General features: G+C 32.9%; 7 protein-coding genes across 13 annotated transcripts; 5 read left to right on the top strand and 2 right to left on the bottom strand.

Moving 5' to 3' along the window:
• The first annotated feature begins 21,784 nt into the window (after nucleotides 1-21,784).
• On the top strand, nucleotides 21,785-38,776 carry LOC106070104 (uncharacterized). 2 transcript variants are annotated; one of them, XR_008775069.1, is made up of 10 exons: nucleotides 21,785-21,897; nucleotides 24,263-24,335; nucleotides 24,547-24,713; nucleotides 27,207-29,522; nucleotides 31,144-31,898; nucleotides 34,448-34,523; nucleotides 35,958-36,044; nucleotides 36,410-36,534; nucleotides 37,405-37,546; nucleotides 38,401-38,776. XR_008775069.1 is itself a non-coding variant. In XM_056012813.1 (6 exons), the coding sequence occupies exons 1-6, from the start codon at nucleotides 34,033-34,035 to the stop codon at nucleotides 38,541-38,543; spliced, it is 603 nt and encodes a 200-aa protein (XP_055868788.1). In that variant the 5' UTR covers nucleotides 34,018-34,032; the 3' UTR covers nucleotides 38,544-38,776. The 2 variants fall into 2 exon arrangements, 1 of the variants encoding a protein (XP_055868788.1); XM_056012813.1 differs by lacking the exons at nucleotides 21,785-21,897; nucleotides 24,263-24,335; nucleotides 24,547-24,713; nucleotides 27,207-29,522; nucleotides 31,144-31,898 and adding an exon at nucleotides 34,018-34,062.
• Nucleotides 38,777-43,775: 4,999 nt separating this feature from the next.
• LOC129923154 (uncharacterized) lies at nucleotides 43,776-51,254 on the top strand. The gene is made up of 3 exons (XM_056013003.1): nucleotides 43,776-44,093; nucleotides 49,716-50,148; nucleotides 50,880-51,254. The coding sequence occupies exons 2-3, from the start codon at nucleotides 49,801-49,803 to the stop codon at nucleotides 51,237-51,239; spliced, it is 708 nt and encodes a 235-aa protein (XP_055868978.1). The 5' UTR covers nucleotides 43,776-44,093; nucleotides 49,716-49,800; the 3' UTR covers nucleotides 51,240-51,254.
• A 920-nt stretch (nucleotides 51,255-52,174) lies between these two features.
• LOC106070103 (uncharacterized) lies at nucleotides 52,175-60,224 on the top strand. Its single transcript, XM_013229939.2, has 6 exons — nucleotides 52,175-52,178; nucleotides 54,933-55,005; nucleotides 55,156-55,230; nucleotides 55,432-55,592; nucleotides 56,751-56,895; nucleotides 57,562-60,224. Exons 2-6 carry the CDS (start codon nucleotides 54,954-54,956, stop codon nucleotides 57,699-57,701), a joined length of 573 nt encoding a protein of 190 aa, XP_013085393.2. The 5' UTR covers nucleotides 52,175-52,178; nucleotides 54,933-54,953; the 3' UTR covers nucleotides 57,702-60,224.
• LOC106070101 (telomerase Cajal body protein 1-like) lies at nucleotides 59,431-78,143 on the bottom strand. Of its 3 annotated transcripts, none has more exons than XM_013229937.2 (11): nucleotides 77,633-78,143; nucleotides 72,986-73,080; nucleotides 72,295-72,393; nucleotides 71,489-71,594; nucleotides 70,544-70,632; nucleotides 69,943-70,166; nucleotides 67,754-67,852; nucleotides 66,908-67,026; nucleotides 65,210-65,313; nucleotides 63,901-64,047; nucleotides 59,431-63,390 (listed from the first exon to the last, which is right to left on the bottom strand). In XM_013229937.2, exons 1-11 carry the CDS (start codon nucleotides 77,633-77,635, stop codon nucleotides 63,198-63,200), a joined length of 1,278 nt encoding a protein of 425 aa, XP_013085391.2. In that variant the 5' UTR covers nucleotides 77,636-78,143; the 3' UTR covers nucleotides 59,431-63,197. The 3 variants fall into 3 exon arrangements, with proteins under 3 accessions (XP_013085391.2, XP_013085386.2, XP_055868972.1); XM_013229932.2 differs by lacking the exon at nucleotides 77,633-78,143 and adding an exon at nucleotides 73,846-74,976; XM_056012997.1 differs by lacking the exon at nucleotides 77,633-78,143 and adding an exon at nucleotides 73,635-73,729.
• Nucleotides 78,144-81,030: 2,887 nt separating this feature from the next.
• LOC106070099 (uncharacterized) lies at nucleotides 81,031-103,198 on the top strand. 3 transcript variants are annotated; one of them, XM_056013000.1, is made up of 18 exons: nucleotides 81,031-81,071; nucleotides 81,591-81,748; nucleotides 84,967-85,008; nucleotides 85,519-85,592; nucleotides 85,771-85,842; nucleotides 86,628-86,706; nucleotides 87,680-87,827; nucleotides 88,157-88,222; nucleotides 88,681-88,804; nucleotides 89,433-89,532; nucleotides 90,628-90,686; nucleotides 90,806-90,870; nucleotides 91,065-91,202; nucleotides 92,076-92,233; nucleotides 92,445-92,532; nucleotides 93,413-93,482; nucleotides 93,985-94,088; nucleotides 94,416-103,198. In XM_056013000.1, exons 2-18 carry the CDS (start codon nucleotides 81,700-81,702, stop codon nucleotides 94,543-94,545), a joined length of 1,566 nt encoding a protein of 521 aa, XP_055868975.1. In that variant the 5' UTR covers nucleotides 81,031-81,071; nucleotides 81,591-81,699; the 3' UTR covers nucleotides 94,546-103,198. The 3 variants fall into 3 exon arrangements, with proteins under 3 accessions (XP_055868975.1, XP_055868973.1, XP_055868974.1); XM_056012998.1 differs by having other exon boundaries at nucleotides 81,034-81,071; nucleotides 94,308-103,198; XM_056012999.1 differs by having other exon boundaries at nucleotides 81,035-81,071; nucleotides 87,692-87,827; nucleotides 94,308-103,198.
• A 1,852-nt stretch (nucleotides 103,199-105,050) lies between these two features.
• On the top strand, nucleotides 105,051-130,702 carry LOC106070098 (conserved oligomeric Golgi complex subunit 3-like). 2 transcript variants are annotated; one of them, XM_013229928.2, is made up of 22 exons: nucleotides 105,051-105,254; nucleotides 106,072-106,215; nucleotides 106,458-106,519; nucleotides 108,610-108,775; nucleotides 110,824-110,898; nucleotides 111,119-111,211; nucleotides 112,969-113,097; nucleotides 113,281-113,399; nucleotides 114,025-114,151; nucleotides 114,664-114,755; nucleotides 115,309-115,448; nucleotides 119,009-119,169; nucleotides 119,486-119,693; nucleotides 120,395-120,510; nucleotides 120,672-120,761; nucleotides 121,216-121,339; nucleotides 123,366-123,413; nucleotides 125,954-126,036; nucleotides 126,657-126,791; nucleotides 126,911-127,117; nucleotides 127,251-127,349; nucleotides 127,857-130,702. In XM_013229928.2, exons 1-22 carry the CDS (start codon nucleotides 105,087-105,089, stop codon nucleotides 127,902-127,904), a joined length of 2,634 nt encoding a protein of 877 aa, XP_013085382.2. In that variant the 5' UTR covers nucleotides 105,051-105,086; the 3' UTR covers nucleotides 127,905-130,702. The 2 variants fall into 2 exon arrangements, with proteins under 2 accessions (XP_013085382.2, XP_013085383.2); XM_013229929.2 differs by lacking the exon at nucleotides 123,366-123,413.
• A 2,210-nt stretch (nucleotides 130,703-132,912) lies between these two features.
• LOC129923185 (probable autotransporter ROD_p1121) lies at nucleotides 132,913-133,548 on the bottom strand. Its single transcript, XM_056013112.1, has one exon. The coding sequence runs from the start codon at nucleotides 133,546-133,548 to the stop codon at nucleotides 132,913-132,915; it is 636 nt and encodes a 211-aa protein (XP_055869087.1).
• Between the last annotated feature and the right edge of the window lie 10,631 nt (nucleotides 133,549-144,179).

Here is a 144,179-nt window from a genome sequence, read left to right as displayed (position 1 = left end):
TAAATTAGCAAAATGAAAACTATATTAAATGGGGATAATGATGATAACTTAAACGGTGATAACTTAAATGATGATCACTTAAATGAATTAATGATACAAAATGAAAATAATGAAATACAACTAAATGAATGAAATGAATGATGAATGATACAAAATGATATTGAACTAGATGATAATGAGGATGAAATGTAACTAAATTAGCAAAATGAAAACTATATGAAATGGGGATAATGATGATAACTAAAATGAATTAATGATACAAAATGAAAATGATGAAATACAACTAAATGAATGAAATGAATGATGAATGATACAAAATGATATTGAACTAGATAATAATGAGGATGAAATGTAACTAAATTAGCAAAATGAAAACTATATGAAATGGGGATAATGATGATAACTTAAATGAATTAATGATACAAAATGAAAATGATGAAATACAACTAAATGAATGAAATGAATGATGAATGATACAAAATGATATTGAACTAGATGATAATGAGGATGAAATGTAACTAAATTAGCAAAATGAAAACTATATGAAATGGGGATAATGATGATAACTAAAATGAATTAATGATACAAAATGAAAATGATGAAATACAACTAAATGAATGAAATGAATGATGAATGATACAAAATGATATTGAACTAGATAATAATGAGGATGAAATGTAACTAAATTAGCAAAATGAAAACTATATGAAATGGGGATAATGATGATAACTTAAATGAATTAATGATACAAAATGAAAATGATGAAATACAACTAAATGAATGAAATGAATGATGAATGATACAAAATGATATTGAACTAGATGATAATGAGGATGAAATGTAACTAAATTAGCAAAATGAAAACTATATGAAATGGATATAATGATGATAACTTAAACGGTGATAACTTAAATGATGATAACTTAAATGAATTAATGATACAAAATGAAAATAATGAAATACAACTAAATGAATGATAATTGATTCAAAATGATATTGAACTAGACAATAATGAGGATGAATTGTAAATAAATTAGCAAAATGAAAGCTATATGAAATGGGGATAATGATGATAACTCAAATGATGAAAACTTAAATGAATTAATGATACAAAATGAAAATGATAAAACACAACTAAATGAATGAAATGAATGATTAATGATACAAAATGATATTGAACTAGATGAAAATGAGGATGAAATGTAACTAAATTAGCAAAATGAAAACTATATGAAATTGGGATAATGATGATAACTTAAACGGTGATAACTTAAATGATAACTAAAATGAATTAATGATACAAAATGAAAATAATGAAATACAACTAAATGAATGATTAATAATACAAAATGATATTGAACTAGATGATAATGAGGATGAAATGTAACTAAATTAGCAAAATGAAAACTATATGAAATGGATATAATGATGATAACTTAAACGGTGATAACTTAAATGATGATAACTTAAATGAATTAATGATACAAAATGAAAATAATGAAATGCAACTAAATGAATGATAATTGATTCAAAATGATATTGAACTAGACAATAATGAGGATGAATTGTAAATAAATTAGCAAAATGAAAGCTATATGAAATGGGAATAATGATGATAACTCAAATGATGAAAACTTACATGAATTAATGATACAAAATGAAAATGATAAAACACAACTAAATGAATGAAATGAATGATTAATGATACAAAATGATATTGAACTAGATGAAAATGAGGATGAAATGTAACTAAATTAGCAAAATGAAAACTATATGAAATGGGGATAATGATGATAACTTAAACGGTGATAACTTAAATGATGATAACTAAAATGAATTAATGATACAAAATGAAAATAATGAAATACAACTAAATGAATGAAATGAATGATTAATGATACAAAATGATATTGAATTAGACAATAATGAGGATGAATTGTAACCAAATTAGCAAAATGAAAGCTATATGAAATGGGGATAATGATAACTCAAATGATGAAAACTTAAATGAATTAATGATACAAAATGAAAATGATGAAATACAACTAAATGAATAAAAAGAATGATTAATGATACAAAATGATATTGAACTAGATATTTGAAGATGATAATGAGGATGAAATGTAACCAAATTAGCAAAATGAAAGCTATATGAAATGGGGATAATGATAACTCAAATGATGAAAACTTAAATGAATTAATGATACAAAATGAAAATGATGAAATACAACTAAATGAATTAAATGAATGATGAATGATGCAAAATGATATTGAACTAGATGATAATGAGGATGAAATGTAACTAAATTAGCAAAATGAAAACTATATTAAATGGGGATAATGATGATAACTTAAACGGTGATAACTTAAATGATGATAACTTAAATGAATTAATGATACAAAATGAAAATAATGAAATACAACTAAATGAATGAAATGAATGATTAATGATACAAAATGATACTGAATTAGACAATAATGAGGATGAATTGTAACCAAATTAGCAAAATGAAAGCAATATGAAATGGGGATAATGATAACTCAAATGATGAAAACTTAAATGAATTAATGATACAAAATGAAAATGATGAAATACAACTAAATGAATAAAAAGAATGATTAATGATACAAAATGATATTGAACTAGATATTTGAAGATGATAATGAGGATGAAATGTAACCAAATTAGCAAAATGAAAGCTATATGAAATGGGGATAATGATAACTCAAATGATGAAAACTTAAATGAATTAATGATACAAAATGAAAATGATGAAATACAACTAAATGAATGAAATGAATGATGAATGATGCAAAATGATATTGAACTAGATGATAATGAGGATGAAATGTAACTAAATTAGCAAAATGAAAACTATATTAAATGGGGATAATGATGATAACTTAAACGGTGATAACTTAAATGATGATAACTTAAATGAATTAATGATACAAAATGAAAATAATGAAATACAACTAAATGAATGATTATTGATACAAAATGATATTGAAGTAGACGATAATGAGGATGAATTGTAACTAAATTAGCAAAATGAAAACTATATGAAATGGGGATAATGATGATAACTTAAACGGTGATAACTTAAATGACGATAACTAAAATGAATTAATGATACAAAATGAAAATAATGAAATACAACTAAATGAATGAAATGAATGATTAATGATACAAAATGATATTGAATTAGACGATAATGAGGATGAATTGTAACTAAATTAGCAAAATGAAAGCTATATGAAATGGGGATAATGATAACTCAAATGATGAAAACTTAAATGAATTAATGATACAAAATGAAAATGATGAAATACAACTAAATGAATAAAAAGAATGATTAATGATACAAAATGATATTGAACTAGATATTTGAAGATGATAATGAGGATGAAATGTAACCAAATTAGCAAAATGAAAGCTATATGAAATGGGGATAATGATAACTCAAATGATGAAAACCTAAATGAATTAATGATACAAAATGAAAATGATGAAATACAACTAAATGAATGAAATGAATAATTAATGATTCAAAATGATATTGAACTAGATATTTGAAGATGATAATGAGGATAAAATGTAACTAAATTAGCAAAATGAAAACTATATGAAATGGGGATAATGATGATAACTTAAACGGTGATAACTTAAATGATGATAACTTAAATGAATTAATGATACAAAATGAAAATAATGAAATACAACTAAATGAATGATTATTGATACAAAATGATATTGAACTAGACAATAATGAGGATGAATTATAACTTAATTAGCAAAATGAAAGCTATATGAAAAGGGGATAATGAGGATGAAATGTAACTAAATTAGCAAATCGAAAACTAAATGAAATGGTGATAATGATGATAACTTAAATGATAACTTAAATGATGATAACTTAAATGATGATAACTTAAATGATGATAGCTTAAATGAATTAATGAAAATGGGGATAATGATAAATGAGCTGATGATACAAAATAATAATAATTAAATCTAACTAAAGGAATGAAGTTAATGATTAATGATACAAAATGATTTTGAACTAGATATTTGAAGATGATAATGAGGATAAAATATAATTAAATTAGCAAATCGAAAACTAAATGAAATGGGGATAATGATAAATGAGCTGATGATACAAAATAATAATAATTAAATCTAACTAAATGAATAGAATTGATGATTAATGATACAAAATGATATTGAACTATATATTTGAAGTTGATAATGAGGATAAAATGTAACTAAATTAGCCAAATGAAAACTAAATGAAAATGGGGATAATGATGATGACATGTAGCTTAAATGAAAAAATGAATCAAAACGATAATAATGAAATCCAACCTAATGAATGAATGAATGAATGAATGAATGAATGAATGATTATGAATGATGAATGATACAAAATGATATTGAACTAGCAATTTGTCTAATTACATTAGACTACTGAAAACTAAATGAAAATGGGGATAATGATGATGATATGTAACTTAAATGATATAATGATACAAAATGATAATAATGAAATCTAACTAAATGAATGAAATGAATGATTAATGATAGAAAATGATATTGAACTAGATATTTCAAGATGATAATGAGGATAAAATGTAACTAAATTTGCAAAATTATAACAATATCTAACTAAATGAACAAAATGAATGATTAATGTACAAAAAAATAATAATGATGTTATCTAACTAAATAAGCTTAATGAATATTTAAATTGATGATATAATAGAACTAGATGAATGAAATGAATAATGATAGATGATGATAATGATAAAATCTAAATAAATGATGAAATTAATGAATAATCATAAATAATGATAACAATGATTTCTAACTTAATGAACAAAATGATAGCAAACAAAATGATAGCAATAAAGATAACTAACTAAATGAGCAAAATGAATGATGATGATTATGTAAAACTAATGAATATAAATTTTCATTTAATACTTTGATTCTCTTTCTTTTTTTTACTTTATTTCTTTCCTTTTGTTTTTTTTTTCTTTATTGTTTCTTTTTTTTTTTTTATTTATTGTTTCTTTTTTTTTTTCCTTTCTTTTTTTTTAGTAACAAATTAAACATGAAAGAGAAAATTAAATTTCTGCAATGGTTTTATTCATAAGATTACTAGCATTTTAAACTTGACATTACTTATGTAAAATGAAGCTTACATATCAGTAGTATGATATAGGTAACAATGAATTTTTAAAAAGAACACAGGATAATGATAATGTCATTCTGGCAATACAAAACTCAATGAATAATAATAGTTACCAGATCTCTAGATGATAATTATGATGATGATAATGATAATTAAACTAAATAATGAATAAAAATATAAAATTATGATGCCGATTTAAATAAATGTAGTTTCAATTGATAATGATGATGATTCTAACTAAATGCATAAAGCAAATGAAAATTTCAATATCAAAATGATGATTCTAACTAAATGAATAAGATAAGATACTGTAACTTAATGACTAAAATAAACTATTTCAAAATGTTTATGATGATGAGTTTCTATAAAGAGCTCATTGGTTAGTACTATCTTTCCACACATTCAAGTTTCATCTAGCTATTACTGTTTTAAATTTGAGGAGATTATTTCCAAAATAAGGGATATGATTTGTTGAGTCAGTTGGTTGAAACAGTTTGTATTTATGCATCGCTAAAAAGAAAAAATGGTGTTTGTATGTGTTTTAAGTGTGTATAATGTATATATGTGTTTGTTTGTGCTATAAAGTGTATATGTGTGTATTGTAGTCACATTTTAAAGTAAAAAAAAAAAAGGATTCATTCAATAATTTTGAAAGGAATCAAAGAAAGCTGTAAATAAGGGAGATGATATTGTGTAAATGTGTATTTTGTCACATTTTAGAATTATTCCCCTTAGCAAGGGAATTAATATTGTAATATTGTGTGTTGCATATTATTGTATAAATAAAATTCAATTATGAATTATTAATTGTAAATGCAAGAGCTACTAGTATCACTGACCTGAAATCAGAGAAGAAAGAGATAGCCAAAGTGTTTTTCTTACCATCAATTAAAAATGCATGTAAGTATTCGAACAGGTACAACTGTCAGATCATAAATGCCTGGAAGGTTTTAATATTCTCATGAAGTTTCTAGACTGCTCCATACGAGACAACCTTACAGATATCTTTAAAAATTTCAGAAATTTAAAGATTTTAGTCAGGGTGAAGTTACATCAGCCAATACAAGATTTTATTGTTAAATTGAACACTAGTTTTGGGACAATAGAAAGCAAATGAGGCTGCCTGAAATTCTGGTGCTGGGAAAGCAAGGATCACAGCAATTGAGAAAATGCTTGTTTTGACAGGTATAAGCTAAGTTCATTGGGAATCACTGTATAAGGAAGCAAAGTCATCTCTCAAAATGTTCATAAGAGAAGAAAGTAAAGTAAAATTGCTTGATGTGTACAAACTTGAACAGATCTTAGTTTAATGAAGTATGAAAAAAAAATCCAGCTGGTCTAGATGGACATTTTTAACATGCATATCTTGTGGGGCATAGTGGCTGAGGTGACTCGAGTTCAAATGGTGACAGCGATTTTATTGGAGATTTTTAGGACACTCTTAAGTCCATCCAAATCAATGGGTACCTGACAGATTTTGGGGAAGTAAAGGTGGTTGGTCATTGTGCAGGCCATAACTCATCGACCATAGAATTAAATGAGGTTAACATCATCAGCCCCATAGATCACAATGTAAAGTGTTACCTTTACTTTACTATCTTGTGGGAAAATGTCAAAGGTCAATGTTGTAGAACAAGAATAGGAAACTCATCTGCTCACTGAAAACAATGAAAATATTTTATGCCTTGGTTTTGAGGCTTTTAATTGTGCTGTAGCAGACAGTATCATTTATAGAAAGGATTGGTCGGAGACATTGTTGGGTTTGTTGGTTGAAGAAGACAAATTACATAGAAGGACATGTAAAGAGTATTTAAGTTTGGTGGTGGGACATTCAAAGGTGAATTTTATGTAGCCGTCAGAATGACTAGATAAAAAGTTAAGCTTGTAAACTGATGTAGTTGAAATAGAAATACTATTGTTATTGTATGGATTTGTTAAGAAAACATCTGGATTAAAAATGGACTAAGAGAAAAATACAGAGATTGTATTTCAGAAAAATAAAGATGTATTGTCTTACATCAATTTTAAAAGCACTTTGTCTGGTATACGTATCCAATGAAGAAGGCTTCTGTTTCTTACACAAGGCATGGACACAGCAGTCCCTTTAACTTTATTACAGCCAGAAGGATAGTAAGAAATAAAGAAGTGGGGCTCTGGAACTCCAGCATTGGGGACAGTTAGGTTTAGGGTTTAAGATCTGGTAGGGTTAAATATTGTGCTTGATAGTACTTGTCTAATATTATATTTAATTGTTATTAAGTTTAATTTGTAATGTCATATAATAATCACTTTATTTTGTTTTTTAATTAGTATCAAATTAATTTATTAAAAATGATTTTATGATATTTTATTAGTTACTGAGTAATTCTTAAGCTTTCATTGAGAATTTAGTTTATGACAAATCTTTACTTAGGTTTTCTACTAAATACATCATATTATCGTAATTTATAAACAATGCAGCATATGATAACACTAATGGTTGAACATTTCTAAGAAATACAATTTACCAAGCATTAGATTGTATGTTTAAATGGGTCAGAATCAACTAACAATATAAATAATAAATATAAGAAATTAAGTGTAATGTATGAGACCCATGCAACACTTTAACGTATAGGATGACTGCCTGGGCGTGCTCTGGATTGGGTTAATCCCCAGTCATCCTGTGAGAAGTTTGGACTGGGATGTAATACTCTTCAAATCTGAAGGATCATCTGAAACATATTAAACAAACTAAAAACTAGGGGAGATAATAAATGTGAATACATGACCTGATCTAGTCCTCTTGAACTACTGTCTGTACAGTAAGCAGACATCAGAACTCTTGTTCCTTAAGTTCACACCATTCTTGCGTGTCATGCAAAATAAAAAATAAAACAAAGTCATTGATCTGTGGTATTATTTTATCATCTTAGTTTTAATTATAAAGCAAATTGCAATTTTTACTAATATTTGTCTCAAATAATTGTTTATATTTATATTCATGTGTAAAACACAACACTAAAAAAATAACATATCCTATCTACAGTATAAGTGCCTTTTCTTTTAGTAATTAACATGTAATTTCAATGGTTACAAAAATAACTTTTATCGAATTACTCTTCAACATCTCTCTTTTCTTCCCTTATGAAGTTTTGAGCTATAGCATTTTGCCTATATTAAAATGTATCAGGAATAAACTAGAGATGGGAATCAAACCCAACTTTTAAAGTTCGGGTTCGGTTCGGTCAGATTTAAGTTCGAGTTCGGTTCGATGACGAGTTTAGTTCGGGTTCGGTTCGGTCAGGTCTAAAGTTCGGGTTTGGCTCGGTTCGATGTTATGAAATTATGTAATAGCAAAATTAAGTTATAAGGTTTAATGCAATTTATCAGTTAAAACACTTTCATTTGAATTTTTACACAAAACAAATACTTTACAACATATAATAGGCCTATGGGCAATACTTTTCCCAAAATAATGTTGCCTACATAGGTTTTAAGCGATCTAAAAATTTCTTAATGGAGATAGAAATGAAGATGCGGCAGGTTCTCGCTCAAGTCGGCAAGTGGTTTAATTCCGGGCGTGACTCAGTGCTAACCGTATTCTAACCTTTTTCTCTTAGTAAGAAGAGAGAACTTTAAACACAGGCTGATATTGATGTGCTTTCTTTCAGAACGCACCATTCATCATAATAAAAAAAAAGTCGAGGGCCATATTAAATCTAATAATAAAGAGGCAGACCTGGCCAATAGAATTATGCAAGGGACATTCTAGGTAGGCCTACATATTGCGCACGTACTTCTATAATGGGCGTGATCTTTTTAAACAAATATTCTTCGTGTAAAGACGTCTCTATCGAGGATTTTTTTTTTCACTCATAAGTCGTCACTATTATAAATTGCAATATACGGAAGAAATTCGACTATTCTGAGACAAAAAAAAATGCAGAAGAATCACAATAGCGAAGATGTTTTAAAATGTTTACTTCAAAACGTTTTGACCCATATTGTGTATACGCGCCTCGCAAAAAGCAGTCTACAGTTGACAAGGTCTTATTAGAAGATAAAATGACATCTCCTACTAAATATATTTTAATTTTTAATATTCAGATAAGTTACACTGAAAATAAAACATTTTATTCGACGCCCCCTTTCCTTGTTAGTTGGTCATTGGCTTGTCGCTTACAAACAGCTAGTACAATTGAACCAATAAAGGCGTTTTATATTTTTACCGGTAAGTACAGTATAGAGGGACTTGTTATGGTCCGACAGTTGCGCTGGGCAGGGCACGTATCCCGTATGGGAGACGAGCGTATGCCAAAGGCAGTCTTTTTTTTTTTTTTTTTTTTTGGTGAGCTAAAAGGTGGTCGACGTAACAGAGGTGCCCCACGGAAATGCTTCAAAGACCAGCTTAGGCGTCAGCTTTGCTTAGCTGACATAGAAGAGAGCACCTGGTTACATGCGGCCTCAGAACGAGTCAGTTTGAGTTCACTCCTGAAGGCCGCGGGATACACATTTGAGACCAAAAGAAAATCTGCTGCCGAGGACAAACGCAGACGCGAAAAGAAAAACTAAATCGACCACCTGCGGACAGTGGTTTTGCTTGCCCTGGATGTGGCAAAATATGTAGGTCACAGCTGGGACTGCGCAGCTATGGGAAAAACTGCATTCCTCACTAATCTTCGGCTTCGAAGACAAGTCTTATAATAATATATAAACTTAATAAACTTTCAAATAAAGTTCTTATGTGAACAACTCAATATAGCCTGTTATTACAATATTCACATACTTAACTTGAGATAGAGATGTAATATTAATTAAATATACTGATATTTAAACGAATTCTAGGTCACCACAAAACAACGGCTTTACTCTTTCATGTCTCAAGATTGTCTGCCGTTTCACATTTGCATTACGCTAATTTCATCATCCTCAATGCATAAACACAAATCAATCGCTTAACCTCTTCTTACCGCCACCAGGAAACACACACACACACACTCTATGACACCCCTTTTTGTCAGGAAGTTGCGTCTCCTCATCCCCCAATTCAAGGTACTTGCCATCCCCACCCACGGGGGAGGACCCAAAGTTTGAGAAACGCTGCATTAAAAATACTGATCATCAATAATGCAAAACAGAATAATAGTAAAAATATTCAGGGGCGTAGCTAGGAATTTTTCATCATTTGGGGGCCCGGGAGTGGCTGGACCTCCACCCCCACCCTTGCTACGCCACTGATAATATTCCAATGTGGAATACTTCACAATTTTGTAAAAATAATTCACTTAATAGAAGATAATTAAAATTTATTTTAAACTAGAACACAAATGAATTTATTGTAGATATCTACACTCTATAATCGGCAAAAAATATTCTACTCTCAACTAACAGCCATCTCAAATAAAAGTGACAATATTTTAATGTTGACTTTGTACTTACTAGTTACTAGAGTCTAGATCTAAATTTAATTAGAGGCCGCCTATTCAACTCAAAACCAATATTGCAAACAGCCCGCGAAAATTCAAGGCCAGGGGGGAGTCGGCACGTACGGAAAAACCCATGGGAATCACAGTGCGCCGCTTTTTTTTTCTTTTTAAAGTTTTAAAAATACCCCCCCCCTCCAAGTTTTCAAAGTATAATGGAATCAATAGAATTTAAATAAAATATTGAAGTAATTTTTTTTATATCTTTTTAAACCAAAAATATATTTAAAAAAAAGATGTACAAATTGCAAAATTAGTTCGGTTAAGATGAGGGTTCATTCGGTTCGTACCAAGCAGTTTCAAAGTTCGGGTTCGGTTCGGTCATAAGTGAGGTTCGAGTTCGGTTCGTTCGGTTCGGTTCGTTTCCCATCTCTAGAATAAACTCTTGGCGGGCTATATATTATTTTGGCATCAAACCCCTTTTTTCTTTTGCCAACCCCAATGCAACTATTTGCTTTCTAAGGCACAACCATGTGTGACTTTTAGTATCCCTTTCATTTGTGCATAGTTTTGTAGTTTGTAAACAAAATATTTTTTTTTATAAAATGTCTACACCAGCATTTATTTTTTTTTTTGCACTTGAAGTTGAGAGCCACTGTTTCCTAAAATGAAATTGATATTTTTGTGTTACTAGACATCATTTGTTTGCCTTTAACAAGTGTGAAAAATACTAAGGCACTTAATATTTATTATTTCATTGGCCAATAAGTGTAATTTCTAGTTTTAAAAAGTCATGTCTAACAGTGTAAAGAAGAGAGACAACTCTTAAAATAAATAAAGTACATTAAAACAAAAATAGAACAATATGCCTAGTTTTCAAAACTATATACTTGCAATACATTTAGAACAGTTTCTTAAACTCTCAATTTCTATAGGTGATTTAATGCACTACAGTATCAACTTTGATTTCAATTATTGTTTTAAAAAAAATAGCTATATACATCCAATTTTCACCACAAAAAGATTAACTAAGTGTATCTTTTTGTTCTGAATAAAACCTAGGGTACTCTCTGTAGATTTGTTTTACAAAAGTGTGTTGGTATTTTTCTATCACAATGTAACTGATTAGAAGTTAACTTATCACAATAAGAGCTAACAAAAATGTGTAAGTAAAAATATTACCTGATTTAGATTGATGACAATTACTGTTTCCATATCAACCACTCAGTTTATAGAAGTCAAACATCTTGATCATGAAAAATTATTTTAAAAAAGCAACAAAACAAAATACATTTGGCAATCAAATCATAAAATAGAAAGAATCTGATACAAAACATTTCATATGTAAGTTATGAGTGAGTACGGTGTGAATGTTCATTTTGGTTTCTTATAGTTATAATGTTTTTTGTTTGATGTAATGCACAAATTGTAAAACAAATTTCCTTATGGACAATCAAGAGTATTATTATTAGCAAATGAATGGAATATTTAATATTTAATAACCACCAACACTGTTAATTCTTAAACTATAATTTTAGTAATAACAAAAGCAAAAAATCTGACCTGATGTAGATCTATTGTAGTTACCATCACCACATCAAATGTTCAAGTTAGCAAATGTCATTAATATTATACTATAATCCAATTCATATGTAATTCTTAGCCTGAAAATTAAAAGATTGAAAAGACTAATTAATTAAATTTAATATTATATTTGTATGTAGTAGTAATACATTTATGAAAATGAATCTATGACCTTTCTGAATTGAATACGATGGCATAAAAAGAAAAGTATTAACATTAACTTATGTAGGTCTGTTCTATATTAATAAATCATGATAAAAAAAGGATATTACATTATTTTATTTTGAAGAATTTATCAAATCAAACATAGTCTTCAACCAAGACTTTGCCTGAGTTAAAATAAGAAAGAAGATGGGACTATTGTACAGAACTGACAAGGATTACTGTTATCATGTAAAGTGTTAGAGAGACTATTCAATATCCTTTGATTTTAACAGTAGATTTTATCTGCATATTGTTCACATTATTTTGGTGATAAGGAAAACAAGATTAGTTATGGAGATGCAGTCAAACTTCATATGGTAAATTTCATCCAGCCAAAACATTTTACAGTTTAAAATAATTACAGAAGATTAGCCCATGTGATCATGATTTACATTATCTCTTCTTTGAAATGTAGATTTAATATAAGAAAAATTTTAAAATCCTCTTTGTCCATTTCCTTATCTTGGCATTTAAATATATTTAATCCCTAACGCACTCTGTTTGTCTTCTTATATTTCTTAAATATGAATATGAGATTTGCCTCAATACATGTGAGACCCACAGGAGCAAATTATTTATTTTTTAAGTTATTCCCCTTAACTAGAAATCTCAAGATTAAAAGTTTAAATTAAGTGAATACAAAATAAATTAAAACTAGATTCTTTGAACATAGACAATGCAATGAAAGAATATTTCAGGCCCGACATTCCGATGGTCTAGAGGCTAGTTTCGCTTGGTGCGTTATCGCTAGGCGGTGGTGTCGAATCCGGTGTCACAGGTTCGGGCCTCGGTAGGCGCATGCTCTTATTTACATGCATGCTGTTATTCATTTATGTTTAATATATGTATGTATCATTTGTTTCAGCACCTAGCTTCAACTCTATGTTTACATTTAAATTTTATGCATAGCATTAACATGCAGGTTTTATCCCCAAAGAACAAGGGTAAGCTAACTTTTCTATAGAAGGCACATTGAAATCCTACTTTTCATTTATTGACCACAGCAATCAAAATCTTAATCCACAATGCCTGTGTTGTGAGCACTCTTCTTTATGGTAGTGAGAGCCGGTCTACATACATATATCATGAGCATACATTAAATAGCTTTTACTTATACTGACTCCAATCTTCTGTATCTCTCAATAGCTTCAAATGCTGCTCTGTTGCGCCTTAACTTAAGAGGTTCAATATTGGAGTCTATTTCACAGAACGATGTGGGAGTAGTTCTCGTACCTCCACTGATTAGATGCAAGGCTTGGTTTAGGATTGTGTCTAGTGATGATTGATAGGTTTTGTTAGCGGCTACTTGTATGGATAGACAGTTATCCATTACAAATCTGAAGTATCCAGGGTATGACTGTCTTAAGTTTTTTTCGCCATAAAGTGTTTTAGAGACAGTCTTTGGTCTAATTTTACACATTAACATTTTCTGAAATGAGGTCCAAGAGGTCATTCATAAAGATAAGAGAGTGCAAGTTAGGGCTGAAGTTTGTGATAGGCCTTCCAAACTTTTTTACCTTCGAATCGGGTTTGGATGGTTCTGTTTTTTAGGAGTGCCCTGATCCAGCTGTACATTCTTACATTGATGCCAATCTTTTCTTCTTCAAAAATAGACCTTTTCTTCACAATCTATTATAGGCTTGTATCACATCTCTATAAATACTGCTGCAGTATGCTTGTTTTCATGTTGTACATCATCTTGTTCTCTCTAGTAGTTTTTTTTTCTACAGTCTTCCTGGCCATGTTTCTTTCTTTTACTAATTCATCGTTTAATGTTAGCGAAAAGGCCTTGGCTATGTTTTATCATGTTCATATCTGCAATATTTTAAGTTTCAATATCACTGCCTGGTATGGCAATCTGAGCATTAAAAATAAAAATAAACCTATCCTAAATGCTGCTGGTATTATTATTATTATTAATTCTGGTGTACGAAAGGGTTTGTATTTCCTAACTTGACCTTGAGGGATGTATTTTTTCGCTGCTTCTAAGATGTTAGAGACTATAGTTGCGTAAGTTATGTTGACATTTGTCTCCATTATGCTTGATAGTCTTGTGCAAAAGCTGTCCAGTTAGCTTTTTTATAATTCCATCTAGTTGTTTTGCCTGGTGTTCTTATATTGAGGAGTATAGGCTTGTGGTCTCCCACTTTTCCTTCTCGAATCAAGTTGAAACTGTAAAATTATTTATTGTCTCTAACAAAACATGAATGGATTGAAAAATTTACATTTATAATCAATTAGTTGTAATTAATTAATTTTGTTTTTATATAGAATAGAGAGAAAAAAGAAACACTAGGCTTAAGATCAGATTTCTTAGATAAAGGGGTAAATAATCACCAGAATTGAAAGATCATATCTTTTAAGTAAAATAGAATAAAATAATAAAATATTAGTGTTAAGATTATATCAAATACTGTATGTATATAACCATAATCACCATCAAGTCAAGTACATTTGGTTTAGCAGCAATGCAGTTTAGACCAAGCCCCAAAACATGAGTTGGAACAGAAAGAATAAAACTTGTGCAAAAAATAACTCACAGTAACATTACATAAGAATAAAACACTTTGAAACAAATTGGTGGACAGCATAATACACCTTGCATTGCGACATGCAGTGCAGTTTGCCTACAGCTGTAGGTGGCGTACCTAAGGGGGGAGGGGGAAAGAATTTTAAGATCTCCCCCCCCCGGACCCCACCTGGGGGGGCCCTCAAAAGGGTGTCCGAAATTTATTTGTAAATACATAAATTAATATATTTGATTGACAAATACTGTTGACATTTATGGATTAAATTTATAACAAAGACTAAACCTAGATCTAGGTCTATCAGTACATTGACTTTGTTGACATTTAAAAAATATTTTTTCCCACAGAGATCAAAGTTTTTTTTTAAAGTTGTTTTTAAATTTTAAACTTTGTTGCCACGAATAAAACTGCATGATATACAGCAAATTCCAGGTATCATTTTACCTTTACTAAGAATAGATCAAAATGGCAAGTATTTTATGGCTACACTAATTAACCTTGAAGCAAAATTTACAGAATCGAATCGAGTATAACAGATCCAAAAGTTATTCTTAATAATGCTAGAATAGTCCATTATTCGGGTTTGGCATCTATAATTATAGAAGTAAACTTCACACTCGAGTTATTACCCCTCTATTTATCTTTCCTCAATCCAATGGAAACTCTTTTTATTTCCATCTAATCCTTTTGCTTTCGCACAAAACATAAACAACAAACAATGACGTAATATCCTATAATATTAGCACATCCTTCCATTTGAAGTTATTATCACATCCTTCCTTTTAAAGTTCTTAAGAGAGATATCTACCAGGAACTTGAACAATTCGTTCACTTCTGTTTGTCTTGACTGGCACAACAAGTTCTCTAGATGTTATGTTTGTTCCAACAGTTTGCAGTTCATTGTCTTCATCAGTATCATTGTACCCAGAGATGTCTTCATCGAAAATCTTATTCAAAAAGTGTTGATTTCTTCTGTATGTTTTTCCATCGTTTGTCTTTATGATGTAAGATCTGGGTGCTAAATGTTTTTTTTATGACAACTGCTTTCTGCCATGTTGACCTAGACTACTCTCAGACAGAATAATATTTAGGTAGTCTTGCTTTTGCATCGTATTTCACTTTGCTTTTCATCTGAGTAATGTCTCTGCATTTTCAGCTACCAATGGTTTCATTAGTTGGTATGATTCCCTGAGTCTTCTACTCGTCAGCAGTTGTGATGGTTAATATGGCAGTCCACTTATCGGAGTATTTCTATACTCAAGCATAACGAGATACAGATCTTACCCACTTTTGTATGGTTTGAATACTTTTGCTTTCGCACAAAACATAAACAACCAACAATGACGTAATATCATAATATTAGCACATAATCTTCTTCATGCAGTGGAATATTAAGAATTTTTTGCCTATCTGGAATTCTGGTCAAAGCTCCTGTGCCCAATTAATATATTTCAGAAGAAACTACAAAAGTCTGGACTGCATATACGGGAAGCTGCTGAAGAAATTAGTCCCTTTCATGCTTTCTGCAAAATGATGAGAAACTGACTAAAACCCAATCCTTCGAAAAAGCAAAAGAAGGTAGTGAATACTATGGATTCTCTGTAATCAAAACAAACAGAAGAAAGAAAAGACTTGATGGGAAGTTGAGTTCTAATGTAGGACTGTCAATAGAACTGCAATTCAAACATGTTGTGACAGAAGTGCTGGACAGATTTCATATGGAGATGAAGGACAGATTCCAAAGGCTGGAAAGAAAATGGATACCTTTGGGTTTCTTCTTGAACCAAGACACCTGTTAGATGAAGACACGCTTATGACAAACTGTGCTACTTTTCCTGTTTGTATGATGAAATAAATGGCAAATCGCTTTTTCAATGATGTCATTAATGCACGAGCACTTTTCATCAACAAACCAGTAATACAATCACCAATAGACATATTTAGGAAACAGGCTTCATATGGTAATTACGTGTTCTCAAACCTTGCAACCTCCTCCAAATACCGCTAACTCAGGCCACTTCCATTACGTCATGTGAGAGATCATTCTCAAAGCTCAAGTTCATCAAAAACTATCTCAGGAGCTCAATGACGCAAGAAAGGCTTATCAAGGCTTTAATGTCAGAGAAGTCACAAATACTAGAAAGTATTGATGTAGATGCTGTTATAGATATCTTTGCTGCACATAATTCATGATGTGAAGCAATATCAATTGAGATTTGTCACTTGTGCATTATTTAACTAATAAACAAAGGTATTATTCATTAGAAGAGTCTTAATGATTATTTTTTGTTAAGTTTACTGATATACTGAACCAATTTTATTTTGGGCTTATATATTTTTGCGTACATTATCTCATGTAAAAATTCAATGGGCCCCCAAAGAGGTCAATCCCCCCGGGCCCCCAAATCCCTAGTTACGCCCCTGACAGCTGTCAAAGATAAATTTTATAGAAGAATATGATATAGTAAAAGGAGGACTTGAGTTGTTTGCTCATGAGATATGAAACAGCAGATATAAATACTAAGACTGAGAAACAAAGACAGACTAAAGTTCTGCAAGTAACATCAGAAAGATGACTGAGTGTTCAGAGAAGAAATGGCCACCAGGAGAATATAAAGAAATTTTGTAAAGTACCATCCTAGAAGTTGTGTATGCACCAAGGGACACAGAGATTGTCATTTTTTTATAATAATAATATGTCTAAAGATTAATGAGGAATGCAGTATTTTTCGTGGCTACACAGCCCCAGCTCCAACCTACATATTTTGCCACATCTAACACAGGCATATGTGTAGCATACTATGAAAATAAATCCTATTTAGAGATAGGAGAATGCTTGCAACTATATTCATATAAAGAAAATAGAATGAAATATTTGCCTTTACCTTGCCTGCAACCTTGATCCCTTGATACCAAATAATATAAAATGAAATGGGAAAATCTAGTTTTCATTTATGCAATGAAGATCATGTGTTGTTATCCTGTTGACATGGACAATGTCCATTGGTGTGGACAATGTGAACATTAGTTTAATCCAAATGTTGTTTGATGGAAACTCTTCTGCCATATTGAAATCTGTGTTGCAGTTTGCTTTCCTCTGTCTTAATGCCTCAAAATAAAATCTAGCACTGAGTTGAAGGTTTTTATGAGCTTTTGATCATTCTGGGTTCAGAAGTTTGTATATGACCTGAGGGAAAAAAAAAACAATAATCAACAAGTTCATAAAATGTAATATTGGGGAAATTGATATTCTAAAAAAATTTAAAACATCAATAAAACTTTGCAAGCAAAATTTGCCACAGCTATGAAAAATTGTTGTGTGTATTAAGTGTATACAATAAACAGACCAGAAGTTAACATTGTTGTTTTTATTCTACCACTTCCAAACACAGAGACATTAAGACAATGATTTCAACTTTCTATTTGGTCTGACTGTTTAGACATCAACTTTATATTGGACTCACTGGTTAGGTCTATTACTTTATGGCAACCCTTAGGTAAGTCTCTAGTTGCTATTGGCTTGAATGGTCAATCAGCTGTGTGCCAACAATCTTGGTTGCTTTGACTGACTAGTAGCTGTATGACAAAAACTTGGCTGTATGACAAAAACTTGGCTGCCTTGATAGACTACTAGATGTATGACAAAAACTTTGCTTTGATAGACTACTTGGCTGTATGACAAAAACTTGGCTGCCTTGATAGACTACTTGGCTGTATGACAAAAACTTGGCTGCCTTGATAGACTACTTGGCTGTATGACAAAAACTTGGCTGCCTTGATAGACTACTTGGCTGTATGACAAAAACTTGGCTGCCTTGATAGACTACTTGGCTGTATGACAAAAACTTGGCTGCCTTGATAGACTACTTGGCTGTATGACAAAAACTTGGCTGCCTTGATAGACTACTTGGCTGTATGACAAAAACTTGGCTGCCTTGATATACTACTTGGCTGTATGACAAAAACTTGGCTGTATGACAAAAACTTGGCTGCCTTGATATACTACTTGGCTGTATGACAAAAACTTGGCTGCCTTGATATACTACTTAGCTGTATGACAAAAACTTGGCTGTATGACAAAAACTTGGCTGCCTTGATATACTACTTGGCTGTATGACAAAAACTTGGCTGCCTTGATATACTACTTGGCTGTATGACAAAAACTTGGCTGTATGACAAAAACTTGGCTGCCTTGATAGACTACTAGATGTATGACAAAAACTTTGCTTTGATAGACTACTTGGCTGTATGACAAAAACTTGGCTGTATGACAAAAACTTGGCTGCCTTGATATACTACTTGGCTGTATGACAAAAACTTGGCTGCCTTGATATACTACTTGGCTGTATGACAAAAACTTGGCTGTATGACAAAAACTTGGCTGTATGACAAAAACTTGGCTGCCTTGATATACTACTTGGCTGTATGACAAAAACTTGGCTGTATGACAAAAACTTGGCTGTATGACAAAAACTTGGCTGCCTTGATATACTACTTGGCTGTATGACAAAAACTTGGCTGTATGACAAAAACTTGGCTGCCTTGATAGACTACTAGCTGTATGACAAAAACTTGGCTGTATGACAAAAACATGGCTGCCTTGATAGACTACTTGGCTGTATGAAAAAAACTTGACTGCCTTGATAGACTACTTGCTGTATGACAAAAACTTGGCTGTATGACAAAAACATGGCTGCCTTGATAGACTACTTGGCTGTATGACAAAAACTTGGCTGCCTTGATAGACTACTTGGCTGTATGACATAAACTTGACTGTAGGACTTCTTCTTCTTCTTCTAGCCAGCTTTATTGCTGCTGAGCTGTGAGCTCTTTTGCAGACTGTGCCAAGGAAAAAAGTGTGCTGTTTTCTTCAGTTGTTCAGCACTGCCATACAGGGTGTTGGTTATGTTGGGCTGTAGTGGAAGTAGGGTCTGCCTAAGGTGGATTAGGGAGGGGCATTCAAAGAGGATATGGTTTATGGTTTCAAAGGGGTGGGCGCAGTGTCTGCAAAGGGGGAGTTGTGTGGAGTTTATTTTGTTCAGGTGGTAATTTAATAGTGGTGTGTGTCGTGTTCTTAGTTGAAAAATTGTAGATTGTTCTTTGCAGGGGAGAAAGTTAATACTGTGCAGTTTGTTAGGCGTAGTCATTTCATTGTACATGGCTCTGCCTGTGTTTCCTGGTGCCGATTGGTTGAGCCACTCCTCTTTGTGATTGTTGACTAACACTGACCTTAGGGTGAGGTAGTTAACAGGTCTATCTGGTTGTTCCATAGATGAACCTGCCTTTGATAGCTTATCTGCCTTTTCATTTCCCATGATGCCAATGTGTCCAGGAATCCACTGTAGTGTGATATTGATATTGATGGATTATCACAATGAGTGTTGTCAACTCTCTTGGGTTGTTTGAGGTGCTGCTGTTAAGTGCTTGCAGAGTAGATTGGGAGTCTGTAAAGACAACAATATCTGATGGTGGTTGCACTCCTTGACTGTATGACAAAAACTTGGCTGCCTTGATAGACTACTAGCTGTAGGACAAAAATTGGCTGTAGTACAAAAACTAGGCTGCCTTGAAAGGCATGGTTCTTGGTGAGTTATTTAAAAAGTGCACATCTTGGCATTTATCTCACTATTCCTCATTCGTTCAAATTTTGAGCACTACATATAGACCAATCCAATGAGTTAATGCCAACATGAATTAGCTGTTACCACTTAGTGCTGCTTCTCCACTGCATTGATGGTAACTTGAATGTATAAAATAAAATTTGCTACTTTGAATGGATGTGCCACATAATTATCTATATTGTTGGACAGCATGGAGCTTTTATTTCCATCTTGGACAATGTGTTCACAACTGTTCAAAGAGGAATGATGATTATGATTACTCAGTAAATAGTTCTGACACCATCAAGGTCTAAAGCCATCCAGGGGCGTAGCTAGGAATTTTACATTGTTTTGGGATCAGGGGCTTGACCTCATTGGGGGCCCAGGGGGATTTTCAAATTCTCCCCCCTCCTTCCCCCACCCTAGCTATGCCACTGAAGCCATCTTAATATACCCCCTATCTTAAAACCCAAAACATGTATAGCAATACTATTGGTGCAACCCCTCTTAAACATTCACACAAGAAATAGGCCTTAGATAATATTTGGCCCCTCTACTAAAATCCACCATAGACTCTAGATCTAGTCAATCAGTGTAAATAATATATGCTATGATTTATCGTTAGGTTATTTTATGAATACCTTTTTCTTCTACAAAATGTAACAAACTGCAAGGATTTTAGAATTTACTACTTTAGTTATCTTGAGTATAGTTTACAACAATTTAAGGTGTATAGATATAGTTATATAGATCTAGTATTATACTAAATCACTTTCATCCAATGAATGAAATAATTTGAATCAGAATGACAATCATTGACAATGAATGGGTACTTGGCAATTGAATTGAACGACGGTACATTTAGAACAGTGCAGACTTATCATCTTAAAGTAATTAAATAGATTAACAAGGACGAGACTTGAAATATTGATCTAGATTTTTAGCGCTAAGCTTGGTAAAATGGTGCTTGCTTAGAGCCTTTTTTAGCCCTCGATGAACAGAACTCAGGATTTTCACGTGATTTTTAATTAAACTTTCGACATGGAAGAGCTTACCTCTTGTGTTTATTTCAGTCTATACATTATTTCAATTTCGCAATATTACCTGTAAATACATTTAGATTTAGCTAGATATTTATTTAGCTTTTAAAAGAATACGCCTGCCCATGTCTCTTATTGATAATAATAAAATATCATTCTAGACACTTTTAAAACCGTTTTTTAAGTGCCAACGAAGTCCTAGATCTACTTGCTTTTTGTTAATTATAATAAAGATGGGAGAGAATAAAAAGCCAATCAATAATTAGGAAATATAATATTCAACGGCCTATGCCTATAGTAGCCTATACCTATCTTATCTAAATCTATGACTATGGCAATTGGTAATACTTTCTTAGTATTTAGAATAGTTACTAGATCTAGATCTAATAGTAATTCAATAGTGAAATAATAGTCTTAACTTTTTAATAGACTAAAGGAGACTAGATCTAAAATCTAATTACTAACTTATACTTATTAACCACTAAACGTCTTCTTAACATAATATTATAATAATATTTTATATTTATAATTTATAGTAATTTAAACTAGAAATAAAATCTAATTATTTAACTTATTATATTACTTATTACCATACAAGTTATAGATCTACTATACTATAAGTTATTTAAGTGTTAATATTGTTATTTAGTGTAGTCTAGGCTAGTTTCAATTTAAGTGAAGTAAAGTAACTTTCTATAGGCCTACTAATAATACTAATATTATGCTGTTTGCCTCCGATACTATTTAACTATTAAGTCTATTATCATTATCAATCCTTTTCAATTTTGAAATACTATCTTACTATGTACATCGGTTATGTACTATAATGGAGTCTATTAAAATTACAGGGCCGGTCTTAGGCCACTGCAACCTATGCGGCAGCACTTGGCCCCATGTTTCATAGGCCCTGCACAAATTCTAGGTGTAAATTATTAAAATAAACCATTTTAACTTATTATTAAAGGGTTTCTGGAATTCTCATGAAATTGTGAAATATACGAAAAAGTCATGAAAATCTTGTGAAATTATTAAAATCTTCTGAAAACTGTCATTCAATATGGAAAACACTAATCCTACTAGCAATAAAAAAAACGGCATTGTCAGCTTTCATTTAATAAAAATGTAATAAGAAGGCGAATTTTAACCAAAACGAGAAGTTCAAATTCTTAATTTACTTGAAAATTCACTGGTATACAAATATAGTTTTAAATCTATCTTAAAAAAAAAAAGCAATATTTTGCTAGTCAATAGTAAATCTAAAAGACATATCTAAATGTTTATCTGCTTTTTGTTGAAAAACTATCATCTACTGTAGATGGCTCTTAAAGCTAATTTCACAGTCGTTTTGTACTTAGTAAAGTATGAATAAAATGCAAAGACAAATTTATTTTCTAATACAAAATCTTAATTTTCACTTATTATCCTTATCACAGCCCAGAATAGGCCCTGCGCTATTCGTTTCTCATAGGGCCCCACAATCTCTAGGACCGGCCCTGTTAAATTATAACCATATTGTCATATAGATTAGATCTATATCTAAGACTAAGACAGACTAAGACTTAAAAGGGTGAAAAAATCTCTAGATTTTATTCCCCTCTAAAGAAGCTAATTTTCTGTGCTTGGACTAAAAAGCATCTTGAAACAAGAATACTTTCAAGTTTTCATATCGAAGACTGTTGATTAAGATGTTTTACTAGAAATTAATTTGATCACAATCATAAATAATCTAACAGCAAGTAGATTGCTCATGAGGTATCTTCATATATTTTGAATATAGATAAGTTATTGTATACAGTAGAAGGAACTTTTAGTTGCTCCATTTTAAAGTGTATGCTTTACTAAGCTTGTAATGAAGTATTCAGTTCAAAATATTAAAGGATGTGAGTGTACTCTACATTTTTGTGGTACACATTAGATTTTATATAGCCTGTTAGCCAACCTACATATAGAAATACACATCAATATGGAATTCCACTTTTGTTTTTATACTCAGGTTTTTATTGCATTATATTTCTTCTTCTTCTTCATCGTTCTCATTGTTATGTTGGAGTGTTCATATGACTAGACCAATACATGAGATGAACTGCGCAGTGGTTTCCAAATCAGGGAGCTCTCCATATAGTTTCCTTTCTATTGGGGTGATTTGGGGCCAATGTCTTATACGGGCCTCTTGGTAGAGAGAGCAGTTTTGGAGGACGTGGTTGGCATTTTCTGTTGATACTCCACATGGGCAGATTTCACTGGTTCCAATTTTGAGCTTCCGGAACATGTGTCTGTTGTGTCCGGTCCTAAGTCGAAAGTTTAGACGTTGGTCGGGATAGCTTATAGTAAGCATCATCTTTCTTGTGATTTGGATGGGAGCTCGTCCACTTCTCATTTAATTGCATTTATATAACTTTATATATTATATTGTGAGGTCAGGTACCAATAGATGCACATCATATCACATGTTACTTGTGGACTGCTTCCCAGATCATATGGTAATGCTAGGGCTGAATATGACATCCATTCCACCCCTGAAGTCAAGCACTTTATCACTAGGAAACCATTCCCCTCGTGACAATGTAAGGAGGAAATTAATTTTCCTTTTATAAAGTTGTAAAATTTACCACATGCTTTGTTTTCATTCCTTGTATACTGTTTCTGTTTGACCTTTGCAATGTTTACCAGAATGTTTAAAGAATGCCATAACTTTTTATGTTGCAGTCAGTAGCAAATGTCAAAGAAAACAATCCATGATTTAACCATGCTGAGCACTTGATGGGCACTGGAGCAATGGGTGTGTTAGTGTTTGCTTCTGTAATGTTTTTGAATAGGCCTATATAAATATATATTTCAATTTTCAACTATGTTGATTATATAAACTTTATAGATTGAGTTATATTGTTGCATAACAACATCTTAATACTTCTTTGCCAGATATTGAATATCATGTAATTTGAGTTTGAAATATTATAGTAGTTAATGAAGTTAATTTGTTTCTATTTCAGAAAGATTTGTGCAGACTTCACCCTGTAGGTCAGTTGATGAACAGAATGATATACACAAAATGTCAGGAGGCAGGATTGGTGAAGTGGGAAAATTATCCAAGGATCCTGACTGATTACTGATGCATTCATCTTCTATATGTCCAGGTAGCAAAATCTGTTATATGCTGGTATGTCATACTTTTAAAACAGAATTTGCATATCTTTTTAATGTGAATTCATTATTAAATGGAAACTCCGATGGTTTTTGACAATGTTTGATATAATATGTGTTTTGATTTACAGATAATGAATATATTATTTTTGCTTTTATTATTTGTAGTAATAACATAGTTAATGAGGTCCATTTAACCTATGGACTTCCTGTATAACGGAAAACCTTGCAACAAAACCTTTACCTTACAGTAAAGTTTACATTCTCGTAAAATATATCTTCGTCTATGCAGTTATATCTAAATCTTGTAAAAGCAAAGAAAAATATGTGTGTTAAAAGTCGATTCAATTTACATGCTTGACTAACCATGTCAGTGTGTATTTTCTCACCTGACCACTCAACACACAACAAACACCATCGCTTGGTTGTTTTGTCGTGACCAACTACACATAGTCTAGACTAGTTTGTTAGAATCAGTCAGACACACAATCTGATTACTTTTTGGGACAGGGAGGGGCTCGAGTTGGTTATCCTAATATCTATATATATAACTGTACTATAGTTCTGGACTAGGCCGTCACTAAGCCTAATAGTTCTGGACTAGGCCGTCACTAAGCCTAACAGATACTATAAGAATGAAGCAATACAATTGGTTAAAGGCTTTCTCAGCCCGCTGTAACTTATCTGGACCAGTTTGGAAAGGGAGCGGGCAGGGGTGGACTTATAGTGTCTAAATGAGCCCTGGCATTACTATACCATCCAGCCCACAGTTTGATGACCATATGATGTACGAATTACATCTATTGTTATCTATAAATCATGGCACCTAGTAGCATGGTATATGGATATAGATCTAGGTGATTCCATTATTATGAGAATATGTGCTTATAGTATTGCACTGTTAAGTCTGTTCTTTTATGAAAGGAAAAAGGATGCCAATCACATTAACAGTATTTATTTTCATTTAAAGAGGATCATTTGGCGATCCCACAGGCCAATAATCCTGGTTGCCAACATAGCTAGTCCGCCCATGAGGGGAAGGGGGAGAGGGTATCCGATTCTATGTTAGTTAGTGTGATCACTTTTCTTATCTTAACTTATAAAATACTTTAAAAAAGATGATAACGTCCTAGGTGTGTTGCTAGGTCAATCTAGCCATGCATGTTAACCAATGACTTAAATTCTGCCAAGTCATTGGTTGTCCTAGTATATGGAACAAGGAATATACCCTTATCTTTGTGTCTTTATGGGTATTTTATTAGGTTTCTTTTTTTGTATTTAAAGATTATGGTTCAGTGTTTTATAAATAATTGCTACTTTACTTTCTAAATTAAGTGATATTTATTAATGTTTTCTTGAGTTGAGGATCCCAAACAGAGGATGTAAATTCCATTATTGGCCTAACCAAGATTAAATAATATTTTAGTTTTATGATCTTAATTCATTTGTAGAAATTTCTTTTAATAAACTCTGACTTTATAAAACATGAATTTAATATCTTAAATAAATGTAAGAGCTTCTTATCAATACCTTGTTCATTATCAAGTTATTCAAATTCAACCTCTTCTTTTATTTTTCTGTCATATCGCACATGTATGTTTGGCTTAGTGGTTAAATTGTTTGTCTCTCAATCAAATGTCTAAGGGGCTCAAGTACGAATCCTGAATCCGGCAGTTTTTCACAACCAATTTTTTAAAATAATAATTCTCGATCAAATCATCATTAAAGCTGGCTTGTGTGTGATTTATGGTTAGGGTGTATTATAAATGGTGTATTTCATGGATCTCAAAAAAAAAAAAAAAATATATATATATATATATATATATATATATATATATATAAATAAAAAAATAAATTACCTTGCAAGATGTGCAAGTTTCAGTGTAGGTTAGATGTGTAGTTCTAAAAAAAAATAATAATAATAATATTACTTCACTTATGATGGTAGGTCAATTATATATACAGTTCAGAATGTTTGGGGTTAAGGTTAAGGCTTAGTGTACTTGCAAAGTGTGTGTGTGTGTGGGATGCTAGATGCATACAACCTTCAGTGTGAGTTTGTTGTGTATGTCAGCCAGCATACAGGAAGTGTGATAGGTCGATGCTGTTAAAAAAACTCCCTAAGAAAAAAAAATGAATAATAAATATAATATTTCACTACAGCCATTTTAGTGTTACAAAAAAAATATTATTTTGTGAACAAACAACTTGAACAATTTAAATGCTATTTAACATTCATTTTTTTATGTGGCTTGTTTACCTGTCGGTCAATAAGGTCAAAGGGGCCACATCCCTGTAATGTTTCATTCCTTATTTACGCCCCTGCCTTGTAGATTTGTATATGTATTTGTATTGTGCTCCCATAGAGCAATTATTATTAGATTTAGTGAAATGTTGTTAGCATGTGTCTTAGTTAGTCTGAGGGAAACGCTCCTATCAAGGATGCGCCCCTCACCAACCAGCCTGTATGGTTTAATAATTCACGCTCCTTTCACATCTCATCTCATAGCCTCCTACACCAGGGCTGGTGTGTTTTGTTGACTGAAGGGAGATCACAGCAGCTCTCCACACATTCCTGTTGAGGGGGAGTTACTCATCACCCTTGACCAGAACTGAAGGCATTCCAGACTAAAGTCCCAGGACCAGTCTGTACCTACCAAAGGAGTAAGCCCACCGCATGGCATCCTCATCACACTAGTACCTGCAGGACGTCAAGCCGAGAGGAACACCAACTCATTTCACCTCTGAAGGAGAACCTTGGACAAAGATATAAGTGGAGGACAGCCGAGATAAGCAAACCATATACGAGCGCTTGAGCAACATCCCAGTGATAAAATTGTCTTATAAACTATCCTTAATCTATTTGTACATCCCCCCAAACTCATTGATTGTATATCTATTAATCACCTCCTATTAAGGATGGCTGCCTGGTCGTGCGGTTTGCTCGCTGGACTGTCGTTCGGATTTATCGACGGTCGAGGGTTCAAACCCTGCCCGCTCCCATCCCCCGTCGTCCTGCGGGAGGTTTGGACTAGGAAGTAAACTATCTTCAACTCTGAAGGAACATCCGAATTATGTAAAACAAAACAAAACAAATATTGTTTCTTTCACAAAATCATAAAGCTTTGGTTCTTGCTAATGCCTGTCCACGTGCCTATGCAATATCAACATTCTATTTATCGCGTTTTAGCCCGAAGACTTTTTCCCTAGGAGTCACAGGCCCATCATCTCCATTGGAAAGTACAAACTGTCCGATCGGCTGACATATTCCACCACACCTAAATAGTATATTGCAGGAATAGGAAGACTCCCTTTAAACAGATGGGTTGGTGAGTGGACAGTCGCAAAGATATGATGTTGATTTTTTTTTGGAAATTGAACTCATTTGACAAGAATGTCATACAGGGGTCCTTTCTGTAGTTCACTTTCACCGTTATAAAGTTCATCCAACTGTAGTTACGATTTATTAAAAAATAGAAATCCAGACCAACATCCAAGCATACTTGGAGCAGCAACTTTGTATACAATTGAAATATTTTTGCAAGAGATTTTTATACTTTTTCAGAAATGAACACATTTCTTAAAGACATCACGTACTGTAGTAGTCGTTTCAAGAAGATTGCAAAAGAGAAATCCGTCTTTATAATCGCCATCTTTGCGTACACCAGTAATTATGATCCATTTGCAACATCTTTGGATTCTTCAAGCTGGATGATAAATATTTGAAGTGGAGCAAAATCCTTCACAAGTTTGCATCCAACATCACAAGACAAACCTTCACCTGGAACCCTAAAGAATACATGTCGTCGTTATTTGGAAGCCTATGCTAAGCAGATGGGCAAGATGTTCTGGACAGTTGGAGAGATTTATCCAGAACTGAGACGCCTGAAAGAAGGAGGTTGATGACTAATGCCTCAATGCAGAGTTATATTTTCCGGGATTATTTGATGGCTAAATCACCAGACGTGTCAGCTATTTTGTCTTTAGATATGGAAATTGAACGTAATTGAATAGATCTAGTTAGTACGGCTCCAGTTATTACTGGTACTCGAACAATGTATTTGGCCACTAGCAACAGTAAGTCCTCAGCAATGATGTGAGGTTTCATATTGATTACATATTGACATTGAACATCCGAGCTTTGCCGACAACGACATACAGTACTTGAAAAAAAAATGTAAATTTGAAAGTCAAGAAAACCCAAACTTTACTGCTGGCAAATAAACAAAAACTAGCAGTCGTCGAACGGTTGAACACCTAATTTGGTGGCCTTCAGAATAGCCCCTGCATTTTGCGTAATATTTGATTTTTAATGTAAAAAACACTCATTTGGAAGCCCCCATGAAGTGGGGGACCGGAAGGATTTTTCAAATTATCCTCCCTCCTTCCCCCAACCTAACTACGCCACTCCCCATAACTCATCTATTCTATGTAACTTTACATCTTGTCACAGAACAGGGACTATAGGATGAGCAGAGCAATAACGGCTGTATATTTAGAATTGAATGTACATCTACACTTGACTTTAGGGATCAGGTCTTACATCATTAGACCCAGGCATTATCTATAATTAGAGGAGCGATATACTATCTTATATAATAACTTAAGGAGCACACAGTGTGTAACATCCTTGACTCTGTGTACAGACAGTGTGTCTCATAGCAGAGTATATAGCTAATCAAGGAAATGGATTACCGTAGATCTGGTATTTTATTTTCCTTTCAGTTTCGTTGGGTTGACGTGTTTACTGTGTAGCGTACTGTCCATGGATAGTACAGTCGAAACGCATAGTCGATAAACAAATTTAAGCAACACAATTTTTAAGGTAACTTTTCTATATCTTACTTTTTTTTAAAGCATACATTTTTAATAGATAAAGCTCTAATGAATTCAGCGACTTATATTATTTCTACCTTTTATGTACATTTTTTTTTAAGAAAATTAAAATAACAATAAAAAAAAACTTTTTTTGTGTGTAAGTAGCTCAATATTTAAAGAAGAGATTATTTTAAACATAAATTGAATGGCTTCGATTGATAGCTCAGGGATATGTCGTCTAATACAGTCAAGGGTCCTGTGGTATGTTCTCTGGACTGTCATCTCTGTCCCGGGTTCAAACCCTGCCCGCTTCCATCCCTCACAGTTGTGCAGGTGAATGTAATAATCTGATCGGATAGTCTGATCCTAAACATTTATAACAAAGGCAAATGTATTTAAAATATTATTATTAAAATGATGTATATATAGTTCGTCCATCGTGGTTCGATGATGACCACTTTTGTCATCCAAGTAGCTAAGGGCTTTGCACTGGGGTTTTATGCCTCCTAATGTGGCTGGTGAGACCTATGTGAGCCCGAAATGTTCTGCTGCACACTGGGCAGGTTATTCCAGCTGGAGCTAGTGTCATTGGCCATGCTTTTCTTCTCTGGCGTTTTTCTTTTGCCAGCGTTGTTCTCTTTTCCTCAGCAACCTGTGCGCCAGTTTTCACAGCGCGACGATATGATGCTCTGTCATGTGCCTCTGTCTCCCTGGTGGCTGGGTCTATGCTGAACGCATTCAGAGAAGCTTTAAGGGCGTCCCTGAATTGTTTTCTTTGACCGCCTTGAGAGCGCTTTCCTTCGCTTAGTTGGCCATACAAGAGTCGTTTAAGGATGCGACGGTCTTCCATTCTGCAGACGTGTCCTGCCCATAGCAGCTGGGACTGCATCAGGATTGTGTGGATGCTTTGCAGACCCGCTCTTCGAAGGACTTCAGTGTCTGGCATTTTGTCTTGACATTCAGTATTTTTCTTAGACATGTCACGTGGAAGTGGTTCAGTTTCTTTGCAATGTAGGGAGGATGACAGCTCTATAGCTCCATAGCTTTGTATTTGTGGTGATACCTCGTCTGTTCCAGACATTTTTAGACAGTCTGCCATAGGATGCACTGGCCTTGGCGATACGCAGGTCGATTTCATTATCAATCTTTCCGTTTCTGGAGAGTGTGCTGCCAAGATATGTGAATCTGTTCACTGCGTTTATATTATGTCCATTTATCTTGATGCTTGGATCCGAGTAGTCTTTCCCTGGAGCAGGCAAATATAAGACTACAGTCTTTTTTGCTCTGAAAATAATCTGCAGAGCATCGTCAGTGACTGCTCAAGAGCATGCTCGGACTTTGGCCTAACCATTAACACAAACAATGATGTAAAGGCCTATATATAAATACTTTTTTCGTTTTCGAATTTCTTGCATTTTCTTCTCAAAAAAATGTCACAAACAAAACGAAACTGTCAAACTATTTGAAGCAAAACATTATTGCTGCATTTCCTTTTCAAATGTTGTTTATTTGTATTTATGAACAATGTTATTTCGCCCCCCCCCCCTTTTTTTTTAACATAAATTTTAACAGGTGATGCAATATAATAATTCAATTTGATAAACGCTGTGTCATTGTTTAATCAACAGAGCTCAAAATGTATCAAAATATATCCAGCGTTACAATTTGGCTAAATAGATGCACAAGGTATTGCGGCCGTCTTTGAAAGTAGAATGTTATTCTCAAGCATTACACTCTGACATCAAGATTTGTATTCAAGCTCTCTTTTGAACAAACGTATAGGTTTTGTAATATCAGTTTATATCGCCAGTCACTGACAATAAGAAAAGAAGTCTAATTTCGTTAATCCTTTAAATCCAAGAAGAAATGTTTGCAGACAAAAAAGATCAAGACTTGGTGGAGAAAACTACGGATGTCCAGGATCGGTCATTTGTCCACTCTGCATCAGTCAAATTATTGTTTCATCTAGTCTGTGTTCTGTTACTGACCGTTGTTGTTTTATCAGTATGTCTGTTTCAACTGCAACGGCGAGTACATAACTTGGAAACGTATTTACTTGACCTAGATCATCGAAATGCTCTAGCCGTAGCCAGAAAGAATTTAGATCAAGATCTAGCAGCAGACCAGTCAGTACAGGACGGTGAAGTCATTAAACATAAAGAAAACATTGAACCCGGGCACCTGCAAAGATTGTCCGAAAGTCAATTCAATTCTAAGAATGGGAAGACAAAATCTCGAGACACAACACAGGTCACTGAAACGTTCTTTCATAAATTAACCAGAAATGTAAGAAACGTACAAAGTACTAACTGCAAAATCAATATTCACGATGTATTACAAAGCTACTGCGAAGACGTGAACAAAAAGAAAGTCCCTCCTAAAAGTAAGTTAGAAATAACTGTTTAAACACATTAAAGAACTTATGTAATGTCTAATGTGTCCTGAAGTAAGATTGATATTGTTTTCTACCCACAGACCTATATATATATATGTGTGTGTGTGTGATTCTACCTGTAGTGAATAGACAGGTCACAGACAATTGTTTTACTAGTACTACTAAATAAATGCATGTCTCTTAAACGTAATATAGATGAAGATATAAATAAAACACGGAACAATGCTGCACTGAGAGGTAGATGGGCTATAAAGTACACTTGACTATTGTTGGCATCAAATTACAACCCAATTACCTACTATACTATGTAAAGACATATGCTTCTATAAGGAACGGTTGATTAGGGTGCCATATGGCTAGCACAACGACCAACCGCCTTTAATTGGGTCGACTCAGGGGCGTGCTAAAAATCCCGAAATTCAAAATCCCAGTCTTCACCAAGATTCCAACCAAGTAGTCCAGGTTCGGAAGCCAAGCGCTCAACCACTCAGCCACTGAGCGCCACCTACTATACTGGTTTAGACGTATTTTGACTGACAAGACGTTGAATTTTAAACGCCCAGATTTACTCTTTATTGACTAACAACAGCGAAATCCTCAATTATCCTTGTCATCGCAGTAGCGTAAGTACCACTATCTCGCAGTATAAAGAGAAAAATTGAATAACAAAAAAAAAAAGAAAAAAAAACATAAGCTTGGAAATTAAGCGACTAAACATGCATACAAAGATTCAGAGGTCAGTAGACCCTACTGTTGCAGACCTGCCACATCACATTGATAAGGTGACTACAATGAAATTTGTTTCCCTCTAACGAACCTCGACCCTGGCAGAGCCAGAGAATAAGTTCATTTCTATAATAGTAATAAAATAAAGTCCTTTTTTTGAGCGCATGAAGGTAATGGTCTAAAGATAAATTGGGGTGGGCAGACAATATACTGTAGACCTATAGTTGTTTGTTGTTTTTACCTTACTCCTAGACACACACGTGTTCTTAATATTTCTTTTTCTTTTCTTTCCATTCAGAGAGCGTGGTAAGTATTTGTCTAAATATATCGCCATTTTAAAAACTAATTTTACGCATTTAAAAATATAATTTTAAAAATATTATGATTTTTTTTTAAATAGCTCAGTACAAAAACTATCTAGAACTCAAATGTCTAAAATAGGGATGTTTCTGAAAGTTTTTTTTTATTTATAAAATATTCCTCATAACAAATATTATTCCTATTTATAGTACCACACTAATGGGAAACACAAAGGAAAGCACTCATCGAAAGGAAGTAATAACAGACGATGTGTTCATTAACAGTTTTAAAACACAAAGACAGTGACTTCAGGCTTCAGCCATCAATACACAAAGAGTCTTGTCTTTAGATTCACCAGTCTTTTCCTATATTCAAACCGTTTAACCGACCACTCCAGGCCCTTAACTCTTTCTCTCCGTAATTATTTACCACATTCTGGTGGAATCAACGCTGGTATCGTCAGTTAGGAGAGAAAGAGTTAATGCAGTTCTCTGAGAGCAATAAGGACGGCTCTTAGCTCCAGACTGCTCAGATTCCTATCAGCCGGTCTCAACAGTCTTTCTTCTTCGTATCAACATGCCGTCTTTCTTCCCCGTATCAACATGCCGTCTTTCTTCCTTGTATCAACATGCCGTCTTTCTTCCTCGTATCAACATGCCGTCTTTCTTCCCCGTATCAGCATGCCGTCTTTCTTCCCCGTATCAACATGCCGTCTTTCTTCCTCGTATCAACATGCCGTCTTTCTTCCTCGTATCAACATGCCGTCTTTCTTCCCCGTATCAACATGCCGTCTATTGCTCGTGTTGAACAGTGCGCTAGTGCGCACCATAAGAGATTTACAACAATATATATTGAGTCCATTCACCTCTAATAGGTACCTGACGTTGGTTGGGGAAAAGTAAAGGCGGTTGGTCGTTGTGCTGGCCACACGCCACCCTCGTTAACCGTGGGCCACAGAAACAGATGACCTTTACATCATCTGCCCTATAGATCGCTAGGTCTGAAAGGGGAAATTAACTATGTGATTATAAAGCGGGGCATTCCAATTCAACGTAACAGATTCTAGAGTTCTAACATTTTTTAGTGGAGAGTTAAAATGCGAGAAAGAGCAAAGAAAAAAAGAAAGGTCGGTACTACCAAAAAATAATTAAATAAACAATCTATAGCCTGGAAACATTGTAAATCAGGTGCATGTGTGTATCTCCGTAAAAAAAAAATCTTAGGATGGGGGAAACTATGACTTCGTTCTTAGCGAACGAATGAATGAACTTTTGACCTCAATATGGCTTCCTGATACAGACGTTGACAGAGAGGACAAGGGACTTCCTTGGGGTGAAAAAAAAAAGCTTCACCACACCTTTACACCAGAGGGCCGTTCGCCCACTGGAATTAATTTCACAGAAAAACAATGAAAAGGATAAGATCTAAAACATTTGATCCAATGAGAATTGATCTCTTGACCCCTTATGTGGCCATCAATCATAATCTAATCAATCTTTTATTACATTCAGAGTTTAGAGTCGGCCAGCTATGAAGCGAAATTTTACAAAATATTCCCGTACAAGACGTTAAAATCTAAGGCAGCGGGTAAGCATCAGTTTTATTTTGTTTTTGTATGTCGATAGTTCAATGTTTATAGCTTCTAAACCGTGAATACCAGTGAGATTTAAAATGTTTCGGTCCTAAAGTAACTTTGCTTATCTTATAGTTATAGATTACAGAATAGTTCAATAGGTAGGTCCTAAAGTAACTATACTTATACATTACAGAATATGTAGGTCCTAAAGTAACTATACTTATACATTACAGAATATGTAGGTCCTAAAGTTACTATACTTATACAGAAAAGCTCCCTCAAAAAAGAAGATAATCACGTTCTACACGTATCCATATGTTAATCTCGTCGTGCTAGTTAGAGACTTAAACTCTGCAAGTCATTGCTTTTATTGGGATATTCAGGCAACCCATTTCAAAAGACACTTATATGAATTTGTCCTAACACATTGAATAAGAAAAGTATCTTTATCTTTGTGCATTTATGAGTATTTGAGCATGCTGTATTTTTGTAGCTAGGAAATTCGTTATACCCTGTCGTCACTCAATATATTTTTTTATAATACTTTAACATTATTGTTTTATTCCAATTTACTTAAGCAAAACATTAAAATACATCAAATACAATATTCACTTAAATGCCTCTCTTTAAATTCCCAATCCATTATATTTTCCTAATAAATCAAACATGTCTATTTGCATAGCTCTGTTTTACTTTCATTCCAAAATCTAACCAATTAAAAAAGGGGGTATCAGCATTGGGGGAATGTCAGTAGTTTCAAGTACTTTGGATCTATCGTCTTAGATGAAGAAATCAAACCTGAACTATTGTCCCGAATCGCACATTCCACAGCAGCACTTGCAAAACTCAAAACAATATGGAAAGACAAAAACATAGCCCTCGACACCAAATTCAGACTGATGCGCTCTCCAGTCATGGCCACATTTTTATATGTTTGTGAGTTTTGGGCGATGACTACAGAGCTAGAGAGGAGGATCCTAGCAATGGAACTGAGATGCTACAGAAGTATACTATGTATCACATGTAAAGACCGCATCACAAACGAGGATATTAGAGACAGGGTTACTACGATTGGACCACACGATGACCTGCTAACTATTAAAAAAAAAACTAATAGTCTATGGCCATATTACAGGGTCTTCGTGGCTCGCGAAGACCTTCCTTCAAGGAACAGTACCAAGAAAAAGAAGAAGAGGCAGACAGAGAAAACGATGGGAAGACAACATAAAAGAATGGACGGGCCTGCCATTGAAAGAGGTTCTATTCAAGGCAAAAGACCAGAAAGGAATGGAGAAAGACGATCGATAAATCTTGCGTGGTTCCCTAATGGTCCAGCAGACTAAGGGATTGGTGAGGGTGAAGGTGAATAAACAAACTAAATAAACGCCAAAAATAAAAACTTAGTAAAACCCAGTATTTATATTATCTCTTCTTCTTATCATAAGGCGAAAACACGTTTACAGAAAGAGAGTTATGGGCTCCTCACATTGCAGTGGTAAACATAGAGAACATAATTACTTATCCAAGTAAAGGTAAGGTGTTCAGTATCTAAATAGTTAGATCAAAGAATTTGATATTTCATTTGAAAAGTTTTTTTGATTCTAGCCTCTATAAATAGTGTGTCTGGAAAGTACTCACGTCATAAGAGTCTTAACAACGTTAATAGATATATTAACTCGCTCTCTATGTCTCTTGGATGTTTAGATTTTTGCAATCGAATGTTTGAAGATTTATTTTACATTTGTTGTTGTTTTTTGTTCAGCCGACTAGTATTTTTGTCAACATTTCAGAGTGTTTTCAAGTCAATTAGTATATTGTATTGTGCAGAACAAAATGTCAGCCTATTTGTAGCCCTTAGATAACTTGTTCTATCTTGATTTGATATTATTCTCTACAGATAGTCCTCTTGGCATCTTTAATGTGAGCAATGAAAGTGATATTACTCCACTGGTACATGTAAACAACTGGAAGAGAGGCGAGTTTACTGTGAACAAATCTGGCTTATATAGCGTACACTTTAATGTAAGGATATAAACTGTAGAGAGAGAGAGAGAGAGAGGACTAGAGAGGGAAATGAAGAGAGATAGAGAGGGGTAGAGGGAAGGAGGAAGGGAGGGAGAGATTCAAATGATGAAACTAAAGAAGTTTTATTTTTGTGCATGTTTAGTTATTGCTGGTGAGAATAGTATAATTGACATCTAAGTTATAACTATTTGTTTGTTCTACATCATTGATCAAGTTCAAGCTTTTCCTTATATTTACAAGTCTATAGTCTGTTTGAACTAACAACATAGGGACAAAAAGAAATGTAGAGTTACGGATACATTTAAATTACTCTTAAAGTATCTTTTTATATATTTCATTAGCCATGGGGGGGGGGGGGGGCATCTTATCGAGACATACAACAAACATATGACGTATGTGTGGCTCAATGACATTCAATATCATAGTGCTACATATGTTGATCAGATATCTTTAGGTTAGTTGATAGGATAGTATGTAATTTAATGTTTTATCGTGTGAGTTAATGTTTTATTGTTAATATTTTTTTTGTGAGAGTTAATAATTTATTGTGTGAGTTAATGTTTTATTGTGTGAGTTAATGTTTTATTGTGTGAGTTAATGTTTTATAGTTAATGTTTTATCGTGTGAGTTAATGTTTTATATTGTGAGTTAATGTTTTATTGTTTATGTTTTATTGTGTGAGTTAATGTTTTATTGTTAATGTTTTATTGTGTGAGTTAATGTTTTATTGTTAATATTTTATTGTGTGAGTTAATATTTTATTGTGTGAGTTAATATTTTATTGTGTGAGTTAATGTTTTATTGTGTGAGGACAGCTGTTCCATTAATTTTTAATTAATTAAATTAAGTACGTTATTGTCGCAACAGATTACTTTGATAGACAAGTTAAGCAATACAAATATCGGACTGTTTGTGAATAATAGAGCAATGCTAGCCTGCCCTCCAGGAGGTTTCATCTGTCCTTCTAACTATTTTGACAGCAGCCGATATAGAATATGTAACATTCAAGGTAGGTAACTGTAAAAATTAAATATATATGAATGATATTCCTAGAAGGACATGTAATAATCTATTAATGCTTTGAGAACCAATAGATATTTATAAATAATTTTGTAACCTGATGGCTCTAAGGGTTCAGCTGAAACTTGAATTCAAATTTTATTGGAAGCGGGGTCTTTTATTTTGCAGATTTTAATAACTCTGTACTTCTCTCAAGCACTACTGTGTACTTACAATAGGTTTGGTCAAGTAAGTGCATTTCTATTTCATTACGTGGTCGAGAGACCAAGTACACTTAAACTTATCTTGGCTTGGCTACCTATGAAGGGGGCTCGAGATTCGACACCCGACTCGAGCAGAGTTGAGTTTACTGAACGCCCAAAGGCAGCACCGAAAACCTCCCATATACCCCTCCCCCCCCCCCTCCCACTGGTCCACAAATGAGATTGGACCATAGCGCTTTGAACATGCTATATGCATGAAAGTAGCCCTATATAAAAGCTATAAAGTATAATTTATTTTATTTACCCTATAAACACAGCTAGTGATGCACTAAAAATGATGTATTTAAGGAAAAACATCTATTTTTGATTGTGACAACCAAGAAAGTTTATGTTGTTAGCTCAAACACAAATCCGGTTTGTATGTAATTGCATGGCTGATATATGTAGATAGGCATGTGGATTGTTAGGTAGTTGGGTATGTTGATTATTAGGTAGGTGTAGTAACGTAAGTGGATAATTAATTATGTGAATAGGTGGGCAAACCTTGGGGGATATTTAGGTAGGTATGTGGATAGTTAGGAAAGAAACCTACCTTTGTTTTAGTGAGTACTTTTTGTTGATCTCTTTTTTTTTGTTGTAGGTGTTCTCGCATTGAGAAACGGAGATGTCATTGTTTTGAAGACAATGGTTCCCAATACAATAATCCGCCTAGAAAGTGGAAAAGCCTCAATTCTTTACTTTGTTTTACTCTCAGAAGACAAGCCTGCACAGGGATCCTCATAGAGTGACTTCAAGGCCCTAACCTCACTTGAACGGTGCATGTGGCCCTTTAATAAGAATGCACAAAACAAATAAAAACAGCTATGTAACAGAAGAAAACAAAAAAAAACACAAACTTTTCTTATTCGCTGAGAATATAATTTCGTTTGAAAACTAGATGACCCACTAACTCGACATTGAGATTGACAAACATCTATCTATATCTGACCATTTCAATAAAGATTTAAAAAAAAACATTTGGCTTTCTTGTCCACTGATTTTTAAAAAAAAGGTGATGGGGAATGAAAGGATGCTTTATGCAACTCAATATATGGTGCCAGATCCCCCTAACGGATTAAAGATCCTGATATTTACGACTCGGTACCCAGTGTAATAACCCTACCATGTAATGCCATCATAATAATGTACAGTTCAGGTGGTCATGATCTGGGACTGTGTATAGCATGAGGTGTAGGATTATGAACAATGGACCATGTCAATCTATCAGATGTCGTTCACAAAGTCGAGAGTCATAGGTTTTACTGCATTATTATTTATAACCTTGGACCCAGTTCAAAAAATCATTTTGTGTGGGTAAAAACAAAAGCCGTACTTAGAACTTTGTCTGTCCAATAGAATTAACATTTGTCTCAATTATCAACTTCCCGCCTTTCGGGGGGGGGGGGGGGGGGAATCTTTGTTATGAATACTCTTGATTTTTCATAAATTATCCCCCCCCCCCCCCCCAGTCGTAGTAAATTCAATTTAATTTTCATCCCAAATAATTTAATCACCTCTGCACAGGGCCGCCGCGAGGGTTGTGGCCGCCTGCATGCAAAACTAAAAATGCCGCCCCCCTTTTTTTTTTTTCTCTAAAAAACAATTCCATTAAGACTGAGCTGGACGCTGTTCCAAAAGTGGCCTTTGATTTAAATCTATTTTTTGTAGATCATTCCAATTTTTCCTTGCATTTTTGCACCGCTGTTGTATCCCTCAAGTACAACTATAAGCCATGTACTAGAAACAATTTTGACTATACGTCCTAAAGAAATCTGGATTATTAATTCTTTGTGATAAACATTAAAAACTGATCTCGTTATGACTGCTCGCTTATTCTCCTATTTTTGCGACGATTATAATTCATGAGCTGCGACGGGTATATTACAATGATCATAAGTCATAATCTATATACAATTCTCGATAACTTTGACTGCTCAATAGTGTTACATGGTCTGCACGTGGGTATGTTTAGGTGTTTCTTATTCCAATTTAAAGTAGAATAATAAATAAAAGCTTCAAATACAAAAGCCATTAGAACTTTTTCAACGTTCGTAAACTTTCATAATAATTATCACGATTGTATTTTGGAAAGATGTGCATTGTATCCACAATCATCTGACATACACTGATTAAGAGTTGCCTATAAATTTATCCAACAAATGAAGCAACTCAGCCCTAAATATTTTCATGAGTCTAATACAAAGTAAATACTCCAAAGTACAAGTCACTTATACAATGACTTGAAATAAAACATAGTAAGGCAGTGTTTCTCACATTCTCGGGTGGCGACTCCCTAGATTTTCGTTCGAGACCCTTTTAGAAGCTGTAGCCCAGAGGCGCGATGTAGGCTCCCATAGTGAGGTCTGTGAGTTTTTTTTTTTTTTTTTTTTTTTAGAATGTAATAAAAAAAAAGAAATTTCACGAAAACGTTGTTGCTGGGTTTTTTTTTGGAATAGTCTTGTTTACATAATTTGTAAGTGTTGTACAAAGTTCCTCCTGAAGGTAGAATTAAAGATACGGCAGGTTTCCACTCAAGTCGGCTAGGAGTCTGAACATTTTTTTCTCCGCTCCCCTCCCCCCTCCCCGTTGTTGGTCGGTTGTTGGCTTATAGCTTAAGACAGCTAGTACAACTAAACCGTTGTAGGCGTTTTATATCTGTTAATAGCTAACAATAACTTTTGAACAACTCGAACAAACTTCTTTGTAAACAAAAAACTCCATATAATTGTTATTATTCAAGTTTTAACTTGAGATAACAGGATTTTTTTATTCGAAATTTCTACCAACTATGTATTTGAAAGACGATATATTTATGTCTAAAAGTACAAAACATTCTATCCGTTTAGGCACTAATTAACTCTTTTTTTTAATCTGTAACTTTCTTTCGTTCAGTAGTTAATGATAATGAGTAAACCAATTTAAAGATGACCAGATCTAGATCGGGGGAGAGGGGGTAGGTATAATACAGTTGGCAAAGGTGAGCTATTATAAATGAATATCAACTCACTCTGTCTGGTAAAAAGTGTGGACACGTTATTTCTCCTACACCCATTCTCGGATCAAGTTTAAACTTTGCACAATTATTCATTGACATGAATAAAAAAAAAAAAGTAACCAATAAGACAATTAATTACTGGTAATTCATTATTTTGTTTATTTGCAACAAGGGAAACTATTATTTCAGTAATCACAGATTTATTGGGTTTAGTCCCCTTAAATAATCGCTAACGCTATCTCTCCCCCACGCATTCTCCGAACAAGTTGAACAAGTTGATACATGTAGGCCTACTTTAAACAATTATTTATTGTAACTAACAAAACATGAAACAATGAACAAAAATACTCAATAAGTGAATTATTGGAAATTAATAATTTTTTGTGATCGATTGAGCGAAATAGCATGTACATTATTGGTAAATATAGTGTTAGTGCATTCTTCCCTTTTGATAAGCTTTGTTTTGTTTTGTTTTTTACAGTTTTTTTTTTTATAAATATTTTGCCTGTACATGAACTCAATCGCATTTTTAATATATTCCAGTGCAATGTCAAACTGCATATTTTTCGATTGCACCAATCGGCTGAAGATATTGAAACCAATGAAATCTATATTGCACCAGAAGGCTAAAATAACCAAAAATTGATTTTTAGCGGCCCACGAAAGGGGAAAAGATGCCACTAGTTTTGTGTGGCCTGACCGTCTTGTTTGAATCTCAGAAACTAGAAGAGAAAATGAAAATCGGACTTCATGATATTTTAGATCATTCAAAGTTCTGGTACAACGGCTACTTTTTTTCTTTTCTGAAAGCGAAAAAATATTTTTTTTTAAATCAATTATGCAAGCAGCTTTTTTCATAAAAATACGCCATTTTTACAACTATTCACTATTAATAGTAACAAATAATTGAGGCTGTTTAGATTTTTGATAGAAAAAAATAATTTTTTATTGCTAAGTTATGTAAGTTCTGTCATACTAAATACTACATTTACTAAAAAAAATGTTAACTTTATTTACTATGCAAATAATATCAATCAACAATTACTTTTTCATATTATCGCGTGAACTGCAGATTGCACATATAGGCCTATTAATGAAACACAAAACTATTTTTTTTTACGGAAAATGTTTTTTTTTCTTGAGGCTTTGAATAAGAGATTGACTATTTTGCGAAACAATTAGATCAATTAGATACTCATTATAAGACATCAGTTAGGCCAGGTTCACATCTAACTTCACATTCACTTTCACCTATCCCTTGGTCTGCTGGACCTTTGGGGCACCACACAGGATCTGTCAACCTTCTTTCTCTATTCTTCTCTGTCACTTGCCTTTGATAGAATTTCATAATGATATTCTTTCTGAAAATATTGAAACCTGCCTTTTTTCCTGCCTGGGTGGACCACTTCGGGGGCCGATTTTGAGTTTGTGTATCCACACAAACTGTCTTTGTAACCTTTTTCGTTTTAGTTTTTTTTTCCAATCCAGTGCTTGGGTCACTGTTTTTCGATCGTTGGCATTTAATTTTCAGCCACTTCCACCAATGCATTGTACACTAGTTCCGTTTGAAGATGAACAGCTTTCCCATTATCCATCCTGCTTTCCCAGAATGTATTGGTAATAGACTGTCAGATTTTACAGGGCCGGAATAGGAGGTATGGAAGCCCTGGAGCAACAAAGGATTGGAGGCCCTATTTATTTTCAAAATAAAATAAACCATTTTTTCCCTCAAGGCTTTAACAAAATGTATTGAAATAAAAAATGTAGTAATTTGTTAAAGTTTAATACAATTGATTAAAAACGACATTATCACTTTAACCAAATAATGTTTGCGAGCTAGTATCGACGAAAAGACGTTGATTTCGCTGAAATATAGCTCCCCAAGTAAATCGAAATTTGGACTTTTAAAAATCTCTTTTCGGGGGGGGGGGGATCCCTTTTTTGGCTAGTTCCAGTAGCAGAAGCCTGCCAGTCCTACACTAATTCAGTTGTAAAAGTTTTCAAAATCTGTCATCGCTTGGTTGAATGGCCAAACAAAAGATACAATTTGATGCAAAACTCCAAAGAGTGCCGTTGCAGCAATTGAAGATTTCACCATGTATTCAAGAATGAGATTGAGATAGTGACATCCGTAAGTAGCACATAAAATGATTTCGGATTGAATTCAAGTAGACAATTGTGTACACCACGACGGCAGTCTTTCATAGTCGCTCCATTATCCTATCATTAGCTCTGCATATCTTCAAGCTTTGTAAGCAGCCTTATGTGCTATCCTCGACCTCGACAGTTAGGAATCCTACAAAATATTAATTGATTTTTACTGGTCTAAACATATTCGTTTGCTCTTGACCAGCATCGTCTGTGCAGTCTAAAATGATAATAATATTACGAATTTTTCAAAGTCAGATCATTTACCTCATTTGTTTTCCCTAGTATTTTTTTCCCTAGGCATAATTAAACAATTGATCCACAATGCCACGAAGGGCTAAATTCTGTTCTCTACTCTAAACATTCGTAAATAAACATTGACCCATGACCTGATTTATAACATTGCAAGACTGGGACTCAACTTTTAAAAGAGAAAATAGAAAAATGATATTAAATAAACAAATATTCGATTTATTTCTTCAAAACATATGACAGCATTTTAAATTTATTAATATTGTTATTTGCATAAATTGAATTTTTATTGAAGCTTCAAGAAAATAGGGGCCTCTTCTTATTAAATCCGGCACTGCAAAACTGCCTTCCACATGGTGACCTTATTTTAGTGTGCTATCTGGTGTCTCTTGAATCTTTAACCTAGAAAATTCAATAGCGAAATGATAGGCCTTAGTATAACACTTAGCTGTGGATTTCCTAAATGTTGATATTTAACTTCATCCAATTGTAAGTCTACAAAAAAAGTTTTAAGTCTATTTTTAAAACAGCCTCGCTTTCACCTTCGCTTGCGAGCAGCCCTGTGACAACAAAGTTTTGGAAACTTCTGTTGACTTCTTGTGACGTCTTTCGGTAGTTAGAATTTCCTGGAATTAGCTTCACGGCCAAATATACAATTTTGTTCTTATATGACCTACATATAATTTTTAACATGGTAGGCTGTTTACAAAAGGGAATTAAATCGATTTGTCTTTATGAAGTCTACACTTGGATATCTCAGTTTCAGTTTCGTTTTGTGTAGTCCCCACGTTGACCCGTTCTAAAATAGAGCAAGTTCGTGCAAAGCGACAACAAACAAAAGGGACTGTAGTACAGACCAGAAAAAAAACGAATGAAGATCTATTTTTGTGCACATTGGGGTAAGATTTTAAAATTCTCTATTTGCTCAGGACTTTCATCGTCATAAGTTTATTATGAAACCAATAATACCAGTAACGGTGTTAAAATGTTATTTTGTTAAAAATAATATTTTGAGACAAATGTTGGCGTTTTAGCTCGCAGAAAGACACTTGTTTTTAGTATCTCTTTTTTTTTTTTTTAAATTAGCCAAGGTATCCTGTCCTACCTGTAGTGGTTCCAGTGGCGTAGCAAGGTACTCGTTGGCCAGGGTTCAAGAAGATGTTGGTGGGCCCCCCTTCCCACTTCCAAATACGACAAAATTAGTGTTGGACAAAAAAAAAACGAGTAGTCTATGCTGAAGCGATGCCTGAAGGTTATTGTAATGTCCACTCATATGGGAATCAGCATCATGGCATGGCCTCGCAATTTATTTAGAGATAAATGATGATTGTTTATTACTTGAGTATTTGTTCAGCTAATTCAGCAGACTTCTGGTTCTCCCAAATAGGAAAATTTAAAAATGACTCTCTCATTGCTATTTCTTTGGGTATTCTGTTTTTAGAGATTACGAAACAATATTGTGAAATGATGCTAATCAGCTTTTACAATTTTTTTTCCATGTTGGTGTTACCCCCAAGGGCTCATGTTGGCCCAAACGAAATGAAACCCAACGTGATGTCATTTCCGAACAATTTTAATCATGGTAGCTACACGTCTGTCATCACGCCCAGTGATGGGCACAGTCTACAATGATTGGTACCGTCTGCAGTGATGGGTGCAGTATACAATGATGGTGTTGACTATCGTTGACTTATAGCACCAAACTTCTCTGTCTGTGGCATTTTACGTCTCGCGAGACGATCTTTTCCCTTTGCAACTTCTTGTGTGACTAAAGAGGCCAATCCTTGATACACAGCTGCGATCACAGGTTGGGCATATAAAATCACCAGGCGCCATTGCATTTTCACCCTTCTTTCTGCTTCTGTTGTGTATGACATCTGCAATCTGTGACCCTTCCTTTATGCTCTCTCTCCATGTGGATCTGTCCAGTGCCACCTCTTCCCAGTTGCCAGTGTCGATTTTGAAGAGCTTCATGTCGCGTTTGCATACATCCGTATAACGTAAAAGTGGGCGACCAGCGGCTCTCCTGCCTTCAATTAGATCGCCATACAGGATGTCCTGTGGAAGTCGACCTACTGGCATTCTACGAACGTGGCCAAGCCAGCCAAGGCGTCTGCTGCTGATAACAGAGCGGATGTCCTGGCATCCTGCTCTATGTAGCACTTCCTCATTTGTTATCTTATCTTGCCACCTTATTTTAAAGATCCGCCTTAGGCATCGGAGGTGGAAGACATTCAGCTTTTTTTCCTGCCATGAGTAGGTTGACCATGTTTCACTTCCGTACAGCAAGGTGCTCAACACACAGGTCCGGTAGACTAGGGCTTTAGTCCTGCTAGTCAGCAATATGTTGTCCCAGACTCTTTTCTGCAACCGTGACATGGTGGCCATTGCCTTGGCTATCCTGTTGTTTATGTCTTTATCCAGTAGAGTGTTGTTGGATATGATGGAGCCAAGGTAACAAAAGTGATCAACAATTTCTAGTGGTTGGCCATTAATGCTTACTTGAGGTGCAGTGTTTGTGTTTTGGACAAGTATCTTAGTCTTGCTTTGACTGATGTTTAAGCCGAACTTCTGGCAAGCAGCAGATAGTTTGTAAACCATGGACTGTAGCTGAATATCAGAATCAGCCACAATAGCTGCATCATCGGCATACAGGAGTTCCCTGACGAGTAGCTTCCTAACCTTGGTTTTTGCCCGCAGCCTTGATACATTAAATAGTTTTCCAGAGGATCTTGTATGGAGAAACACACCTTCGTTTATGTCGCTGCACGCATAATGCAGTAGACAGGAGAAGAATATGCCAAACAGAGTAGGTGCGAGCACACATCCCTGCTTGACACCACTGCAAACCTCAAAAGGTGCTGATTGGGCTCCATTGAATTTGACAGTACATTTAGTTTCCTCGTGAAAACACTCAATTAACTTCAGTAGTTTGGGAGGGCAACCTATTTTCCTCAGGAGTTTGAAAAGGCCACTTCTGCTGACCATGTCAAAAGCTTTAGTCAGATCGACAAAAACAATGTAAAGGGGTCAACCAAACTTCTAGTAGACAACTAAACCTACCGCTGTAGGCGTATAATATTATAGCACTGGTTCGAGAGGGTGCGGTAGGGGCGATACATGAAAAATCTATATAAAAATATAGATGTACCGGTACCAAGGTATTTGAAAGACTTTAAACTCGACTTTTCTGTGTTCGACCAAAATATTGGAACAAAATATTTCTTTGAACCCTGAGCATGCCACCCAGCACTGTTTAAGCACATGCTCAGCCTTTCATTGGAGGAAGACTCAAACATTGTGCCTGTCTTTAATTTTTCCTTGTTAATATAAGGATTTCATGAGTTCAAACTCTAAAGATAGTCATCGAACAGAAAAGGAAGAGGAAGACGATTAGAGCGAGATAACTGAAAAAGAAAATAATCGCTAAATAAATTTCGGACCTCGCTTCCCACTTTGGCCAAAGTCACGATTCTTAATTTTTGGCAATAAAGTCGTCTACTGTTGTGAATGGAGTGATTCTCATAACGAAACAACGTTTTAATGTAGCCATATTTAGTTCCCTTAGTTTACATACAAGATTTTACATATAAATTTACTTTGTTTGTGGTTAGAATACTTATATTCACAAGAACCCGTTCAACCATATTTCATTATTTCTTCTCAAGAGACAGACAGACAGATAAACTTTTTAAAAATACTTTTTATTTACTCTTTGTTTTCCTCTCTCTTTTCTTTCTCTTTTTGTTCCCTCAAATCTCTCTTTCATTTACCCTCTTTTCTTTATGTTATCTTGTTCTCTTGTCTTTCTCATTCTATATTCTCACTTTCGTTTCTTTTTCTACCACTCTGTTCTTTAACCAATAAGAGCATATTAACTCATTTGTTCCTGATCAGAATTATTTTGCAGATGTGTTTGGTCCCAAGGAGTTCCGGTCAACTGAATTTTCCCAGCGATCGTGATGCCCATTTTCTAAAATCTCACTCATCTGTACACTTGTGATAAACTTTGCTATTTTAAAGAAAGGCCAACTTTCAATGAAAAATTCCCTTGTAAATACCAGAAATATTAAGTTAAACTTGTCACTCGCATTAGACGCTAAGAGACTTAGATCTAGGTTAATAGTCAATCTTAATTTAAGTTTCCTGCTTTTTTTTCCCTAATCCTTTTTCACTGTAGTTTTTTTTTTTTTTTTTAAAGTGTAAGCATTTAGACTGGGATGTTGTAAAAGTTTTATAACTATATTTGTGTTTGGGGGATTTGAAAAACTGCAAGTCAATAATTTACATTTTAATAACTGCTGCGTGGTGGCTTCGTTGTCAAGTGCTTGGCTTCTGAACTGAGGGGTCTTTGGTACATAAAGTAAAGGAAAGTAAGATAAGATAAGATAACTTTTATTGATCCAATCAAATGGAAATTCGGTTTGATTACAATTGACAACCTCAGCGTAACTACTGTACAATAACAACATAGATGCACAATATAGATGCACATACAAACGATATTCACACACGAAAAACACATACACACTCATAACCAGCGCTTTATAAATAGACTTCTATGTAGGCCTACTTCTCGATGACGACAGAATGTTAATTTTTAATGTTAGTCATCTAGGGTCTTTTATTACTGAAAGTAAAGGTGGATTGTCGTTGACGCTTTGGCGACGCCTTTGGCGCCTTGGTCATTTTGGCGATGGGAGTTTTAGCGCCAGGAGTTATGTCTTGTCGATGTTTACGAAAACATTCAATATTATGTAATGAACGTCTTTTTATATGCAAAAAAAAAAAGACCTGATTATTTTTTTAAAAAGACAAAAAAAAAGACCTGATTATTTTTTAAAAAGACAAAAAAAAAAAAAAGACCTGATTATTTTTTAAAAAGACAAAAAAAAAAAAAAAAAAAAACCTGATTATTTTTTAAAAAGACAAAAAAAAAAGGAATTTAAAAAAAAAATATTTTAATAAATAGAATTAACTATAACAAGTGAGATTCGCACCTGAAAACGAGATGAGAGGGCAATAAAAGTAGCTACTCCAATCCCATATATATATCAGGTGGCGTGGGCATTTTCTGGTGGAAAACAGTAGTAGTCTCACCTGTACTTCCAAGCAAGAACGTCGGTATCACATTTAGGCTTAGGTCAGGTCACGACCTCTCTATACCACCTTCGGCTGTCCAGAATTAAATAGATCCCCTGAGGAATTGTGTATGAATTGTGTCAGACTGTTGAGACTTTCTTACATTCTCGCCAGTGCAATGAGCTCATTTCCATTCGGCATCCCAAGGGGCGTCTAGTTTCACTCTACTATTGGCTTATGTCTTTCCTAACAATCGTTTTCCATACGGACACGCCCCTGTGAGAAGCGTTGTCCGGGAGAGTGTTGATCACACAACGCTCGGGAATAGAAAGAAACAAATTTTGTTTAACCTGCTTAAGATGAACTATAAAAAGCATGCATGTCAATAGTCACCATCATACAATGTCAAAGATCTAAATTTTTTTTGTTAATTTACTTGCAGTTTATTTATTAATGTATGTTAAATGATTATCTATCCATGTCAGTGTCGTAACTAGGAATTCGCCATCATTTGAGGGCCCGTGGGGCTTGATCTCTTTGGGGGCCCCTGCATTTTGCATAATACATAATAATTTATGTAAAAAAAACAATTTCTAACATTCATTTGGGGGAACCCCCTCAAGTGGGGACCCGGGGGGGGGGGTTCTAATTCTCCCCCCCCTCCTCCCTAGCTACGCCACAGATCCGTAACATCCACGTGTCTCTTTCTTCCTGTCTTTGTCTCTGTGACAGCTCTTCCCGCCTCTTTTTCTGATCCTACGTACGTCACTAACAAGATTTACTGTCATACACAAGGTCCAACTTAAGTTTATACAAGGGGAAAGAAAAAAATTTACGGGGACAATATAGTTAAATATAGATTTGGAAGTCATTTCAAATGTCTCCTAAATACCATTAAGTTGACACATGGTACAAAGTAGTCTTCCTTGTAATTGTATTCCTTACTTTTATCTCAACTTTGAAAAAAAAAACAAAAAAAAAAAAAAACGCAAGATTCCTGGAAAAAGAATTTAGACCAACAAACTGGCGTTTTCCCCTGGCACTTTATTACTAGCTATTTTTTTTTTGTATCATAAATATCTAATAGGTGATTTTTAAATATATAAATGGAGAGAAAAAATACTTCTACTATTTAATTATAATTTATATCCTACTAGTAATAAGTCAAGGGTTTTCCCAATGTTACTCATGCGCTAAAAATACATACAAGTATATTTTCCCATATCTTCTCGTTCTATTATCTAGGTCAACAGAGAGATATTTTAAACAATATATGAATTTAATCTTCGCCAAATTAAGAATTCCCAGCTTAGTGAAACCTGAGGGTGAAGGTTTTTTTGTTATGATTTGGGGAAATTGGTTTCATTAAAGAGAATGTATTGACTTGTCTAACTCGATATAAGCATTTATTAGAACCTAAAAGCTTCATTTAATTTCAGAAAGTTCCTCGCGCAGGACGGTTCGGAGAGTAGAAGAGAAATTATCGCAAAGTACGTTGACGTCTGCTACAGTCCAGCAGACGATATGGAACACAAAACTAACAGTATGAATAAAGAATCATATGTAAAATGTAAAGGTGAACAGTGGAATTACAGTTTCGACGAATTGGAAAAAAAACGAAATTTTTGTGAAGAAGATGACCTGAAGGATAGTTCACTCATGAGGAGTATCGCTAAGTCAAGACGATGTCGCGCCAAATCCGTATTGTGCTTTGAACTTCCTGTCTACTCGGAGGTGATCGTCTGCGTGATCACGATCTTGCTCGGTGCAGTTATCGGACTTGTCGTCGTCGTGTGCAGCTTGCATGGCAAGGTCAACGAATTGAAAACAATAGTTCAAAGCTCTGGCAATAATGCAACAAGACTTGAAAGGGTTAAGTATATTTTCTTTCGTTAAACAAAGGGTGCAAATGTAATGTTGAGAGCAGTGCCCAAACATCCCTCTCTTGAATAATGAAAAGTTATGGGCGTGTAGGTGGCGCTTTATTATTTTGTAATGCGCTGCTATAAAACTTTTTTTTTTTTCGGTTTTTCTTTAACATTATTGTAAATAATTTTGACTTTAAACAGACTATAACATCAGTTAGAGTGTTTTCTTTTTTTTTTTTCTGTTTTCCCATGTCCTTGATTACATTTGACATTTCCATACCCCAGCATATGGGTTTACAAAATAAATTCAATTTTAAAGATTTTTTTTTTTTTTGGTTTTTATAACGTATTAATTAAATATAAGTGATTAATGAAACATTTTTTCTTTCTGTCTTTCTGTTTTATTTATAGTTGTTGTTGTTTTTTTTATAACTTATTATAAGGTAAATTAAATTACCACAAATTTAGTTTTGATAGCTACAAATACATTGCTAGCTTGCGGGTTAGACAGAGAAAAAGAGAACACAAAATGTGTATGCTCATTTGTGAAAGAAAAAAAAAAGAAGCAAAAAGAAAGAGATTGTTGGAAAAGAGAGAGAGAAAGAGAGTGATCGAGACAAAAAAAAAGAGAGAAAGACGAAAGAGAGAGAGATATAGAGTGAAAGAAAAGGAGAGATGAACAATGGAAACACATCAAGAAACGTAAATGTTAATTTTTGAACTATTCAATTACAGCTGTACGAAGCTTTTAATTTAACAGACGAGACACCTGAAGCGGAAAGTTTGTATGACCAAACAATGAACTTAATCAGCAGTTCTGACGATGACGAAACCCTGGAGTCAGACACGGAGCCAACTCCAACGACCTGGTCAGAGACAACATCAGTGGAAGACACGGAATCTGTCAATGAGGGGGATGATGAGAATGACCTTGACACTGGTGCAGCAGACGGGGAAAGCATGCTTTCGAGAAATCGACGAGATTTAGGACGAGACTTCAAAAAGAGCAAAATTGGCTCTTCAAAAAAGAATAATGGCAAAGGTCAGTTGAGAATTATTTTTATAAGCAAAGTATTAAGACGAATTTTTTTCTAAGTGTAATAATATTTTTAACACATTAAAAACTACTTGACCTGACCCAAGAAAAGAAATAAAATTTAAAAAAATACTTTTTTTTAGTAACAAAGCTTATATCGGATGAAATTTTTGCATCCATTATGTAATTAATTTTTTGTAGATGTAGAATTAACAATAATGAATTTTGCGATTAGAAATAGTTTCATTAATTGTTTTGTTTAGCGAAACTTTCATGCTTATAGCATGCTCTGCAGTTCTGTGCGCTCTAGTCCAATCACTTTTGTGGACCAGTTGATGGGAAGGGAGTATCTGGAAGAAGGCTTCCTTGCTGCCTTTTCTAAAGCTTTTTTTTTTCGAGTCTGAATTCGAACTTGAGGTCTCGAAACTCGATGATGGAAGGCTGATGCTTTAGTTACTGAGCTATTCAAGTACCCTAACCCGGTTAATTTAATAACTAAAGGATTCATTTTTGATAGATTGATGTGTTGTCATCGACGATGAATAATTGTGCAAAGTTTTAATTTAAGTTAATTTAAGGAGTAAGTGATCAAAGTTTATTCTGTAAATATTCAATTTGAATTCATATTTTTATTATTTTATCTCCACAATGTTCTCGGCACATGAACGAAGTCCCCTTTTTCCTGCCCTCCTAGTTACGCTGCCAAGTTTTACATTTATAACTTACAGAACTGATACCCCCCCACACACTCACACACTTTATTATCCGTTAATATTAAATTAAATAAATTGAGACATGTGATTTCACTTTAAGAATAGAATTACTTGGATATAGAGATTCATGACATTGTTATGGACTCTCCATTCTTGAAGCAAACTGATATTGTCTTAAATGACTTCAAACTTGTCATAGAAAAAGCGTTTCGAAAATTATCATTGTTTTTTTTTTTCATGACGACAAATCATTTTGTTTCTTTGTTTTTCTTTTCAGGTAACAATGTAAGTAATCCATTTATCATCTTTTTTTTTTATAACCCAGGGTTATTTTACTAAATTTTTATTTAATGTCACTACTATAAGGCTTACATTACTGCAATAATACAGTATTTGTATATTTGGAATTAGATAGTGTTAAAATACGAAAAAAAAAAAGAAAGAAAAAGGACAAGGTTACAAAGACAGTTTGTGTGGAAACACAAACCCAAAATCACACACCTAGAGTCTTCACCAGGATTCGAACACGGGACTTCCGGTTCCAAGTGCTATACTCCTCAGCCACAGCATCTCCATATATTCATTTAGCGTACACTTATATTTTTTAAAATAATAATTATTAACCATATCCATACATTCAAAATTAATAACATGCAATAAAGAGAAACTAAAAAAGATTTATTCTTCTAACAAAATTAGATAAATTGGCAACACGAAAAAAGAACATTATTGACCTGCTTTAAGCTACAATCATAGACATAACGTAGCCTATTTTTATGTCTATGGCTACAATTGTGTACAAATGACTTAAGACTTTCTCCTCGCAAATAAAAATTAATATCTCCATTGTCATTTGTCATACAAACTAGACATAGATCTGGTTAGACCTAGTTTTAGATCTTAATCTTATAATTACTAGACCTAGTCCAATGTTATGATCATGAATAGTAGGCTTTTAGTTACATGGTAATGGTGTACTATGCTTTTCGTATCCGATTCATTTCTTAATGTGATACTATTATTTACATAATAAATAAATCTGCACCCCTAAGCTGTCAGAAGATAAGTTATTGCCTTAATAACTAAAATTTTGTTCAAATTATCAATACATTTATAATATATATATATATATATATATTATAAATATATCTAGATCTGGGCTCTATTTAGTCTTATTTAGACTGTCAAGTGTGGGCCCCTATAATGAGGATATGTCAAAGCTGCGCGCTATAAAAGTAGTTCGTTATTTTTTAAACGTATAACTAAAAGGAAGTTTGTATCAAAATTCTTTTTTAAAAACAATATTTGAATCAGTATTCTATTCAATGAGTTAGTTAATAAATGGAAAATATATTTTATAATGATCCATCGACACTTTTACCATTGGGACCTTAGTAGATGCAATTTTTTTTTTACCAATGCGCAAATGTATGAATGAAGCTTGAGTTTATTAATGAAGACTTTTTAAAAAAGTTACCACCCCCCTGAAGTTTTTCATTGAAAAGTGGCATAATTTTTTGAAAAATCTGCTTGCATATATAATTTTAAAAATTAGATGGTTCACTTACGGAAAAGAAAAAAAGTAGCCGTTGCATCAGAACTTTGAATGATCTAAAATATCATGATGTCCGATTTTCAATTTCTCTTCTAGTTTCTGAGATCTAAGCGGGACGGACGGACAGACAGGCCACACAAAACTAATAGCGTTTTTTCCCCTTTAGGGGGCCGCTAAAAATAAATGGATGATGGTTGATAAGAGCACAGGTTTTAATTTAGGCTAGGCCAATCAAGACATTTTCCCCATATATCAATTGAACGTTGTTGTTTAAAAGAGAAGTCTTGTGAATTGTGTTAACTTCTAGTTTTAATAAGTCGTTGGTGTGAGCACTCAAGATTATTGACGTAATATTTTGTCCTTTTTTTTATATATATGACATGTAACGAATATGGTGATGGCGGTAATTGTTACACCTGCGACTGGTGGAATTTGTAAAAAAAATAAAAAATGGATCGTCTCATATTTAGACTAAGAACTAAATGTACAATGATGTATTCAACGTTCAGTTGACTTAAGACCTCTATTTTTGAAGTAACTTTTGTTTGTATTTCCACCCGGAATTAGCGAAGGCCTTTCTGCTTGATTAAACCTAGATTTAGTACCAACAGTAAAAACAAACCAATAAATATAGATGAAAGAAACAAATATGAAAACAACAATAAATGATCGGGGCATGTGCAAGTCGATATCCTTAGGAAAAACTAAAGAGATGAACTGCTCGTGGCATCTCAATGAGAACAGTGAAGTCTGTGAAGTCGTTTAGTTAATTAGCAAAATATAAAAAAAAAAATATCTAAAGGGGAAGAACTCTGTCCTTAAAACTATATCTATAAATAATGTACAAGTTATTTCCCTTATTTGATAAATAAAATGATTAATTACTAATGATTAATTGACTGATTGAGTATTTTTCTTCATTGATTCATATTTGTTAGTTACAATAAATAATTGTTTAAAGTATCAACTTGATCGGAGAATGCGCGAGGGAGAAATAACTTTATCAATTATTTAAGGGGGACTAAACCCAACAAATTTAGCAATACCTGTGAACACTTAACTATTAGTTTCCCTTGTTGCTTTTGAACAAAATAATGAATTACCAGTAATTAATTGTCTAATTGGTTACTTTTTTTATATTGATTCATGTCTTGTCTATGTCAAAGAATAATTGAGCAAAGTTTCGGCTTGATCAGAGAATGGGTGCGGGAGACATTACGTGTACACACTTTTTACCAGACAAAGTGAGTTGATATAAGCTTTGTAAAAAATAAATATAAGTCTATAGAAGTGTCTATAGTATCTGAATTTCTAAACCATTGTATGAAACATTTGTTAATACTGAGTCTATAATTAAGCTAGACTATCTACTAAGTGCTTACTGTTAGTCTAATAAGCAATGTCACCTGTGCTTACTGTTAGTCTATCCTCAATTTCGCTAGTGCTTACTGTTGATCTAATAGTCTATGTCACTTGTGCTTCAGCTGGAAACTGCACATTTTGAAATGAACTTCTTCCTAGACTGGTATGACTACAAAACTAATTTCACATTTCATGGTGAGTAGTGACATTGATTCTGTTTAGTAAGCCTAGTAACTTTTGATCTATATGTAAATTACTATTAGAATAAAACTATTGAAATATTTAATTCCATATAATATATGTTTTTTTTTTTCATTTTTATTTTGTTTTTTTACTTTCTCATAGAATGTATTAGCGATACAAGGTGGCCTACAGTACCGATAGCTTGCCGAGGTCAAACACTCAAATACCCTAACAGTGGTGAGTAAGCTTGTAGTATTATAATCTATTTCGCATAACATGTTCCGATTGTGTAAGTCGTTACATAATATCCATTAGTATTTACAAGAAATAAGCTAAGTTATGTTATACATTTCACAATTAGGCGACATCGTACTAAAAGTTAATCAAATGAAACGTTTCCAAACTGCCTATAGTTCATTTAGTCCTTCTGTTTTTCAGATTCTCCGTTAGCCTTCTATCTACCCAGTAAGCCAGCAAACGAAACTAGTGGCAACAGAAAGAAGAACAGAAAGAGTGGCAAACCTCTCATGGAGATCACTAACCAGAAAGAGGGCATTTTTGGTGTTCGTGAATCAGGCATTTATTTGATTCACTTGAATGTAAGCAAAGTTGTGTTGAATGAATGTTAGTGAAGAGTTTCACGATTACTTCAGCAATGTCAAGGACGCTAAATTTAACTTCAATGTTGCAATGACCAAAAAAAAACTTTAAACGGAAGAGCTTAGACGAAATTTGATTCTGCAGAGCTAAAAAGTGCACACACAGTGTTATTTACCTTAAAAAACAAACAACAAAAGTGCACACACAGTGTTATTTACCTTAAAAAAAACAAACAACAAAAGTGCACACACAGTGTTATTTACCTTAAAAAAAACAAACAACAAAAGTGCACACACAGTGTTATTTACCTTAAAAAAAACAAACAACAAAAGTGCACACACAGTGTTATTTACCTTAAAAAAAACAAACAACAAAAGTGCACACACAGTGTTATTTACCTTAAAAAAAACAAACAACAAAAGTGCACACACAGTGTTATTTACCTTAAAAAAAAACAAACAACATACTTATCAACGTTTACTTTATTCTGTACACCCGATACACCAAAGCTATGTATAAAGTTTTTCCGACATAGATAGAAATCTAATTCATTTTTAAAGTTTGTTATAAGATAATCACCGCCCGCCACAACATCAGGTAGTGTAAGCAAAGAAACGGGAAAAATAAGTTTGGAATTAAGAAGAAAAAAGACCTTGTGATCTATAGGACAGAAGATGTAAAGGTCATCTGTTTCTGTGAGCGATGGTTAACAAGGGTGCCATGTGGCCAGCATAACGACCAACCGTCTTTACTCTCCCCAACTCATGTCATATACCCATTAGAGTACGGTGGACTCGGGCCGAAACCAATCGTTATAGACCAATACCTCGTTGCCACGTCACAGGTCTCTACGAGCTATTGGTTTATACTGCGCACAGTTTTGAGGCCTTCTCTAAAGAATGGTCTCGCTCGGGGACGTCCTAAAGATCCCGTATTCAAAAACCCAGTCTTCATCGGGTTTCTAGCTCGGTTCGGAGGCCAAACCCTTCACCACTCACTTGCTGGGTTAGGATCAAGTCAGGCCATGTATTGATTATCTTTTAAACTGGAATAGTATATATTATTGACGTTTTCGATTCTTGTTTATATCTTTGTTTTGACCATATAGTTACACACTTTTGAAAAATAAATCACACAAGATATGCGACTTTCCACAGATTATAATTGTCGACGAAACTCAGACACACTCATTAGGCATCTCTGTGAACAATCAAACCGTTCTTTCCTGCCCCAAAGGTGGCTTCCGCTGTCCTCACCTCAACAGTGAAGGATCTTACAAGTACAGGATTTGTGTGATTGACGGTGAGGACTTTTTCCGTCTTAAAAAAAAACCATACATTATTATATTAATAGCCCTGTTTCTCCTCCTTCTAGCTGCTCTCATTAGCCGTGTTGATATGCAATCAAAGGCTACCTTTTTTGTGATTATCACATCACAGTTAATTAGTATTTCTCAATATATTAAAATATGTAATCACTCGGCGGAGCTACTGTAGTCACGTCATATGCTGCACTGATACCCGAGACCCAGCTTGATTGCAATTCTTAATTAAAACATGAGATAATTTTCCAAAAGGCAACTAGATTTACACTTTTGAAATTATTATTTTTAAAAGATTAAGCCGTCTGTTAGATGATTGTTGTCTTTTTATGTGAAAATTGTTATGTAATGTGTGTGTGTGTGTGTGTTTCCATAGTGACAGTGGGAAGAGGTTAAATTTAGTTGGTGTCTATGTAATGTGAATGATGTAAGATAAGCGGCTCAGAAAAGAGAAAGTTGCAGTTGCATTAGAACTTTGAAAGATCTAAAATATTATGTGTGCTTTTTATTATCTAGTTTTTTGCGATCTAAACGGGATGGACGGGCGGACAGACCACACAAAACTATTAGCGGTTATTCCCCTTACTGGTGCCGCTAAAAATATAAGTTGTAGAAAACGATTTTCTATTTTGTTTCGTATCTTTCAGGAGTTCTGGAGATCAATGCTGAAGATCAACTACAGATAAAGACGATGGAGAAGGACACAATGGTTAGATTCGAGCAGAACCGGAAGTCACAGTTCAAGGCCGTTCTCCTTCATACAATGCCTTCAAAAACAAGAACTTGATTTCGTAAATACTGAGGTAACCTTACGGCAGCTGTTCACTAGCAATTTTTTTTTAATCTTTGTAAAGATGGAGGTTTATTGATCCATAAGGCATTTGTACATTTATTGATTTGTGTTTTATTCAGTGTTTGATTTTAAGCAGCTATTAAACTGTGTAGGGCCTATATATAGTGTTTTAACTTAAAAAGTCACTAACATTGGTCAGTTATGACACGTGAGTGTCGATATCTAACCTAACAATCGTATTATTACAATGTATTATTCAAGTCATTTTTACAACCTCTTACAAATAAACTTTTCAAATGTTAGGATAAAACATTAATCTAATTTTAATGGACAGTTGGTTATCCACGGACATACATTTGTGTGGTTCCCATCTTGTCTTCAGTCAGCCCCACTTTGGTGACGCTACTGTACACCGAAAACACACACACACACAAAAGGCTAGCTGTTTCTAGTTTTTGTGATATACATGGAAATCTAATTATTTTTTAAAGTTTGTTCTTAGATAACCCGCCGCTACATAAGGTAGTTTAAGCACCCGTAACACAATAATAGGTACGGTACACATTTTCAACATACAAAGACTATAATAAGGTATTTCAAGTGATGAAAATTAACAAAGCATAAGCATCGATTTGGGAATAAGCTGTTTGACCTTGAGAAAACAGTTGTTAATAGGTTAATTTTGATTGGTTCCTACCAGTGGCGTAGCTATGATTTAGGTGCTCGGACTTTTCAGGGGCCCCTGCATTTTGACATTCGACATAATGGCATGAGATAATTTACTTAATAAATATTAACGTCTAAATTTCAATTGGTACATTATATATGTAAATTAACAAAAAAAAACCATTAAGACTCTTATGATGAATAATACCGTTGTTTATTGGCGAGATAATGCTGAAGTGACAAATTTTCATTCATATCGCCTCACGTTGTGCTTGTATGTGCAGCAAAAGCATTATCTAGATCAACGCTGTCTAGTAGTTTTGACTCCACGTGAATAGCAAGATTACATGGCAGTGGTGTAATTAAATATTAATGTAAAAACAAAAAATTGGGGACATTCATTTGGGGGACCCTCAACATTTTTACTGCCCGGGGGGACTTTCGAATTTGAACCCCTCCCCCCACCCTGGCTACACCACTAGTTCCCAGGTAGAATAGCTGTTGATAAATTTTGATAAGTTCTTTGACAAAATAGTTATTAATAGGTTCCATTAAATTTTGCTGTATGACTCCTTTCGTCTATTTATTAAATGCACCTTTTGCTTCAAAGTTAATAGTGAATTATTCAGAAAACAACCAGCTCGAAAAGGAACATAAATTTCCTTTCTTTTTAAAATAAGTTATGCAATCATTATAGAACAAAATCATAAATATAAATAATGTGAATGGGCATTTTTTTTTTTTTAGAGATATAGCATCTACACTGATAAACTAAATGGCTGCAGTGTAGACTAATCTATTGGCTTTCTTATTTTTTCATTCTTTGACCTACACTGCCTTAGCAATTTACCAGATGTACAGGCTAGCTTAAATCTTACTGCCGGTATCCCTATTTAATGTAAATACTTACTAAATGCGAAGCTAAATGAGAAAACAGAGCTGCTTTTATACATGTAACTTGTTTCACTATTTCTAGAACAGAAGAGTCAACTGTCTTGCACACCCATGCATAAATCTCAATGAATTACAATACTGTTGTTTACTCTGATATTTGGCATTTTTGTAGCATCTTTTTATTTATTTGAAACAAGTGAGGGCCAAACTTTAGTATTCATTAACATTGAACACTTCTGTGAAGACTATTAGCTGAAGGTATTTCCTTTGAAAGCTCCTGCAAATAGGCTGGTGCCTCATATATTGTATAGCATTCCTTTGAATTTTACCAGCAATGTCCCGAAATGGAACAGATGGTCATGATACTTTAATCTAAGGCTGAGGAATGTGCCCTTAACAGAAAACTCTGAGGGCATCCATTGAATATGGAGGCAGAAGGAGCCATATATTTATTGATATTTGGTTTCTATTGTATTTATAAACATTTTCAAAATTACTTTTCTTAAAGAATAAAGCTGGCATAATTTCATTATTAGAGAATACAGCGTCATTTGATTGTACAAAACTAAGTTTTGTGGAACTCTTTCCAATGAGTAAACATTCCAGATTTAGTCCAATCATCAAATTCACCTCATTTAGAATGACATTTGTAACATTGTCAATATTTTCATTTAGAACTGTACAAATGATGCAACATTTTACATGATATTAAAAAAAAAAGCTATGCCAATTTTAATAAAGGGTAAAGTGACTTAAACATACTAAATATATATATATATGTTGTATAAAACTGTAATGTGTAAAGAAGATTTAAAGTATTATTTTAGATTGATATGTAATATACTTTTGTACCAGTGAAACTTTTTTTTTTATTAATTCATATGTTTTGTTGAACTGTAAATAAAAATAGGGCTTTGTATTTATGAATGTATAAAAAAATAAATGTCTATAAATCTGTTTTAAGGCATTTGCATTTCTATTCCAAAGGCGGCTACTATTCTCAATATTACTAACAAATTTTCTCTAACACATCTTGAGCCTGAAGCTATAATTTGTTTGCTTAGACTGCTTTGTAAAATTGTTAACAGAGAAGAGGGGGAAGCGCGGTGGCCAATAGGTTAAGCCCTTGGCTTCTAAACCTGGGGTCCTGGGTTCAAATCTCAGTGAAGACTGGTATTTTTAAATTCGGGATTCTTTAGTTGGGAAAACGAAAAGTAAAGGCAGTTGGTCGTTGTGCTGGCCACAAGACACCCTGCTCGTTAAGCATTGGCATAAAAACAGATGACATTAACATCATCTGCCCCATAGATCGCAAGGTCTGAAAGGGAAACTATATTTTACTTTACTAACAGAGAAGAAAATAAATTCCATCATTATCTGAAGAAAAGCCACTGGGTGGACAGCCAATCAACATAGTCCTAGATTTTATATACCAAAACTTAGGCAGAATAGAAACTAAATAAGGATGTGCAGAACTTAAAGATTTAAAAAAAAAAATTGTCTGGATACTGCAAGTTAAAAAAAATAAATTGTTCCATTATTATGATTATGCACCTATTCAAAAGATATATACCATAATTTATTATTCCATAAGATACACATAGGGTTTTAAATTGTTTTAAAGAGGAGGCTGAAGTAAAATATACTGGAACAAATGGTGAGATAAAATATTCAATAATAGATATTACAATGATTTTCCAACAAGGTAACCCTGACAGCTATATATTTCCATATTCCTTAACATTAATTCAATATCTTTTTTTTTTTTTTTGCTTTGACATTTATGTAGGTAGTAGGAAACTGATATTTTTTTACACATTTGAACAGAGTAGATGAATATACCCTAATATCAGCACTTCCAAGGGAAAAAACTGAGCAGACAAATGCTGCCACCAACACAATGACATAATTGAAGACATGGAATTTCCCATCCACTTGGAATATAGAATGTATGTCTAATGGTAAAACAAAATAGGAGTTATTCTGAGTATCCTGTATGCCAGTGAAACATGGAGGGGAATGAAAAATAACTAATTCAATGCCATATATCAGACACTGGCCATTGCAGACTTGTATTACAAGCCACTTCCTTCAAACTAAAGTGCACAGGTATCCCAAGGTTGTACCTAATTGGAAACACTAAAATTATATAGACAGCAGAAATTCATGACCACCTAATAGGTAAAAGGAAAATGATTGCTGAAAATGAAACATGCTAACTATTACTACAATATATCATCTACTTATAATCTTTGTTACTATCAATAAGCTTACAATTAATTTGTTAAAAAAATAAACTTCTTTCAACCTTCATATGCTAACATTTTGATCTGGTTAATCGATAAGTAAAATTGAAGCATTTCTAACATAAGGATATGAACCAAAGCCACCTAATTATATGCAGTGTTTCATTTGTGTGAGGGGGTTGACATAGTTTATCCTCCATTTTCTTTTAGGAAACAAACCAACAGGAATTCATTTAATAAAGACATAATTTTGTCAAAATGGGTGGATTTATAGTTTATTGTACTTTCAGACTTGATACAAAAGTACTGGGAACATTTGAATCAATCAAGACAAAACAAATTCAAACTCATTAAATTTAATCAACCAGCTCACTTTATATATGGAACAATTTAAGACATGAGTTATATTGCATTTTGAAGCATGTAGATAAAACAACAAAGCTTTCAGAACACAAATAATCTTACAATAAACAAGGTTACAAAGACAGTTTTTGTGGAAACATGCTCAAAATCAGCCCCCGAAGTGGTCAACCCAGGCAGGTATAAAGGCAGGTTTCAATATTTTCAGAAAAAATATCAGAATGAAATTCTATCAAAGGCAAATGACAGAGAAGAATGGAGAAAGAAGGTTGACAGATCCTGTGTGGTACTCCAAAGGTCCAGCAGACCAAGGGATAGGTGAAAGTGAACGTGAAGTTAGATGTGAACCTGGCCTAACTGATGTCATATAATGATTATCTAATTGTTTTGTAAAGGTTCAATCTCTTGTTCAAAGCCTCAAGAAAAAAAAAACAACATTTCCCAAAAAAAAAACAAATCCTTTAGTTCAGTGTTCCATGGCAATGGTGCAGCACTGCAGTTCACGCAATAATATGAAAAACTACTTATTAATTTTTGTTTTAAATTATGTTTCACTTATATGCATACTAAATAGATTTTTCTCTTTTAAAAAAAATAAACATTTTTTTTGTAAATGACAGAACTTACTTAACTTACCAATACAATTGTAAAAAAAATAATTTTTTATGCAAAAAATCTAAAACCGTTGGCATAAATGTGTTAAAAATATATATTGTAAATAGTCAACTCCCTTACTAAATAGCCTCCTGTGTTTGTTACTATTAATAGTGAATAGTTGTAAAAATGGGGTATTTCTATGAAAAAACTGCTTGCATTGTTACTTTTAAAAATTAGATTTTTCGCTTTCAGGAAAGAAAAAAGTAGCCGTTGCATCAGTCAGATTTTCACTATCTTTTCTAGTGTATGAGATGTAAACAGGACGGACAAACAGACCACACAAAACTAATAGCATCTTTTCCCCTTTTGGGGGCAGCTAAAAAAATACTAATGTACATTTATTTCATTTTCAAGTGAAACACTGACATGTGTCAAACAACTATTCAGTTAAATTGTTATTGAATTAGTCCTATAAATGCAATGAAGCATGCATTTTTATTTCAGTACAATTTTGTCTTTTCTAAAAGAAAAAAACAACAACACTTTTGGAGTAATAGTATTTCAGAAACCCATGATATTACTCAGATTCCTTTAAAGATAATTAAAAAAATATATATAAACGGTAATTTATTCAGTCTAATAAAAAAAAAAAGGTGCGAAGTTGAAAAGAACTGCACAAAAGTTGAGGATAAAAACTAATGTTAACAATCAAGAGGCTACAATTGGGCTACCTATTAGATGAGCTACTCTCTACCTCCTCTTCAAATGGAATCTTCCAAAGTTTTAGAGAAAAGTCCCATGGATTCTTCTTTTTCACAACACTGTGCTTTCCAGTTTCCTCCTCGCTGTCTGTCTCATCAAAATTCTGAAAGTGACGCTGTCCTGATGCAGTGGCGATCATGTGGTTTTGGTGATTATAGCTGCATTGTACAAAGCAAACAAAACAATAGTTAACATTAGAAATATAAACAGGCCTATTTTTTTAGAAGGGTTTAGTGGAAGAAATCATTGTGCCATATATTATAATAAATATGAGAGATATAAATCTGTTTCTTAGGAAAGCACTGTGAACATGACAGAATGTGCATGCTGACATGATCATTGTAAAGAGTTGAGAATATGTGATATATAAGCCATATCAGTGAAGATAAGAAAGGAAAAAAAAATGAACCTATTCAAAGCTTGTAGGTGATTATAATCAAAGATGTGTACAGTTTAAAAGACCAGTGCTTTTTTTGTGACGGTACGCACCGGTATGGTGTACCAGTACCTTTTTCAATGTGGGTAAATAATTATTGCTTTTCTTGTATTTTAACGTTTATTATTAATTTATTAGTAGTTAAAAGTTTGGCCATCCATCACTGAGTACTGGCACCTATTTTGTTACAAAAAATGTACTGTAAAAGACAATAAATGTAATGCCATATTACCTGATACCATTGACACAGTCAAAGTGAGCATAAAACTGAGAGCAAGGTTTCAAAAACATATCACCATTAAACTCTTGGCACTCATGAAGAGTGTTCCAGAACATCACAGTCCCGTCATTATTGCCAGACATAAGAAACTGTCCTGATCTGTTAAAAAAAACAAACCACATGAAGTTCCAGGTGTACATACATACATATTAGAACTGATTTTAAAAAAAAACATCCTCCCGATTTATACAAATAAAAAAAAAATCAGTCATAATAACATACAAAAAAAGAGTTTGTATTTTCCCACAAACTTGTAGGTGGATCTGTTGTTAATAGGTAATGAAGGTCAAAGCAGGTTTTGAAATGCCATATATAGGGTGAAGATTACAATAACACTTTTCAAATTTGAGAGATTAATTATAGTAAAAATTGCTTTTTTTTTAAGAACAAATCATACCTTCTTTGTGTTAGCAAAAAATTCAAAAGAAACTTTCATTTGAAGTGAACAGAAACTATGCTCTACTATCAGTAACCACAATCCTAGTTCCATACACATTTTTATTTAAATTACCTGTGATCATATTTTGTCACACTTCAAAGTTTAAACCAGAAGAGAGGGGGAGAGAGAGGACGGACCAGGTCACTTTGTATATTGTGTATATGTGTGTGAGAGAGGGACTTGTTTACTGCTAGACTATCACATAGAGAAAACTGCCTATAAAATAATTGTTTTAAAAAATATGTATAAATTTGTGCATACAATGTGTATGCTTAGTTTTTGAAACAAAAGTTCATGCTTTGAGTAAACCACATTAGTTGATGCACATTAGAAAGAATTATTTTCACTAATAAAATACTATTTTTCTACAATCTTCACACTTTTCCATAATCTTGTTTTAAAAAATTTGCATCTTTAATTTTAAAAACAAACAGGTTTCATTCAGAACACCAAATGTAGTAGTTAGAACCTATTTTTATTGCACTACAGAATATGGAAGTCAGATTTAAATAGCATTTTTTATTTATGAGATTAAGATGTGACAGACAGGCTACACAAAACTAATAGCAGCTTCTCTTTTTCGGGGTCCACTAAAAAAAAAAAATAACAAATTCTTAAACCATCATTTAATTATTTTTTTAAATTACAAAAAATAATTGCACTCTTGAAATCTTAGGATCAGGCAAGATTAAATGTGGCATGAGAAACAGTAAATACATTTTTTTTTAATATGATGGGTACATTCAGATTCAATCTGAAGTTATCTTCAGGGTTTCTTTGTAGAGCCTTTTAATAAGAATTTTATAAGATATTACTACTCACTGAGACACATCAAAATACATGCGTTGATTGGTTTTCACATCTCTAAGTGCAGAGAATAAAATGTGACCTAGATTTCTTGTATCCCAGCACAATATCTCAGCATCCTGGGAGAGAAAAAAAAAACTTTCTATAAACTGTCTTAAGTCTTTGGCTCCGCACCAACGCACAGGGCGTTGATTTTAAAAAAGGGGAAAAAAGTCGGACCAATGCTGGGGGCATCGGCTATTTCAAATTTAATTTTTTCGTTTCCATTTCTCCAATTCTTGTTTTTTATTGCTTAATTGTTTATCTAGAATAGTTTCCCTTTGCTAAACATCCGGAATTTCCTTCATTTAACATGTTTTTATTTTGTACGAAGTTTGTAAATAGATGACATTTATTTTTTCTGTGTGCGTGTTTTTTTAACATGGAGCTTCAACCAAGGCCATATAAACTTTGTAGATCTAAATATTTCTTTGATAAAGAAGTATAAGAATTCAGATGACAGTGGTTTTGTTTCATCTGATGGTGATATTGATAAATCTAATTATATAGATCTAGATCTAGTAAATTAATGTATAGGTCTAGGCCTAGGTCTAGTAATGATGAAGTTTATCAGCTGATGAAGCAGCTCCACCCCCAGCTAATGTTCAATGTAGATCTAGAACTAGTTTAGCTGTCTCTACATTATCTAGATCTAAATCTAATCAGATAGATGTAGATCTCTAGATCTATCTTCTAGGCACTGAAACAGAACAATTTAAGATTTATTCCACCAAGAAATTGGGTTGTCAACCTAGACTTAGTCAGCACTGCATCTATTGAGATGGAATGTTTTTTTCATTGACAATCACATTGTTGATAGTCTTGTTAGCAAAATAAATAGCTATGCTGACCATAGGATTAAATGGAACACCCCTGCTAGAATAAGATCCATTTTCAGAGAATGGAGACCTATAACTATAAAGAAAGACAGAGTATGTAAACACTTTGGGTCAGGGAGAACGGTTTATGTTTGCGCTGGATGGGAGTCGAACCCACACATTCATATTGACTGCTTCCATGAATATCACAACTAGAAGGAATATTTATATATTAAGTACATGAAGAACTTTAGAAGAAAATACTATAAATATATATATGCTGTACAGTTGGACTAGTTTTAGGGTAAAAGTGTTTTGTTCCAAGCGTGTTGCTTTTTTTATGGGCTTTTTCGTTAAAGTAGTGACATTGGATTATTAGTTCCAGTTTATTATTTTTTGCATCTATTGCTGTTTCTTCTGTGGTGTTCTGTAAACAAATGGATAAAAATGAGAAAAAAAGCTATTTCAATTCAATTTGAACAATAAATTTCTTTAAACATGCACTTGGATGGATATTTTCAATGTCAGTTGGTGAGTTTTTCATTTTTAATTTTTATATTCAAAACCCAAAATTACAAAAACAACATAATTTGCAAACTAGAAAACATAAGAAATGGAAAGAGCATCCATTTCTCTTTAATTCTATATCAAGTTTATTATTTTCCAATAATAAATAAAAAAGTTATACAAGTTATATCGAAGCAAAGTAGCGCACTCTGAAATGGCGGAAAAATTTATTCCGTCCAAAAGTGGCAAATAATTCCGAATTAATTCCGGAGCCAAAGAGTTAAGATTCTTATTTGGTTGACATCATCAGCAAGTAATCATTGAGATAGAATATCAATTTGAATCTCACCTTTCTGCCTCCACTATAAATTTTGGTACCGTCTGGAGAAAACAAAACATGAGTTACTCCTCCTTGCTGCCCTTGGATCAAGCAGACCAACTTATCACAGGAGGAATCATAGATGCCAACTGAAAACAAATAAAACCCAATACTTTGAATTCATAACAATCTTGTATCAGTCCAAATAAGCTTTTATAATAATAAAGAACAATAATTAAATAATAATCAAAGATATTCCAATGGCTTTATGTCATCTATTTCATTAATATTATTTATATAAAATTTTAATTAGAATTAATGCAAATTATAATTGAAGTAATGATGAAGATGTTTTCCTAGTAGAGATAACATAGCATTATAAGCAAGTAGACTTCATAACACTTTTATAAGACTCTGTCTGTTATCAATAATTCAAGAAATGATAGTATAGTCGTCCTATTTCCTAGTCATTCTCTCTGATCTTAAGAATGCATATGAATCTTTAACACCTTTTTTTAGACCTCCTGTATTTTAAATCTCTTCTGTCTTGAATAATAATGCATCCAGACAATTCTCTGGTCTTTTACTTAATAGGTATTGATTCATATGTAAAAAAAAAAGTTTTAAAACAAATATGCAGGACATTTCTTCAACAGATTAGCAGAATAACAAGGAAGTCAAAACAAGGAAAATGCAAACAAGAATGAACTCGTATAACAAGTTATTGCACCTTCATAGAGGATCTCAGTTGGGCAGAGGTTGCATACATTGCTGAAGATCAATTTCTATGGAGACAGCATGGCAACATATGTCATTGGAGGATGTAAATCTAAGTAGGCCATCAAAAACATACACATAGAATATCATAACCCTTACCATGTCTGCTGTAAGAGCCTGCCACATACAAACCACTGCCATCAGGACTGTGGGCAAAGCAAGAAATTATTCCAGTCTGGCCATCTTTTGTTTTGGTATCTGTCAGTGACAAAGATATTTGACTGTCATACATACGAAACTTGAATTAATATTTAATACTAGTGGACTGGCAGCGTAGCATACGCCGCTATTTTTAAAGGCTGGCCTTAGGCCACTGCAACCTATGTGACCGCAGTGGGCCCCGCACTTTCATAGGACCTGCGCTAATTCAAGGTGTATAAATTATTAAATTAAACCATTTTATAACTTAAAACAGATTTCCTGCGCCCTTCTGTCGATTTACCAGGAGCTCCTGGAAATCTTCCGAAATTGCAAAATATATGAAAAAGTCCTTAAAATATAGGGAAATATATAGATAAAAATTGTCATTTTGGGGTGTCATTCAATATGGAAAACGCCAATCCTAAGAGCGATAAATAAAAACGGCATTAAGCATTAGCCGTAATTGTGTAATCTGGTGAAAGAAGCTTCTCGCACCTCAAACTAATGAAGAATTACTTGAGGTCAACAATTCTCAAAGACAGATTGAAACATTTGATAATTCTTGCTATTGAGGGTGATCTATGTAGGAAACAGAATTATTATGATATACTGTATGACTTTGATACATGCAAGGCTCGTAAAGTAATTCTGTACATAGTAAAGAATTAATAAAATGCATAGACGAATTTATTTTCTAATATAAACTCTTAAATTTCACTTATCCGCTTCCCTATCCAAACTTGGCCATGCGAAATCCATTTCGCATAGGGCCCCACAATGGTTAAGTCCGGTTCTGCTATTAAGTGATGGGTGAATATACATAGTAGATTACTTGTTCTCTTTCCATGACAGGCAGCCATCTGTAGTGACGGGTGAATACCACTTGTTCTCCCCCCCCCCCCTCTTGTTTTTTCTTGGGGTGACTATCAGCAGAAATAAGAGAGTGATCTTTCCTTTAATTCTTCCTACTTCTTCTCATCCAAACTCTTGAGCCATGAAGAGAATTATATAAATAGATAGATTATACTTCTACCTAGCTTTCTCATTTGCTGGTTACTTACTACTGTTTGTGGAAGCTGTGTTGAACTAATGTCTATCTCAATCTCTAAAGAGACTCACACAAGATAATTAATATGAGTCCCTAATTTAAAAAGACATTAGAGAAACTGGATGCTCCTTGACAATACAGTGAGCAGAGTTGCAGTAGTTTGAAAGAACTCAGTAGCAACTTGTTTAGTAATCTGATTATCCAGATTTTGAATATTGTGAAAATCAAAGAAGCTCATGTGTGATACTTGGAACAAGAACAAGTAGTATCATTCATCTGTTGGGTCATAGCTTTAGTGACTGCTGGGACTAACGATCCATTAATTTGAAATTTAAGCCTGCTCCTATAAACAATGGGATTATTTAAAGGACATAGCTTTATCAAAATTATAAATATCCAAAAATATTATTGCCACAAAATCCATGTTGATATCAGACTAGATTGCTTTCATTGTTTTCTAAAATATTTTTTTCCAAACATCTTCTCATATATATTTTTAAAATAATTAATTCCAATAATTTTTTTTAGCAGAAACTAGAAAGTGTTTGTTTTTCCAGAGCAAATTATTTTTTAATTATTACAATGTTCTTGCATGCTAGTTATGAGATGTCAGTCTTGCACACATGCTGAAGTAATAATCTCTGTTGAAGTATACAAAAACTAATAGTGTTTCTTGACTGGGATAAAGCCCAGGGGAAAATTTTAATTTCAGTTCATTTAGTGACTTCTATAAAATCTCTGCTGTGCTCTGGTCAATGTGAATGCTGATTATACTGTTATTGCCAACTTTAAGTAATAAAAAGACATCCATAGAAAATAAGGGCTTCATGTTTACAATTCTGTCATTAGAAATAAATAAATATGTATGATTAAGTAGCACATGTAAAACCAACAATATGTGGAAAAAAAAACAAGAGATACTCTAAGATTATTATTCCTAATCCAAACCTCCAGCAGAATGGCAGGGAATAGCAGCAGGATTTTCGTGATGACAGTCCAGAGTGCATAGCACATAGCAGAGTAAATACATTCAAGTTTTCATACACTAAAGTATTAAAGAGTTGTTATTCTAATACAAAGGTGTATGAAATAAACATACTAGTTGTCTTTACAAGTTTACAGGATTTCACTGGGTACTCTGTGTCAAATATCCTGATGGCCTTGTTGTAGCCAGCATATATTTTACTGCCGTCACAGGAGAAAGATAAACTGTAAGCTGCCGTGACTTCATCATACTGATCATAAGCTCTGTAGTTGGCAACTATTTTACCTGTTTCTGAGTCCCACATATGAATAGGAATACCTGAACAAGTGGTGACAACTCTGTGGACAATATTCAAGTTATATAGAACTAGAAATCTAATTTTAAACTTAGACTAAAACATTTTTATGTAATATATTTAAAAATTAATATCACATCACTTAGCTCAGGTTTTTTTTTTAGGTTACACTAAATAATTTTCAAGAGTTGATTAAGTTTGCAGAAGGACCAATATTATTGCCTTACTAGGTTAAATCAAAAATATCTTAACACACACACAAATACCAGGTCTATTGATTATACTATATATATATATTAAAGAATCATAATGTTAACAAAAAATCTTTATATCAAATTAAACTATATTTAATTTAATGGCTGCACTTGTAAAAACAATATTAATGAAAAACTAATATGGGAACAAACAAACATTGCTCACCTACAAAGCTCTGGTTGAAATGAAGTCATTCCAGGAAACCAAGCAAAGTCATAAATCTGGCCACTTTCTTGGACCTTAACATTGCTGGTCTGAAAAAAAGGAGTTAATATCAAAAGAATATTATCTCAATGCAATGTTTAAAAAGGTTATCCCTTTCAGCCATTGCAATCTATGGGGGCTGATGATGTAAAGCTCATTTCTTTCTACGCCAACAGTTAATGAGGGTGTCATGTGGCCATCAAATACCTTTATGTCCTACAAATTCTGAACTTCAAAATCACAATCTTCACAAAAGTTAAAGAAGATAAGTGCTTAACCAGTAGCCACCATGCCCATGTGCAATATGTACATGAAAAATTATGTATATAAAAGTATTGAAACACCAAAAACACCATAAAATTACAAGCACCCAAAGATAAGGCCATTTAGAAACTTATTGTCTGAAGAGTTTTAATGGTCGCCCTTAGTTTAGCAATCAGTCAGAATAACCTTAGTCAGATAAACATCTATGACTTAAAGATTTTCTTTTTAATGTTCAAATTATCATTATATTAATATAATCACTAAAATATTAAATATTATGACTTAAGTGCTAAGTTTACATTTAATGATACAAAGTGGATTAGAATACCATACCTGGATATTTTGTACTTTCCTGTATTTTAAGATATATATATATATATATATTATATATATATTATATATATATATATATATATTATTTATTTATTTCTTGAATGTCTGATATTCATGATTAAATGTAAAAAAATGAATTTAATTCCAAAGGAATATTAATGAGACCATTTAATAACAATTCTAAACTCTACTGCACTATTATAAAATTTTGCATGTGCTCTTTCATTTCAGTAGATAGACTAAAGAAAATCGACTTGGCTTTAGAAGTGTACAGCAATCCTCTCTAAAGACTTTCTCTTTCAAACTTACTAGATCATTGTTTCCAGCTTTGTCCAAATCTTGTGTTGCTAATGGTTTAAAGATTCTAATACAGTTATCATTGCTGTTTGTCATGATACAGCTACCATCAGGAGACCTAATTCAATACAGTGAAAATAATCTTTTAGTTTAAAAAAAAAATTTCAATAAACAAGAAAATAATATTTTTTTCATACTTCAGTTTAACAAGAAAACAACAATCTTGACAATTAGAGTATCTAAATACTAACTAGCTTTGTATTTGATATTGAAACAAATGGATTTTTAAAGAATAGTTATCATAGAGTTGATCCATCTTGTTTTTAAGAGTCTGAAATGTCTTGGGACTTAAAGCATCATCTAAGTGTAATGAATATATGCTTTGTTGATCATACTATTTTATCAATAAAGTAGATTTTTATATTCAATGAGTAAGCTAATTGTTGTGCATCCACAAGCTAATATTTTATTTTAGAAATAAGTCTAGGGGATCGTATATTCTTATTAAAGTTTGTGTAAACAAAAGTTTGGATTTAATAATAATAATAATAATGTTAGATGTGAGAACACATTGAAGAGCAATATAATGTTTTCTTCAAAGTTTTATAAAAATAAAATTGTCAACTTATATGAAGACATGAAGCCCTTTTTTAGTTGTAGTTTTCCTCAGCTGTATAATGCTAGGATAGTATTATCCTTAAGAAACTAATATTTAAAAAGGTCCAGAAAGTTAAAAAAAAAAAGTTTCATTTTTGCTTTTTTCCTCACAGCAGCTTTAAAAATGATTAGCACTTTGAATGAAAGGTTTTAATATTTACCATTTGCATCCTCGCAAGAAGTTATCTTCACTTTTGCTCTGAAACTCTTGGTAAGCAGATGTATAAAATGTTGGCACTGAGTCTATTGTCAATTTATATCTGTAAGTCAGGCAAATTTGTATTATTAATAAATAAGCTTGATACATTGCCTTAAGTACTAATACACCAGACTCCTTTGACCAGAACAAAAACCCACTACAAGTTGAGTTACAACTAAAACAAATATATGAAAGAAAAAACAACAACTTTCAAACAAGTAAGAGTAAATATCTACTAAAATAAATTAATATACTTTAGCTTCTTTTTCATTATCATTATTTAGCAAAATAAGAATTCTTTCCTGAACCCTTCTACACAACAGACACTGGGAAACAACATTGAAATCTCTTTTTAAAACATCTTTCTTAGCTTCATTCTCGAAATTACATTCAAGGCAAAAGACAGAGATGAAAAGAGAAAGGTGGTAATCAGATTATGTTTCCTGTTTGGTGCACAAACGTTCAACAGACCAAGGGATAGGTGAAGGTGAAATATGATTAACATTAATTAATAATGTCTCTTTCCTTTAGAAGCAAAATTTGCTGGCATTAAAAAATAAAAGCAAAAAATTTTAAAAAATTTTTTAGGGAAGAACATTAAAACATTCTGGCCTAAAAAAAAAAAAAATAATTTCCCAACAAAAGGAGCATACTTATCATGCACTTGAGTGAAATAGTTCATATTATAAGGCTCAGACTCCCACATTTCCATATCACTTCCATTTTGAGGTTGAAAAATTTCATCTGGCTGTTGTATGAAGAATATGAATACAAAAGTATATATTTAAAACAAAATTTTCATCATAACCACAAATATATCTAGAAGAAAACTTACTACAAGTAACTTTTCTATGCATACAACGGTAACCACAACTGTTTTTAAAGATGTCACTAAACTTACTTCTATTTTACTAATTTCTATACTTCATAACATAATTAATGATTTCACCAATATCTACAAACATTTACACACTAAATATATAACACATCACAGTGACAAAACAATGGATCCTTGAGCACATAGAGATCATTTGAAACAGAAAGGCAGATAGACTATCACCCAACAGACCAATTAAATGCTACGTTCTTTCTATTAGCCAATTTTAGGCGGCCATTACAAAAAAGAGTGGCTCAACCAATAAGCATCGGGAAGTACAGGCTGTGAAATTTATAGAGAAATGACAATGACAGAAAAAATGGATAGTATCTATTGTCTCATCTGCTATTTACTATTTTCCAACTAAATAGGAAAAAAAACACATTTAAATTTTTACCTTAACAGAATAAACCTCACATACCCACCCCTTTTGTAGGCACTGCGCACACCCTTAAGAAACTGTGAAGCCCAGAATAGCCAACACTCTGAATGGTAGTGCAGAACAGCAGAAAAAAACAACAACATAAATAAGGCTTTTTTTTTTGTTGACATAAACTAGAAAGAGCTTACAGCCTTACAGGTCAGCAGCAAGAGCTTGCAAAAAGAAGAAAAATAACGTTTTTCCCACTACTTTACCTGAGTGACTGTTGTGTTGATATTATTTTGTTGAACATTAGAAAAGCATACTACATCAATTTTTGCTTTTAGATCTACCTCTGATGGTGCCAGTAAACTAACTTCATGGTTAATATCTATATTTTGATGTACAATGTTCATTCTTTGATCAGTGTCCAAATAATGTGTAGAAGGCATGTCAACTGGCTCTTGAGCGTCCATTAATTGTGACACTGAATGCTCAGAAAATGATGTCTGATTATTCATTTGGTGTGACAAAACATGGTCAGCTGGAAGTTTAGGTGATTTATTTACAACAGTAGGTGAAGATACTGTTTCATCAGAATATAACTCTGAATCCATATTCAAACATAAGGAATCAGAATTATTACTACATGTTTTTTTCTCGTGTAAGAAGTTGGGCTTAGTGTTGGTGATAAGATTCTCATGATTCTGTGATTGCCCATCAAAATCATAATCTGCTACATCTGACAATACTGACGTCCCAGTTTTAGTGTTGTTGCAATCCAAATTCATGGGCACACTAGACTGATTAGAACCATGTGGTAGGCCTATCTCAATCTGTGACTGTGAATGATTCTCTTGAGAGTTTACATTCTCATTATTAGATCTAGATCTATTAATTGCTATTGAATCAAAATCACTTTGACTTTGGGTTAACTGACTAGATCTACAGCTTAGATCTAGATCTAAAAATTGATGATCATATTGCATGTTTACATTTTTCATAAAAGTTCCATTTTCATTATTTTCTTCAATATTTATTTGCGAATTTGAACAATTAGAATCAGACATGCTTAGCCGTTCGTTAAACTTAAAAAGGCCTGGCCAGGACTAGGAGTTAGGAGGCGTAGTAGAACTGTAACACTAGAAGTGAGTAGAAGATCTGAATGATTGATTAATCATGATTTATCTAGTATTCTAGACTTATCTACAATATATTACATAGTCTAGATATAGAATAAATCTAGATCGTAATAATTAGAGGAAGACTACAAAAACCACCAGACTAATCAAAGTTGAATTTATTAGAACTTCAAGTGTAAATCTAGACTCTAGATCTAGTCTAGATCTAGTTACAATCTAGTATTCTAGTAGTGTGCAGTATTTTCTTTATCTGTCTATTGACTAGGAGTGATTTCCCTTAGGAGTTCCGGAAGTTTTTGTCTCGTCCCAATATTGTCTCTGGTCCTGTCTAAGGTCCTAGCACAGACCTATATATATTTATATTTATGAGCACTGATAAAACGAAGGAGCTATAAGCCTGTAACTATACCATGGATATAGCCCAGCGTGCGATGGAGTTGGTGTTTGAGAGAGAGAGAGGGGAGGGAGATCTAAGTCTAAGGTGTCGCACTTTGGGTGAAGATGGGGGAGGGGGGGGGAACCTCTCTCGAAACAAAATATTTCAAACACGTACATGTTTTCCTGCCAAGCTGTTGATATACATTATTAAGTAACTGCCGAGCTATGTGGTATTTGATGGAGTGTGGTGTCGATGGTCCCGTGTTTAAACCATGTCCGCCGTCCAGCGTGGAGTTTTAGTTAATATATAATAATCTAATAAAGAGATTTCATGTTTCACAACATTCGGATGGCAGCCTGGTCGTGCGGTATATGCATGCTGGACTTATCAATGGTCCAGGGTTCATACCCTGCCCACTGCCATTCCCGTTGTCCTGCGGGAGGTTTGGACTAGGAACATCCGAAACATGTAACACATATTACAACAATGCACTAATCTTCAATTCTGAAAATACAACCGAACCGAAACATGTAAAACACAATTCAATAAACGAGAATTCAACCAACAGTCATCGAAAAAGAAAAGTAAACTACATTCACCCCCCTCCCTAATAAAAAAAATATAGCTGAACTTCAACTACTGAATTGCATAATCGTAGTCGGGGACTTGAGGTCCCATTAACCCCCAAAATAAAATATTTCTTAAAAAATAAACGATTGACGTCAAAGCTCCGCAGCTAGCAAGCAAAATGAGATCTTGCCTTCTGTCATTTCACTAACAGTGTGCAAAGAAACAAACGAACATATTTTTCTCACCCTTAAGTCCCTCACGATACATGATTGCAACAGCACGATATTTCAATCTGTCAAATGCATGCAAAATAATTAGCAGCTTGTGCATACAGACACTGAAAAACTTAAATGAATAACAACAGACTAAATCTAAAAAATATTCTTTAATATCTAAACCTGTACAAATACTAAATTTCTGCTTTCAAATATTTAGTTACTAGCTACGCTTTACCCGGCATCGTTGTTGTTTTTTTTTCGTTCTGTTTTTTTTTTTGTTTTATATTATAGATCTTTACAGTTTTTATAGTTAAAAATGAATACCAAGACGCCTTATTGACCCGAATCTAACAAACTGTCTTGTTGTTTAGGCAACTTAACATATCCTAAGATCATCGCTATTATGTAAGGAATGTTCATACTAAGTTTGATCAAGATTGGTCAAATGATTGTAATTTTTATGAAATACATACATACACCTTACATTCCACTTTATGTATTAAATTGTTGGTTTTCTTTTAAAATAAATGAATCTACAACTGAGCCACAGTGTAATGTGTGTAGAAAACGTTGAGTCAGGTCGTTATTATTATTTAGTATTTATTTACCTCGATGGTCTTTTTAGTCGATTCATGGGACAGAGGGTAAGCCTATTAGTCGAGTGGAAACTATTATCTCCCCTATGTTTTTATTTAATGATGGATCCCTGTGCGCAAGGTCTATGTCAATACACTTCAAACAAAAGAGCGAAACATAAAGCGGTTGCTATAAAAATTTTGGACAATAGATTTAGAATCTAAACAATTATCAAATTTACCATAATAGGCTAAAATTGTACATATTAAATTATATGTCATCATTTAACTGTCAATTATTAGAAATTTAGTCTCATCAATATTATTAATATAGCTCTGGACTCTAGACAGTCTAATTTCACTTAACTATTTTAAGTCAGCATGATATCACGAATCTGTTTCCCATTAGCATAAGTCTAAAACTATCGTATTATGCGTTTCATAATGAGATTAATGTGTCTCTTTGTTGTTGATTTTTTTTTCAATCAAACGTGAAATTATATAGAGAGTCTATAGGCCTATATATTATTCTATTTTGAAATGGGATTGTCTTTATTATCACAAAAGAGGCTTGTTTTTACCTCTGTGTATATCTTAAATGTTCAAATTATCTTGATTCATAATATATATATATATGCCTTTAAAATAACCTTGAGTGATTTCCACGATTCCCTCATAATCGTGATCTACTATTAAATTTTTAAAATAGTAAAATAACAGCAAAAAATTCAATAAAATCGGGTACGACCTGAAGTCGATCTCGTGGCTAACGCCTCCTCGGGCCGACATGCTGACCACTCAGCTAGTAAGGTACTTTTAACTAATAAAGATTATATATATAGTTGTATATTGTTTGTTTCAATTCAGAGCGACGACGACGACGACCTATAAAGGGGACTTAGTCAACTTATACATCCACTTCAGTCAAGTACAATTTCTTTTCAAGCAAAATAATAAAGTATTAATAGTTAATGAAGTATTTTTTGTTGATTCTTGTGTTGTCAGAAAAAAGAAATAATAATGTGCAAAAGCTCAGCCTGATCCGAGATTGGGTGTAAGAGAAATAACTTTTTACTAGAAAGACAGACAGGCGGAGTGAGTTAATATAAGCAATGTAAAAAATATATGTAATATGTAGGTCCAATTGTAATTTTATTAAAGTTAAATAATGTACTTACCATTTAAGATAATTATCCAATAGGTCAGTACTAAAAAAACATACGCTGCATTTAGTCTGTTGATTGATTTTAAGTATCTAGTTACTTTGATGTTGATATTCAAACTAATAAATAATTTTACAACTAGCGCGAGCTGTAGGCAAATGTTTATTAAAAAATGTAGGCTTAGAATGTTTTGACGCCATCTTGACATGTTTGGCCATTATTAGACGATCTCGATCTCGTAGAATCCTGTTTTACCGACTACCTTGAATTCAATTAATATTAGAATTGCAAAATATGAATATCTTGGTTTATAAAACACACGTTAATGTTCTTTAAATAAATCTGAAAACTTTTAACCCAAACTTTCTTGTCGAAATCAGTCACCATTTCATTATCGAGTTGATTCAAAGTCCTTCTCTTCTTAAGTTGTTGTTCTGTCAATTCTCACATGGAAGTGTGGCTTAGTGGATAAAGCGTTAGTCTCTCAATCAGATCTCAATTTAGTAGTCACGAGTACGAATCCCGACTAGGGCAGAGTTATGCGAATCCCGACTAGGGCAGAGTTATGATCAATAAAATTAATTAAGTATTCACTCAAATACAACCCAAACACTAAATGATAGTAATAGTGAAGGTTTATGACGCAGAAAATTAAATGATATATGATTAAATTATTAAAATTAAAGATGTGCATATGATCAGGGTTAGATTAGATAATGTTAGGACTAGTGCATTAGATTAGATGATATGTATGTATAGTTTAAATGGGTTAGGAGGTCCACATGGAGGCTAGATTAGATGTGTACATGGTATGGTTAGGAGGTGCAAATGCTCAAGATTAGTGCAGACTAGATTAGTGCAGGCTAGATTAGATGTGTACATGGTATGGGTTAGGATGTGCACTTGCTCAAAATTAGTGCAGGCTAGATTAGATGTGCACATGGTATGGGTTACGGTGTGCACATGCACGAGATTAGTGCAGGCTAGATTAGATGTGCACATGGTATGGGTTATGGTGTGCACATGCTCGAGATTAGTGCAGGCTAGATTAGATGTGCACATGGTATGGGTTATGGTGTGCACATGCTCGAGATTAGTGCAGGCTAGATTAGATGTGCACATGGTATGGGTTATGGTGTGCACATGCTCGAGATTAGTGCAGGCTAGATTAGATGTGCACATGGTATGGGTTATGGTGTGCACATGCTCGAGATTAGTGCAGGCTAGATTAGATGTGCACATGGTATGGGTTATGGTGTGCACATGCTCGAGATTAGTGCAGGCTAGATTAGATGTGCACATGGTACGGGTTAGGGTGTGCACATGCTCAAGATTAGTGCACAAGGTAAGCATTAGGATGTGCTCAGGATTAGTGCCAGAGCACATATGGCCAACATTAATGTTAGGTGGGTGTACATGGTAAGGGTTAGAGTAAGGTAAGGTGGGTTGGGACTATGAACATAGTTATGGAGTAGTATGATAATGCACATGGTCTGGATTAGGGCAGGGTATAATGTACACATATGCTAAGCTAAATTCTGTGCATGCAAAAGCCAGATAAAAGGGTTATGTGGGATTAACGCGTGGAATACGGCTCGAAGTTGAGAAGAGATTAATTGCAACGAAGTAGAGCTAGCTGTAAACTGACAGATATTGTACAGTCTTCTACGCTACATATTACAGTAGCAAATTGTTAGTGTTAATAGTCAAAAATGTATATGAAGCTGAAAGCTGAGATAATATCGTCAAGATCTTTTCTTTACAATGTTTTTATTTTATTTAGCCAGAAGATTCACAAATACGTAACAATATTAATTATTATATTATATCTTTTATCTTTCAATGCTCAACTAGAAAAGGTATTGAAAATCCGACATTTTAAAAGGTTACAAAGACAATGTCAGGAGTTTCGCGTGTCTTTTACCCTCATGACCCGAGGTGAACATATAGCAGGCAATGTCAACCGCGATTGTGACAGTGCCCCAGCGGTCCACAGACCAAAGGATAGGTGAATGTGATGTTAGATGTGAACCTGGCCTAACTAATGTCTTATAATGAATATATAATTGCTCTAATTGTTTTGTAAATGGACAATCTCTTAATACTCATGAAAAAAAAACATTCCCCCGTAAAAAAAAATTCCATTGGTTAAATATTTTATTCTTATCGCTCAGCACTGCAGTTCACGCGATAATATGAAAAACTACTTATTAATTGTTGTTTTAAATTATGTCCACTCTAATTAGATTTTTTTCTCTTAAAAAAAGTAAACATTTTTTTAATGTAGTAAATAGTATAACAGAACTTACTTAACTAAGCAATACAAATGTAAAAAAAAAATATTTTTTTTTGTGACCAAAATTCTAAAACCTTTGCATAAATTAATTAAAATTATGGCAAATTGTTATCTCCCCTCCTTATTATAGCCTCCAGTGTTTGTTACGATTAATAGTGAATATTTGTAAAAGTGTGTATTTTTATTTAAAAAAAAAACTGCTTGCCTTGTTACTTTTAAAAATTAGATTTTTCACTTTCAGAAAAGAAAAAAGTAGCCGTTGCAATTGAACTTTTAAGGGTCTAAAATATATTCTTTTAAAAATGTATTTATAAATTATCTATTACTAAATTAAAATTAAAAAAAATAGCAAACAAAAACCCCACACAAAACACAAAAACTTTAACTATTAATCGTATTGGATTTGTAACACAGAATGTTTATAGGCCTACTGCAAATCACCAGACATGCATACACACAATAACTCCAAAACAGTTGGATTTATCTTTAACAATTCACTTCGAAATTGCTTTGTTATGTATTAATAAATCATGTTTTATACTGTTATCTAATTTTAATTATTTCATTATAGGTAGGCTATGTAGGCCTATTGTTGACAGTGGACATTTTTAAATATTAAAAAAAAAGGCTAAAAAAATAGAAAAGCAAAATATTGAGGTTTAAAAAAAAGGTTTGGAAAAAAATATTTAAAAAATAAGGAGACCTGAGTTTCTTAATTGAGGCCTTTAGAAATGATCAATAAAAATAATATCAGATATAAGACAGGCTCACGTTGAGTCATATCTTCTCGATCATCAGTTCATTGATTACATATGAATGTATGAATAACAATTACATAACAATGTAATAATGATAAGAAGAATATATACGCTCGATCGTATGTCCGTATTATATATTCAGTCGAACAATATCGATAAATCTTTCGATACGCAGACGTTTCTTCTTTTAGATCGCGCTTGTTCTTTCATTGTTTGCGGCTCCTCAGGTAGCTCCAGATTTAGTCTATAGCTATAGAATAGGCTCTGTTGCGAAAAAAAAAAAGAGTAGTTTCCCCTTAGATGATTTTTGTGTGGGTAGATACGCAGCTGTTTCAGTTCAGTTTAGAGTTTAGATCTAGAATAGGTCCAAATCTAGTCTAGTCTAGATCTAGATCTATAAGTAACTAGATTATTCTAGATAAATCTAGAGTCAGATAGTTCCAGTAATTTAAATGTCTAGCTAGATCTAGTAGTGATGCTTTTAGACAAACAATTAGAGCTTTAAATTTAAACTATTTTTAGTAATTTAGATTTACATGTAGACTTTAGACAATTGTTTAGTTAAGACTTTTTTTGTCTGACTCTTTAATTTCTTACTCTAGTAGTCACTCTAGTGACGTCTAGTCTTACTCTTAGTCTTAGTCTTACGAGTCTTATCGACTTAGACTTAGACTTAGACGACTTAGACTTAATTATTAGTTTAGATGTGTAATTAAATTACTATTCAAGTACAAGAAGATCTAGATTTAGATCTATTTTTGTAGTTTATAGATTCTAGATTATTATCATTAGAGTCTAATGATTAGACTCAATAGATTAGATTGAACAGATCTAGATCTAGATTATCAGACTATTATACTAGTCTATATTTGACTATATTATTATTATTTATTATATACATTATTATGATTATATATAGATTTAGATCTAATGACTATATAATATGATATATAGAAAAAATTATAGATCTAGACCTAGAGAGAGTCAATCTAGATCTAGACTTCTATAAATCATTTCAAATCACTAAAATGGCTTCATATTGTTGCAAGTCAAACCTAATAACATACTTGCAATCATGTAAGTTAGTTTCAACTTCAGAAGTGTAGTCTGACGCTTTTAACATTGTCACTGTGCTTCTCAGTTCTAGAGTCTTTTCTAATTCTCTTCTGAGATTCATGTCTAGATCTATTTAGTAAAGAGCATTTGAAATAATTTAAATATTTTTTTCCTTTTCACTTGCTTATATATAATGTTTTTCCTCCAAATTTATTTATTTTCCTAACCATAAAAAGAAAATGAAAGCTAGATGCGCAACAATCATTTATAAGACATTTTGACAGTACATAATACTTGTATAGACCTAGATCTAGGATTCGCTGAATTGTAACGAAAGCCGTCTTGAAAGGGATTAAGTTCTTGCAGATACTATTTTATGCTTCAACATCAATTGATATTTAAAAACCCTTAGAGGGAACATTTGGATATTACATAAAAATTAAGCCCAGCCAGCAGGGGGGATATAACAATTTTTTACAAGGAGGGTCTAAAGATTAGTCAAAAATATTCAAATGAAATAACAGGTACAGTGGTCCCTCGACTTTCATGGATCCAACTTTCTCAGAAGGGCTAGGCTAGATCTATACCACAGATCTTAAAAAAATATAAATGGAAAAAATATTCAGCATTTTTTTTTAATAGCACAGGTTTCCTGGTAGCTGCATGATGTAATATGTACAGTGTTAGTTAAAAAAAAAAAGGAATATGTCACTGAGCTTGAAAGAAGTTGATACTTGAGTTTTGTTATGATTTCCTATAAAGGTGATTTTTGGAGTTACATAATATCCAAATGTTCCCTAGCAGACAATGTGTAGGTTATATAAACGAACAGACTGTCCATATATGGATATTAGGGCTAATGCTTGGTGGGGAGAAGCATCGCCAAAATGACAGCTGGAATGGTTTATAGTCATGTGTTATAATGTAAATGATTGTATATAATTGTCTTATAGAAGGTGCCCACATACTGTCTTGATTGCTTGATTGGTCCTATCCTTACTTATAAATTATTATTTTCTTACAGTCCAAACCTGTCAGTCTACCTGCATTGAAGACCCTTGGGTAGAAATGTCGATGGCCACCTAAGTTTACAATCGGCAATGGTACTTCCCATATTATATAGCTCCTCCTTCGTCATCAAAGATGAGCACATTTCTCATATCCTATGAACTCAAAGATGACTGAAGTCCAATCCTCGCTTTAAAAAGCTGGCTGCATACATGGCATGGTTAAGTTTTGTCAGTTGCAGATAGGCCTGCTTCTTCTCTCAGCTTTTTGTTGGTTCTGCGCTCATCACGCTGGCCACTCTTCTTGCTTCAAATATCGTGACTCCAAGACTCACAGCTTCATGACATGAGGAGTGATCGAGAGCTAGTGCTTCCCAGCTGTTAATGTCAATATCACACTCCTTGAAGGAGCTCTTTAAGGGTGTCTTTACAACACATAAAAATTGTCTTTACAGCACTTGTAAAAATTAACCAATTAGTTAATTAACTATTGGTAATTAATTATTTTGTTTGATATTTCAAACAAGGGAAAGAAATTGTACTTTATCAGAATCTTGTCTTGTTTTTCATTAAACTATTCCCATATTATAATGCTACCACCAGACACTTCTTTGACCCATGAATTCCAGTGGCCTTCAGATGGAATACAAATCTCATGCTCCTCTAATAAAACAGTCATATATAGACATCTCTTTTCCTTATTTAATAATAATAATAATCTTTATTATCCGTAAGGAAATTTGTCTTACAGTTTGTGCATTACACCAAACAAAAAACATTATAACTATAAGAAACCAAAGTGTACATTCACACCAGACTCACTCATAATTTACATGTGACAAAGTTTATACCAGGTTGTTCTTATTTTATGATTTGATTGCCAGGGGAACAAAAGAGTGTTTGTGTCTGTTTGTCTTTGCTATCAGTGTCTTGTATCTCTTTTGTGATGGTAAAATCACAAAATCCTGACACAAAGCACTCTGCACTCACTCTTCTGTGGTCTTTCAATCTAAAAGTCTATACTTTCTCTTTATACACATAGAAACTTCTTTGACCCATCAGTAGTAGTCCATAAAAATACATATATCATAGAGTTTGTTTTTTTTCCCCTAACAAACAGTCTCAGAACATCTTTTTCAAAATTAAGCTTTCACACAAACTCATACTTCTTTAGCCATCCATTGTTGCCATAAGGATAAAATGCTATTTTTTGTCTTATCCACATTTGCCTTTCCCCCAAGTTTACTTCTTAGTCCTTTGCTTTTCTTTATCTTTTGGAACAGTTTTTAAGAATAATCTTTTGCCACAAAATTCAGACACTTTTCTTTTTACAAAGCTTATATCAACTCACACTGTCTGTCTGGTTCAAAGTTTGTACTGGTACACATTATTTCTCTAAGACCCAATCTCTCAGATCAAGCTGAAATTTCGCACAATTATTTCTTTTACCTGACAACACAAGAATCAATTTAAAAAATTAACCAGTTAGTCAATTAACTATTGGTAATATATATTTTTTTATTTCAAACAAGGGAAAGAAATATTACTTTATGAGAATTATGTCTTCTTTTACATAGGACTATTTGTGCAGCATTATTTTGAATGAACAGTATCTTATAAAATAGATGTACACATATTGTAATAATTATTGATTGTTTTTACCCCTTCCCCCTCCCAACTGATTTCTGTGCACTGCCTTACTATAATTATCACACTGCTATTGATTAATTAGTTATGTTTCATGGTCAACAGCTTGTTGCTCATTATGTTTCTTTTTTTACTTATGTGAAGTAGGAACATCTGCACTGAGTAATTTGTGTATGTGGCATTCAGCTACCTTACACAGCCAAATATTGATTGTTCTTCCAAATATTACTTTCCTTTTATCTTAGAAGAGGCTGGCTAAGTTTGATATTACATTGAGAAGACTGCTATTATCAACATATGTTGTGATGTTTTTTTTTTGTTTTTTTTTTTTAAAGAAAGCTTTGCAATAAATGCAGGTGCTTTAAACTCACAAAGCATTGTACATAGATTAACATTCTTAAACACAAAATATTTCTATTTCATTGAAACTCATTTGACTTTGATCCTATTCTTCTATTCAGCTCTGTGTGCAAAGCTCTCTAACTCAGAATTCATTGAAATAAATGTTTTGTTTTTGCAGAAAGATTAAAATAAAAAAAAATTAGGTTATTTATGCAGATTAAATTTTTTTTCTCTCCTTTCTAGATTTTGTGACTATCGCAACAATACTGGGAACAGGAATTTTAGGTATTGCAATTAAAATCATTACCACAGATATTTCTATTTATTTCTTATTTTTTTATTTTGCATTTCTTGCTGTGGGGGGAAAAAACAAATTAGTACAACTTTTTTTTTGTTAGAAAAATAGAGCTTTCATTAGATAAGTAGATACATGGTATCATGTTAATATACCAAATTGATGCAGTTCATTTATTATTATGTAAAAAAAAAGAAAGATATTTTGTATCCCTCTTAATTATGGATTTAAATACATGTAAAACTGGTGGGTAAATGTTTGCTATTTATGAAAGAGAACCATAAAATAGCCTCTGAAAATATGATTGTATTCTTAGTAACTTCATGAAATGGGTTAATGCAATGGATTATCTTATCTGATTAAACAACAGTGATTGCCAATGTTATATTGTATTAATTTTAACCATTGTAATAATTATGAATTTTTCAATACTTTTCAGTGTTTTTAATGTTATGTGTATACATTAACCTTTATCATGTAATCCTACTTTAATTCTCAAGGTTTACCTGTGAAGTTGGCACATTCAGGATTCTATCCATTCCTAATTAGTTTTATAGTAGATGCTTTTGCTCAGGTAGGTCATAAATTGCTTATTCTCTTACTTTAGTTCAAAAAATTATTACATTTAGATATTTTTGAAAGCTTTGAAATATGTAGAACTACTCCTACATTACTATCTGAATCTTATGTCCCATCTTTAGATACTAACAGTTATTTTTCAATTTAAAAATATCAATTTGCTCTTTCCCTAGTCACTTTTGGTGCACTGTTTCACTGACTTGTTGCAGAGAGCTGTTGCCTGTCAATATCAAAGAGGTCTTGGGGTATGTTGATGCAATCTCAATTTCTGATCTAAAGCAGTAAAATTACTTACGAATAAGAATGCAGATTTGTTGTTTTACATAAGTTAGAGGGGAATAAAAGCAATTTTATTTTACCATGTGCAGGTATATCACAGAACTGTTAGCTAAGTTTTGTAAATTCTTTTGTGAAATATGTCAAGGAGTATAGATTTTTCTTGCGTTTGTCAAATATTCAAGTAAAACATTAGCAATTTAACACAAGTGGTCAACATCTTTTAATTATAGAAATTATAGGAAAGCTTTTTGCAACACTTTGCTTTGGAGGCTACAGAAACAGATGACCTTTACATCTTCTGCCCCATAGATTGTAGAGTCTGAAAGGGGAACTTTACTTTTTTATTTTTTTTTTAGGCCCTTAAGTAAAATGCTTCTAAATTTCAAAACATGGCAACTTTTGTTATTTTCTTACCTAAAACTGCCAGTAGCAAGTCTAACACATAGACTTGCACTATTAGGAAGTGTGTCTGTTCACATAGCGACTTGAAAAGGTTCAGTTTCATTGTGAACTATCACTATACAAGAAACCACCTGGCTCAAGGGAATAAGAGATTCAATTGTAAAGATAATATGAGTATAATAGGGATGGTAACAAAAGGATTGTTTCCACATTGATAGGCCTCCATCTTGATCAGATACTTTAATGGTGTTTTTTTTTATTTATAAGATATTGGGTTACGATAAAATAAAAAAATACTTGTGTTTTACTTTTGTACTTCTTTAGTCTGTTTACTTTTATATTTTTAAAGGAGGAATCTGTACCATTGAATACAATAATAGAGGAAGACATATTTCTTGAGTCAGATGAAGATGATGGACAAACTAATGGTATGACTTCTGTTATTACCAAATAAGAATTTGTAAAGAATTTTTTTAAAAAAGTATCCTTTAATATGCTAAGTCTAACTTAGTAATAATAATAAGGCTTGTCTTCGAGTCTGAAGATTAATGAGGAATGCAGTATTTCCTGTGGCTATGCAGGTGTGTCTTGTTCTGAAGCTACATGCATCAAGCTACTCTCTTCTATGTCAGTCAAAGCAAGATAGTACCTAAGCTTGTCCTTAAAGTGTTTCTGTGTGGCACATCTGTTACGTCGACCACCTTTTAGCTTACCAAAAAAAGACTGCTATTGGTATACACTTGTCTTCCATACGAGATATGTGCCCTGCCCAGCGTAACTGTTGGACCATATGATGTCACTCTATACTGTCCATACTGGCGTTCGTGGGGACATCGCTGTTTATAGTGCGGTCTTGCCACCGTTTGTCCATGATGGATCACAAGCATCTTAAGTGAAAGTGTTGAAGTAGTCTCAGTTGCTTTCTGTATAATCCCTATGTCTCAGATCCATTCTACTTAAATTTGCCTAAACTCTCATAGGCTCTGTCTATATTTTTCCATATAATTTACTGGATGATAGCTTTTGAATTTTTTTATACAAATTAGATTTAATTCAGTCACATACACACAAATAGTCATTATCAGTTTGCAATGCTTCTTGCAACTGAGCCTTGAACTTTAATGCTGCTAGTTATTTGCTTCATATCTCATCCAGCCTTTTTTTTCTTTATGGAGAAGTTAAATAATATCAGCATATACTTTATATACTTTAAGGTCCTTCATTTTGCAAGAAGTTGACACGTATTTCTCACACTTCATATCAATATGAATGCAATTAGTTCTATTTTCAAATCTCCAAAGATATTTGTCCTTTGTATAATGCATGAAGCTTATAAAGAGCATCTGCACTTTGTATTATACATAAAGCTCCAAAGATTGTTTGCCTTTATGACAATTTCAGTTCAATTTACAGGCGCCATAATGAAGGGTAAGATGCAACACATTCGTGAGGTGCCACTTGTCCAGCCACCAAATCTTCACCTGCTGGCAAAACTATTTTTGGGTTGTGGCTTAGAGCAGGTCTTTGATCTACTCGTCATTCTTCATTTGTAAGTTACATTAAGACATGCTGAGTTTTTTTTCTTGGGTTTCATCATAAGTGTTAAAGTTTTTTCTCTGAAAAGTTGTTTAGCTGTAGTGAGGCCCACAGAGAAGGTTGCCTACAACTATTATATTAGTGTGTAGCTTCCATAGTACTACATAGTATTACTCAAATGTGTCAGAATACTCAAAATGTTTTCTTTATTTTCAAAAATGTCCCTAAAATCCAGAGAATGAAATAATTTTAAAATATACCATTGTTAACTTTATCATTAATTTTAATTTTGCTTAAAATATTTTTTTTTATTTGACATTTCTGAAAAAAAAAAATTAACAGTGTAGCTCTCTTGATTTGTTATGCCCTTGCTGGGAGTGAAGCTTTTGCACAGTTAATTGGTGTTCGGTAAGCTGATTACTTTTCTTATTTTACTTTTAAAACATTTGTATAGTTAACTCATTGAGAATAATAAACTAAAAAATCTTTCTAGTGCTAAAAAATTGTTAACATTTTTTATTTTTTTTTAAGACAACTTTTTTTTTAGAAATTTAATTTTCAATATTTGAAATGAGGAAAAAAGAATATTATTAAGACTGTAAAAAGTGGAAAATAAACATTTTTTTAACAATAATTATCAAACTTGAAAATCTGCTGCTCCATTTAGTTTCTAGCTTAAAGGACATAAAATATCATGTAAATAAAAAGAAATTAAGTTATTCTGGGACGTTTGATTATAGGAAGTTTGACTTGTTTTTTTTTTTAATTAAAATTAAACGTACTCGCTCTACTTATGTTGCATTTCTTACATTGTAAGATTAAATTGAAACAATTGTACTACTTATGTTTTTTTTTCCTGTCTTCAGACATATTTATGTCATTCCAGTATTTGTATGGGTATTAACTGCCAGTGTCTTGTTTGCTGTAGGGCTCATTCAGCCAGTAGTTTCCATACTAACCCTCTTTAAAGGATTGCTCTTGTTAGGAACGGTAGGTTAGTTTCTTCCAATAACATAGAATTTTTGGGGTTATTCAGATTACAGTATATTATCTAATATATTTTATATGTATTCTCTATATGCCAAAATCTAAGCCACACCTTATTTTTGGGTGGATTGAGGACCAAATTAAAACTTGAATTTGAGCCACATACTTCAAACAAAAAAAAAAAAAAAAATAGAGCGTAGCTTATATCCATCAACCTGTCTCAAGACCTATTTGTTTAGCAGCTAATTGTCAGTATGTTTATTAATTTTCACATAAAAATGATTTTTTTGTATTGTTTATCTGATATATCTTTAACAAATATATTAAAATCACTGTTGAACATGAGTTAAAATTTCATCATTTTTAAAATAAGTATGACATGTACAACCGGTTGCCTGGTCGTGCGGTTTGAGTGCTGGACTGTCGTTCGGATTTATCGACGGTCGAGGGTTCAAACCCTGCCTGCTCCCATCCCCCGTCGTCCTGCGGGAGGTTTGGACTAGGAAGTAAACTATCTTCAACTCTGAAGGAACATCCGAAACATGTAAAACATTTTTAATATTGTCATGCATTGTATATTGTTTCACTTGTAACTTTGCAGTGTTTAGCAAAAAATTATTATTGTTTGTAGACTACAATAACTTTCTATGTTGGAGTATCAGTGTCTGAGAAAACGACCAATGACTTTAGTTATGTTGGAGCCCCTTTTTTGATGGGCTCTGTTGCACTAGGTGAGTTGTTGATTTCTACAGTAATTCTTTTGTATAGGTAATGTTATAATCTTACTTCAGTCTTCAACCATTTTGAATTGTTTTTGTGCTTTATTTGTGACCATAGAACTTTTATAATATAAGCTTGTCTTGAATAAAAACATCTTCATGCTTCTTAGCCACACATTTTCAAGTTTTGATCTAAATTATTATAGAGCATTCCTTTATTTTGAAACTAAAACTTTTAAATTAGATTATTGTATCATAATTGCCAAAAAATTCCTGATTTTCTTACAAATAAGCATCTTTTTTATGAGCATAAATGCATAAATGACATAAAGATATATATTATATCTATATATAAAAGTTTTGGTCTGGAAGAGCTTTATTGTCTTGGCTGGCTACCTACTTAGAAGGAAAACTGTAGCTTCCTTGCAGCTATATCTAAACATGGGAAAGGCTTCAGAATGTCAATCCTGAAAAAAAAAATCCAGCAGGAGGCCCTTAGGTAGCTTGCAGAACACAGTGCTACACTCTGGCATAATTTACAATGCCTCTGATAACATACTGTATCAGTATTTGTCTTTCTTTTTTTTTATTGTATAAAAGCATTTGTGCGTAGACACATTTAATGCTTCATGTAATGTTAAGTCTGTAGCATTTGAAGCACGATTTTATTATTAGATCCACATTATTATTATTATTATTATTATGATTATTATTGTTAATCTAGAATTAAAAATCTCCAAAAATTGTCATAGTGTATATCTTAGATGACTGACTCACCACTAATTCTCCACTTGGAGTAGACAAAAAAAAAATGAAAATTTAATCTGTTATTACTTATGTGAGCCTAGAACAACTGAGTCTCTTTTCATGATCATAATGACAACAGTTAAATTTCCCCAAAACTTTTTTTTTCCACAGTTTTGTCCTAATATGTTTTCCATACAAAGCACTCATTAATACAATTAGATGCATAATTTTTTCATTCCAAATTTAAATATAAAAGCATAACCAGTATACAATTGCATACATATTAGTATTACCTATTTGATGTGAAAGAAAGATTGGATTATACTGTAACTCTTTTGTATTTTTCCCTTAATGGTTCAGGTGGTGTTTTTAATACTATGCCTTACACCTTTGAAAAGGTTCCCTATAAAAGAAAACAGGTGAATTAAAATGATAGTTTTTTTTATTCAAATACTATAATAACTATTAGTTGATTCACAAATTTCTATTATTTTTTTTTGTTAACTAATTTTTATGAAGATAATTTTTATACTTTCAGATATTTTTGTACCGTCTCTCTGTTCAATTAGGCTTGTGGACATGTGTAATTTTCAATATATTTTGGTATGTCTCACATTTGAATTGAATTTCACCGGTACCTTAATTCTGCACTTTAATTATATACCTGATATTATTTCCACTGTGTTTTTTTTTCTATTATATTTTATTGTAAATTTTAATTTTTTTTTATTTTGCTTTTCTTCTGAATTTTCTACAAAATGTAATTTAATTATTATATGTTTGTGCTTGTAATTTAGGTGCTGGGCTGTGCTGGACATTGTTCCACAAACCATTGAATCTGCTTGCTCCTCTTTAAGTTATGGACTAGCGTTTTATTCAAACAACAGTGCAAGGGAAACATCAATCACTTGTCATGGAGAGTTATCTCTTGAAAGGTAAGGACTTTTTTTTTTCACTTTGTCTGAAAATCTGCTGTTGTATTAGTAGATATATATATATATATATATATATATATATATATATATATATATATTTATATACTTATTGTTGTATAGAAATACTTTTTTTTCACTTGTCTGAAAATCTGCTGTTGTATTAGTAGATATAGATATATATTTATATACTTATTGTTGTATAGAAATAATTTATTTTGGAATATTACTATTTAAAAAATTTAACATTAAACTTTAAAACTTTTGTTAAGGTTTATGTTAATCAAATTAAAATAGAACCTTGGTGACTTTGCATACATTAGATGTGTCAAAATGTGCAGGTCAAAACTGGGTCTGTTTGCTGAATACTGCATTCATCCTTAATCTTCTGGACACAAACTTAATGCCTTGTTATGTTCAGACACAATTTAAAAAACAAATATTGTAACTTTAAAAAACAAGTTATATTTCACAGCATTATGAAAAGAATACATTTTCTTTGGTTTGTTTTGTATTTCTGCATATTTATCTAATGATTTTTTTAAAACAAAAATTAGCTTCAATTTTTATCCTTGTTGTCAGAATGAGGTAAAAATACACAATTACTTTGGATATACATATAACAATGTACATTTTAAGTTTGCTAATCTTTGTACCAACAGAATAAACAAATCTATTTTTTTATGCTTTCTTTGAAAATTGTGACTTCACTTGTTCTCTAAACTAATTCTCTAAATCATTCTCTCAACTTAAATATTTCTCTAAACCTAATTCATTCTCTAAACCTAATTTATTATCTAAACCTACTTCATCAACTAAACTTTTCTGCATATTTTAGAGCAATAATTATCACCTGCTCTTTTTGCCTCATTGTAGTGCTGCTGTAAATGGTGAGATCTCCACCATACCACTGACTAAGTTACTGCAGCGAGATCACCCTCAATTCACTTGGGTAGCCATCTTGATTCAGGTTTTTATTGCAATAAGCATCACTGTTTCTTACCTGACCATCGGCACAGCTCTCCATCATACAGGTAATCTTAAATGACTTTTTTTTTTCCATGCTGAAACTTAAGCCAGATGTAGTGATGGTGATTTGATGCTAATTGCAATAAAACACCAAGAGCTTTTACACATATTTCTTAGATGCATTTACTGTTGTAAATATTGCACATTCAGTTAGTTTCTATATAATTTGTTTAACAAATTTATTTGAGGAAAAAAATTGTCTTGTGTGTTTTAAAGTTGGCGGTATAGTTCAATTCATGAGTCCATCAAGAGCTGGGACGACGCTGAGTAAAGCAAAATCAAAAAAGAAACTCTCTCAAGAATGGTAAGATTAAATTTCTCATTCTTTAAAGGCTGAATATCTTTACATCTAACATTTAGCTTTGATATATAAATATAGTATTAATTAATCTTTTATTTATTAGAATAAAATATTTGTTCTAATCTTCAGTAGAATAATTAGGCATGAAGTCAAATCTTCAGTAGTACAATACAACTGCTACAGACAACATTAAGTAGTAGTGGTTTGCTTTTTCTTTTTAAACCTAAATTTTTTGAATGGAATAAATGTTTATATGTGTTATGGAGTTCTTGTGTGTGTTTCTATAGTGATGTTGGAAAGAGATTAGCTATGCAGTTTGAATGATGCAAGATAAGCGGCATCATCATATTATATCTTAACTTGTAAAACTTGAGATAGAAATTTGAATAACTTCTTTTGTGAAAAAAAAAAAAAAAAAAACTTTAATTACAATATAAACAAATTTTAATTTGGAATGAAATAAATAAATGTAATAGTAGTAGTAATAATATAAAATATTATTTTGAACAAAATCTGACACACTACAAAAACAGGTTTTTTCACTCTGTCCATCTGGAGTTGTCTGTCCTACACAAGACAGCTGACATCAATGCTGCTTATCTTGCATCATTTACACTGCATAGCTAACTCCTTCCAACCATCACCATAGAAACACTCACACGCACACATTTCATATCAATTTGAAGCATGGAGATGTTCTGAAAGCCATCTTTTAAATGACACATTTGCTCCACAAATATAGTATATGTATTACTTCTAAATTACTTAGTGATTTGTTTTTTCTTTCTTATGACATCAGTAAGTTCATAAAAAGTCTGGATGTAGAAAATTGTCAATATCTAAAATGTTAGTCATGTAATGCAACATTTGTTTTTTATTTTAGGCTTATCAAAACTGGACTTTCACTAGTTGCATTTGTCATTGTCTTTTTAGTGGCCATGCTTGATCCACAGGTAGTATCAAATAGTGTATTTGTATTTTTATGGCATGTTTGTAGAGTTTTTATCTATTGGAATCTACAAGTAGATGTATCTTTGCAGGAGTTTAAAGAAAAAGGATGGTGTGGGTGAGGGGGGAGATGATTTTGGGTGAATAAATCAGCATATATAATATCTACATTGCATTTTATTAAGTAATATACAGTTTTTGCTATGCTATGTGTTCATGAGTAGGATCTGCTAACCATGATGATATGCATGATGAACCAAGGGGGCTTGGTTTGAGAATCTAAGACATCTGAGATCCCCCAAGTGCTGGGGAATTTTTTTGTGTGCTGAACACGACACCCTTGTGTATGTTCACCTTAAAAACATAACATCATCTGCCTTATTAACCACTAGTTTTATGAATAAATTTGGAAACTTCACCATCAACTTTAAATTATTTGTTTTAATTAGATCTGATTTGCATACTTTGTGCTGTTTAATCTAATTATATTTTTGTATCTATCTTCAGGGGTTCGTTGACATACTAGAAAAATTTGTTTCCTTTACTATGAATGTTGAAGTTGGCATTTTTGTTTTTCTTATGCTTCTCTTTTCACACCATGGATCTTTCAAGTGAGTATCTTCAGAATGTTTGAGCATTTACGGTAAAAACTAAATAAATAATCTAGTATTGAATTCAAGTTTACTAAAGGAAAGTTCTAAACATATTTTATATTTAGTATAATTTTATGTCTCTTGTTTTGCCAGTTATAATGAAAAATAATCTAATAAAATAATTATTTTCTTAATTCAACTAATAGAAGTAATTAATTTTTTGTTCATGATTTCTAGGCATTTAGATCTGCCGCTGCCTTTATCCAAGTGCCTTTACTATTTCATCTTCCTTCTGCCACTGTTTTTTAATTTTGCTGTTGTTTATGATGTTTACTGCACTATCAGGGATATCGTACATCCACCAAAGCTTTTGGCAGGCTTCCTCAACCAAACTGTGCATGGTGTTAATTCTAGTCAAGAGCAGACACAAAGTGGTCAGATACAGCTAATGCCTCTTACATCTACCATAAACTGAGCAGTATGTATACATATAGCTAAAAATTATTGTTTTATTTCTTTTAAAAAGATTGTAGCTTGTAAGTGTTTTAAGTTGTATTTTTTTTTTTATTTTGCTCAAAAATGATATGATTTATTACAAAATGTAAAAATGTCAGTTGGTGCATAGAAAAGTTAAACAAAATTTGTCTGATTAATGAAACTGAAAGCAGAATGCTGTTTGTTACAGCTGTTGTTTTTAAGTAACTTTTTTTTGATATTATCATTTTTATAAGTAGAAAGTAGAAAAGTGATTTATTGAGTACCATCTAATTTTTTAAATTTAGTAAAGTCAATATGAGTGAGCACTTTGTTGCCAGGTTTTTAAAAATATTAATAATTTGTATTATCTTCTCTATTGAAAGTTCCTAGGAATTCCCCATCCATTTGCAGATATAAATTGATATGATGTTTATTTTTTCAGTGCATTTTTAAAGTTAATATTCAGGACAACTAGAAATAGAGTTAGTCATATTAAATGATTAAAATTTTCATGAAGTAAACTCAAGCAAGCGCTGATAGACATGTACAAGCTAAGCATTGAAAAATATAGAGTTTATATCTTTTGAAATAAAACTCAAATTCCTTACTTTAATTTGGTCTTCTTTTGTAAGAGCATTTACCTAGTTTTGTTATCACTCTTGTCCAGTCTCATATACCTTTACTGTACTTGTGACATGTCACTACAATGCTAGTTTACCTGTACCAGGTTTCATTCTCTTCTATTGCTTATCATTTTCACTTTGCTGTATCCCCAGTGTTTATTTTTGTTATCTTATTAGATATTATTAGATCCAATAAATTGCTTTAAATTGAAATAATGGGGGGGGGGGTGAATGTGTCCAGAAGGGCTGGGAAAGTTTCAGTAAGTGTTGTATCACAAGGAGTTGGGATTGATATATTAGGAAGGTCTGGAGATGTGCAATGCAATTAAGTGCCTCCTCAGGTAGTATTTCATTGCTTATATAGTTTGGATTGAACGGATACATCCCTGTAGTCTTTGTGCTGCTTGGTGCAATCTCTGATGGTTACTCCAAACTTGTTTCAGTACTTCTCCATAAGGTTTAAATTTGTTTCATTGCTGATCATGGAAGCATCCTCCCTGAGAGCATTTGTCCAAGTGAGCTTCATAACTCCAAAGAAAGCCTGATCCTAGTGGCTGTATAAGGTGGCTACCAAGAGGCAGTAGAATCAAATATTGTTTTCTGAACAGACAACAGAGTAGTGATTTTTCTAGAATGGATGCATGGCTTGTGTAACCATAAAGCATTTTTTTTCTGAATGCTTGACTTCATTCCATTCAGAAGTGTCACTCTACATATATTTTTTTTCTGAACGATTGATCACTTAATAAGATAACATCCACTTGAAAGTGTCATTCTCCCCTTCCAAGATGGAAAACTCCATATCTGTCAACTTTGGCCTTAAGTTACGATTAGTTCTCTACAGAGAAACGAAAACAAGCATTTCAGAAATGTACAAAATGGAGAATATGCAAAACCATAATATTTGTTCCGCAAAAAAAAAAAATTAAGTAAAATGGACAATATTATGTTTGCTAATCTCAATCTAATTTCATTGGCTGATATAAAGATGAAAAATGACTGTTGCTTTTTGAACAAAATTTTAGCTCTTAGGTAAGCCAACTTACACATCCTTATTTCCCTTTACTCAGCAAGCAGTCAGAACATTGAAATCTTATCTTCTGAAGGGAAAATGATTTTTTAAATGAATTTTAGGGTTAAATTTAGAATGGTAGAAAGGTAAATCTTCAAATTTTGCTACCGGTATTTAAAGTAATGAAAGATTGTTGGACACATTTCATAAGATCATATTCATAATAATGTGTAAAGTTCACAAACTTTTGTCTTCTTTTAACCTGGTACAAGTATTTTTTTTCATTTAAAATACTAGTAAATATTTTTAAAAGATGCAATAGTGGTAATAATAGGTTTTTGTTTTTTTTTGCCTTATATTTTTTTTATATAATATATGTCTAAGCTGCAGCAGATTGAAAAGTTTCCATTATGAGGTTTAGGAAAAATTATTTCATGTTGAAATGTTTATGCTATTTACCTTATAACCACATTTTCATACAAAACAAAACCTACTTTAGCATCCAATATAATTTACTTTTATCCTGATCTATTTTAAATGACTTAGTTCATTCATTTGTGCACCTTTCATATTTGTTTTAAGTCATTGTTGAAATTCAACTTATTTGGTTTCCAAGTATTTTTTTTTTAAATCTTTTATCAGTATTTTAGTCTAAAAGTATTTAAATAATTTATTGGCTTTATTAAGATGTATTTGCTGATAAAATGTGTGTTCTTGTAACATTATTCTGAATAACCAAAGCCATTAAAGCATTTCACAAATTAATTAACACAAGTTGTTAAACCATAAATACATTCCAACCTATAAAATTAGAACAATGCCCCTCCCCCCATCCCCCCAAAAAAACAGACAAAAAAAACTCTACAAAGTTCATTGTGAATTATAAAACTTGATTTGTGTACTTTGGTTAAAGAAAGTCCAGCCACTGGGACATTAGATGTGTTAAAGAAAATATATTGGTGACAGAATGAAATATTCATTTTATCAAGCATCTTTACATTATTGCCGCAAAGCAGGATCATCAATATTTTCACCTGGTTTATCACTGCTTTTTTTTAAAATAAGCTTTTCTTTTGTTGAACTATCCTAATGACTTCCATGAAGTAAAAAAAAATTTTAATTCCCAATTCTGTTTGTTTATTTTAAGATTCTCTACCGTAATTCTATGTTTGATGTAAAAATATTTTCCATCTTTTAATTTTTCCATTGTTATTGTCATATATATCTATTTAATATTACTCCTTAGCATTCATTAATATTTATTTGCCTTACTTTTGCGAAAGGTTATATTTCTTATGTATATACAGTGCCATTCTATTAGAGGGCCTTTATTTTAATGAACATATAATTATTTTTAAAACATAATTATTTGTGTTGTGATCTTCAGTATTTTCCAGCATTATATTTTATGTTATCTGGGACATAGGAATATCAAATTTTGCTCACAATTTGCCTCACTCTAATGTATTATATTTTATTTTGAGTTATTTATAACACATATTTATATTGCTATAGTTTATTGTGTGTTTTTTACAAAGCTTATATCAATTCATTCCAAAATGTCTGGTACAAATTTTGAATATGTTATTTCTCCCACTTCCCATTCTCGGATCAAGTTGAAATTTTGCACAATTATCCATGTTTTCTTACAAAGCACAAATCAATCAAAAAATTAACCAATTAGTTAATTAAATAGTGGAAATTTATTAATTTTGTTTCATATTGAAAAGGGAATAAATCTTACAGTATTGAGAGAAAGGGTTGTAAATGTGGATATCTTCCCCCCTAGATAAGCTTTGTTTTGTTATTTTTAAGTATTTTTTATATTTTGCTTGTTTATGTTTATAAATATTGTTAAAATTGTTGGATTGGATAATTTATTCCACAGGATAATTATTCTTCCCTTATTTGACTATTTAGTTATTTTATGATGTCTCTTTCTTTTTTTTTTAATCAGTATCATTTGACTGTATAAATAAATTGTGTGTTACTTTCTTTGTTGCTTAAATGTATCTATCGTTATCTCTGTATCTACATACAGAAAGGTAGTGCTACTTGGTAACTAACCAGGCTTAAACTATTAAGCTAATGTAGGCCATCATAAATATTGACACAATGCTATTTGGATTCCAAGCATGATTTAGCACTGGGCAATGTGAATAGGATGGTAAATGATGTATTAATATTTATAATTATATTGGCAGAAAGTGTTTTTTTTGGAAGTTGACCTTGCTCAATATAATAATTTGTTTTTGTAATTTTTATTACTTTGTTATAATTAGCCATCATAATTTGAATTAATCAACAGCTACTTGAATAACATTATAAGCATTTATTTTAATTACATTATTTGATTAAGGATTTAAATTATTTTAAATGAATGTTTTCAAATATTTTTTGTTCTTTAAATAAATATTATATGGACCTTTTCTTTTGGGATGATGTCACCCAATGCCATTTATAAAGGCTGTAGAATGTTTTTTGACTGAAAGGATCATTGGTTACCTAATGAACACCTAACATTGTTCAATCATCATACTTTAGAACAATGCAACTTCAAAAATAACCTAACATACACATCTATAACATTAAAGAAGATTACCCATCACAAATGGAAGTTCTCAATCAGACACAGCAGAAATAAATACCTATCACTGTTAATATTAATAGCAGGAGATGTAGAGTCAAATCCAGGGCCTAGATCTAAAGATAGATGCAACATCTGCAAAAAAATATGCACCCTGAAACAGAAAGCCATTCAATGTGACACCTGCGATGAATGGTACCATGCATCATGTCTCCATATGAATACACCTGTGTATTATGCCTTAGGCAACAAAGACGCATCATGGCACTGTGTACCGTGTGGGTTACCTCAGTTTACATCAGGACTGTTTGATTCCTTTGATGCGGACACTTCTAACCCATACAACATCCTAAACACCATCCCGAACCAAACTCACCAACCACTAGCCAGATCCACTCCTGTTAAACCTAAATCTACTAAAATTAATACAACAGCCTCACTAAACAAACCTACTAAAGAAGTAATACCAAAATACCTTAAAACCTTAGTTATAAATTTTCAAAGCATTAGGAACAAAACAGCAGACTTAGAAATTTTATTAGAATGTGAGAAACCAGACATAATTGCAGGAACAGAAACTTGGCTGCATCCTGAAATTTATAATGCAGAAATTTTCAATAGTAATTATGAAATTTTTAGAAAAGATAGGGCTGATAATCATGGAGGAGTTCTTTTAGCAATAAAAAACACTCTTATAGCAGAAGAAATTACCTTACCTAACTCAAAAAATGTAGAATCAACATTTTGTAAAATTAATACCACCTCAACATCCCTAATAATAGGCAGCATTTACAGACCACCAAATTCTAGTTTAGAATACATGCAGGAACTATGTAATCAGATTACTACACTTAAAGAGACAAATAAAAATGCAGTTTTTTGGATTATGGGTGATTTCAACCTACCTGATATAAATTGGAAAACACTAACCATAGATAAACACCAAAACCTTAAGGACATAAATGAGCTTTTTATAGAAACTTTACACAACCTAAGTTTAGATCAAATCATTAAAAAGCCAACTAGATTAAACAACACATTAGATCTCTTCTTAACCAACAGACCTGGATTAGTAGTTGATTATGAAATTATCCCTGGTCTTTCAGACCATGAGATCATAAAAATACACAGTCAGATAAAAGCAGTAGCCAATACAAAACCCAAAAGAAAAATCTTACTCTGGAATAAATGTAACCTAACACAACTACACCAAGCTGCACTAAACTTTCAACAAACATTCTTATTAGAAAAAGACATTAACCAACCAGTCGATGACCTCTGGAATTTCATTAAAAACCATCTTAAAAGCATTATAGAAAATCATATACCAACTAAATACACATCAAACAAAATAAATAAATGCTGGTTTAATAATAGACTAAAGAAGCTTTGTAAACAGAAGGAAAACCTCTATAGAAAATTTAAAGAAACTAATGCAGAAAGAGTTTACAAAAAGTATATAAAAATTAAACACTTAACCCAAAAAGTAAGCAGACAGCTGCAGAGTGAATACATAAACAATGTAATATCTAAAGATAACAACAAAAACCTATGGTCATACATTAAGTCTAAGAAAATGGAAACAACAGGCGTAGCGCCATTAAAAGATGAACATAACATAATACATAATGATAATGAAACTAAAGCAAACATTCTAAACAAATACTTTGCATCAGCATTCTCAGCCCCAGGAGACAAAGACATATTACTGAATTTGAACCAAGTAGACAACATAGAAGATATAGTAGTACAAGAAAATGGAATTCAAAAACTATTAGCCAACACCAAACCAAATAAAGCTTCTGGACCTGATGGTATTCCAGCTAGATTACTCAAAGAACTAAGTAATGAGCTGGCCCCAGTGTTCAAAATACTCTTTCAGGCTTCACTTAACCAGGGCAGAGTACCAAAGGACTGGAAAGAAGCTAATGTCACCCCCCTATTTAAAAAAAGGAGAAAAATCTGACCCAGGAAACTACAGACCAGTATCACTTACCAGCATCACATGTAAAATCCTAGAACACATAATATGTAGCAACATCATAAACCACTTAGACAAACATAATGTCCTCACACCATACCAACATGGCTTTAGGAAATATAGATCATGTGAAACACAACTAATAGGACTAATTGATGATTTTTCAAAAGGTTTAGATAATAGTGAACAAATAGATGCTATCTTACTAGATTTTTCTAAGGCTTTTGACAAAGTTCACCACCATAGTTTGCTTAAAAAATTAAAATATTTCGGCATTAATGGTCCACTGCATCAGTGGATTAAAGACTTTCTGATAGGGAGAGAACAAACTGTAATAATAAATGGCTCTAAATCAACACCGATAACAGTAAACTCAGGTGTACCTCAAGGTACAGTCTTGGGTCCACTACTATTTTTAATTTACATAAATGATTTACCAAATTGCATTAGTTCAGGAACAAAAGTCAGATTATTTGCAGACGATTGCATAATATATAGAACAATAAAAACAACACAAGACATAGATATTTTACAAAGAGAATTAGATGAATTACAGAAATGGGAATCAAATTGGAGCATGTCTTTCCACCCAGAAAAATGTCAGTTGTTAAGAGTAACAAAAAAACTAAAACAAATTAATTCCACTTATCTTATTCATGGCAAACCAGTATCACAGACTAAAAACGCAAAATACCTAGGTGTTATAATAAATGAAAAACTATCATGGAATCCACATATTGATGAAACTACAAAAAAATCAAACAAAGCATTAGGATTTATTAAAAGAAATTTCTATAAATCAAATAAGAACATAAAACTAAAATGTTACTTAACCTTGGTTAGGCCAATAATAGAATATGCATCCTCCGTTTGGGACCCCTCAACCCAAGAAAACATTAAAAAACTGGAAAAGACACAAAATAGAGCAGTGAGATTCATAACAAACGAATATTCACATTTGACTAGAGTAACACCTTTAGTAAAATCACTAAATTTGAAAAGCCTTCAGGACAGAAGGCTCAAAAGTAAAGTAGCAATCATACATAAAACACTGAACCATAATCTTCAAATACAAAAACAAAATTTAATAAAATACTCTGAAAGACACAAAGATAAAGGCACATTCCTCGTCCCATATGCTAGGACAAATTTGTACAAATACTCCTTCTTCCCTAGTGCTATTAGAGCATGGAATGGGTTGCCTGAGCTAGCCAGGAAAACCAGTGACTTGGCAGAATTTAAGTCATTGGTTAATATGCATGACTAAATGCAAGACGCGTAGGACGTAATCATCTTCTTTTTTGAAGTAACGTCTGTATTATATAAGATAAGATAAGAAGACTGATGTCAGTGTTTCTGTTTTCTTGGTACAGCAGTTGCTTATGATATTGTTGCTTATATATTTTTTTAAAATGCATGATATAAATATTACTTTATGTAAATCATGATTGGGACTGATTTTGCTAATTTACTGTGATGTTGCAGGTGTCTTTATTGTTGGTGCTGCTGCTGTAATTGTTTCTGATATGATTCTTTCACGTTTTGCTTTTATGTTATTAAATATTTCTAAATGCTGTTGTTTCACAGACTGGTATTAAATATATATATATATATATATATATATATATATATATATATATATATATATATTAAGTTTAGTCAGGACTCAATAAGATTTATCTATCTGTATTATTTAAATTTTGGAATAGTGGTCAGAGTGTACTATGAACAAATATGCCTCATCGTGTTGTATTCTTGCTGGACTGTTGTTCAGTCATCTTGCTGGTGCTGGGTTCATGCCCGGCCTGCTGTCATCCTCCGTCATGCTGCCGGAGGTTTGGACTAGGAAATAGATTATCTACAAATTTAAAGGAAACATTTAAAACAACAAAAAAAAAAAAAAGAAAATTATTTGGCAAAGAAGTTACATTGTAGTTAGTTCTCAAAGCATTTTTTCCACACTTTAAATGGGAATCAATTGGCTTTTGCATGTTAGTTGTAATTCTAATTTGCATATTTATTTTAACCAATTTTTCCTTCGGAAAAAAAGTTATTAATTTTCTACAAGTCCTAGTCATACACAATTGAGCATTAGTGATATATGTATATATAATTGTGAATCACAATTGTTAATGGAAAAAATATCAATTGTTTGCTTGTTCTTCAGCTGCAGTTTGTATTTTGGGAGGATATGGTGACAGATTTTAATTTTAAGGAAAATATAAATGTTAAATTCAAGGTAGTACATGCTCAGCATAATAAAATACTTGAAATCTAAGAAAGAATTCTGTACATTGTATTTTAAAGAAAAATAGACTTTTGTTTTGATTGTGTTGATTGTAGGCTTGGAAACCTTTTACCTTTTGATAAACTTTTTTTTAATTGAACTGAATTTTGTATGAAATATTGTTTTCAATTCTGGAAATAAATATTTTTTTTCAAGAAAGACTTTTCTGTGCCATGTTGACCTTTCTGTGCCATGTTCCTGTGTAGACTATATCAGAAAGTAAGCCTGCATGAATGTTTCTAACTTGTATTTAATGATATTTGCTAAAATCTTTCAGTTTTTACTTTACATTTCATAAATTTGCCATATTAATGGATCCCAGTGACAGATAGGAGAACAGATCAATGTGTGAAATATTTTATTTTGGGTCAAACGCCCTCCGCAGGCTAGGCTGGTGATTTAAAAAATTAGTGATGATTCTTATTGTTTACAGGCCTAATGATAGTTTTAAAATCTACATTATAAATAATGATAACACATTGTCTTCGAGTCTGAAGACTATAAGATGAATGCAATAGCTCACGCATATTTTGCCTTATTTAATGCAGATAAGTAAAGTAAAAGTAAAGTTCCCCTTTCAGACCTTGTGGTCTATAGGGCAGATGATGTAAAGTTCATCTGTTTCTGTGGCCTAGGGTTAACTAGGGTGTCATGTGGCCAGCACAACGACCAACCGCCTTTACTTTTCCCTAACTAATGTCAGGTACCCATTAGAGCTGGGTGGACTCAGAGGCGCCCAAAGATCCCGAAATTAAAAATCCCAGTCTTCACCAGGATTCGAACTCAGGTCCACGGATCGAAAGCCAAGTGCTTTACCGCTCAGCCACCGCGCCTCCATTAATGCAGATAAAACTGTTAAAATTATCCACTAGGGGTCTATTTATAACATATCCAGGATTTTGTTTTCAGGGGGGGGGGGGTAATTATATTCCTTTGCACTCTTACACATATATACAATTAATTCATTTTCATTAGCCTACTTCCAGTTCCTTCAATTTTTTTTACATACTCTAGAAAAGGTTCTTTCTTGAGTTGGATTAGTAAACACTTCTCCTTTGCCATCTAGGGTGTCTGGTAGAGTGCTGTGAGCCTCAGCAACAAGCATTATTTCCTGTATTTGAAACTAAAATAATGCATATTCTGAGGTGTCTTATTACTTCAATGTCCGGCTACTTTACAAGTTTTGGTCAAATATCAAATATTTCTATTCATTGCACTTTATTAATGGAGCGACCCCTCCCCTTTTTTTTTTTAAAGGCTGGGGGTTAAACTAAAAACTTTTTTTGGATAAGCTCATGGAATTGGGTGACTAGTTTTTTTTTTTTCTTGAAGAGGGTGGTTTTGAGTATCTACGCTCATGTGATTTGGTGACTGTAGTTAACTTTTGTTTTTTTTAATGACGAAAGAGGTCTTATATATAAATTCAAAACTGCCTGGTCGTGTGGTTTGCATGCTGGACTGTGGTTTGGACTTATCAATGGCCCCATTCCAGCTTCAACCACGCCCAAGGGCCAAGTACTCCTGCGTCAGGCTGGATGTTTGGACAAGAACTCTAAGGAACAACCAAAACACGTCAAACATTTTACAACCCTGCCCACTTTTGGATACACTCATGGAATTTCATGAATGTAGATATCTAATTTTTTAAAAAATTAAAGGTGGAGTTAAAAAAAAAAAAAAAAAACTTGGAGGGGTTTTTAAATAATAAACTCCCCCTCTCAGCCCTCTGAATTCGCTCATGCGATTTGGTGACTAGTTTGCTTTACCGTTTTCTTTTATTGAAGGAGTGTTAACCTAAAATTCCCCTTGGCAACGCTGGGGATAGTTTAACAGTAACAACTCCCCTCCAATAGAAAAAAATCAATTTAAAAATAAGAACACGATCTAGATCTATGTAGATCTTTATAGATCTAGATATTTATATAGATCTATTTATTGGTCTGTAATCTAGATTACAGATACCGAGATCGTAATTTTTATTTTACCCACTGTAGTTTCACTTTTGGTAAACTTTTTAATTGAAAAACGATACTACAGATTTGTGTCAAAATGGCTGACACGTATCCAAATTATAAGCCTTTAGATTTACGAGTTATTCACGATAGAGTTTCTTTATGGGAAGCTAAAACTGACCCCAAAGCTCCACTTACTTCAGAACAAAAAAATCTTCTTCATGACTTAGGGTGCATTGCAACCCATAGGCCATTACCAAAGAATGTAAATAATTGTCTTTTCAATAGACGACTTACTGTTAACTCTGACTGACTGACTGTTACTCACGACTTACTTAGTGAGTTAGACTTTAGGCTAGGTTAGACTACTTAGGACTTAGACTCACTTAGACTACAGTTGACTACACTAGTACACAGACTCATTTTACTCACTAGACTGACTTAGTGACTAAAGACGAGAGTAAGAGACTAGAGTAAGAGTGTCACTAGAGTAGTTAGAGGTCTTCGTCTTAGAGTGTCTTAGACTTTAGACTCACAGTCAGACTGAGTCGGAGTTAGAGTTAGTAAAGTTAGTAGAACTAGAGAAGTAGAGTTTTATATTAGATAGATACTAAGATAGAGAGTATTAAAATTATTGTGTCACTTTATGCACTTAGACTTAGAGACTTAGAAGTTAGAGTTTCTAAGAGTAGACTTAATAGAGTTAGTCTCATTTAGATCTAGATATGAACTATGATTAACTGACTTGTAAATGTTTTTCTTTTCTTTACTGTTCTTTAAGTTTAAGTGTACCATAGCTTGTTTTGATCATTTAATTGTGAATGTATTATGCCCAACATGAGTTTTACTATTTTATGGTAATTTGTCTGCCCTGAACTTATTGTTCCTAATATTTTGATGATTTAAAATACTTCACAGCTAGGGTTACTTGATTATAGGCTTATTTAATAGTACATATAATTGTTGTCTTTTAGGATTGTCTTTGTTAGTACCATCCATTTTTTTTTTTTTTTTTTTTTTTTTTTTTTTTTTTTTTTTAGAGATATTCTATTACACATTTACATTTTTTTTCTATGGGACAGCTGCCTGAAGATGACGCTCAATCATTAACTCCAGCTAGAGTAACTTTACAAGACAAAGAGAAAACTGAAGACACATCTGGCTTATCTAGTTTTATGAAAGAGACTAAATTGCCTTACTCCAACAAGATAGAAAATGCTCAGCAGGTGCTTTTATGCCTTTTAATAATTCAGTAGTTTTAAGTTCATTTTGATAAATATTTTGTAATTAAAATAAAAAAAGAGCACATATATAACACTTGAAACAAAAAATTCCATACAAAGTAATTATAATAGAAATGACCAAAGAATATTTTTTTCAATACTTTTCTCAATTAATTGAAATGTAATTTTAAATGTTTAGAATCTTCTTAATATGATGTTATACCTTAATTTATTTTTTTCTTCAGTTTTTCTCCTGGTTTTCAGAGTTAGAAGAATCCCTAGAGAGAGATGATGGTGGACTGTACAGGTTAATTTTTTTTTTTTTCAAATATATTGACACAATTTTATAAGATATTTACATAATTTAACATTAGGTAGCGCCACATTGAGCAGGCAATGTCATTTGCCACATCACCTGGAAACATGGAAAATGCATGGAATTTTGTTGAAACCAAAATAATCCTGGAAATTTCTTGCCCTGGATACAAAATCAAATGATAACTAGAAGATAGTTTCTATTTTTTCTTCTTCTTCCGAAAATTTCTTCTAATACGATTTTCTAGCAAAAAAAAAATCAAAATTTTCTGTGATATTTTTTTTTTTTAAATCCGAATTTTTTTCCCATTTTTTTTTTAAATCTGATTTTTTAGTTCAATCAGATTTTATTATTTTTCCATTTACAGAAGAATGCAAAATAAGATTTGATTTGTTTTGACACAGTTAAAGGTTTATTATTTAAAAAATCTTGTGTTATCGTATTGTGTTATAGATCTAGGACTAGACTAGAGTGACTAGTATCAGTATAATATCAGTCTAAATAGATATATTCTAGATAAGATATCTAGTTTCTTTAATTTGAATTTTTTTGATCTAGATTATTATTATTAGAGCATCTAGACTTCAATGGCTGGTTGCCAGCTTTTGAAAAGTTCAGAAAAGTATCAGAGTTGAAAGTATCATTATGCCCCGCTGCTATGTGCTAATAATTTTGACTTCATCGTTACGATGGCCTCTAGATTTTTCTAATATGAACCCTGCCTGCTGACTTCCATGAGTTCAAATGGGATTAGATTTAGACCTCTAGATCTATTATAAGAATTCTAAGGTCTAGATCTAGTAGACCTACCGGCCATCTAAACTTTATAGATCTATATACTAATATAGATGTATGCCTACTTTACATGACTATAGTGTATAGTATAAGTCTATAGATCTAATAATAATATATTGGATCTAGAGTCACTAGAGATGTAGATCTAGATACAAATTATTAGATTTAAGTAGATCTAGTTTATAGATAGATCTATCGTCTAGATCATTAGTGAGAAATATAATGTAATATATATTATAGTTTTTTCTATGTCTAACTAATAACTAATCATTACTAATGCTTTAAAAGCCCATTGTGGTAGAGATCCACTTCTTGTAAACAACTTGTATCAGCATGAAAAAGAGTCACATAAGGAATCCTCAATATATATGTATATATTATATGCAGTTCAGAGGTTCAGCAGTTTTCTCTCAATTGCTTTTCAAAGCATTTTTTGGTGGACTTCAGGTACAAAGTTTAATAAACAGTTTCTCTGGTAAAAAATTGCTAGACTGCCTGGACCCAGATATAAAGACTAAGACTGCTTTATTGATCCTTATGGAAATTTGTTGTGATTATAAGGACTCCTTTCTCTTTTGCATCTGCAAAAAGCTTTCTCCTCTCATCTATAGGTACAAAACAATAGTGTCTTGTATGCATTTTGTGTGCAGTAAAGCTTATGCAGTGTAATTATTATGAAATACAATATTATTTAAAGAAAATATTAAATTAAATGATTCAACATCTTTTTTTAATTTGCCGTGACAGGCCAGTTAAAAAACGGGGGTGTACAAAATTTCCTAAAATTTTTTTAAAGTCTGCTCTGATCACTGATCATCATTACTTTTATGTTTCCCAAAAAATATTCAATCATCTGCAAAGCACTTTCTGAGCAGCTATTTTAGCCTGGTTTTCTATACAAGCATAGCTGTGCTTGTTTACATGTTTAAATCAGTTACAATTTTACTTGTGTGATAACAAAATCATGACTCTTCTCAAACTATTGATATAAACATCATTCCATAAGTCCAATCCTTTTAAGATTTGTTGTGAAATGTAGTACCTTATGACTTTGTCTATTTTGACCATTTTATATATAAATATAGAAAAAAAATATAATAAAGAAGCATGAAGAAAACATTGAGAACTTTAATCATGACATGGCTCTAAGCATTTTTATGATTGTTGTTAAACCCTTACTACTTGATAGTTTCTCCTTTTTTTTTTCAATCCCTTGATTAAATCTTGATGTGTCATAGCAGATAATGAAGACTAGTTATTTTTTGTATTCTGATTTGACTTTACAGACAGTACACAGATGAATTGACCCAGTATAAAGACCAGTGCAGCAATGTTCTTGCAGAGGTCAGCAAAGCATTGGAATACTTGCAACAGTTAAACAATCAATACATACATGTGGCCACCAAAACTAATGCCTTGCATGAAGAATGTGAACACCTGCTAGCAGAACAGGTAACTGGTTAAATCAGATTTAGTTTCTGTAGTTTTATTGGAGATTGATAACATTTTGATATGATTTCTTTATGTAAATATAGTTACAAGCATCCTCCTGTCTCAAAAATCTCTGACAGTGGTGTTCTTCTTCATCCTTGTTCTTATTGTTATGTTGAAGCGTTCAGATGACTAGACAACTATATGAGATGAACTGCACAGTGGTTTCCAAAGGCAGCTCTCCATATAGTTAGTTATTTTGCAAGTTCCAATTTTTAGTTTCTGGAACATATGTTGATTCATTCTGTTGTTGTGTCCAGTTCTGAGGTGAAAAATTAGACGTTGGTCATGTCTGACAGTGGTGTGAATTTTAGAGCTTTATATAAGCTTTGTATATATAGGCTTTCAATACCATACAGCCACATCTAATGATAAACAAACTGAGTAACTTAAATGTAAGCCCTTACTTGCAAGCATGGGTTCTAAACTTTTTAACCCAACGGCCCCAGTATGTTAAAGTCAACAACACCAAATCGTCAACTCGAGTACTATGTTCGGGTGCTCCACAAGGTTGTGTACTTTCTCCTGTACTATACACTCTTTACACTAATGACATAAGAAGCATCTATGACTCAGTTAAACTCATTAAATTCGCTGATGATACTGCCATAGTCTGTCTTATTTCAGGAGACGAAACTCAGTATCGAAGCTCGATAGAAGAGTTTACAAACTGGTGCACCGACAACTTTCTAGAACTGAATGTAACAAAAACTAAAGAACTTATAATAGATTTTAGAAAGAAAAAACAAACTATACGTGAACTGCAAATAAACACTACATCTATAGAACAAGTAAAGGCATATAAATATCTAAGCGTTATCATCAACAACAAGCTTTCATGGGAAGACCACCTTGGAACTCTGACAAAGAAAACAGCCCAGCGACTCTTTTTTCTATACAAACTCAACAGTTTTAAATTAAACAAGAAGATCCTTGAGATATTTTACGGCGCGACTGTACAAAATCTGCTAACATACGGAATAAGTTGTTGGCAAGGCAATGCCTCATCTAAACTGTTGCAACGTCTAGAAAACATCATTAAAAAAGCATCAAAAATTACACTCACAACATTACCACATTTAAAGGAACTTTTTGAACAAACGTGCCTCAGAAAAATCGAAAAAATCTTGGAAGACAACGGCCACCCGCTCCATCAGAACTACGCCAGGTCGTCGCGAAGTGGGCGACTGCTGTCAATCAAAACAAGAACGGAGCGGTACAAAAACTCGTTCGTACCTCACTCGGTCAGACTCTATCACCGCCACTCATTGATCAGGGAACATGAAATGCACCAAGATACCTGTGTGTAGTCGCTGAATGAACTCTTTATGTTGTCTGTTGTATTTATGTGTATTTTTCTGTTGTGTTGTCTTTATATGAGAAACGAGTCCTTGTAATCACAACAAATTTCCATAAGGATCAATAAAGCAGTCTTAGTCTTAGTCTTAGTCTTAGTCTTAGTTTTAAGCAGTTTTTTTTTCTATTAGAATTTGTTCTATGGTAGTGAAATTTTAGCCCAGCTCTTGATTCTAAACCAGGTTTGCCTTAGGCTATTGTCTTAAAAGTTGTGCACTATCTTTTTGGTATTTTTGGGTTTTGTGGAAAGAAAAAAAAAAACAGAATCAACACTGTTTAAAACTTACAATCTGCTCAACCAAATGGTCTTGACTTAATGACCAATGCTGTGAAAAAAAAACAGAAGATTGAGGATTAATGTCTGTTTTGTTTTTTTAATACTAAATAGAAAGCTAAATATTGTTTTATATATGGTGATAGCGCTAGCTTTTCTTATCTTTTATTTATATACACTACCAAACCAAGCAATTCAAGCAATTTATTAAGAAGCTGACATCAAAATAGAAATACACTTTTCAATGTGGTTCCTAGAAAAAAAAGTTTGCCTGCCCTTGTTCTGTGGTGGTAAAAGTTGGTAAGCTGATGATATGCATAAAAGTTATACAAGAATGAAAGTGTTCGTGTTTAAATAAATCTGTGAATTTTTTTTTCAGACCCACCTTATGGATCTGGCTGAAAGTATCAGTAACAAGTTATCATATTTCAATGAACTAGATAGTATATCAACTGTGAGTTTATATATAGTTTAAATGCAACTTTCATATAATTTATATAAAAAGTTTTTTTTCTAATCTTTAATAGTAAATCAAATAAAGAATAAATTACTTTTGAATGGATGTTGACATTTAATTAATGTACTAATATCACATCATCTGCATTAAAAAATGTTTTTAAAGACACCAATTACCTAAGGATTTTGAAGATAAATTTTAAATATATATTTTCCAGAAACTAAGCCGACCCAATTTAAATGTCAGCAGTGAAACATTTATTCCTCTTCTGTCACGCATGGACGAGTGTATTCTGTATCTAAAGAGTAATGTAAGTGAGTGTTGTTGTTTTTTTGTTCCATTGTATGTATCTTCTCGATCAATATATCATCAAGTTAGAATAGGATTACCAGCAGAAATGCTTTTCTTCAAAGAACAGATCTTTTTTATTCTGGATCTTCCTAATTCAATGAAAGAAAAAAAAATGAGTTTGTTAATTTGTATACATTTTCTCTCTCCCATATTTTACTGGGTCCAGCCTAGCTTGATGAGTCTAATCCATACTGTCACCATTTTTTTTTGTATTTAAGTATAAAGATTTGTGCACCAGGTTTTGTGGCTCTTATTTTACAGAGATTTCCAGGAAACATTGTATGAGAATGCATAATTTTGAACAATTAAATCTTTATTGATTAACATATCTTTAAAAACATAATAATAATAATAAGGCTTGTCTTCGAGTCCGAAGATTAATGAGGAATACAGTATTTCCCATGGCTGCGCAGCCCCAGCTATGAACTGCATATTTTGCCACATCCAGGGCAAGCATAACCATTATCCACAGGTGGTCGATTTAGATTTTCTTTTCGTCATCTGGGTTTGTCCTTGGCAGCAGATTTTCTTTTGGTCTCAAATGTGTATCCCGTGGCCTTCGTGAGTGACCTCCAGCTGTCTCGTTCCAACGCTGCATGCAGCCAGGTGCTCTCTTCTATGTTAGCCAAGGAAAGTTGACGCCTAAGCTGGTCTTTGAAGCGTTTCCGTGGGGCGCCTCTGTTAGTTGTCGGACCATATACTGTCCATACCACCGTTCGCAAGGACATCACTATTTGTAGTGCGGTCCTGCCACCGTATGTCCATGATGGAGCGCATGCATCTTTGGTGAAAGCACTCAAGAAGTCTTAGTTGTTTTTTTATATAGTGTCTATGTCTCAGAGCCATATATAAAAACATATTCAAACTCTAAATGCATTATCTAAAAAATAATGAAGACTCATTAACCTGATCTTCAAGTCATGCGTGTTTACTTTGGTTTCTGGATTGATGAACATTAGGACAAAGAGTTTCAGAATTAACCTATTAATTGTATCCCAGTCACTTAATACCTAGTCATTTAATACCCTGCCATTTAATTTCCAGTTAAATCCCCAATTAAATAACTTTTTATACATCATTGTGTAATGATACCACTTCAGGCTTTGACTTTTAAGCACCTTCACCTATTCCTTAGTTTGTTGGTCCATTGGGGCACCACACTTGATCTGTTGACAGTCCTTCTCCACTCCTCTCTGTCTTTCGTCTTGAACAGAATCCCCCTCAATGGCAGGCCCGTCCATTCCTTTATGTTGTTTTCACATCGCTTTCTCTGTTTGCCTCTTCTTTTTCCTGGTACTGTTCTCTGAAGGAAAGCCTTTGCAAGTCCTGAAGACCTTGTAATATGGCCATAGCATTTTAGTTTGCGTTTTTTGACAGGATGTCAGGAGATTAAATAACCTAGGGATGAAGTGACATAACACTTATAAATTAAGTGGCACCCATCATTTTCAGACAAATGTCCAAATGGTTTAGGGATGTTAATTGAACTTAAATGAAATTTCAACAAAACTTTTTTAAAATTTTGAAACAGTTTTTTTCTTTTGTTGTTACATATGTTCACATATTTTTTATTGACTAGTTTTTAAAAAAAAAATTAACTTATTCAGCATCATTGTGTTTACATTTTTGAGTAAGAATAATAGAAAAATTCATTTAAAACAGAAATGAATATATTTTGTTTCAAAATAAATTAACTGAACTATAAAAACATTGCAGCCAAGATACAAAGAATGTGATGTCTACCTTGCGCGTTTCCGCCAGTGCCTTAACAAAGCCTTGAGTCTCATAAAAAGTCATGTCACTAATATTTTGTTGACAGCTACACAACAGATTCAACCAAAAAAGGTAAATAAGCAACACTTTCCTTATTTTAGGTTAAATTTATAAATAAGTTTTTTAAGGAAAGATTACTTTTCTTTTTTTTTTATAGTAATTTTTTGTATGTTTAAAACACATGACTTATTTTAGGAAAAAAAAGTATCTTATGTTTTTCACTATTGATTTAAAATATATTTTTTTTAAATTTAGGATTCACCCAATATGGCAGATAATGCATTCACTTTGTTTTATGGGAAATTCCGTGCCAATGCCCCAAGAGTCAAAACATTAACAGAACAATTGGAGCTGAGAACAGAGAAAGATAATGAGTATGTTTTTATTTTATTTTATATATCACGTCATCATTAAGGATAGCCAGAATAGCTATAAAACTCATTGTATGTGAACACATAGATACATATATAGCTAATAGAAAAATTAACATTCAACTTGAACGTGCTGAGTAAGTGAATGGGTTAAAGAGCTTTAGTTTTATTGATATTTAGATCACAATCAATTTTCATTTCTTGCAAAGATGCACTCTCATTGGAGATAAATACATCATCATTAATGGTGCAGTGAGGTTTAGATCTATATTCCTACATGAGTAGTGCTAACTGATAGGTAGTCCTGATTTGTATCTAGTGACTGGTGACTGTACACTTAACTATATTGTAACACCTACCCTTTGGTAGACAGTGCGCTCACCCTTATGAAACCCTAAACCAAATCCTTGTTGAACGCCCCTTTCTAATCCACTTTAGGCAGACCCTACTACCAACATAACCAACACTCTGTACAGTAATGCTGAACAACTGAAAAGAACAGCCCACTATTTTTACTTGGCACAGTCTGCAAAAGAGCTCACATCTCAGCAGCAAAAAGCTGGCTAGAAAAAGAAGAAGAACTATATTGTAAAAATGTGTTTATTATTTGTATTTCTTGTATTTTTAGATACGCCAGTGCTCTAGTAGATTGTCAGACATTTTATTTTACTCAGAGGGAGACTTTACTGGGTCCCAGCATCTCTACCACTATGAGTGACTTAGCATCGAAACATGTCAGGGACCACTGTGCTCTAGTAAGTCAGGGATATTCTCTTCTGTGTTAAGACTTTCCACTCAACATAGATCTGTTTATTCTTCATAAATATAAATAGCATCTATAAGATTGGATTCTGCATTTGAATGCTGGAGTTGTTGTTTTTTAATATTAATTTAAACTACCTATTATCTGTTTTTAAAGAAAAAAAAACTATGATGGATTGTGCTAGTCATTCAATCACTTATCTAGGGATAGGCTTCTTTGTTATGTCTGGAAAGAAATTTTTTAATTTAACAGTATTTATTTATTTTAGTTTGTTTTAGACTCAATCCTTAGAATTACAATGTAAACAAAGACATCACATTAAATTATTAGTCTTAATATTTTCTAAGATGGTAGAATAATTATACCAATAACAGACTTGCCTGAATTAAAACTCAAATATAAGATGATCAACATTTTTGTATTAAATTAAACATCTTGTTTTAAAGTAGTTTCTATTTTAAATGAACTTATCATAATCTCCATATTTTCTGTTCTAATTGACAGATGAGAAGTGGCTGTGCCTTTATGGTGCATGTGTGTGAAGATGAGTACCAGCTGTATTTCAATTTCTTCTCAAAGGCAACCCCCCTTTTAGAGTGAGTAGATCAACTATTTGTTGCTAAAAGCAAATTGATGAAGAAAATTTATAGTGGAGTTAATATATTCATATTATAGAGTTCCCTTTTCATACCTTGCTGACCATAAGAGAGATGATGTAAACTTCATGTTTTTCTTTGCTGATAGTTAATGAGGGTATCGTGTGGTAAACATAACAATTGTTTTACTATCCTCAATCAATATCAAGTGCATGATAGTTAAAGAGGGAATCGTGTGGTAAACATAACAATTGTTTTACTATCCATATCAGGTGCTTACTAGAACCTGTTGTACCCAAGGACCTCCTTAAAATCCTGAAGTTTAAAATCCCAATCTCTGGCTTTTGAAATCGTGATCCTCAGTTTGGAAACCATCTGCTGAGGAAAAACTCACAATATAATGCCTTCATTTTTTAGAGAATGGTTGGAGACAATCTAAATTACTGAGATATCTTTCTTCTTTCTTTAGTTCAACTAGCATAACATGCAGCAGAACATATTTGTATGATTATTGTTAATACAGACTGTTTAACCTGTGTTTCTATATTGACAGTGCCATGTTGGAGAGGATATGTAACAACCTGTATGATGTATTTAGGCCTCTTCTCATTCACATTAATCATTTAGAGACTCTGTCAGAACTCTGTAGCATCATCAAAATTGAGATGATGGAGGAGCATGTCAAGCAGAACCGTGAGTGTTTTTTTTAATCAGCATTTCAAAAAGTTGAAATAATAATAATGGCAATGTCTTTAGTTCCGAAGATTAACTTTTAGTAATGAGACTATTCTAACCAAGTTGCGAGCTGCATATTTTTTTTTCTTCGGGTACAGACAAATCAGTTGTCCACTGGCGGTCTTTTTACGCTTTCTAAAATGTTGAAATAACAGCTATATAAAAACAAATCTCATTGGAGAAATTTTAACTCTTTTGGTGCATATTGTTTTGATAGAAAAAAATGGAGTTTTCAGTGACAAACAAAAATGTGTTTCGAGGTAGAGCTACTAAAACTAGCATAACTTTTTTATTTCATCATATTTGATTTTATTTCAAAGGAAAATGAATTGGCTACAAAATTATATAAATAAAATAAACTATTCAAGAAAATATTTTTGTTTTTAAGTTTAAACTGATTAAAGAAAAACAAAATATATTTGAAAAATTCATTAAAAATCGATATACTGAAAGATTTATCCTTGTTTCCTTTTAGTTATACATTAAACGCATAAATATTGATAAATCATAAACCTCAACATATTTTGTCATTTCTAATTTCATAAAAGATGCACAAATGCACTAAGAAATTGTATTATTTACAAAATTTCTGGTCCCATGAAATAAACTAAAAAAGAGAAACCATTAACACAATGTTGTCTTTTCTAATTAATACAATTTTGTCTTTTTTATTTCGCACATCCGGAAAATAAAAAAAAAGAGAGAAATAAAAAGTTTAACATTAAAAAGATTGTGAAATAAATAGCATATATCAAGTTACTTGCTGAGAGTAACGCTGTACTCACCACCACTAGTGAAGTTACTCCTTGAGAGTAAACCTGCACTGAAGGAGTTAAAGGTATAAATTTAGCAATGAAGTGTTGTGATGGTATCGGACTAAGGCATTTGACTGTCTCTAGTTCAATCCTGTTTATCTACTATCACATATAGGTACCTCTCTGTTCACTAAAGGCTACAGCAGGCATGTCAAACTCATTAAGGTGTATAAGCCACATAAAACCTTTCTATGTCCTAAGGGGCCGCAGCAAAAATCAGTTGCATAAAACAGCCTAATAGTTTTATGTAAATTAGAAACTACAATAGAATACAATAATTAATGGCATACCTGTCCCTTAGCTAAATTTGTAGTACTATATGGTGATTACAAATTACTATGATTCCACATTATTTTCTTTGTCCTGATGCTTGACATCTTTTCTGGGGTACAAGTATATTAATGTCATGTTGAAATTTGTTTGCCACTGACACTTTCATCACTGATGACAGATAATCTCGAACTGTGAGGTGTTTTTCTAGCTTTCGTTATGGAAAAGAAATGCTCACAGAGATGAGTGCTTGCAAACAAAGCAAGAATTCTAGCCGCAAATTTCCACAATTCAACGTACCGTTCAGGTAATAACTTAAATTTTAGAACAGCCACTTCTATATACTTTGATTTCAACAAAGTATCTGACTGCTATTCTATCAGCTCTAGTTGCACATTAACAGCAGCACTTTCAGAAGCAAATGAGATTGGAAATACAAACAACGAAACTTCTTGCTCGTATGAAACAAAATCATGAAAATGGTCATTGAATGCATCTACTAACGATTCTAGGTGTAGGACATATTTACCAAATGTTGTAGCCATATTTAATCTTTTTAGTTCCTGACACATTGAGAAGTGAACAAGATTTTCTCTTCATATTTGGTTTATCCACATGTGTAATTTTGCTTGAAAGCACTTCACATTATCACACACAGTTGTGACAATTTTGTCTTTGCTGTGAAATTTCAAATTTAAGTCTTGCAGGTGACCAGTGCGATCAACTGCAAATGCCTAATCCCGAACCCATTCGTCAGTTTGGAAATGTTCAACAGGTTCACCTTTCATGTTCAGAAACAATACAATTTCCTCGCACAGTGCAAAAAATATCATGAATACTTTATGACATGAGAGCCAGCGGACTTCTGTGTAGTATGGAACGCAATTTAATTGATGTCCAATGTCATCCGGAAACATTGAAAATTGGCAATGATTTAAGACATGGGCACGAATAAAATTTGTAGCAACTGAAATTGGTCTTAGCACATGTTGGAACTGTAAATGAATGCTTCTTGGTGAATGATGCACTCAAAATGAGCAAATTTAAAATTTAGCATCAGTCTTTCTTATTTCTGCAAGTAGCTTTGCATTAAAACCATTTCATTTCATGGTTGGTGCGCCATCCGATGTTAGACTATCTAGCTTTACCAAAGGTAAATTGTACTGCAATATCACTTCCTGTAATTTCTCAAAAAAATCCTCACTTGTTGTGGTGTTATGCATAGAACAGAGCTCTAGTAGTTCCTCATGTGTCTCAAAGTTTCTGTCACAGGGCCTTATGAAAATAGCAAACTGTGTTACACCTGTAACATCAGTTCACTCATCGATGGCCAATGAAAATAATTCATAATCAACTATTTTGTTGACTAACATGTCATTTATTCTATCTGCCAGTGTTCCTAGTTAACACTATTTCTTTGAATGCTGTCACCTTTTCTAGACAGATTACTTCGGCATTAATGACACACTCCTTCATAAAATAACATTCACTAAATGGCTTGAAATTAAGTTTGACAAAATGTCGCTTGCTTTCACTGCAGACTCACTCTCGTTCAGTTTAACAAATACTATTTTGAAGTTCAAGTAGTTTGTCATCTCTTATTTTCCAGCGTAATAGTTATAAATTATTTTGGTAATTTATAAGGTGGCCAAGTGGGCTGCATGCAAAGTGGTCATTGCATGGGGCCCCTGAACGCTGTGTTTGACATGCCTGGGCTACAGAAAAGAGGACAACTAGCTTGTTTGTAAAGCACCTCATTTCAAATAGATATCATTTTTTACTTTTGTTTTTTTATCACTTATATCTGCCATTGAATAGACCAAAAGTCTACCACAAGCTGTGTAATCCATAAGTGGACTAAGTTAATATAGCATCTGTAAGTCACTTGTAAAGGATCTGTTTTTTTTGACTTGCTGATTAGTACTATATCACACAGCATAAAGTCAGGCTTAGGTTTTTTTAGTAAATCATAAAATTTATATGTCTATATTTAATCCTTAAGTAAAATGTGCTGTACACATTTAAATTAAGTGGGCCACTGGAAGTTTCAAAAACCACACTTAAGCTAGAAATGGTTCTTAGATGTTAATGAAATAAATGCTCTTAAATTTAAGATGGTAGCAAAGACTCCAGCGGGGTTTTTTTTGTTTTTTTTGGTATTGAGGTAAATATTATCTTCCATTTTGCAGTGTACCACTCTAAGGATCTTTAGTTGTATTCTAGATGCAGAGCGGGAATTTTTTGTTTAAGATTAAATTTCAAGCTATATGTGTTTGCTCAGCAATTTAAGTTATCCCATATGCCATTCCTTATATGATCACCAAAGAGATTGGATTAGAATACCATGATCATGCAACAGCTCAATGGAGATTCACTTTACAAACAAAATAATAATAAATATGTCACATTTTTTAACATATATTTGTTTATCAGCCCAAGAACTAGCAGCCTTTGAAAGTATATGTCAGCAGCTTCTAATGGACATCCAGGAGAGGTTGGTGTATAGGACCTACATCTACATCAAGTCTGATATCCTGCAGTACAATGCAGCCCCTGGAGATCTGGCTTATCCTGAGAAGTTGGAGATGATGGAAGTGAGTACAATGAGGTGGGGGGGTGGGGGTAGTTATATTATAAAAGTTGTATTCCTTACTTCTTGACATTTATCCTTTAACTGCAAATTTATTGAAAAAAAAAATGAATAAAGCTTTTTTTCGTTATAGACTGGCTCCATCTATTCTCAGCAATAATTATGAATTAATAGAAATGTATAATAAAGTCAACTACAGTAGAACTCTCTTTTGGAGTATTTAGTTAATCAACTTTCATTAGGACATTATAGTTTTTATTTATTACCATAATTTAGAGAAAGTAAAACATTCTAGAATATGAAAATATTCTTTGCCTCAGAGTATTGCCGAAAGTATTAAGAAAGGGAAACCACCCAAGAAAATACATTCGCGCACTCCATCAAACGCTTCTAGCACTTCTCAGGAAGTGGCTATGCTGACTGGTGCTGCAGACAATAGTATAGATTCTTCCTTTGCTTCCAATGGTTCAGGAAAGACTGTTGATGGTGAGGATGAGAATGAACTTCAGGAAGTACCCTTGGACAGAAGTAAGTAATTTTCTTCAGATACACTCTTTTGTGTCCACACCCATTCTCGGGTCAAGTTGAAACTTTGCACAATTATTCGTTGACATAGACAATACATGAATCAATTAAAAAAATTAAACAATTAGTCAATTAATTACTGGTTATTTATTATACTTGAAACCAACAAGGGAAACTAATCCATCAGTTATCACAGTTATGGTTTAATATGTTGGGTTTTGTCCCCTTTAATAACTGTGGCACTTTATTTCTGACACATCCATTCTCGCATCAAGTTGAGCCATTTTTTATACATGAATTAATTTTAAAAATTAACCAATTAGTCAATTAATTATTGGTGGTTATTTTTTTGTTTGATATTGAAAAAGGGAAACATCTACATTCTTGAGTGATACAGTTGTAAGTCCAGAGTTCTTCCCCTTAGCTAAGCTTTTTCTTTTTTTTTTTAAGTTTCTTTTATGTTTTGCTAGTTTCCTATTTTCTGATCTCTGAATGTCAGGATATTTTGTTGAGAACCTCATTGCTGCATCATTTCTTCAAATATTTCTAAACTTAGAATAATAAGTAACACTTCTCTTAGTTTAAAAACAAAATCTTTGCGTAAGTATTATCATATGTTTACACAGTGAAAACTTCTTATTAAAATTTTGTTTTTCAATAAGATGTGACTAATCTCATTAATTTTTTGCTATGTATTGTTGCAGGTTTGGATGATACTAGTAGTAATATGCCAATGTCTCCAGCTGACTTTCATGGGATGTGGTACCCTACAGTTCGCAGAGCACTTGTGACTTTGTCCAAGCTGTACAGATGTATTGATGTGAGCATTTTATGTGTGGTTCTGTTTGTACTATAAGTTGCTTGCTAATGAGCTTGTAATCTGAGTAAAGAATCATCATAGCCGCAAGGCAATGAGAAATACTTTTTTTAATATGCTATCACTTGTTGCACCTACATTCTACTTTTTTGTTGATATTTCAGAAAACAACTTTCCAAGGCTTATCCCAGGAAGCTCTGCAAGCTTGTATCACTTCTCTAAGAAATGCTAAAGATGGGATTGTCAAAAGAAAAGTTTGTATCTCAGTATTATCAAGCTAAAACTAATATGTGTGTTGTCTGAAAAGTGTTCTTATTTTCAAATTGATTAAAACTTTTTTAGTTTGGAAACAGAAAAAAATATGTTCAATGAACTACTTTCATTAGTTGAAATGAACATGTAATTTATACTTATTTTCTAGTTTATATTATAGCCAATTATAATGATTCAAATTTATCACTAGTATTACAATCCTTAATATTATTATTAGTCTGATTTGATGCATATTATTTATTTATTTAACCAAATTTGGATTTACATCTAATTTTTATTATCTTTTACATTACACCATTAATGTAAACATTTGTCTGAAAGAATTTTGTTAAATAGTTTGACTTTGACTTGTAATTGTAGAAGCTTTGAGTTTTGTTTCTTTGTACATAACTGAAGCACACAAAAAAATCAAGTTTTATTTCTCCTGTAACCCAGCAAAGTACACTTGATGGAGAACTGTTTCTTATCAAACATCTCCTGATTCTTCGAGAACAAATAGCACCATTCCAAGCTGATTTCTCTATCCGAGAGACTCATCTAGACTTCAGCAAATTTAAAGGTAATCTTAGTAAACTATCCACGTTTGACTTGTTTTGTTTTTTTTATTTTTTTTCCATCATTCTTGATATTATTGTTACAATTTTACACATTCTGTCACTAGGTAGTTGGCATGGCTTCTCAATCTTGTATGAAACAATAAGTTTATATAGCTATGGCTGTATGCTATTATGTAATTAAATGGTAGGAAAGTGGTACTTTGCTTATATACCTATTTAACTTGTATATCTCTATACATGGTTTTCTTTTTAAATAAGTATTCCACTAATATTTATTATTTACATTGTTTTAACCTTGCTGGATTTTATTATTTTTTTTAAAAAATATTTTACATCGTGCCAAATGTTATCAACTACAACATTCTAGTTCATTCTTTGCCTGTCATTATGAATTTAACAGTTGCTTGCCTCCCTTCTTGTTTTGGTATTAACAGTTGCTAATCTCCCCTATTGACTTGATCCTAATTAAAGAAACATTTAATAATATTACTTTTTAACTAAATTAGATTTTTTCCCCTAAATATATAAATAAATTTGCTAAAACATATTTCTGTAATGATATCTTTGATTAATCAATCCAATAAAGATATTTGGATTACTCGTTGCTACCTTTTATTTTCTTTAGCATTTCTTACTGTTGATTTAATTTTTCTGAACTTTTAAAGAAATCAGTTTGGTACATATACTACTTGTACAATTGTTCCTTTATTTTGTTCTCTAATCTGCTGTCTTTGTACATCAAGTTCTCAATCATTGTAGAATTTTTCTGACTTTGAATAGCTGTACTTATAATGAGCACAAAATGTTTAGGTAATTGTCTTGTGGTAGTTAACAACAAAGCCTATAAACCATTGCTGGTGTAACAAGAGTTTAAGATAATATGGGTGCATTCTTCCCTACCAGTTATGCTTTACTCAGGCATTTGAACTGTAGTAAGCTAAATATATGTAGATCACATTCCATATTCTAAGCCACATAAATCTAAGCTACACCCTTTTGTGTTTTTGAATGGCCCAAAATTTGAACAAGGCTTACATACACAGCCTGAAATTTTAAAAAGGCTAAATTCATTGATGCAACACATCTGCCAACTTTAATGCAACATTTTTTTGTACATCTTTTGTTGAAGTTTAAAAACCACAGATCAGGTGTGCCAAAATTAAAAAAAAAAATGAACATGTTTACCAATAATGTTTACACAATCTTAAATAGAAAAGAAACTAAAGGGACAGTGTATTTTAGTGAGGACTATTGTGTTCCCTTTTGGACAGAAACATCCCAAGCCTCTAGAATTGTGAGGTATAGGACACTTTTCACTTCCTCTCCCTAGTTAAGAATGTAGATAGCATCTTGTGGCTGTTGGTTTTGGTATACATATTTACATGTGAGGGTAGGCTACCGCATGGAAAGACAAAAGAATTGACTTGTGCAAACATGTCCATTCTGCTCCCTTGCCCTTTTGAATTGCATCTTCAGCCATCATTTTGCATCACTGTCTTTACAGTTGTTTTTTTTAAGATTTTCAATATAGGATGTAGCTTAGATTCAGGCATGACTTATATTATATAGAATACAGTATTCTATATAGAATTCTGTTTTAATTAAAAATGCCATTTTATTTGTTTATTAAAGATATAGTCTTCTAAAGTATGTGTCAAAAAAAAAAAAAGAAATAAAGAATATCAAAAAATAGTAATACATTTTTCATTTGTAATAGTAGCATTTATAAAGACAAAATATTTGTATCAACTACAGTTCAAGGCCCTGAGTTGTACACTATGTATTACTATTTGGTTGTAGAACACCCAAAAGTGCTTGTTATTGATTTATAGTGATATTTTCTTCACTTTCTTACAAAGTTTTGAGAACCTGTAGTTATCCTTCCAACTCACATTTATGGTTAGTGAAATTCTGTACATTATGTTGTCTGAAAATTGCATTAAGGACATAACCACAGGTTCTCAATTCTTTTGCTTAATCCCGAGATCACAACGAAAAAACCTGTTTTGTTTTTGTTAACCACAACAGACATGACAGGGTTAAAAGATGGGAGCCTTGGCTTACATACGCTTGTAGGTATGGTCAAAACTTTCTTTTTTTTATGTATTGGATGACTAAAAACCATTTTTTTTATAACCTTGTAAGCACTTAAGCACTTTGTAAAATAGTATTTTATTCAAAATTCATTTATTTTTATTTACTTGGTAATTCATTTTATGGATTCTAAGGTAAAAAAAGAGATAAGAGTCAATGTGTAATTTAAATACTATTGATACTATGAATTTTAAGCAGCCCCATTTGGTAGTGACATTGTGTCTGTGATGTCTTTCTATATATTCATCTGTCTGTCACATTTAGAATTTAAAAACTGTTAAGTACTATAGAAAATCCAATTTCACTATTTGTATCAGATTTCTTAAAATTAACACAATAACTAATTTGTCTACTATATTAAGTGTAAATGGAATACAAAGTTTAAAAAAAAACAAAGCCAAATATTTATATGACTTCCTTCATTTATAATTATTTGGCTGATACACTTAGAGACCTTAGATGAGGTCTAGTAGGGTAGGAGCAATGACCAGAACCTGTGAAACCCGGGGGCATTGAAAAGTATTTCACTATGGTTAGGAGTGAAGCTCTTCATTCCCATTTCTCTCTGAAGGTACTGCTATGAATGAGACCATTCTTAATTTGGGTCAAACCAGACATGCTTTAGTTCCTTGTCTAAGCATCCCAAGGCCACACACTTTGGGAATTCATTCATTTAGTTATTGTGTGAGCACCACATTCTGTGACTGCCATTCTGAACTAATAGGACAAAAACATCTCTCTGTGAAGCAGCAATTTAGGCAATTTTCTGGACTGATTTTATAGGACAAAAGATTAATAATAAAAGTGAAGTCTCCCTTCTCGGTACCTAAAACAATTTAAACTTTGCTCCATTTCTCCTGTTTTCACCAGGGTGCATGTTGAAGCCATAAGTGCTTGGAGTTACTTGCATTTAAAAAGATTTTTCCACTTTTTAAGAATTATTTTGGAGAGTATAACCATTATCTGTAGAAAAAAAAATTGTTTAAAAAAAAAATGAAAAAAAAAATTACGAACAATACACCACAAAAAAATATAAAACGTTCACTTTAACAGTCTACCACAGAACAATCTGATTTGTTAAAGGTTTTTGTAATTTCAATTGAATACTTTTTAAAATAATCTTTTAGTTTTTCATATTCGCTTAATTTTTTTTTATCTTCTGCTTTAATTATAAATTATATTTTTCATTTATTTGAAAGTGATCACAGCAGAGAATTAAAAACCTTAATTTTACATTTTACATGTCAAAACTTTAATTTACCTTTTCCTCCTTTTTTTACATTTTTTTTTACAGCTTGACATATATCTATTTATCTATCTATATATATATATTCATTGGCTTCCTTCAGTGTTGAGTCATATATATACTATAAAGTAAAAAGTAAGGCGAATGTATGTATGTATGTTACGAATAGAAATCAAAACCGTTTGACCAAACTTGATAAAACTTGGCAGAAATGTTCCTTGGGTACTAACTTAGACCATAGTGTATGTATTGTAGCCCTAAAACAAACTTAAGACCCAAAAAAAAAAAAAGTTGTTCAACTGTATGAAAGCATTATAACTTCATCGATCTAGGCTATGTTTACCATATTTACATGAAAAGATTGAAAGGATCTAGATCTAGATCTAATTTTAGAAACTACGCTTTGCACAGACAGTTTTTTACTTTGACACAAGAAAATACAAAATATATTCTATTAATTTCATTATTTAATAAAATTAAGCTTCAAATGTGTGTTTCAAATGCATTTTTACATAAATTCGTTCCTTATATCTGCGAATTTAGAATTCCTGACGAACGTTCTTTCATTAGACATTACACGAAATGTTACACATCTCTCTATTCCTAGGTCTAAAACTCTAATTCCACTCTAAGATGATGCAACTTTTCTTCGCAAAGATAGTTTTATAATTAAACACATAAACATATTAATTATAGTCCATTCATTTCATATTTTAATCAAATTAACATTCAAATTTGTTTTTCTAAGGCATTTTTACATAGATCTACATTCCTTCTCCAATGTTTTCATAAAAAATTGAATTCAGGTCAATTAGCTATTTTTAGCACCATTCATAATATTTTTTTATTCATGCATTCGCTTTACTTATAACATTATTATTTTCTTTCATTGTTTCTAATTTTAAGTAATGTAAAAATCCCCTTTTTTGCATCAACAAAATGAAATTTTTAACATCAACCATTAAGTGAATCAATTGATTGCATTGTTTTTACTTTGCCTTAAATGTTTACCAACTTAGCAACCATACATTCTGTTGTGGACCATACATTCTGTTGTGGGTGTTTGAAGAAAGAAAGGATTATTTGATAGTCTAGTTTTTCTTTTTTTTTTTTAATGTTTGAGTCATACATGTTTTTAAAATCAATCATTTCTCTCTCTCTCTCTCTTTTGTTTTCCCACTTATATATGGTAAGATCATTGAAAAGTTCTAATTAGAAACTAATTAATCACATTATGCATGTATTGTAAACTTATATTGTTTGTCTCATCTTTTAGATGCTGCCTACTCTCTGTTTAATAAGAAATCTCAGCTGTTCTCTCTAAGCAGTAATAATGCCCTGCTCCAGTTTATACTAGAGGTAAGAAGATACACTCTGAAAAGTGTTTTTTCTTAATCTGAAACTCTATGGAAGAATTCATTACTGTCATCATTCTAATTTATATTTTTAAAGAAATTAATTTTAAGCATTTCATTTGAATCTATGTATTAAATGACTAGACTTTTAAAACAAAGCATGTTTTTAAACAGTTTGCTATTAGTTTAATATGATCTTGTACATCTACATATGAACGTATGTAATTTACACCAGAGGTGTGCAACAATTTGATGGAATCTCATTCTTTAATTTGATATTAAAAATCACCATAACATTACTATTCTCAATGCTCTTTGTCAGTAATATTTAAAGTTAGTGTCTGACCAGTTGCTTAACTGATGAACAGTTGAGATGTAGCTGACATTTGTGGTTTAGAGGCTGGTCATTATGCAGACGCCATTAAAATTTTGAGAATTTACTTTTGTTGCCCTTAAGAACTTTTCAAAATTAAGAATAAAAAAAATCCAGGTCTCTATATATTTTCACTTGTTTTGCCAAAATTTTAGAAATTTTTTTCAGAGCTCATTCATGTCAATACCTGCTATCTGTACATATTCCAAACTTTTCATATGACTGAATTATGTAATAATACTGTCCACCAGGGAACACCCCAAGTCACTGAGCTGTTTGTTGACTCTAAGCGTGATGTGGACCAGCAGTTAAAGACCAGCTGTGAGGACTTCATACACCATGTGACTGAACTCTTTGTTGCCCCACTCCAGTCTTTCATGTCTCGGGTAAGTTGTCAAGCAAGGCAACAGGTTTTTATAAGACTTTATTGATGACATTGTTCCTTTCTTTGTACCAAGACTATTTTGTGTTTGTGTAGTCTCCTGTGATACAATGTCTTCTTTAGGCTTCTGTTATTACAAGTATGAAAAAGGAGGATGCTGGGACCAAAATCACCCTCAGACAGCAGCCTTTTGCCTTACCTGAAAAGGTACATGATGTGGTCACAGAGACATACAAGAACATTAAGACCAAACTCCCAATTGTCCAGCGGAGCATGTCCCTGTACCTGGCCAATAAGGATACAGAAGCCATTTTGTTTAGACCTATCAAAGTAAGCAGCAATCATTTGTTTTATCAAGTTATATATCTATATACACTTAAAATTGGTGAGTCTGTAATTATATTCAGTATTTTCCCTGATTAGAACTATTCAATTTATTTGTGTCCCCAATGTATTGAACCAGGTGAATGTCCAGCAGACTTTCCAGAAGTTCCATGACCTTATTACTCAGGAGTACTCAGAGGAAGATATACTTATCATTGCTTGTCCTAGCACAGAGCAGGTAAGATGGGGAATGTGCAGCTTTAGTGTGCTTTATTGGTAGTGACATAATCATTATCAATTTTTGAAAATAGAAATATTGTATAAAGAGAGATACATTGTGAAAAACCTATAAATAGCCAGCATGTTTATGTATCTGGTGTACAATATAAAGGGAGTGTTGATAAACTATGTTTTTAAAAAATTAAATGTTCATTATGGTGCACATTTGAGCACTGCAGAATCAAATGTTTGAAGCTTTTCTCTTTGTGACTTTTATTTAGTTGGCAATTTTGAAATTCAATTTAGCATCCTTGACCTTGATTAGTTTCTTGTGAAATTCTCCAATATTAAACATTGTTGCCCAAATATTCTTCCAAAGTTAAAAAAACATGATCCATTGATTCTGAAGTCAAATGCTGTACATTAGTTAACCATAGGGTAGCAATAATTACATGAAGGAGTTAAAATATTAAATTTCTTCATCCAATAATCATTACCTTGTTCTTGTATTCCTTTACCATCCTAGGTGAATCTTCTAGTATCAACAAGGATGTCATCTACACCAAAGAAATAATTCACCTAGAGAAGTGTGGCATTTGTCATGATGACATATTCTGATGTCCATACTGAATGAAGGGCCTGGTTAAGGTCATCAAGAAGCACAAGGTATTAGCTAACACATGGCAATGCATCTGAAGTCATCACTTGAGGCAACATATGTATGCCACAATGTCCTATATTCTGATACACTACTGCTATTACTGCCTTGCATATATTCACTATTTGCCATTGGTTGCTCTAGGTTGCTGAAAAGAATGAAATTGTCTTCTTAGACATAGACAGTATAGTTTTGTCAGATGATACATTTAAATTGTGATAAAATATGTGATACTAATGTTTGTATATATCATATATTTGCATTACCAGGGGAAATAATAATTTGCTATTTTATTCTCAAAATTTATAAATTATACTTCAAATCACTTTAATTTGGGTCTTATTCTTCAACCAAATCAAATATTAATGTAAAATAACAAATAAAATACATCTAAGTCTCTAATAAGATATTGTCTTTGATTGGGATGATTAAAGAAGGGTGCAGTATTTCATGTGCATTTCATGAAAATAAACATAATCTCCCCTGATGTGTCACATGAACAGGTTTCTATTTCGCTATTGTTGCTGTGGCACAACCTGGTTAATTCTTTTATCATTTCTTTTTGTTTTACATGTTTGGGATGTTCCTTCAGATTTTGAAGATAATTACATCCTAGCCCAAACCTTCTGCAAGATGACTGGGAGGGCAGTGGCTAGCGTCCAAAACCTGTGACCATCAAGGTCACTGAATGACAGTCCTGAGCACATACCACACAACCAGGCAGCCATTACTTTAATATTAGCTGATACTTTATAAAAAAATAACCAGTATTTTTAAAGACCTTATTGTGTAGGTGGCTGCACCCCCAATGCCAGTGTAGTTATAGCATTAGAGCAGTTGACACTTCACAAACTGTATATCCCTTGCCTAGTTCACACCAGATAATACTTTCTAGTAATTGGCTGATAAATATAGGTCTTTTAGTAAATACTATGCTTAAAGTTGTATGTACAGTCTTTTAAGAATTATTTTTTTTTATCTTATAAGCTGAATTATTAAATATCTGAATATTTCTTAGTGTGTTTGTATTTTGAATGTTTCTTATATTTTGATAAATGGGCCTAAATTAATTGTTATAAGCTTTATTTTTAATTTTTAAAATTGTTTTATAATTATTATTATTCTTGTTGTTACAAAAATGTCCTTTGTAAGCAACCAGACAAACAGTAATATGAATAAGGTGTATTGAAGGTGTTTAAACTGGTGTGCAATTTATTATTTCCATATTTGCCCAGATTTTATAATTATTGTTTGTAAGATTAAAACCTAACACAAAATAATTTGTAATAAAAAAAACAACTCTATAGGGTTACCTGCCTTTAATAATGTTTTTTTTTTTGTATTTGTTTATGTTAGGTTTTAAATATATTCAGTGGAGCAAATGATTTTTTGACCAAAGTATTCAGTGAATAGTTTGTTGAAGCAAAGACAATTTTTTTTTATTTTTTTTTTTGTATTTGAAATGAAAGGTTATGTCAAATTTTGTATAAAACTGATAATCATCTGTCTGTAGGCTTAGGATGGGACATTTGGCTGACCATCAATGACCTTGTGATGATACTGTACAACATTTTGTGGCGAGGAGGTCATCAAACAGCAGTGTTAAATGCATATCTCTGTGTGACTTATACTAGCCCATTCTGAGTTCAGCTAGATCATAGCAACTTGTTTTCTTTTGAGTAAACTTTTGTTCTTAGTAATGACAAATTTATCCAACCTTTCAAATGAGGATGCTGGGCTAGGTTTTAATTTTAATTTCTTAATGTTACCCTTTGTTTGTAAGCAGATCACAACAGTGACAAATAAGTTTTTTTTTTATGTGGCTCTTGTTCCTTCGCATTCAAGGGGAAATGAACAAACAACATGCTGGCCTTTATTTTTTTCTTCTTCAGCTTTTTCGAACTTCAGACACCTATGTAATACTATTGTAAATTATATCAAATTAAAGCATGAGGTTTGTATGTTGATTAAGAATAATAATAATAATGTTTGTGTGAATGTCACCCACAAAGTGTTACAAGAAGATAGAGAGTGTGATGCTGTGTTGTTGTTTTTTATGTAATAGAGACTTTCTTTTCTACAATGCCAAACAGAAAATATAAATAAAAAAATTATAAAATATAAGGTAGAAACATTTCTCCTATCTTTGTAATATGATAATTAACTCTAACCAGGGATTTTAAAAATGATTATTTCATCATTTCTCAAGCTCTCCTACTGCTGCTTTTCCTCCCATATCCCCCTGGAAGGCTTGATGGGACATCACTGTTTACTCTTCTACAACTTAACACCATCTGTCTCTGTCCATAGCTCTATTCAATGAGTCTCTATGCCACCTCTTGATGTCATCTTCCTCTCTTCTTTTAAGCACTGTTTAGTGTTTACCATTTGTAGGACTTACTTTTCCTCTAAAATTCTTGTTTACGCTTGATTTATCCTTAACTTCTTAAAGCTTTTTTACTTTGTCAATTTATGATGGGTATTTAAAATGTTTCTATTCCTAGTTGTGTGAGTGTTTCTGTGTAAGTGTAAAAAAAATGAAATGCTTGAGTTCTGCATGTTCACTTCATTAGTATCATTTCATATGCCATCACTGGAATGTAGAGTCTGGTTTATTTGAATGATTTATGTTTATTAAAAAATATATTTATTTTGTTAACAATGTTGGATTATACAAAATACAATATTGAGGGACACTACTTGATTTTGATCAATATTTATGTTGTTGTTTTTTTTTGCTGTTAGTGTCATATTCAATCTTTGAGATTTCTGTCTGAGACTCCTTTAGTTTTTACATTTGCCTTACTGTTTACAATGGTTTTTGAATGTCCTCATTTTGTAACAAGCATACATACAGATTTAGCTTTCTTATTGTTCGAGGTGGATTTGTCTTTTTGTTTTGTTTTTTTTTTTGGTTGTTTTTCTAAAGCATTGTGTGCTTACCAATCACTCTTTACATTCTTTAATGTGAGGTCAACTTTTGATGAAATCTCCCGTAAGTGTTTCAGCTAGTGAATGAAGCGTTACTCTCAGGGGCGTTTCACCAATTACCTAACGCATAGTAAATGAAAGTCTGACCCTAATATTGCTCACTTTATACATTTCAACTCACTCACAATGTTGACTTGTTAAGGGTCAGAGTAACTCAATGGACTCTCTATCTCTCTCTCTCTGTGTACATTGTATCTGTAGTTGAGCAAACAACGCACGTTCCTCCCTATTAGAGCAGTTAAAGTTTCGCCCCTTTTAAAAAAAAAGGCCACCAAGCCCCAAAAGGGAGAGCCATTCCTCAAGTCAGACGGAACTATTCGAACCTATAATCTGTCCTCGTCGAGCACTCTCTTTCCTTTCTCCCCTCGGGACAAATATTATTTGTAAAAACGGGCTAGTGTTTGGAAGAGGGTGGGTGTGATCTGGGGGGCACTATTTGACGACTCGTGAGAGTCTCACACTCTAAGTGTTGTTGGAATAACAATGGAATCGGATACCTCTTATTTAGATCTCACAATTTTCAGTTGGACAAAAGAGGAGGGCGCCTGTCTTGCAACGCCCACTCCCTTGTAGCTCACACCTCCTTAAATCCTCCTTACAATGTGACGAGGGAATGTGACAACGATGTGCCCCCCTGCGCCCCCCCCCCCTCCGTTTCCTTTTCCCATCTTCTTCTTGTACAGCTTCATTTGGCTGTTTCTTTTTGAGACAAGGAAAAGAGAGTTGAGAACAAAAAAGAAATGCAAAGGTCACTTCTGTTGTATTTTAAACATGATAATCTCGGCGGATGAATATCTTAACGAGGTTGTCACGTGGACGTGTTGAGTGATTTGTCAATGCGAAGTGACGGGACTATATTCATAGAAACTAGGATGGGGTATCAGTTACAGACGACATCTGTTCTCTTTTGCGCGCCGGTGAGAATATGGCCAGAGAAAAAAAAAAGTTCACTGCGAGAACACTTTCAAGCATTTGAAGGCTAGCAGACGTGGAAACAAACGAAAAAGATGGTTTGATAGATGTTGGCAAATTTGACCGCTTGGACTGCGGGAGCAGAACGACTGAAAATGGGTGGACACCAGGAAAATTGCTGTCTCCTAATGATATTGTCAATAAGCTTCCTAGAAATGAAATTAAATTGTGCTAAGACTTACTTCGAATGCAGAGAAGAACGTCATGGTGTGTGTACGAGAAGATTGTTTCGCTAGCACACTGATATTTTCTTTGTGCTGTAAAAAGCTTATCCATTGTACTAACCTTAGGTCCCATACTAACGTTTTTATTACAGTTGGAACTTATAAGTTTTTTTTTATAGTTTTAGTGGGTGTTTTTTAATATTTATATATGGCTCATTGAAATATGTAGACAAGTGATGCAATGGGGACCCAATGATGTAAACAGACTCATGATCACCGCCATCACTGATGTAAACAGACTCATGATCACCAGCACCACTGATGTAAACAGACTCATGATCACCAGCACCACTGATGTAAACAGACTCATGATCACCAGCACCACTGATGTAAACAGACTCATGATCACCAGCACCACTGATGTAAACAGACTCATGATCACCAGCACCACTGATGTAAACAGACTCATGATCACCAGCACCACTGATGTAAACAGACTCATGATCACCAGCACCACTGATGTAAACAGACTCACGATCACCAGCACCACTGATGTAAACAGACTCACGATCACCAGCACCACTGATGTAAACAGACTCATGATCACCAGCACCACTGATGTAAACAGACTCATGATCACCAGCACCACTGATGTAAACAGACTCATGATCACCAGCACCACTGATTTAAACAGACTCATGATCACCAGCACCACTGATGTAAACAGACTCTTACCGGCACCTCTGATGTAGACCAGAGGCGGACTGGGTGTTTTTTAATCGCAAAGTGTTTAGGCCCTAAAAGGATGAACCCCATAGAGCCAGTCCGCCCCTGTGGTAGACAGACACAAGATCACCGGCACCATTAATGTAGACAGACACAGGATCACCGCCACCACTGATGTAGACAGACACAAGATCACCGGCACCATTAATGTAGACTGACACAAGATCACCGGCACCATTAATGTAGACAGACACAAGATCACCGCCACCACTGATGTAGACAGACTCAATATCACCGGCACCATTAATGTAGACAGACACAAGATCACCGGCACCACTGATGTAGACAGACACAAGATCACCGGCACCATTAATGTAGACAGACACAAGATCACCGCCACCACTGATGTAGACAGACTCAAGATCACCGGCACCATTAATGTAGACAGACACAAGATCACCGGCACCACTGATGTAGACAGACACAAGATCACCGGCACCATTAATGTAGACAGACACAAGATCACCGGCACCATTAATGTAGACAGACACAAGATCACCGGCACCATTGATGTAGACAGACACAAGATCACCGCCACCACTGATGTAGACAGACTCAAGATCACCGGCACCATTAATGTAGACAGACACAAGATCACCGGCACCACTGATGTAGACAGACTCATGATCACCAAGAGGCTGACGCATCCGGGTGCAAGTATTCCTGACCGCTGCGTTGGTGCCTGGGGTGTAAGGAAAATCATAAATATAGCCATTAGGCTATCAAGAAAAATGTGCTCCCAGTAGTCACTAGAGTACCACACAGTATTATATAGGCCATTGAACTGGGACCCGAAAAATCGACCAATAACCCGTCAGTCCTTAGACGGAAGTAGTCCCAGTAAATCCATCCATCCCAGTGGCTCTACGTTACAGCCCATAGTGAGCATGGGATCTGCTTCAACACAACTTTCCATTGAAATATCTCTTGAGCTTTCCGTCTCCATTCCCGAACTATGAGTTGTAGGTCTGTCTCTTCATCATTCGTGGTCTCCCTTTAGATCCCATGCATTTTGGCTTTTCCCTTTATGTTGTTCTTTCTCGTTATACTCGGACATTTTTTTCAAGATACATCTATAATTTATATAATCATTATCTATTTATCACCATCTATATAATCACCATCTAAATAATCACCATCTAAATAGTCCCCGAACAACTAGGTCGATGACTTCAGTTTTCCTAGTCTGAAAATGATGAGAGCATAGACTTATACCTAGACTGGAAACCGGAAATAAATTCTTATCTGCGATTGATCGATTTACAGACCTTTATATATATAGGCTAGATAGATTTTTATGTACGTAACTCTTTTTCAAGCTCTAAGGGAAGTCGCCCCAATCAATCTTTTCTTAGAAAAGTAATGATCTTTAGTTTTCAAAGTTTAGAAATAATGCTAAATCATTTCTCGGATTTTCTTGAGAATGGGCTATTAATCACAGAACTATATATTCACGCTAATATATGAAACAAAGCCATTTCCTGTTAGTTTCCATTGAGATAATATTTCAAAAATCCTAGATCGAAATAATTCATGTTTGTTGATTTTAATCATCTTATGTAGATAGATAGATTGATTACCTATTTCTTTCTAGATTATGTGTCTAAAGATTGTAAAATAATAATTATGAGACGAGAGTACTCTTATTTTTGATGTTTAATTACTAGATTTAGATCTTAAAATTAAATTATATGTTACATAGGTTAGTATTGAAAAAAAAAATTAAATTTACTTCTTATAACTACTTTACAAAACAACGCCTTGTTTCAACTTCTTAAAAACATATCACGACATATTTTGTAGTTTTAAAAGATCTCTATATCCAGTCTAGATATAATATATAAGTCTATGGATGAGAGATAACAGTTAGAAAATAGTCTGACCTTCGCCCAGAATGTCCTCGATCATAGCGGATCAAACAGACACGTATACAAAACACCGAAACAGATGAATCGTCATATGCAACCAGTTAAATTGAATTGTTCTAGACTCACTCTCTAAACTAAAACATTGTTACAAAGCTTATATCAACTTACTATGTCAGTCTGTCTGTCTGTCTGGTAAAAGGATTTTAGGCTACACGTTATTTCTCCAACACCCAATGAAACTGAATTTTGCTCACTTATTGTACTTGACTGATGCGGTCGTAAAAGTTGAATTAGTCCCCTTTATAATTTGCTTTAAAGTTTGAAACTAACAATAGATAACTATAAAACCCTTTATTTTCAAAAGCATTGAGGAGGCTGAACCCTTTAGTTCGAATCCAGATCCTTTAACATTTTAATTATTTTTTTAAAATAAATGCATTTAAAAAGGTAGGCCTATTCACCCAGAAACCACTTTTTTTCTCGCCCCCCCCCCCTCCCATTTTCCCAACTGGTCCACACAGTGACACAAGTGATAGGATCATAGCGTATTGAGAAAGCTAAAAGCATAAAATGGCGCTTTAACAAAAACAATTGGTAAACATATTTCTAATCGCACAGATTTATTATTATTAGTCTAATCCAGTGGTTCCCAAACTTTTTTGTCTTGTAGACCCCTTGCCATGTTTTCCAGTTTTCGGTAGACCCCCTGAATTTTTTTGGAAATTCATTACCTTCAAATTTGTTTTTCTTACAGATTCTAGGCCATATATATATATATATATATATATATATATATATATATATATATATATATATATTTATATATATATATATATATATATATATATATATATATATATATTTATATATATATATATATATACATTGATGATATTCAAATTAAAATGCAGTAAAAATAAATAATAATATGCATTACAAAAGCCCTATTGGTTGAAAAGTTTGATAATAAAATTTCCATATTGAGCTTCAATTAAGGTTTAACATTATATCTTCTCGATTAGATAATGTTTGACTAAGTTCAATTTGGAAAATAACAACAGTCATCCTGTCCAATGCATGCTACATTCATTTAATCCTCACAAGAAACACTGAGATTATGACTTCGCTTTGACAAAATTTAGGTTATCACCTTGTCGCAGCAAATTATCCACATTAAATTTATGAAAGAAGTCTGTTAAATAGATTATGTCAACTTCCCGCTTATTTTTTTTTTGGTTTTAAAATTGGATCTTTAGCACCCAAGGACTCAGACAAAATAGTGTCACACTATTTAAGCCTTTCGACAACTATCAAACTTCAGTGTGAAGGAGCCATTGATCAAAAAAGTAGTTCTTTTTTTATTTTTTGATCCATTAAAAAACGAACAATTTGATAGTAATAACACAATAAAGTCGGGCAAGGTTAACTAGTCCAGCTTTATTTCTTTTTAGAAGTAAGTCATTTGCAAGTAATTACATAAGAACCTTTCAGTGTCCTAACTCATCTTACCATTACACCTTTGAACTGTATTGTTGCTTAAAGCAATATTTCTCATGATATCAGATATAGGATTGTGTAAAACAGGTTGTAAAACCTCCTCAATGGCTGGCAAAGTCAATTTTTTTTGCCTACAGTGTGCAGTTTTCTAGAGTTTGATAAAGTAAAATATTTTAAAATGCTCACAAACCTCTTCTCTTTTGTGATGTTTAATCAAACTTTTTTTCTACTCTGGGTCTATTCTGAACTTGAAGTGATCCAAATTTTAGTATTTCAAATCTGAATCTATTTTATCATGTTGGCGTTGTCTCAAATGATGTTCCAGATTTAATGGTTTCATAAAAAGCACAAATGCATTGGCTTGTTTCACAAGGACGAAATAAAGCCAAATTTCTAATTACCAACACTGGACTTTCTACTGTTATTTTAGACTCGGACATGTACAATATTACTTTCATATAGACAAAATGAAGCTATTTAAAAAAAGATGTTAAAATTTCAAAATAAAATCATTCGACTAACATAGTTGCAATTCAAATGATTAACTAAGGCACAAATCATTAATGGGAAATGAAATTTAAAGTCGTAGACCCCCATTTACAGGCCATAGACCCCCAATTTATTTTTTCACTTCCGTAGACCCCCTGGAAGTCCTCGTAGACCCCTGGGGGTCTATATAGACCACTTTGGGAATCACTGGTCTAATCTATTATAAATTTGATTACATGACTGATCCAAAGTAATTGATATAACTATGCTTAATATAATTTTTTGTTGTTTTTTGTTTCAAAAATTATTTTTTTTAAATATGTAAGAGCAATAATCGGTTGCTAAAATTGTGCTAAGTAGGACATGTACACATGTTCACTTAATGCAGTCGAGTCAAATATGTTCCTCCTGCCTCTTGACATCTATTAAACCTACATTCTATTTCGTCCAAGTAGACTTAATTAAAGGGCGCATTTTGATGGGGGGAAAAAAAAAACACAAGTCTACCCAAGCCATTGTCAAATGTTTTGATGTCGTCTGCTGTGCTACCGCGTCTGCTCGATACTGGAGAATTTAATCCGGCTCTCAGCGTGACGTCATTGCATTGAAACCCGTGGCCCTGCGCGTTGCCCTAAATAATAAATTGTCGACACGTGGTTCTGCTTGGCCGATTGGGGCCAATGGGTTGTACTTCATTTCGGAATTAGTAGAAAAAGAAGGGGGGGGGGGGGGCGCTCCGCAATGGTTGAGGCGAAGAGAAAGAAAAATATGGGGGGTGTAGGCCTATATAAAATGCCTTGTCTTTTAGTGTGGTTGGACGCCGCAATTTTTTTTTGTTCCTCTTGCTTCTCGATTATGTCCCGCATTTCAGTTTGTTCATTTCTCTGTTTCAACTCAATCATCCACATATCAGTGATTCCTGAGAATCTAGCCATATGTTATTGACTGGAAACGAAGGAGTGTAAATTAGATAATGCTAATTATCTTCTTTTTTTTTTACTTGGTGTTTTTTTAAAGCTTATTTATATGCAAAGGTACAAGACTTGAGAAAAATAAAAACTACATACAAACTAAATTTTCCAAAACAAATTCTTTCTTAAAATAACTAAGATAAATTCGTGTGCAATTACATAAAATCTGTCGCCATATTTGACTATTCTGTTTTAAAACGTCATGTTTTCGTCTGGAAAGGGGAGGGGGCGGTAGAGTGAAAACGTTAATCCTCGTTCCTTTTTATAATGATTGCATTGGCCTTAAAGAATATGGGGTGGGAAGACTCGATATAAGAATTTAATTTATAGCATATATAAATTATATTAGTGACATTTTTTTTATTTTGTTATTTCTTAACTAAAGTACTAAGAGAAAAAAGTACTGGTTTGCCCGATGGGTGGAAAGCGATTGCATGTATCGCCCCTACCATGTGGACAACCCTTTTTCATTTTATATTTACTACTGATAAAAGTTGAGATCAGAGTCTGTGTGAGACATATTATACAAAAGGGCTTAAACATCAATATGTACCTTATATTATATAGATATTCAACTAATTTTGTTCACAAACTATGATTTCTCCATAAAAAATAGGACCTCCCCCCCCCACTCAGAGGGCTAGATTGGGAAGGGATGTAGAAGCAATCGCCGCCCCCCCCCCACCTCACTGAATTGGCTATGATACCAGAAGTGTAGCGATATAATATAAAAAAATATATAGTTATTCCACTGTTCACAAACTATGATTTCTCCACAGAAAAAAGACCGCCCCCCACTCAAAGGGTTTAGGTGGGAAGGGCAGTACATGTATTCACTCTCCCCCCCCCCCAAATGGGCTAACAGGAACGACATAATATAAAGATCGGTAAATATATCAATAACAAGTTTGAATTAAATTGATATTTAATTGATTCTATTAACAAGCTGTGATTTTTACAAATAGATTGGACCGCCCTCCCATTTGAAATTTTATGGTGGGGGGGGGGGCGGGATTGATGCCATCGCCACCTCCCCATCCCACCAAAACGGCCAACATACCAAGGGGGGACGAAATAAACTAAAAATAGGTTGAAATATAAATAATTAGTATATATTATTAACATAACGAATAAATTCGTATACAAATTGTGTGATTTCTATACTAAAATTGGTCCGCCCCCTCCCCCTTTGGGAAGGGTCGGCCGAGTTGGGGGGGGGGGGCTATCGCCACTATCGCTCCCCCCCCCCTTCCCGGATCCGCTAGTGATATATATATATATATATATATGGTGGATTGCCTAGCTTTTAACCACTAATAAATTAATAATAAACGTTAAAATACAAGAAAAGCAATAATGTTTTCCCCACATTGAAAAAGGTGCGGTACGCGATCTAAAAGGCAGATGTTGCAAAGATCATCTGTTTCTGTGGCCCACTTTTAACGAGGGTGGCATGTGGCCAGCACAACGACCACAACTAATATTAGTTACCCATTAGAGCTGGTTGAATTCAGAAATCCCGAAATAAAAAATCCCAGTCCTATCAGGTTTCGAACCCGGTTCGGAAGCTAAGTGCTTTACCACTCAGGCACCTTGGCTCCATATAGGTCTGTGGTTTTATGATATAGGACAGTGACGCTCAACCTTATTCAGCCGGTGGGCCATTTTAATGTCCGATACTCGTGTCGCGGGCCACGTCAACAAAAAGGTTTTTAAAAAAGGAAATAGACAATGAACTATTTTTTTATTAGAAACACGTGAAGCTAGTACTTACATTACTTTATTAGAGGTTTAACCTAAATCCGGCTTCATGAGATGATGACTGAATCTAGAATTCTAGATGTTCGTCCTTGAGACGAGTTTCAAAAGATTCATCACTGAAAAGGTTTGTCCTCACAAACACGTAGGCCTACTGTTAATTTTTGTGAAGGTTAACGCTTGTTTTCGGAGATTTAGAAAAGTTCCTGCAATGAACACAAATTACAAATCAATTGTCTGCATCACTTAAAATTTGTCAAGCGTGGATGTCTAGCTTTATAAGTCAATCAGCAGCAGTTGCATCTCTGTCTGGGCACTTGACACATTGACCGCAGATGGATTTTCAAAACCACGAACATTGTTCAATCTGAACACGATCATCATCACATGGTCCAGACCTTGCCACATAGATTTTGTTGGTGAATAAGTCAATGAACAGGCTCGGTTTCATTTGACTCGACGACTTTCTGTCAACCATACTTTCAAAACTGCTGTTTGTACAGAGAACAATGACCAAGATTTTGAGCGGCAACAGATATGTCGGTAGACTTGTCAGAGGCAATTAAAAACGTCGCAATCTGATTTGTCTGTTAGTTTTGAAGGGAGATTTTTACCCATTTCTTTTTCTCGCCTTTTAATTGTCATGAGAAAGTCTGACGGCTTCAACAGCATTCTTCTTTTCAGGACGGATTTCAACCATCATGGCTAGCAAGCACTTTTTTTTATGCATTTACCGTTGGAAAATGGCTTTTTGTCTCTACTTACAATATGTACAGCTCTGTGGCTAGCCTTACAGCCGACTCATTTTATTGTTTGTTTTTGGTAAATATTCTCAGCAGTCCTCCACTATAAGTGTAATCTAATAGTAGCGTCTCAAACCAATAATGCCGCCTTATTTTTTTTATGTGTTTGCTATATTCTTTAAACAGAGCTACTCTTTCTTTCTAAAACAAATATGTTTGCTTATTATCAGGTCAGAACCTATCCATTTACCCTTACGTAAGGAATAATTTTTTTCAAACTTTGTTTTTAAGAAGAAAGGATTTTCTACACTTTGTGTCGACGTGTCGGCGGGCCGGATGGAATCATTCGCGGGCCGGATGTGGCCCCCGGGCCGTATTTTGAGCATCACTGATATAGGACTATTGGAAATTTTTTAATCGTGACTATATAACTCTCTTATCTGACATATATATAATTTTTTTTCCGGCAACATAGCCCGTTGGTTAATCTCGAATTATGGGTAAATAATTTATATTATGAGCATAAAATATCACTGACTGTCTGGTTGACTGATTCCATCATTTATGTATCAAGAGATCTTAAAAACTGCCTTACGGATTCGCATGGAATTTCGTGATACGATGAGCACTAGTAGACTAACTGATCCTACTACTTTTTGGTAAGTGGCACTAGACATTGTTTGAATTGAAGACAATACATAAACATCTATGCAATTATGTTTCCAAATAAAATTACAAAGCACTAGTGATTTAAGCATACATAATTTTAAAGCCATTATTGGTACAAAAATATCCCTAACAACTCAATAATGTAATATAGTCAATAATGAAGCTGTATCTAATTTTGGAGTTCATTAGTATTCAAGCGAAAAAAACAACACAATAACAAAAAGAAAAAAAATATCTGTGTAGCAAAGCAGAACTTTATCTATCCGAACAGTTGTTGTTTTTTTAAATAATGTTTCTTTACCTAAAAAATAAAGTTATCATAATGAGCAGTGTTCTATTAGAAAACGTGTTTAGGAATGATACAATTGTGTGCATTAGTATCATGTGCAACTCTCTTTCATTTTAGACACTACAGCATACAGACAGTTTGTTCGGTGGTGCTGGGGCTGCCTGGGAAGAAGTATTACAGTTCCTCTTCCATCCTGTGTAGTGAACAGAATCAGAAAAGAATTTACAGAAGGCACAAAAAAAACAGGGTTGAAGCCATCAGTATGTTAGAATGGCTAATTGATTTTACCAAAGAAAGTATATATAATTATATATATAAGGCTCCTTATGTCTCGGAAGACAATGGGCGGGCCTAGATATATATATATATATTGTTAACAAAAATACATTTATTCTTAAAATGAAAAATAATGTGTTGCAATGTTATTTACAGATGGTACAATGTTATTTATACAGATTTAAAAACGTGTCTATTTCTTTATATTGTCCCATGATAGTAGTTCACATTTTGAACATAATGACGCTAGTATGTGATTCACATATTCGGTGAGGCTCTTGGTCAATTCTTTTGGGTCCTTACGACATTCGCCAAACAAATAGTTCATAAGTCTATGGACATAAATTGAAATAATAAAATTAATTTTTTATTTTTGGTAAATACCTGCGAAAAATAATGTAAGAGAAACATAAATTCTGAAATACAGATACCAAAACATATTGTGTAAATATCATTTCAATCTCAATTCTATAGTCCTTGCTATTAGACATTTGCTATAAGATTAAGATATAAATATTGTTACATGATTCTTGTGCTACTTTCAAAACCAATAATAGAATAAATAAAGGTTTCCAACTTGTGTCTTTTAGTTGTTTATTCTGTAATCTCCTTTTTTGTATTTTAGAAAAATGATACTACATCGTACATTTACTTCCTCATCTGTATCTTATCATCTTATCTTATATATTACAGACGTTACTTCAAAAAAAAAAATGATAATTACGTTTTAAGCTTTTCATGTGTTAATCTAACCATGCATGTTAGTTCAATGACTTAAATTCAGCTAAATCGTTGGTTTTCCTGGCTGATTCAGGCAACCCTTTCCATTCTCTAGTGGCACTAGGGACGAAGGAGCACTTGTACGACTTTGTTCTAGTGTAAGGAATAAGAAATGTGCCTCTATCTTTGTGTCTGTCTGAGTATCTTATTAGGTTTTGTTTTATTTTATTTGTAATTTATGGTTTGGTGTTTTATGTATTATAGCTACTTTACTTGATATTGTTCTATCCTGAAGTGTCTCTAAGTTTAGTGATTGTACTAATAGTATTGCTCTAATTAAATAGGAATATTCGTTTATTATAAATCATTAGTTTCCTCACCACAATTTTCATTGTAGTGCATGGTTAAAATGTGGAGTCTACATAACATATAAATAGAAAGGAAAATGTAGTAATATGGTGCTTAACAAGAGAATTATTTTAAAAAATTCTTTAAAAAAAAACACAGCTTATTTAAAGGGGAAGAACTCAGCCCTTAAATTATATATATCAATAATGTACAAGTTATTTCCCTTATTCGATATTAAACAAAATAATTAATTACCGGTACCAATAATTAATTGACTAATTAGGTATTTTTGCAATTTGAATCATGTTTTGTTCGGTATAATATAAAACTGTTTAAAGTATCAACTTGATCGGAGAATGCGTGAGAGAGAAATAGCGTTAATAATTATTTAAAGGGACTAAACCCAACAAATTTAGCCATATAGGTGACTACTGAAGGATTAGTTTCCCTTTTTGGTATCTAACAAGATAATTAATTACCAGTAATTAATTGACAGCTTGGTTACTTTTTTATTGATTTTATTTTATTGTCTATACCAATGAATAATTGTGCGAAGTTTCAACATGATCCGATAATGGGTGTGGGAGAAATAACTTTTTACCAGACAGACTGATAGACAGACAGACTGTGTGAGTTGATATAAGCTTTGTAAAAAAAAAATATAATACAAACAGGTTAATGAAATATGATTATAATGGTATTAGTTACATACTTCGCATTCCTAAATAAGAAAATGTGTGCTTCGGAGCAAATGTCACTACAAGACTGTGGAATGGTTCCAGAGCAGCTGTATGGTATGGTTCTCCATTTTTGCGATTGTCCAAGACTTTGCACACACTGTAATACTAATCAGTTCCTGTAAAGTAGAAATGTCGAAAATAGGTCAAACTATTTCAAGTAGTAGACTATTATCTCTTTGCTGGTGAGTACACATTGAAACAGTTTACCTAAACTATGTTGCACTTATACAATAATTTGATTGAATAGATCAAGGAAATACTCAACAGACTCAAACTAATCTTTAGATCTTGTAAACTAGAAAAGATAGTGAGGATCCGACATCATATTTTAGACCATTCAAAGTGCTGATGCAACGGCTGCTTTTTTTTTCTTTTCTGAAAGCGAAAAATCTAATTTTTAAATCACTACTGCAAGCATTTTTTAAAAATAAAAATACTCCACTTTTACATCTATTCACTATTAATAGTAACAAAAAAACGGGAGGCTCTTTAGTAAGGGAGATAACTATTTACCATATTTTTAACATATTTTTGCAAATGGTTTTAGATTTTTTGTCCAAAAATATATTTTTTTTTAACAATTGTATTGTCAAGTTAATCAAGTTCTGTCATACTAACTACAATTAAACACACAATTTTTTTTACATTTTTTAAAGAGAAAAAATCTATTTAGTATGCATGTTAGTGGGACATTAGTATATACAACAACAATTAATAAGTAGTTTTTCATATTATCGCATGAACTGCAGAGCTGCACTATGGCTATAGAATATTTAACTAAAGGAATTTTTTTTTAAGGGAATGTTTTTTTTATTTAGGATTTGAATAAGAGATTGACCCTTTACAAAACAATTAGATCAATTAGATATTCATTATAAGACATTAATTAGGCCAGGTTCACATCTAACCT

Source organism: Biomphalaria glabrata, chromosome 15, assembly GCF_947242115.1.
Source record: "Biomphalaria glabrata chromosome 15, xgBioGlab47.1, whole genome shotgun sequence".
NCBI classification, from domain to species: Eukaryota; Metazoa; Mollusca; class Gastropoda; family Planorbidae; genus Biomphalaria; species Biomphalaria glabrata.
The sequence above is the reverse complement of the archived record's forward strand: the minus strand, read 5'-3'. Positions and strand labels throughout refer to the sequence as shown.

What these genes read in the sequence shown, in the direction of transcription:
- LOC129923185 (XM_056013112.1), bottom strand. Translation starts at nt 133,548, where the DNA reads ATGCGTCAGCCTCTTGGTGATCATGAGTCTGTCTACATCAGTGGTGCC.
- LOC106070101 (XM_013229932.2), bottom strand. Translation starts at nt 74,640, where the DNA reads ATGTCTGATTCTAATTGTTCAAATTCGCAAATAAATATTGAAGAAAAT. An exon ending in TCAACACAACAGTCACTCAG is followed by an intron (nt 73,081 to 73,845) that starts GTAAAGTAGTGG and finishes TTCATACAACAG; the next exon opens with CCAGATGAAATTTTTCAACC. An exon ending in TTCTTGCGAGGATGCAAATG is followed by an intron (nt 71,595 to 72,294) that starts GTAAATATTAAA and finishes GTATTGAATTAG; the next exon opens with GTCTCCTGATGGTAGCTGTA.
- LOC106070099 (XM_056012998.1), top strand. Translation starts at nt 81,700, where the DNA reads ATGGCTTCATATTGTTGCAAGTCAAACCTAATAACATACTTGCAATCA. An exon ending in CTACTCGTCATTCTTCATTT is followed by an intron (nt 87,828 to 88,156) that starts GTAAGTTACATT and finishes AAAAATTAACAG; the next exon opens with TGTAGCTCTCTTGATTTGTT. An exon ending in GCACAGTTAATTGGTGTTCG is followed by an intron (nt 88,223 to 88,680) that starts GTAAGCTGATTA and finishes TCCTGTCTTCAG; the next exon opens with ACATATTTATGTCATTCCAG.
- LOC106070104 (XM_056012813.1), top strand. Translation starts at nt 34,033, where the DNA reads ATGCGAGAAAGAGCAAAGAAAAAAAGAAAG. An exon ending in GAGCAAAGAAAAAAAGAAAG is followed by an intron (nt 34,063 to 34,447) that starts GTCGGTACTACC and finishes TATTACATTCAG; the next exon opens with AGTTTAGAGTCGGCCAGCTA. An exon ending in GTTAAAATCTAAGGCAGCGG is followed by an intron (nt 34,524 to 35,957) that starts GTAAGCATCAGT and finishes TCTTATCATAAG; the next exon opens with GCGAAAACACGTTTACAGAA.
- LOC106070098 (XM_013229928.2), top strand. Translation starts at nt 105,087, where the DNA reads ATGGCTGACACGTATCCAAATTATAAGCCTTTAGATTTACGAGTTATT. An exon ending in GGAGCATGTCAAGCAGAACC is followed by an intron (nt 115,449 to 119,008) that starts GTGAGTGTTTTT and finishes TTTGTTTATCAG; the next exon opens with CCCAAGAACTAGCAGCCTTT. An exon ending in TTTTGTTTAGACCTATCAAA is followed by an intron (nt 127,118 to 127,250) that starts GTAAGCAGCAAT and finishes GTATTGAACCAG; the next exon opens with GTGAATGTCCAGCAGACTTT.
- LOC106070103 (XM_013229939.2), top strand. Translation starts at nt 54,954, where the DNA reads ATGAACTTCTTCCTAGACTGGTATGACTACAAAACTAATTTCACATTT. An exon ending in AACTAATTTCACATTTCATG is followed by an intron (nt 55,006 to 55,155) that starts GTGAGTAGTGAC and finishes ACTTTCTCATAG; the next exon opens with AATGTATTAGCGATACAAGG. An exon ending in CAGGATTTGTGTGATTGACG is followed by an intron (nt 56,896 to 57,561) that starts GTGAGGACTTTT and finishes CGTATCTTTCAG; the next exon opens with GAGTTCTGGAGATCAATGCT.
- LOC129923154 (XM_056013003.1), top strand. Translation starts at nt 49,801, where the DNA reads ATGGAACACAAAACTAACAGTATGAATAAAGAATCATATGTAAAATGT. An exon ending in ATGCAACAAGACTTGAAAGG is followed by an intron (nt 50,149 to 50,879) that starts GTTAAGTATATT and finishes ATTCAATTACAG; the next exon opens with CTGTACGAAGCTTTTAATTT.